The following is a 141520-nucleotide window of genomic DNA, read 5'->3' as shown; positions in this document are numbered from 1 at the left end:
GAACCTGGGAGGCAAAGGTTGCTGTGAGCCGAGACCGCGCCGTTGTACTCCAGCCTGGGCAACAAGAGTGAAACTCCGTCTCAAAAAAAATAAATAAATAACCTTAGGAGGTAAGTGCTATTGTTCCCATTCTGTGGAGGGGGGATATGAGTCTTAGGGAGTCAAATAAATTTAGTGATATAGCCAGGATTAAAGCACAATTAGTAAGTAACTCAAAGGATTGGATAGATGAATGTCTAAGGGAACCTAAATAAACATTTGATACCAAACCACGATGTTTAGATCCTTTTTTGTCACACGCAGATGATGTTACCTTTTTTTTTGTTTTTTTTTTAAAGAGTAGGACCGGTGTCTCACTCTGTCCCCCAGACTGGAGTGCAGTGGCTGTGTCACGGCTTACTACAGCCTCAAACTCCTGGGCACAAGTAATCCTCCCTCCTCAGCCTCCTGAGCGGCTGGGTACAGGTGTGAGCCACAGTGCCTGGCGATGTTACTTTTAATCTTTAGTTTTGCTCCAAAATCTTTGTGTGAGTCTCTTTATTTTTTTCCGTATGTTTTTCAGAATCCCCTCCTCTGGCAAATCATTAAGCCTTGAAGTGTGCTGTCTCTTAAACTTTATCCAAACTAAGATATTTGGGAGAATTCAATGCAACTCCAGAATAATGATTTCTTTGGTTTTTGTTTTTTTTTTTGAGAGTAAGTCTCGCTGTTGTGCCCCAGGCTGGAGTGCAAGGGCATGATCTTGGCTCACTTCAACCTCCGCCTCCCGGGTTTAAACAATTCTCTTGCCTCAGCCTCCCGGGTTCAAGCGATTCTCTTGCCTCAGCCTCCCGAGTAGCTGGGACTACAGGTGCCTGCCACCACGCTCGGCTAATTTTTGTATTTTTAGTAGGGACGGGGTTTCACCATGTTGGCCAGGCTGGTGTCGGTCTCCTGACCTCATGATCCGCCCACTTCACCCTCACAAAGTGCTGGCATTACAGGCGTGAGCCACCGCGCCAGGCCGTTCATTTTTTACTATTCACTGTTTTCATTTGAGAGATTCAGGAGCATATCAGGAAAATATGAAATACTTCAGCTAAAATGCTAACGAAGGAAGAGAAATAGATCAGTTAACTTTGTGTGTGTGTTTGCCAAGTATTCCAGGGACATTATTAAACTGTTCTTGTTCTCAGACTTAGGATGATTTCTGTCCTGGTTTGTATGTTTTCCTGATTTTAAGTAAATCACCCAGATCATTTATTCAGAATTAAATGCTAACTTTGACAAGCTGCTTTGTTTTTCCATACTAAATTATAAAAGTTGTTTAGAGTCTTTTGAAAGAATAAGAATTTGATAGGAGTTTCTCAGATGACTGGAATAGGAGACACGTGCATCCAGATTGTGTTTCTCATTTTGAAAATACTGATACTGAGGTTCATTTTTAGGATTTTAGCACCGATTTTGAAACTTCTGTTTTAGTCTCAGAACCATGGTGCTTTTTACCCCATAAGGGTCAGGGATGAAGCTGACTCGTGCAGAAGCTGGAGATTCTGTGTTACTCGTAGTCAGATTCCAGAACAGCTGCCTTTAAGGACCATTTTAAAGTGGGGGCGGTGAGTTGATCATGTTTGAGTCTGCATTCTCTTGTGGCTGTATCTGCTATTGTCTTTACAGAAGAGTGCCAAAATGGAGTGTGAGTTTCTCCTATTCTGAATTATTGCAGCTCGATCCATAGTATGCTCAAGTTGTCACTTTATTTTTGTCCTAAACACTGACCTACATAACCTTGGAAGAACAAGCGGTGGTTTTAGATGAAGGGCTTCCTATTCAAATTTTCCTGTAGGCCAATGGTTATTAGTGCCGTATCTACTGTAGTGCTGTATCTATTAGTAGTGTGTATCTACTGTAGCTAGTGATCAGTAGTGTGTATCTACTGTAGCTAAAGGAGTCTTGCTGAGATCCACGACCCTGGGCCTTCCCCCATAAGTCTCTCTCCTTCCCTCCTACCCCTGTCGCTTAGGTTGTTGTTAGCTGTTATGTAGGTTGTAAACTTTTCATCCTACCAAACACCATACTGAAGCTTATGGTGTCCATACATTTCACATATGGGACAGTTGATATTTTTGGAGTAATATAGTGGGTAAGATGGGGAGTACTCCAAGAAGCTTTTGCATCACCTGTGCAGCTCCCTCTGTAGCTGTTGTCGCCTCTGCTCCTTTGAGCGCCAGTCTCTGAGTAATCATTACTCTCAAACATTTATTAACCACCCACCATGTACAAGGCACTGGCACACAATTCAGAACAGCAGCTCGCAGCTATTAAAAGTTTTTGTTCTCGGCCAGGCACGGTGGCTCACGCCTGTAATCCCAGCACTTTGGGAGGCCAAGGCGGGTGGATCACGAGGTCAGGAGATTGAGACCATCCTGGCTAACATGGTGAAACCCGTCTCTACTAAAAATACAAAAAAATAGCTGGGCGTGGTGGTGGGCACCTGTAGTCCCAGCTACTCGGGAGGCTGAGGCAGGAGAATGGTGTGAACCTGGGAGGTGGAGCTTGCAGTGAGCCAAGATCGTGCCACTGCACTCCAACCTGGGTGACAGAGCGAGACTCCGTCTCAAAAAACAAACAAACAAAAAAAACAAAACAAAAAAGTTTTTGTTCTCGGCCGGACTTAGTGGCTCATGCCTGTAATTCCAGCACTTTAGGAGGCCAAAGTGGGTGGATCACTTGAGCACAGAAGTTCAAAACCAGCTTGGGCAGCATGGCGAAACCCTGTCTCTACCAAAAATACAAAAATAAGCCAGCCGTGGTGGTGCGCTGTGGTCCCAGCTACTCAGAGGCTGAGTGGGGAGGATCACTGGAGCCCAGGAAGTCGAGGTTGCAGTGAGCCGTGATCACACCATTGCAGTTCAGCTTGGGTGACAGAGTGAGACCGTCTCAAAAACAAAAATCAAAAAAAAAAAAAAGTTTCTATTCTCAAGAAAGCTGTAATATAGTTGAAATGATATGAAAATGTACAAAAGATGGCCAGGCGCGATGGCTCACGCCTGTAATCCCAGCGCTTTGGGAGGCCGAGGTGGGTGTGTCACCTGTCAGGAGTTCAGGACCAGCTTGGCCAATATGGTGAAACCCATTTCTACTAAAATTACAAAAAAGTTACCTGGGCGTGGTGGCTCGTGCCTGTAGTCCCAACCACTTGGGAGGCTGAGGCAGGAGAATCGCTTGAACCCAGAAGGCAGAGGTTGCAGTGAGCCGAGGTTGCAGTGAGCCGAGGTTGCGCCACTGTGCTCCAGCCTGGGTGACAAGAGTGAAACTGTCTCATAAAAATAAAAATAGGCCGGGCACGGTGGCTCAAGCCTGTAATCCCAGCACTTTGGGAGGCCGAGACGGGCGGATCACGAGGTCAGGAGATCGAGACCATCCTGGCTAACACGGTGAAACCCCGTCTCTACTACAAAATACAAAAAAAACTAGCCGGGCGAGGTGGCGGGCGCCTGTAGTCCCAGCTACTCGGGAGGCTGAGGCAGGAGAATGGCGTGAACCCGGGAGGCGGAGCTTGCAGTGAGCTGAGATCCGGCCACTGCACTCCAGCCTGGGCGACAGAGCGAGACTCTGTCTCAAAAAATAAATAAATAAATAAATAAAATAAAATAAAAATAAAAATAAAAAATAAATACTAAACTTTGCTGATGGACATAGAAGATGACCTGTATGTATGTTCATACTGCAGTCCTGGAGAGCACCCAGGCAGGCTGGTGAGGAAGAAAGATGACATCTCTCCAAATCGATTTCTTAATTCAGAATATTATCAAAGCTAAAGACAATAAACTGAGTGAAATAATTTGTAATATACCTACGTGACAAAAGGTTAATATCTGTAATAAAGTACTCCTGCAAATAAAAACCCAGCAGAAAAATGGGCAAAGTTGGCAATTCACTGAAGAATCACAAAAGACCAATGAAGCATGAAAGGATGCCCAGTCTCACTAGGAGTTAGGAATTTGAATATTAAACTAGCAGTGCAGGCCAGGTGTGGTGGCAGTGCTTTGGGAGGTCAAAGCTAAAGGATCACTTGAGGCCAGGAGCTTGAGACCAGCCTGGACAACAGTGTGAAACCCTGTCTCTACAAAAAAAAGGAAACATTAGGTGGGCGTGGTGGCGTGTGCCTGTGTCTTAGGTGCTCAGGAGGCTGAGGTGGGAGAGTCACTTAAGCCCCAGGCCGCAGCAAGCTGTGATCATGCCATCATACCCCAGGTTGGGCAACAGAGTGAGGTTCTGTCTCAAAAAAAAAAGGGGGAGGCGGGCAAATAAAAAAGAACAGCAGTGCATACCACTGGGTAGGGAAATGTTGGCAAAGATTTGAAGAAAGGGTCTTTTGATTTGGTGTTAGTAGATAGGTAAATTGACATGGCCTTTCTAAGAAGAAATTTGACGGTATCAAATTTTAAAATGTTCATGTCTTATTTTTGGTTTATGTGTTTTAATTTGCATTATTTTTTGTTATGGATTAAAAAATTTTAATTGATACATTATGATTGGATCTATTTATGGGGTACAAGTTGATGTTTTAATACATGTGTATGTTATATAGTCTAATCTGAGTAGTTATTTCCATCACCTCATGCGTTTATCATTTCTTCATTTGAAAACCTCTCTTCTAGCTATTTTGTAATGTGTAATACCTCATTGGGAGGATTGCTTGAGCTTAGTAGGTCAAGGCTGCAGTGAGCTATGATTGCACCAGTGTGCTCCAGCCTGGACCACCACAGAGAGAGACCCTATCTCCAAAACAAAACAGAAAACAAAAGACATTTAACCTAGCCCAGTAGGATAAGACAAGAATGATGTTAAGTTTAATGATTGATTTCCATTTAACAAGTTGTACTCCTTAATATGGATGTTTGGTATATTTGGTATGGGGATGTCAGTTTCAGAAGCATTTACAAAAGTGAGTATTCTGGGAGAGCTTATTACCTGGTAACCTTAGCATGTTTTGATCTCAAAGTGGAGAGAAACTGACTAGGAGAGCTGCTCTGGTTTAATAGCAGGTATTCTACCCCCAAACTCTCCAGGAGATTCTTGCCCCACCCACTTCTGTCTTCAGCTAGGATTCTTGTTTTCCTATGAAGATAGGACAGTTTTGTTGTGTTAAAGGAAGAAGCTCCTACTTCCTAATTAGGATCCCGGGCTAGGGAGAATGGTGTGGGACCACATTAGCATCTGCAGATTTCCAGCAAGGCGGTCCTGCGTGGATGCTACTCCATGGACGGACTGCAAACCACCCACTGCCCTGTGCGTACTCGGGGCTCTCTCGCCCTCCAGCTAGTAGTAAATTAGGGCAGAGCCCTATTTACAGTCACAGAGACACAGTATGACCTGCACATTCTTCACAAGTGTTCTCCCAAAATACCACGAAATGACATGCCCCCATGACATGAAGATAAAATGAATTCCATTTTCTTTTGTCCATTTATTCATTCAGCAAATATTTTCTGAGTCCTGCTGTGTGTCAGGGCCCAGTGTCCCATGCAGGGAATACAAGATGGAATAAGGCATGACCCGGGCCTTTAAAGATCTTGGTATTGAGTGGGGTTTTGGGGGAGAGGAGAGGCAGGAACCACATCATCACAGTGTATTTTTATAAGTACTGTAATTGGAGCTAGGGCAGCAGCTGGCATGAAGTAGTTCCCCTTATGTGCTTGCTGAATGAATCAACAGTCCCGAGGGAGGGTACCTTCAGAGATGACCTCCCGGAGGAGGTGCGATGTGAGCTGGGTCCCCATGGGGGGCTGGTAAAGACAGTATGATGGACCCTGGTTTTCAGTATAGGAATTCTGGGAATGAGGACACAATTTCAAATCTACCTGACTTCCAAAGTTCTGTTAGAGTAAAACCCTTTCCCACAAAATTCATCTGTCTGTATCCTGTATGCCTATATTTAAAATATTGGAAAGAACCATATAGGAAGTAAGCTAGAAATTGATTTCTCAAGGCTTCAACAAACACCAGGTATGGTCTGACTGCTCCCTGTTCTTTCTTCTTCCCCCTCCGAAACCTCCAGTTTTCTTGGATAGCAGCAGCCTTGTTATTTCCCCTTTGGAACATTGATCTCTGTAGGAAAAAATAAGTTATCCGTTACTGGGGAAAAGACTAAGCAGAGCAGATTTACTGTCTGTGTCTCCTCCTTTGGCCCTTGAAGTTGGTTTCTATTGATGGATCTGGAAGGGTGGCGTCAACATTTTCTTCCATTTCTATTTAGGTGTGTATGTGAATAGGCTGGGACTACAGTTATTCATCTGAGAAAGTAACATTCTTACATTCAGGCTTTCAGTTTCAGCAAGCTGCAAAATTATTGTTCCTAAAATATTGAAAAACAACGTGTAATACAAAAATTAGCCAGGCGTGGTGGCGCACCCACCTGTAGTACCAGCTACTCAGGAGGCTGAGGTGGGAGGATCACCTCAGCCCAGGGAGGTCAGAGGTGCAGTGGGCTGTACTTGTGCCACTGCACTCCAGCCTGGGCAACAGAGTGAGACCCAGTCTCAAAAAAAGAAAAGAAAAATAATGTGCTTTTCACGTTCCAGAGGAGTGTTGTGAATGATTTGGGTGAAAGTTCATTTAACATTTCTGTTAAAGTCATACTTAATAAAATGTGTAATAGTGTGAAGTTTGCATTATAGATGAGGGTAGGTGGGTTCTGACATTAAGTTAGTCTTCAGTTTCTTTAATGCATTCGCTCAGTCTCCAGCATCTGAAACCCATAGTTCATGTCCTTTGTCAAGTAAATATTTGGTCAAATATAAATGTCAGAAAAGCTGTGTGCACACCACATAAATGTCCAGCCTTCCTGGCTGAGTGTGGCTGTGCCATGCAGTGCTCTGGAGGTGGGTTGGTGGTTGGAGGTGGAAACACAGTTTCAAGGCTTTAAAAAAGACAGCTGCTTTTGAAGACTGGCTGTAGTTGTGGGTTACCACCTTCATGTTGTCCTAGCATTCAGGAACATTTTTATACAAATACAGTGGAATTTCTGTTTATTTTATTTTAATTAATTTGTTTTTTGAAACAGGGTCAGGGATGTGACCACAGCTCCCTGCAGCCCCAACCTTCTAGAGTCACGCAATCCTCCCACCCCAACCTCCCATGTAGCTGGGACCACAGGTGTGTACCACCTTGCCTGGCTGTCACTTTTTTATTTTTTGTAGAGAGAGAGTCTAGTCTCAAACTCCTGGGTTCAAGCGATCCTCCCGCCTTAGCCTCCCAAAATGTGGAGATTACAGGCATGAGCCACTATGCCCAACTGAGACGGAAGCTTTAAAAATCTTAACATATCCAAGTAATTGCCGCTCTTAGCAAAGAAGTCACCATGGAAAGGTGATGCCATTATTCCAGCGGGAGTTCCTGCCCAACTCTTACCTGAGTCAGTGCTTCTCACTCGACTCCTCATCCCCCTTAATCACAGTAGACTCCATCTCCATTCTCAAAAGATTTCTCACCATGGAGATATTGTTTTATGATGCAAAGAAAGGCCCAGGCGAGATGGCTCATACCTGTAATGCCAACACTTTGGGAAGCTGGAAGGATTGCTTGGGCCCAGGAGTTCAAGACCAGTGTGGGTAACATGGTGAAACTCCATCTCTACAAAAAATGTGTTTAAAAATTAGCTGAGTGTGGTAGCTCACACCTCTAGTCCCAGCTACTCTGGAGGCAGAGGTGGGAAGATTGCTTAAGCCCAGGAGGTCAGGACTGCAGTGAGCTATGATCGTGCCTCTGCACTCCACCCTGGGCAGCAGAGGGAGACCCTGTCTCGGCGGAAAAGAAAGAAAAGAAAAATCTGAATGTAAGAGACAAGTTATAACACTAAGTGACAGCAGAATTATTGAGAAATTTGTTCCTGCCTGAGGAGATATGTTTGAGAAATATAAGATTCCTTTGAATGATACACATTCTGGCATAATGAAGCCCCTTTCCTGTGGTCGCCCTTTATAGTGAGACAGAAAAACCTGTTAGAGCCTCCCAAAAGGGGCATGTTTGGGAACGTTAAGGGATAGAAAAACTACAACTGCTCTTGTTCATTCAGAGCCCTCCCCAGACCTGGGCCTTTGACCCCACACACCCCTCCTTCCCTGTCTGCACTCCATGTACAGTGTGATCCACAGGAATCCTAAAGCTCTGCAGGCCTTTCTAATACTTCCCTTCTGTTTCTCCAGGTATTTCTGGGAAAAGCCAGCTTCTGTTTGCACTGGTCTTCACAACTCGTTACCTGGATCTTTTTACTTCGTTTATTTCATTGTATAACACATCTATGAAGGTATGGTATGCCATCCACTGGAGTGTATTTCATCTACAGTGCACAGGTCTATGGAAACTTAATTTATGTCAGCTGTATATTTTTAATTAAAATGCTCCAAAAATAATGTCTTAATATGCTGTTCTTTAAAACTTTCACACCACCTTGTACATATAACTGGGAATAAATGAGTTATCAGTAAGCATACATTTTTGGTTTCAAACAGTAGTTAATTAAAATACTTTGAAGTTAGAGCTTTTTTTATTTTAGGTTCCTTAAGTATGATAAATCTAAAGCTCTCAATAGCTCTATAAGGAAGAGGGGTAACCATTATATTTTCAAGCCGTGGGAAATTACAGAGTCCCCAGAGAAATCCAGCAAGTTGGTACATAACAAGGAATGAAAGCAGGACTCCTAGTTGCAGTGTCTCATTTTGCTGCTGTGTGAGGAACTGTGTATAGGTTTCTACCTTTTTTCTTTTCCACTGAGTCAGTTTTTCTTAAACTGTTGTGTATGTGTCATTTTTATTACATTTGCCATGCTTAAATGATCTGTATGCCATCATTTACTTAGTAACATATTTTTTAAACCTTTCAACTTGTCCGAAGCATTAGTATCTATAACTCCTTTGTTGTCTTTCTTGTATTTTTTTGAATTCACATTAAAACAAATGTATAACTATTAAAATTCAAAATGTTTGCACACCACCTAACACTTTGTGTACCACTGGTGGCGCACACCCCATACTGGGGGAAGTTGTAGACCACGTGAGCTTCAGTTCTTTCGCACAGTGTTGAATTCATGCTTGTGAACACCTATAGAGCTGGGAACTGAGGATGTGGCAGAAAATAAGCAGAAGTTTCTATTCTGGTGTGGGAGAGTACACAGATCATGGCAGTACAAATGACTGCAATTTATGGTGGGTGCTACAAAGGAAAAGTATAAGAGACTGCGAACCTATGGGTATAAAAAAAATGAAACAGGCTAGGCACAGTAGCTCATGCCTGTAATCCCAGCACTTTGGGAGGCCAAGGTGGGTGGATTGCTTGAGCCAAGGAATCCGAGACCAGCCTGAGCAACATAATGAGACCCCGTCTCTAAATATATATGTGTGTGTGTGTGTATATATATATATACACACATATATATATATGCAAAAATTAGCCAGGCATGGTGGCATACTCCTGTAGTCCCAACTACTCAGGAGGGTGAAGTGGTACGATCGCTTGAACCCTGGCGGTTGAAGTTGCAGTGAGCCATAATCACACCACTGTACTCCAGCCTGGCAGCCTGGGTGACAGAGCAGGACCCTGTCTGAAAAACAAAACAAAACAAAACAGGGGCTCTCGAGATATGTAATAGGAGTCTGATTTCTTTCTTTCTTTCCTTCATTCTACAAATACTGAGCACCTGTGCACCAGGCACTATTCTAGGACATTTGGTTATTAGCACACCCAAGGAAGTAATATTTAAACTGAATCCTATTTGGTATGGCATCTAAACAACCTCCCCCCAACATTTTGTGTTCAGGAGCATTTTCATAAGCACTGTTGAAAGGAGACAAAGCAATATGTGAGTCTGGTCTTTACTAAAAAGCAAATTTGAGTCACTTATAATGGATTCTTCATTACCAAGTGATGGGAACCTAGTATTCAGGAAGTGAGCTTACTTAAAAATGGTTAGGAACTGGGCGCGGTGGCTCACGCCTGTAATCCCAATACTTTGGGAGGCCGAGGCGGGTGGATCACGAGGTCAGGAGATCTAGACCATCCTGTAAATGGCGAAACCCCGTCTCTCCTAAAAATACAAAAAATTAGCTGGGCGTGGTGGCAGGTCCCTGTAGTCCCAGCTACTCGGCAGGCTGAGGCAGGAGAATGGCGTGAACCCGGGAGGTAGAGCTTGCAGTGAGCCGAGATTGCGCCACTGCACTCCAGCCTGGGTGACAAAGTGAGACTCCGTCTCAAAAAAAAAAAAAGGTTAGGTCCCCACTTGTCTAGGCAAGTTAAAACTTGAGATGTGTGAACAAGAATCCTCCCTCCCACTCAGGATGCTCAGGTTTCCGAGGAATCCATGCTTGCTTGGTTGTAGTTTCTAAGCACAATGTCCTGAAAGTCTGGCCTGAGACCTGAGGTGCTCGTGTCTTTTTACTTTAACTTTTATGTGCTGGTGAGAGGAGAGAAGCAGCTGTTCTTCTCCAGCTGCTGCTAAGGCCTTAGTGGAAATAACGTCCATTAAGTTTTTATTAACGTTGAGCTGGCCGCAGGCTAGGTCCTGGTGAGAGGCCTGTCTGCTGTGAGCCTTGGCTGGATGTGCTGAGGGGGTTCAGTGCACATGTAGATGGTATGTGTTTTGTTTATGCATGTAGATTTTGTTTTGTATTTATTCACATATGTGCACATATATTTTTGTGTGGAGAGAACTCCTGTAATAGTGTATTAATGTTCCTTGATTCCTTTTGGGGGTAGTTCTTTGGTATATGGGTATGAACAACAATTTTAATACCATGTTGACTGTTTATTTGCAAATATGAAGTGTCAGGGTCAATTTAGTGTCTTCGTAGTTTTTTAAAAGCATATAAGGGCTTCATGACTGCTGTCAATTTCCTATTAAGTCATCTGCCTAGATGTTCTCACATTGTCTTTCCTGGGGAGAAGTAGTGCTAGGCAGGACAGCTAGCTCTCAGGTGTTTCTGTTCCTGGACTAAACCTGCTATTTGATCCTTGAGCCTAATTTCTGCAGTCTGAGAGTTGATGTAATTTTAGAATATCAGACTTTTCTTTGGGGTCAGAGAAATACATGTTATTTGGCCTTTTTAAAAAAATTTTTGTATTTTTCGTAGAGACGGGGTTTCACCATGCTGGCCAGGCTGGTTTTGAACTCCTGACCTCAAATTATCCACTCACCTTGGCCTCCCAAAGTGCTGGGATTACAGGCGTGAGCTACTGTACTTGTACACCAGTTTCTTATAAAGTTAAACTTATGGCTGGTCATGGTGGCTCACGCCTGTAATCCCAGCACTTTGGGAGGCCGAGGTGGGTGGATCACGAGGTCAGGAAATCAAGACCATCCTGGCCAACATGATGAAATCCCGCTTCTACTAAAAATTAGCTGGGTGTGGCGGCGTGCGCCTGTAATCTCAGCTACTGGGGAGGCTGAGGCAGGAGAATTGCTTGAACCCGGGAAGTGGAGGTTGCAGTGAGCCGAGATTGCACCACTGCACTCCAGCCTGGCGACAGAGCAAGGCTCCGTCTCAAAAAAAAAAGTTACACTTAACATATGACCCAGCGATCCGACCCCTAAGTACATACCCAAGAGAAGTGAAAACTTACAATTCACACCAACACTTGTACGCAAATGTTCACAGCAGCTTTATCCACTGTCCTCCCAAATCAAAAACCACCTGTCCTTCAACTGGTGAGTGAATAAATAAACTGGTGCATCCATACAATGGACCACCAATGGACAGAGCTATAAAAGGAACAAATTATTAATACTAGGCCCTCACTTAATGTCATTGGTAGGTTCTTGAAGTGAAACAACATACACTGAAGCCAGTTTTACCATAGGCTAATTGACATGAGTAAGAGTTAAGTTCCTACAGCATATTTCTGGTCCCCAAAACACCACCAGACTTTTAAATAAAGACCCAAAACAGGCTGGTGCAGTGGCTCACGCCTGTAATCCCAGCACTTTGGGAGGCCGAGGTGGGCGGATCACCTGAGGTCAGGAGTTCAAGACCAGCCTGACCAACATGGTGAAACCCCGTCTCTACTAAAAATATAAAAATTAACTGGGCTTGGTGGCGGGCGCTTGTGTTCCCAGCTACTTGGGAGGCTGAGGCACAAGAATCGCTTGAACCCGGGAGGTGGAGGTTGTAGTGAGCCGAGATCGCACAACTGCACTCCAGCCTGGGCGACAGAGTGAGAGTCTGTCTCAAAAAAAAAGGCCCAAAACAAATGTGAGCTATCAATTTTTTTTTTTTTTTTGAGACAGAGTCTCACTCTGTTGTCCAGGCTGGAGTGCAGTGGCGTGATCTCAGCTCACTGCAAGCTCCGCCTCCCACATTCACACCATTCTTTTGCCTCAGCCTCCGAGTAGCTGGGACTACAGGCACCCGCCATCAAGCCCAGTTAATTTTTTGTATTTTTTTAATAGAGACGGGGTTTCACCGTGTTAGCCAGGATGGTCTGGATCTCCTGACCTCGTGATTCGCCCACCTCGGCCTCCCAGAGTGCTGGGATTACAGGCGTGAGCCACTGTGCCCAGCCAGTGTGAGCTATATATTTAAGAAAGATTAATAAAAGCAACATAATTATTTATCCAATTTTTAGTGAATCAGTGCGTGATGGTGGGTCATAGTGGTGGTGGGTTAAATCAAGAAGTATATGTTTGCAGGCTGGGTGCTGTGGCTCACGCCTGTAATCCCAGCACTCTGGGAGGCCGAGGTGAGCGGATCACGAGGTCAGGAGATCAAGACCATCCTGGCTAACACGGTGAAACCCCTCTCTACTAAAAAAATACTTAAAACTTAGCCGGGTGTGGTGGCGGGCGCTTGTAGTCCCAGCTATTCAGGAAGCTGAAGCAGGAGAAGGGCGTGAACCCAGGAGGCGGAGCTTGCAGTGAGCCCAGATCGCACCACTGCACTCCAGCCTAGGCGACAGAGTGAGACTCCATCTCAAAAAAAAAAAGTATATGTTTGCAAAGCAAAAATTATAAGGAGTACCTCCTACTACCATAAAGTTAAAAAACAATAACAATTATAGCAGGCTCACTGAGTGCTTTTGTACTACATTGTTTATTGTATGGTTGTATAATTATTGTATATTTATGAATTTTTATTTTACCATAATTTATTTTTTTATTTTTTTATTTTTTATTTATTTTTTTTTTGAGATGAAGTCTCCCTCTGTCGCCCAGGCTGGAGTACACTGGCCGGATCTCAGCTCACTGCAAGCTCCGCCTCCCAGGTTCACGCCATTCTCCTGCCTCAGCCTCCCGAGTAGCTGGGACTACAGGCGCCCGCCACCTCGCCCGGCTAATTTTTTTGTATTTTTTAGTAGAGACGGGTTTCACTGTGCTAGCCAGGATGGTCTCGATCTCCTGACCTCGTGATCCGCCTGTCTCGGCCTCCCAAAGTGCTGGGATTACAGGCGTGAGCCACCGCGCCCAGCCATTTTACCATAATTTGTATTCATTTTCCAACCCACTTCAGTTCAGGGTCCCAGGTGGCCAGAGCCTATCCCAGCAGCTCAGGTTCAAGAAGGGAACTTTCCCCCACTGCACAGGATGCCATTCCATCACAGGGCGTGCTCTCCCACACCCACACTCACACTAGGATAGTTCACATGCCAGTTCACCTAACAAGCACATCTTTGAGATGTAAGAGGAAACCATAGTATCTGGAGAAGACCCACGTGGACCCGGGGAGAGCGTGCGAACGCCATGTGGACAGTGGCCCCAGCCGGGAACCAGTTTCTTTTCTCATCAGTGTTACAACGAAAGGATGTTATTGGCAGACCTGCTGTATACACAATAAGTTTGGTTGACTCTCAAATGCATTAGGCTAACTGAAGTTGGACTCAGAAGGCAACATACTATATGACTCCATTTATGTGGCATTGTAGAAAAGGCAAAACCACGGGCGAAGAACGTAAGTGTGATTGCATTGCAAGAGGTGAAGGAAGCCTGGGGGAGCTTGACTGCAAAGGGGCAGCATAGCAGAATTTTGGGGGTGATGGAACTGTTCTGTGTCCTAATTTTGGTGGTGGTTATGCCTCAGAACTGAACACCTCCAAAAAAGAGAATTTTACTATATATAAGTTTTAAAATTCCAAAAACAGGCTAAGGAAGAAAATCTTGCCTTTCCAAATACATGGGTAATAAAAAAAAAAAAAAAAAAAAAAGCTGGGGGAGCTGGAACAGTGGCAAGGTATTGACACCTGGTATTTTTTTCTTTTGCTTGTAGGTTATCTACCTTGCCTGCTCCTATGCCACAGTGTACCTGATCTACCTGAAATTTAAGGCAACCTACGATGGAAATCACGATACCTTCCGAGTGGAGTTTCTGGTGGTCCCTGTGGGAGGCCTCTCCTTTTTAGTCAATCATGATTTCTCTCCTCTTGAGGTTAGTTTAAAAGGTTATTTAGGGCCAGGCGTGGTAGCTCATGCCTGTAATCCCAGCACTTTGGGAGGCCGAGGCAGAGTTCGGCCTCCACTTTGGGTGGGTCATGAGGTCAGGTGTTCGAGACCAGCCTGGCCAACGTGGTGCAACACCGTCTCCACTGAAAATACAGAAAATTAGCTGGGTGTGGTGTGCACATGCCTGTAATCTCAGTTACTCAGAAGACTGAGGCAGGAGAATCGCTTGAACCCAAGAGGTGGAGGTTGCAGTGAGCCGAGATCACGCCATTATACTCCAGCCTGGGTCACAGAGCAAGACTCTTGTCTTGGGGGAAAATAAAAAAGAGGTTATTTAGGGCTGTGCCTGGTGGCTCATGCCTATAATCCCAGCATTTTGGGAGGCCGAGGTGGGCAGATCACTTGAGGTCAGAGGTTCAGGGCATTCAGCCTGGCCAACATAGTGAAACCCTGTCTCTATTAGAAATACAAAAATCAGCCATGCGCGGTGGCTTACGCCTGTAATCCCAGCACTTTGGGAGGCCGAGGCGGGCGGGTCACAAAGTCAGGGGATTGAGACCATCCTGGTAACACAGTGAAACCCTGTCTCTACTAAAAATACAAAAAAATTAGCCGGGTGTGGTGGCAGGCGCCTGTAGTCCCAGCTACTTGGGAGGCTGAGGCAGGACAATGGCATGAACCCAGGAGGTGGAGGTTGCAGTGAGCTGAGATCACACCAGTGTACTCCAGCCTGGGTGACAGAGTGAGACTCCATCACAAAAAAAAAAAAAAGAGAAATACAAAAATTAGCTGGGTGTGGTGTTGTGCACCTGTAATCCCAGCTACTTAGGAGGCTGAGGAAGGAGAATCACTTAAACCTGGGAGGCGGAAGTTGCAGTGAGCCAAGATTGAGCCACTGCACTCCAGCCTTGGCGACAGAGTGAGGCTCCATCTAAAGAAAAAAAGTTATTTAGTGGTCATTTCTGGTCATCTAGGTGAATGGACCTGTTTGCATGTTTGCAGATCATGTAGGTTTTCATGGGGTTTTTTGTTTTTATTTTCTGGTTTGGCAAACTCTAGTGCAATGTTCATGACTGGTGTAAAAAATCGTAGATGAGAATTAAGCACCCACATATTTGGGTGTCTGCTGACAGCTTACGGTGTGATTCATTTGAAATAGAAACTTGAAACTGTATTTCATTATCTTGACTTCTGTGGTACCAAACACAGCCCTGCCCGTACCAGTGTTGGAAGAACACAGTCTCCCTCCTGTAGCCCACATTTTGTTTCCTTTTCATGTACAGATGTGCACTGATGTTGTGTCTATTACCCTGCGTAGCAGCACTCTGCACCTCTTGCCTTTAGGAAAGGTGGTTTGTGGTGCCCCTAGCACTGTGCAGTGCACTGATCTGCTCCCGAGTACCTCTTCTTTTACCTCTTCTTTCCTTACTGAACAGGCAAATGGTGCTGCTCCACATCCTGGGACCGATCAAGTCACTGTGCTACTCTGAGTGTCTGATGGATGCTGGGAGTGCCTGGACTTTTTTTTTTTTTTGAGACGGAGTCTCGCTCTGTCACCCAGGCTGGAGTGCAGTGGCATGATCTCAGCTCACTGCAGCCTCTGCCTCCCGGGTTCAAGCAATTCTCCTGCCTCAGCCTCCTGCGTAGCTGGGATTACAGGTACCCGCCATCATGCCCGGCTAATTTTTGTATTTTTAGTAGAGACCAGGTTTCACCATGTTTTCCAGGCTGGTCTTGAACTCCTGATCTCAGGTGATCCACCTGTCTAGGCCTCCCAAAGTGCTGGGATTACAGGCGTGAGCCACCACGCCCGACCATGCCTGGACTTTTAAAACACTCAAGGACCCTCTGAAAGTCCTTCTGTTATCATCATGAATAAAGTCGTATGTTGGGCAGAGAATTTCCATAATTACAATTCTGACTTCGACCCCTTTGATTTAACCACACCAGAAAGCTTAAGGAATAAGAAAAATAGTAAAAATATTTCAGTAGTCTGGCAAGATCAGTCAGCGAGGAAAAACAGCAGCAAGGAAGTAGAAGGAACTTATCAATTATCAGTATTGTCAACCCTGGCGGAAAGCAGGGTTCATTTGGTATCCCAGATCTGGAGCAGGACAAGCTTGTCCAGGAGAAATGTCTGTATGTAGATTCATAGAAAATTGAGGCGGGAAAAATAAACCTGGAGAGACAGGGTGATGAAAATTCAAAGTGGTAGAGATGTCCAGGTTACCCAGCTTGTCACACTGGCAGTGCCCTGCCTCTTAAAGGTTGCTTAAGTTTCTGTGATTTATGCCAGGAGTCCTCAACCCCTGGGCCACTGACTGGTACCGGTTCATAGCCTGTGAGGAACCAGGCTGCCCAGGAGGAGATGAGCGGTGGGTGAGCAAGTGAAGCTTCATTGTATTTACAGCTGCTCCCCATCACTCACATTACCGCCCAAGCTCCACCTCCTGTCAGATAAGTGGTGGCATTCAGTTCTCATAGGAGCGCGAGGCATTCAGTTCTCATAGGAGTACAAGGTCTATTGTGAACTGCACATGTGGGGGATCTAGGTTGCGTGCTCCTTACGAAAATCTAATGCCTGATGATCTGTCACTGTCTCCCATCACCCCCAGATGGGACCATCTAGTTGCAGGAAAACAAGCTCAGGCTCCCACTGATTCTGCATTATGATGAGCTATATAATTATTTCATTGTATATTATAGTAATAATCGAAATAAAGTGCACAATGATTGCAATGTGCTTGAATCATCCCGAAACCATCCATCCATCCTGCTGGTCTGTGGAAAAATTGTCTTCTATGAAACCAATCACTGGCGCCAAGAAGGTTGGGGACCACTGGATTATGCAGTTGCCAAGTTGTTGTTCTGTTTTGGGCCAACATGCCCCACTCCCCACTCATCTTAAGCTGCTTTGTGGTAAAGCAAGCAAGAGCGTTTCCTTTGAGCTTCTGGTGGGCAGTGGGTCCTGATGGAAGCTTGCCATTTCTCTTCTAGATCCTCTGGACCTTCTCCATCTACCTGGAGTCCGTGGCTATCCTTCCACAGCTCTTTATGATCAGCAAGACTGGGGAGGCCGAGACCATCACCACGCACTACTTGTTCTTCCTTGGCCTCTATCGTGCTTTGTATCTTGTCAACTGGATCTGGCGCTTTTACTTTGAGGGCTTCTTTGACCTCATTGCTGTGGTGGCCGGCGTAGTCCAGACCATCCTATACTGTGACTTCTTCTACTTGTACATTACAAAAGGTATGTTGGATGTGGCCTGCGTTGTTTCTAGAGTCACATGTTCTTTTAGGAGCGCCCTTGCCCGGCACTCTTCTAACCGGGCACTCTCTCATAAACTGGCTCCAGAGAAACACTTTTGTGATTGACCAGTAACATTCTGGATCAGGATGTTGTTTTTTTTTTTTTTTTTTTTTTGAGACAGAGTCTCACTGTCGCCCAGGCTGGAGTGCAGTGGCCGGATCTCAGCTCACTGCAAGCTCCGCCTCCCGGGTTTACGCCATTCTCCTGCCTCAGCCTCCCGAGTAGCTGGGACTACAGACGCCCGCCACCTCGCCCGGCTAGTTTTTTTTTTTTTTTTTTTTTTTTTTTTTTTTTGAGACGGAGTCTCGCTCTGTCGCCCAGGCTGGAGTGCAGTGGCGCGATCTCGGCTCACTGCAAGCTCTGCCTCCCGGGTTCCCGCCATTCTCCTGCCTCAGCCTCCCGAGTAGCTGGGACTACAGGCGCCCACAACCGCGCCCGGCTAATTTTTTTGTATTTTTAGTAGAGACGGGGTTTCACCGTGGTCTCGATCTCCTGACCTTGTGATCCGCCCGCCTCGGCCTCCCAAAGTGCTGGGATTACAGGCGTGAGCCACCGTGCCCGGCCACCCGGCTAGTTTTTTGTATTTTTTAGTAGAGACGGTGTTTCACCGTGTTAGCCAGGATGGTCTCGATCTCCTGACCTCGTGATCCGCCCGTCTCGGCCTCCCAAAGTGCTGGGATTACAGGCTTGAGCCACCGCGCCCAGCCGATGTTGTCTTTTTAAATATAAGAATCCTTTTTCTTTTGCAATCACTTTTCCTAAAATGACACATTTTCACTAAAAAATTCATCTGGTGTTTCAGTAAACATAACACCAGATACCTCTCTGTGCATACACAGACACATGACTTAAACTGTACATGCTGTTCTATACACTGCTTTTATCCCACTCACATTTTTCATGTCACTAGAAATCTACAAAATTTTCAGTAGCCACAGAGTGTTTCATTATGTGCATGTACCATAATTTATTTACCCAGCCCCCTGTTCATGGCTGGTCAGGCTGTTACTGGTTTGCTGTTAAAATCCAGTCATTATATCAGCATCCTTGTTTTTTGCATTTGTATGAATATAGGACATGTGAACTTTACAAAAATTTGATGAAAGCTATCATACTTGTTCAGAAAAAAAAAGCACATTTATGCCGGGTGTGGCGGCTCACGCCTGTAATCCCAGCACTTTGGGAAGCCAAGGTGGGCGGATCACGAGGTTAGGAGATCGAGATCATCCTGGCTAACACATGAAATCCTGTCTCTACTAAAAATACAAAAAAAATTAACCAAGCGTGGTGGCAGGCACCTGTAGTCCCAGTTACTCGGGAAGCTGAGGCAGGAGAATGGTGTGAACGCGGGAGGCAGAGCTTGCAGTGAGCCGAGATCGCGCTACTGCACTCCAGCCTGAGTGACAGAGCAAGACTGTCTCAAAAAAAAAACATATTTATGCATATGCACCCAAATGCATGTATATAGTTTTGGGGGATTCAGGAACCTCTGAAACCCAACCACAGATCCCAGGCTAAAAATCCAACTATACAATAAAATTCCTAATGGTGGAATTGCTAGGTAAAAAGCATATATAGGTCGGGTGCGATGGCTCATGCCTGTAATCTCAGCACTTTGGGAGGCCGAGGCGGGTGGATCACCTGAGGTCAGAAGTTTGAGACCAGCCTGACCAACATGGCGAAACCCCAACTCTACTAAAAATACAAAATTAACTGGGTGTGGTGGCACATGCCTGTAATCTCAGCTACTCGGGAGGCTGAGGCAGGAAAATCTCTTGAACCAGGGAGGCGGAGGTTGCAGTGAGCTTGATATCACGCCATTGCACTCCAGCCTGGGGAACAAGAGCAAAACTCTGTCTCAAAAAAAAAGAGCATATATATCTTATATATCTTATATCTTTCCTTTTTTTTTTTTTTTCCCTCCAGAGCGAGTCTTTCTCTCTCGCCCAGGCTAGAATGCAGTGGCTTGCTCTCGGCTCACTGCAACCTCTGCCTCCCAAGTTCAAGCGATTCTCCTGCCTCAGCCTCCCGAGTAGCTGAGATTACAGTCACACGCCACCACACCTGGCTAGTTTTGTTTTGGTTTGAGATGGAGTCTCGCTCTGTCACCCAGGCTGGAGTGCAGTGGCACGATCTCGACTCACTGCAACCTCCACCTTGCAGGTTCAAGTGATTCTCTTGCCTTGGCCACCCTAGTAGCTGGGACTGCAGGCATGCACCACCACACCTCGGTCTCCCAGAGTACTGGGATTACAGGCGTGAGACACCGCGCCTAGCCCTTTTTTTTTTTTTTTTGAGACAGAATTTTGCTCTTGTTGCCCAGGCTGGAATGCAGTGGTGCAATCTGGGCTCACTGCAGCCTCCACCTCCCATGTTCAAGGGATTCTCCTGCCTCAGCCTCCTGAGTAGCTGGGATTACAGGCGCCCGCCACCACACCCAGCTAATTTTTATATTTTTAGTAGAGATGGAATTTCTCTATGTTGGTCAGGCTGGTCTCAAACTCCCACCCTCAGGTGATCCGCCCGCCTCAGCCTCCCCAAGTGCTGGGATGACAGGCATGAGCCATTGTGCCCAGCCTAATTTTTGTATTTTTGATAGAGATGGTTGTGCCCAGCCTAATTTTTGTATTTTTGGTAGAGATGGTGTTTCGCCATTTTGGCCAGGCTGGTCTTGAACTCCTGACCTCAGGAGATCCGCCCACCTCTGCCTCCCAAAGTGCTGGGATTATAGGTGTGAGCTCCCTCACCTAGCCATCTTTTGTGGTTTTTTTTTTTTTTTTTTTAAAGAGACAGGGTCTCATGCTGTTACTCAGGCTGCAAGAATGCAGTGGTGTGATCCTTCCTCACTGCAGTCCCAAACTCCTGGGCTTAAGTGATCCTCCCTGCTCATCCTCCTGAGTAGCTGGGACTACAGATGCATGCCACCACACCTCTTTCATTTTAAAAAATCTTTTTATAGAGATGGGGTCACTCTCACTTTTTTTGCCCAGGCTGGTCTTGAACTCCTAGCTTCAAGGGATCCTCCCACCCTGGCCTGCCAAAGTGCTGGGATTACAGGCATGAGCCACTGCACCCGGCCTTTATGTTTTAGTACCCAGAATTTCACAGGCCTCCCTACATAAGCTCTATTTTACTATATATTGATTAGGGTGAAAGTCATAGTAACAAAAAGCCACTATGAATTTAGTGGCACTTTCGATGAAATTTGTATTTTTAAAATACAATTGCTTATTTCCTATACCTTACTATGTAGAATCTTGTGTGTGGGAGACTTCTAGGAATGGGAAGAAGGAAGCTAAGTTTGTCAATATCAGTAACCTTTTGTTTTCTTTTCTTCTCTTTGAAATTCTAGTACTCAAGGGAAAGAAGCTCAGTTTGCCAGCATAAGTGCCAAAGATCATCACCAGCATCTGTCCTTCAGGGTGCTCGGACAGAATTCTTACCACAGCAAAGGCATAAGATGCTTGATACGGAAAATCAGAAACTTAACTCTTTTGTTGCAGATAGTCATCAGTGGCTCTGTAAGAACGCAGAGGAAAAGAGCCAGAAGGTTTCTGTTTAATGCATCTTGCCTTATCTTTTTTTATTACTGTGTACAAAGATTTTTTTACACAAAGAAACTTAATGCTGTATTAATAAATTCAGTGTGTAGCTTCAATTGGGATAGTTTCAAAAGTGAAGATTTTGTGAGGAATAAGTGCAAACTTTTTTTTTAATTTTAAAAAATTCTTTGAAACTGTTGAGTCTTTGTGTCTGCAATGAAATTGTACTCCTTGACAGTTGGTAGATTATATATTCTTCCATCCCTCAAACTTGCATTCCACTATATTTATTTTTTGGCAAAAGATGAGCTGTATTTGTTTGAAATCTGAGACACTATGTTCAATTGGATGTATCTGTTCAAATTTATTCCCATGTGACGTGGAAGTCCTTCGTTGGATGTCACAACACTACATTTGAGGTTGGTAAGGATGACTTGGAGGTCCATGGTTTTCATTACCAACATTTTAAGATTCTGAATGTTGATGGAGTCTCACTGAAGAGTCACCAAAGGTGCCTGCCCTCTTCCTCTGCTGCGAAGTGTCAGTTGGAGACTGTCCCAAGGGTGCTGAAGAATCCAGCGGCAGGAGTTCTGGCTGCTTTCCATCTGAGTGCGGGATGGGAGGGGCATTCATGATCATTTGGATATAGGAATCTACTCCTCTGAGGAATGGAACACAAGTAGTTACCTGTCACTTTCATTTATAATTCCAAAAGATGACTACAACCATGTCCATGCTCAGATTCAAACAGTTTTCCATATCACTTTTGGGTGGTAAGATGATTTACAATTTTTTTTTTTAATTGGCAGCACCACTAACCATTCCTTATATTCTTTTTTGTGTGGTTGGTTTTTTTCTTTTTATTTAACCCACAGCTGACATCATAGTTTCTTGTTTTGTTTTCCAGAGCTCTTGCATGACTTACGTTACCATCCTAAAAAACACTATATTAAACATAGAATAAATTGTCTTTTTTATGAATTAGGGTTTTTGAACATCCTATGTTGGGATGTTTTTTTTTTTTTCAATTGGCAACAAAAGCTCTGTAGGGCTGCAAACATTTAAAGTCCACATAATCATCTGTAAGACATGTATTTTGTGGAAATACTAGAATTTTTTTTCCTGATTTTGCCATTATATGGATTTGCTATTTTTTTATTAATGCAAAAGTATATGACTTTGTTTTTTATGTGATACACCATAAATATTAAAGTGTTGAATACTAACAGTGCTGACGACAAGAAGGATGTAGTATTTTTGCTTTCTGCATTACAATGTCTTCTGGAGGAAGGAAGCAGGATGGGTTTCATTTGTATCTAGTGTGTGTCTTAACATCTTTCTAAATCAGCAGTGTAACTGCATAGTTTAACTTCCTGTCTGTGTGCCTCATTTTACTTTTCCCTCCTTGCCTCATGTTTTGGCTTTTGTGTATCAGAGCATCTTTCCTTGCAGCATCCTAGTCTTGCTTTAGTATCTGTGGTCTCTTTTCATCCTCCTTAAGGATTCTGAGTGTGGAAGGAGGCTGGGAAGTCTAGTGCAGTAGGTGAGCAGACATCTTGCTGCCCAGCCCGGGGTGGGTGGGGCGCACACCTGTCTTTGTGCATGCAAATCCAACACACCTGGCGCATCCTCTGGAGAGCATGACGCACGGAAAGGTCTGGAAGCTCTGCATAGTGATGCCTTCTGCAGTCATCCTACCCAAGTAAAAGTAACTTTGGCTATGTTGTTACCACCGTTTTGGTCACCCAGGAGGACATCTTAGCAAGGGTGCCTGCGAGCGAGTGTGGGACTGGGCCTCATCCTTGCCGGCGTTGGAAACCAAGGCCTTGTATGCCATGCCTTATGAAGCACTGTTTCACAGTTACTTTCACTTCCCGAATAAAGGTTACCAGGTAATTAATATTTTTATTGAGGTGTTTATTTGTGTGTTTTTCAATGTAAGCATCATGAGAAATAAAGCAAAGTTCAGAGATTTGCCCCATAACTGATATGATAGGAAAAGCTGCTTTCCAGCCAGGCCTGGTGGCTCATGCCTATTATCACAGCACTTTGGGAGGCTAAGGCAGAAGGATCACTTGAGGACAGGAGTTTCAGACCAGCTGGACAACATAGCAATACCAAATCTCATTTAAAAAACTAGTAAAAGGCCAGGTACGGTGGCTCACGTCTGTAATCCCAGCACTTTGGGAGGCCGAGGTGGGCGGATCACGAGGTCAAGAGATCAAGACCATCCTGGCTAACACAGTGAAACCCTGTCTCTACTAACAATCCCTCCCCAAAAAATTAGCTGGGTGTGGCGGGTCCCTGTAGTCCCAGCTGCTCGGGAGGCTGAGGCAGGAGAATGGCATGAACCCGGGAGGGGGAACTTGCAGTGAGCTGAGATCGCGCCACTGCACTCCAGCCTGGGCGACAGAGCAAGACTCCGTCTCAAAAAAAAAAAAAAAGTAAAAACGAAAATTTTTAAATAATAAAAGAAGAAAGGCTTCTGGCCATTGGCTCCTTAACAGAGACCAATCTTTTCCCCTGTCCAGTTCAATCACAAAGAAACTTCGAACAAGTTTCCCTGCTTCCTCACGCTCTGGCTAAGAGAAGAGCAGGTGGAGAAGTGGTTTTAATGGAGATCATAGTGGTTTATGAGAACACTAAGTAAGAAAAGCACATGCTTTGGGCCCTGGCATGTGTTGCGGCTTGGCTCCCTCACTTGTACTCCCTGGCCCTGGACTTCACGTGAGCCTCATTGCTTCCAGTTACATAGGTAAACAGCCGGGGATGCTATTGCTGGCAAAGCTCACGGCCAGAGCTTGGTACACATACAATAATCATATTTGCCCCTCCTGACTTTCTGCTTAGTTTGAGACAGCCACTTCAAAAGCTGGTTGGAAACTGGTTCTGGCAGGAGTCCCTCTGACTCATTTGGTATAGGTCAGTTTTGCCAGAAGGTTCATAACCTTGTTAGACGCAGTGGCTCATGCCTGTAATCCCAGCACTTTGGGAGGCTGAGGTGGGCAAATCTCCTGAGGTCAGGAGTTTGAGACCAGCCTGGCCAACATGGTAAAACCCCCACTTCTAAAAATAAAAAAATAAGCCAGGTGTAGTGGCACACACCTGTAATCTCAGCTACTCAGGAGGCTGAGGCACAAGAATCACTTGAATCTGGGAGGCAGAGGATGGAGCTGCTGAGATCGCACCACTGCACCCCAGCCTGGGCAACAGTGAGACCCCATCGCAAAAAAAAGGCAGAAATTGACTCCTAGGTACCTTCCTAAAGCAGCCACCCATCTGAGGCTTGCTTGATTGGATCTGCGTGGGTTTTTTCTGTGTGCCTCTGTCCTCTAGTGGCCAGATGTGGAATTTCCAAAAACCAGAGCACTGCCCAGTACCACCCAGCCTTGGTCACAACTATCTGGGTTAACTGGAATCTGTAGCCTGGAATCTGCTGGAAGTGCTGTGGGTGTTTCTCTAGTTTTGAAATAATTCCTTTTGTCCCTGCACTTTAAAAGCCATTTGCAGCATAACACAGTACATATCCTTTTAAGCAATGACAAGGGTACTTTTTTACAATACTGAAATAAAAGACTGTCCTAGTTTCACCTTGGGCACTTAAAAGGTGAGAGTCACCAGGCGTGGTGGCTGACGTCTGTAATCCCAACACTTTGGGAGGCCGAGGTGGGTGGATCACCTGAGGTCAGGAGCTCAAGACCAGCCTGGCCAACATGGTAAAACCTCGTCTCTACTAAAAATACCAAAATTAGCCAGGCGTGGTGGTGCACACCCGTAATCCCAGCTACTTGGGAGGCTGAGGCAGGAGAAGCACTTGAACCCAGGAGGCGGAGGTTGCAGCGAGCCGAGATCCCACCACTGCACTCCAGCCTGGGTGACAGAGCCGAGACTCAGTCTCAAAAAAAAAAAAAAAAAAATTATTAAAAAAAAAAACTGTCAAGAAAAATACTCTGTAATTTGCAAATTCTGAAATGTAAAGAAGAATATTAAGGTATTTTATTTTTCCCCAAAATTCATAATGGGATAAATAAATATGGCAGGATGTTATTCTGTGTTAAATCTACACAGTGGGCCCTTAGGTGTCAGGCATCTTCTCTGTATCTGAAATATTTCCATCATTTCAAAAAAGTCATTATGAGTCACTTTTGCAAGACCTGTGCTTTGATCTGGATAGTTCACCTGGGAAATAACAGTTTGTTAAGGATCTTTTTTTTTTTTTTTTTTTTTTTTTTGAGACAGAGTCTCGCTTTGTGGCCCAGGCTGGAGTGCAGTGGTGGGATCTCGGCTCACTGCAACCTCCGCCTCCCGGGTTCAAGTGATTCTCCTGCCTCAGCCTCCCAAGTAGCTGGGATTACAGGCGTGTACCACCATGCCCGGCTAATTTTTTGTATTTTTAGTAGAGGCAGAGTTTTACTGCGTTAGCCAGGATGGTCTCGATCTCCCGACCTCGTGATCTGCCTGCCTCGGCCTCCCAAAATGCTGGGATTACAGGTGTCAACCACCACGCCCAGCTGAAATTTTACTTCTTAAGAAAATTTGTGGGCCGGGCGCGGTGGCTCAAGCCTGTAATCCCAGCACTTTGGGAGGCCGAGACGGGCGGATCACGAGGTCAGAAGATCGAGACCATCCTGGCGAACACAGTGAAACCCCGTTTCTACTAAAAAAAATACAAAAAACTAGCCGGGCAAGGTGGCGGGCGCCTGTAGTCCCAGCTACTCGGGAGGCTGAGGCAGGAGAATGGCGGGAACCCGGGAGGCGGAGCTTGCAGTGAGCTGAGATAGGGCCACAGCACGCCAGCCTGGGCGACAGAGCGAGACTCCGTCTCAAAAAAAAAAGAAAATTTGTGGGCTGGGCGCAGTGGGTCACACCTGTAATCCCTACAGTTTGAGAGGCTGAAGAGAGTGGATCACTTGAGGCCAGGAGTTCCAGACCAGCCTGAAACTGGACATGGTGAAACCTCGTCTCTACTAAAAATACAAAAATTAGCCAGGCGTGGTGGTGTGTGTTTGTAATCCCAGCTACTTAGGAGGCTGAGGCACGAGAATTGCTTGAACCCAGGAGCCGGAGGTTGCAGTGAGTGGAGATTGCACCACTGTACTCCAGCCTGGGGTACAGAGGGAGCCTCTGGAAAAAAAAAAGAGAAGAAAAGAGAAGAGAAGAGAAAAGAAGAGAAAAGAGAGAAAGAGAAAGGAAAAAAAAGAAACAAAAAATTGTGGCTCATGCCTGTAATCCTAGCACTTTGGGGGGCTTGAGGCCAGGAGTTCAAGACTAGCCTGGGCAACATGGTGAAACCCAGTCTCTACTAAAAATGCAAAAAAATTAGCCAGATGTGGTGGCGGGTGCCTGTAGTCCCAGTTACTCAGGTGGCTGAGGTGGGAGGATTGCTTGAGCCTGGGAGGTGGAGGCTGCAGTAAGCCAAGATCACACCACTGCACTCTAGCCTGTGGGACAGAACAAAACCCTGTCTCAAAAATAAAATAAAATAAAATTTGTATAATACCAGTTTCCCAAAAGGTATCTCTTTGAAATTAAATTGTTTTGTAGATTTTTGTTATTGTAACATTAAGTTCACAATACCTTTACTTATACTAACAAAAGTTTATGTAGAAACATTATCTTATTGCTAAGCTATACAAATCCTGTTTTTAAAAGAACTATTACTTTTAAGAATTTGGCAGGCATGAGGCTGGGCACGGTGGCTCATGCCTGTAATCCCAGCACTTTGGGAGGCTGAAGCAGGCAGATCACCAGAGATCAGGAGTTTGAGACCAGCCTGTCAAACAAGATGAAACTCCGTCTCTACTAAAAAAAAAAAAAAAAAAAAATTAGCTGGACGTGGTGGTGCACGCCTGTAATCCCAGCTACTCGGGAGGCTGAGGTCGGAGAATCGTTTGAACCGGAAGGCAGAGGTTGCAGTGAGCCGTGATTGCACCACTGCACTCCAACCTGGGTGACAGAGTGAGACTCCATCTCAAAAAAAACAAAAAAACCAAAAAAACAAAAAACAAAAAAGGATTTGGCAGGCATGGTAGCTCACACCTGTAATCCTGGCACTTTGGGAGGGTGAGGTGGGTGAATTGCTCACGCTCAGGAATTTGAGACCATCCTGGGCAACGTGGCAAAACCCCATCTCCACAAAAAATACAAAAATTAGCCAGGTGTCGTGCGTGCACCTGTAGTCCCAGCTACTTAGGAGACAAAGGCAGGAGGATCACTTGAACCTTGGGAGGTCGAGGCTGCAGTGAGCCAAGATTGGGCCACTGTGTTCCAGTGTGGATGACAAACTAAGACCCTGTCTAAAAAAAAAAAAAAAAAAAGGCCAGTAGCAGTGGCTTACACCTGTAATCCCAGCACTTTGGGGGGCGAAGGCAGGCAGATTATAAAGTCTAGAGTTCGAGACTACCCCGGCCAACATAGTGAAAACCCGTCTCTACTAAAAATACAAAAAATAAGCCGGGCATGGTGACACACACCTGTAGTCCCAGCTACTCAGGGAGGCTGAGGCAAGAAATCACTTGAACCTGGGAGGCAGAGGTTTCAGTGAGCCGAGATCTGCCACTGCATTCCAGCCTGGGGAACAGAGCGAGACTCTGTCTCAAAAAAAAAAAAAAAAAAAAAAAAAAATATATATATATATATATATATATATACACACACACACACACACACACACACATACATGATCATAGGCACAACCTACTAACTTCTGAATTAATGGTGGGTCAGAGTTTTAGTTATATATTTGCATGCCACACATACATATCATGATATGTTTGTGTGTATATAATTACAGAGAGAGTAGGCAAAGTTGAACAAGCATTATTTGAAAATAAACTTTGTTTTCATGCATACGTAAAATTATAGAAATTGTTTTACTTCACCCTTAAGTTTTAAACAGTTTATTTTATTTATTTATTTATTTATTTCAGACGGAGTCTTGCTCTGTCACCTAGGCTGGAGGGCAGTGTGTGATCTCGGCTCACTGCAACCTCTGCCTGCTGAATTCAAGTGATTCTCATGCCTCAGCCTTCCAAGTAGCTGGGATTACAGGTGCCCACCACCATGCCTGGCTAGGTTTTCTGTATTTTTAGTAGAGATGGGGTTTCCCCATGTTGGCCAGGCTGGTCTCCTGACCTCAAATGATCCGCCTGCCTCAGCCTCCCAAAGTACTGGGATTACAGGCAAGAGTTTTGTGCCTGTAATCAAGTGCCTGGCCCAGTTTTAAGTACTAGAAACTCTTAGATGGCATATTTCATCCATAGATACTACCATATGTAGTCCTAATTGATAAAGACTTTTTATCACACCAACAAAGTTAGTAATTCTTAAATATCATCGAACAGTCTATGTTCAAATTTTCCTGTCTCAAAAACATCTTTTTATCTCTGATCAATGATGTCCAGCAAAAACAAAAACAAAAACAAAAAAATCCCAAAACATCTTTTTAATGGTTTGTCAATTTGAAGCACATCCAAAGTAAGTCTGCACATAGCAGATTATCATCACTTTTTTTCTTTTCTTTTTTCTTTTTTGGAGAGAGGGTCTCTCTCTGTTGCCCAGGCTAGGGGGCAGTGGTGCCATCATAGCTCACTGCAGTCTTTAACTCCTGGGCTCAAGCAATCCTCCCACCACAGCCTTCTGAGAACACAGGACTACAGGCCCATGCCAAAACGCCTGGCCAATTCTTAAAATTTTGGAGAGACGGAGGTCTTACTATGTTACCCAGGCTGGTCTCCAACTCCTGGGCTCAAGTGATCCTCCCACCTCAGCCTCCCAAAATGCTGAGATTACAGGTGTGAGCCACCATGCCCGGCCCGGACTACTTTTATAACTAAAGGCTTAAAACTCACCAGCAACAGCCAAGCTTTTAGAGTATACAGCAGTGAGTGCTGTGGTGGTATTTAATAACTAACCTGTAAAAAAAAAAAAAAAAAAAACAACTAATATATGCACATATATACATACTTTTTTTTTTTTTTTTGAGTCAGAGTCTTGCTCTGTTGCCAGGCGGGGGTGCAGGGCGCCATCTCAGCTCACTGCAGCCTCTGCCTCCCAGGGTCAAGCAATCCACCTGCCTCAGCCTCCTGAGTAGCTGGGACTACAGTTGAGTGCCATCACACCCAGCTAATTTTTATACTTTTAGTAAAGACGGGGTTTCACCATGTTGGCCAGGATGGTCTGGATCTCTTGACCTCCTGACCTGCCGCCTCTGCCTCCCAAAGTGCTGGGATTATAGGCGTGAGCCACCGCACCCGGCCTATACACATACATTCATTGTACATTTTACTGATTCAAACAATGTTGTGTTGGGGATCCCCCAAATCACCTGCAAGTTGAGTGATTTTTTTTTTTTTTTTTTTTGAGACGGAGTCTCGCTCTGCCGCCCAGGCTGGAGTGCAGTGGTGCGATCTCGGCTCACGCAAGCTCCGCCTCCCGGGTTCACGCCATTCTCCTGCCTCAGCATCCCGAGTAGCTGGGACTACAGGCGCCCGCCACCACACCCGACTAATTTTTTCTAATTTTAGTAAAGACGGGGTTTCACCGTATTAGCCAGGATGGTCTCAATCTCCTGATCTCGTGATCCGCCCGTCTCAGCTTCCCAAAGTGCTGGGATTACAGGCCTGAGCCACTGCGCCCGGCCGTGATCTTTTTTTTTTTTTGAGATGGAGTCTCCCTCTGTCGCCCAGGCTGGAGTGCCATGGCGCAATCTCGGCTTACTGTAACCTCTGCCTCCCAAGTTCAAGGGATTCTCCTGCCTCAGCCTCCCAAGTAGCTGGGATTACAGGTACACACCACCACGCCTGGCTAATTTTTATATTTTTAGTATCAACATGTTGGTCAGGCTGGTCTCAAACTCCTGACCTCAAGTGATCTGCCTGCCTCGACCTCCCAAAGTGCTAGGATCACAGGCGTGAGCCACCATGCTCGGCCAAGTTCTGTGATTTGCTGGGAGCACTCAAACTCAGAAAGGCTGCCATACTTACGGTTGTAGCTTATTTTAGTGAATGGATATGGATTCAAATCAGTAAAGGAAAAGGTGCACAGGGCAGCGTCCAGGAGACGCCAGTCACAAGCTTCCTTTCACAGTGGAGTCATATGTATATCCTTAATTTGCCCAGCAACAATGTGCGACAACATGCATAAAGTATGTCCAACTAGGGAAGCTTCCCTGAGCCTGGGTGTCCCAGGGATTTTATTAGGCTCAGTCATGTAGGCATGGAGCATCCGTGTGACTCACCTTACCTCCTCAGTCTCCAGCTGCCCACCCACAGGTTAACCTAATACAACATGGCACAAGGCTGTCACCACCAACCCACTGTTAGCATAAACTTCTTGATGTTGCCCAAGGCCCAAGATACACAAATACACACCTATCAAGTAGAATATTCCTAGGGCTTGCAAGTTATGTCCTAGGAGCAGGTCAAGAGCCAATCCTTTCTTTTTTTTGAGACGGAGTCTCGCTGTGTCTCCCAGGCTGGAGTGCAGTGGCCGGATCTCAGCTCACTGCAAGCTCCACCTCCCAGGTTCACGCCATTCTCCTGCCTCAGCCTGCCGTGTAGCTGGGACCACAGGCGCCCGCCACCACAGGCGCCCGCCACCACACCCGGCTAATTTTTTTTTTGTATTTTTAGTAGAGACGGGGTTTCACCGTGTTAGCCAGGATGGTCTCGATCTCCTGACCTCGTGATCTGCCTGTCTCAGCCTCCCAAAGTGCTGGGATTACAGGCGTGAGCCACCATGCCCAGCTGCCAATCCTTTCTTTAGAATGTGCGTACCCCAGACCTGTTGTGATAATACTGTACGGCACTGAAGTGTAGCAGATAATTTATTACACAAATAATGATAATGACATATAATGCTCTTCAGTGTAAATTCCATATAGGCTGTCACAGAATGTTTCTTCTTTTTTTTTTTTTTTTTTTTTTGAGGGTCTTGGGCTCTCTCCCAGGCTGGAGTGCAGTGGCCCCATTTCTGCTCACTGCAACCTCCGCCTCCCAGGCTCAAGCGATTCTCCTGACTCAGCCCCCTGAGTAGCTGGGACTGCAGGTGCCTGTGCCACCATGCCCAGCTAATTTTTGTATTTTAGTAGAGATAGAGTTTCACCATGTTGGCTAGGCTGGTTTCAAACTCCTGACCTCAAGTGATCTGTCCACCTCGGGCTACCAAAGTGCTGGGATTACAGGCATGAGCCACCGCGCCTGGCCAATGCCCAGAATTTTCATCAGCCCAGTGAAATACTCTTGTCTAAAAATACATTTGCTCACAGACCTTGCAAGCTTGTATTTTATTATTATTACAAGTTTTATTTATTCTGAAACTTTTGGTACAGATCTTGCAATGTTTTTAATTTTTGTTTTAAGAGACAGGATCTCACTATGTTGCCCAGGCTGGTCTCAGCCTCAAGCCAGCTTGCCGCCTGGCTGATGTTGCAATGCTTTTTTTGTTTTTTTTTTTTTTTTGAGATGGAGTCTCGCTCTGTCGCCCAGGCTGGAGTGCAGTGGCTGGATCTTGGCTCACTGCAAGCTCTGCCTCTCGGGTTTACGCCATTCTCCTGCCTCAGCCTCCCGTGTAGCTGGGACTACAGGCGCCCGCTACCTCGCCCGGCTAGTTTTTTGTATTTTTTAGTAGAGACGGGGTTTCACTGTGTTAGCCAGGATGGTCTTGATCTCCTGACCTCGTGATCCGCCCGTCTCGGCCTCCCAAAGTGCTGGGATTACAGGCTTGAGCCACCGCGCCCGGCCAGATGTTGCAATGTTAACATTCATTTCCCAGTACTGTTCTTTGACTTCCGTCTTCTCCTTTCCAAGCCCTGCCACTCCACTCCAGCCCCACCCTGCCTCTCATTCCTTCTACTTACTCTTTGTTTTTCGGCCAGTCTTACTCTGTCGTCCAGGCTGGAGTGCAGTGACGTGATCTCAGCTCACTGCAACCTCTGCCTCCCAGATTCAAGTGATTCTCCTGCCTCAGCCTCCCGAGCAGCTGGGATTACAGGCATGTGCCACCACACCCAGCTAGTTTTTTTATTTTCAGTAGAGACGGGGTTTCACCATGTTGGCCAGGTTGTTCTCGAACTCCCAACCTCAAGTGATCCGCCTGCTTCGGCCTCCCAAAGTGCTGGGATTACAGGTGTGAGCCACCAAGCCCAGCCCCACTTACTCTTTACACATAATCAGTTATTCATTCATTGAGAATTTAAGAATGCCTAAAATGTGCTCTATTCCATTCATAGGAGTGAATAAGATGGACAAGGTGCCTGTGATCACGAAACTTACACTTTAAGGGAGGAGGTAAGAGATAATAAACATGATGTAATGTCAGGGGCTCATTATGTGCAATGAAGGAAACTAAAGCAGCATAAGGAATAGAGACTGACAGTTTTGCTGTTTTAGCTAAGGTGGTCAGGGAAGGCCTCTTTGAAGCAGTGACACCTGAGCTGAGGCCTGAATGAAGTAAGAGAGATAGAAATGAGGCAGGAGCGGGCACGATGGCTCACACCTGTAATCCCAGCACCTTGGGAGGCCGAGGCGAGCGGATCACTTGAGGTCAGGGGTTCAAGACCAGTCTGGGCAACATGGCGAAATCTCGTCTCTACTAAAAATACAAAAATAGGCTGGGCATAGTGGCTCTTGCCTGTAATCCCAGTACTTTGGGAGCCCGAGGCAGGTAGATCACGAGGTCAAGAGATCGAAACCATCTTGGCCAACACGGTGAAACCCCGTCTCTACTAAAAATATAAAAATTAGTGGGGCGTGGTAGCCCACACCTGTAATCCCAGTTACTCGGGAGGCTGAGACAGGAGGAATCGCTTGAACCCAGGAGGCAGAGGTTGCAGTGAGCTGAGATCGCACCCTGCACTCCAACTCGGCAGCAGAGCAAGATTCCACCTCAAAAAAAAAAAAAAAAAAAAAAAAAAAGAGGCAGGAGAGGCTGGGCATGGTGGCTCACACCTGTAATGCCAGTACTTTAGGAGGCCGAGGTGGGTGGATCACTTGAAGTCAGGAGTTTGAGACCAGCCATGGCTTAACATGGCAAAACCCTGTCTCTACTAAAAATACAAAAATTAGCTGTGCGTGGTGGCATATGCCTATAATCCCAGCTACTCAGAAGGCTGAGGCAGGAGAATCGCTTGAACTCGGGAGGCTGAGGTTGCAGTAGAACTGAGATTGCGCCATTGCACTCCAGCCTGGTCGACAGAGTAAGACTCCATCTAAAAAAAAAAAAAAAAAAGAAAAGAAAATGAGGAAGGAGAATCAGGAATGAGGGTAATCAATGGTTAACAAGGGTTAAGGCATAAGCAAAAGATGAGCAGGTGCAGCCAGTTCCAGGCAAGATTAGGCAGCATAGAGGCCACATCTGCACTTCTGTGATACCAAGACCGAAGTTTCCACTTCAGCCATGGGTGTTAACCGCATTCTTTCTGCTTAATAAACACCCTGATTGAGGGGTCTCTTGAGCTGTGTGGTCTCTTAAGCCTCGCGTCAATCAATCTGTGCTTTTTACTCCATTTGTTTGTCTTTTGTTGGTTCGTTTTATTTTTGTTGTTGTTGCTTTGTGGGTTTTTTGTTGCAATTTTTATTTATTCATTATTGTTGAGATGAAGTTTTGCTCTTGTTGCCCAGGCTGGAGTGCAGTGGTGTGATCTTGGGTCACTGCAACCTCCATCTCCCGGGATGGAGCCATTCTCCAGCCTCAGACTCCTGAGTAGCTGGGATTACAGGCATGTGCTACCACATCCAGCTAATCTTTAGGAGAGACAGGGTTTCGCCATGTTGGCCAGACTGGTCTTTAACTCCTGACTTCAGGTGATCCTCCTGCCTTGGCCTCCCAAAGTGCTGGGATTACAGGCGTGAGCCGCTGCGCCTGGCCTAATTTTTGTATTTTCAGTAGAGACAGGGTTTCGCCATGTTGGCCAGGCTGGTCTTGAACCCCTGACCTCAGGTGATCCAACCGCCTCGGCCTCCCAAAGTGCTGAGATTACAGGCGTGAGTCACCGCGCCCCGCCCCTTGTGTTGCAATTCTGGGTTCAACGCGCCAAGCACCTGACCAACTCACAGCCAAGACTTTCCATCTGGTAACAGAAATACCTGCAGGAGGACTATTCCTGGCAGAGGAAACACAGAATGTAGAACCTCTGGAGCAAGAATGACCCTGATGTCTTTTCAGAGGGGGAAAAGGTGGCAGGCAGTGGGGTGGGTGATGGAGGCAGAGTAGTAACTGGGGAGACAGATAAATGAGCCCTTAGAAAGTTTTCATGTGTGACTACCAGGGAAGGGCCTTTGCCAGGGGCTGGAGTGTAATTTTTTTTTTGAGACGGAGTCTTGCTCTGTTGCCAGGCTGGAGTGCAGGGCGTGATCTTGGCTCACTGCAACCTCCACCTTCCAGGTTCAAGCGATTCCCCTGCCTCAGCCTCCCAAGTAGCTGGGACTACAGGTGTGCACCACCATACCCGGCTAATTTTTTTTTAATTTTAGTAGAGACGGGGTTTCACCATGTTGGCTAAGATGGTCTTGGTCTCCTGACCTCGTGATCTGCCCGCCTTAACCTCCCAGAGTGTTGGGATTACAGCCGTGAGCCACTGTGCCTGGCCTGGAGTGTATATTTATGTACAAAGTGCAGCCTTGCAAAGTCCCGGGCAGGGGGCAGGCTTTATCCGAAGGCTCACCAAGCCACCCTGGCTGCTGAAGAGGGCACAGCAGAATGAGAAAGCACAGTGGGGTGATGAGCCCAGGCAGGAGATGAAGGTGGCTCAGACCACGGTGGGACGGTGGGGTAACTGAGAAGCACTCAGACCCCACCCCGCCAGCTGCAGGGTGGTTTCAGACCCTGAACTGGAGGGGTTCCTAACGCGGGGCTCCTCACAGCAAGGGGCACAGATGGAAGCAATGTTGTCCCATGCTTGCAAGTCTCACAGACCGGTGTATGAGTCCCACACCTGCCATAGACAGCGTGGGTCTCTGGGCTAGCTAATTCCTCCCGGCCTGAGGAGTCCCTCCTTATAAAATGAAAATTTTGGTCGGGTGTGGTGGCTCATGCCTGTAATACCAGCACTTTGGGAGGCTGAGGTGGGAGGACGGTTTGAGACGGGGAGTTCGAGACCAGCCTGGGCAACAGAGTGAGACTCCCATCTCTACAAAACAGGAAAATTTTAAAAAATAGTTAGCCAGGCGTGTGGTATGTGCCTTTGGTCTCAGCTACTCAGAAGGTTGAGGTAGAAGAGTCGCTGGAGTCCGGGAACTCAAGGTGGCATTCAGGAGTTCAAGGCTGCAGTGAGTCATGATTGCGCCACTGCACTCCAGCCTGAATGACAGAGCCATACGCTGTCTTAAACAAACAAAAAAACAAACAAACAGGACCGGGCGCGGTGGCTCACGCCTGTAATTCTAGTACTCTGGGAGGGCGAGGCGGGCGGATCACTTGAGGTCTGGGGTTCGAGACCAGCCTGGCCAACATGGTGAAACTTCGTCTCTACTAAAGATCCAAAAATTAGCCGAGGTGGCGCCCTGCTGTAATCGTAGTTACGCGGAAGCCTGAGGCAGGTGAATCGCGTGAGCCCGGGAGGCGGAGGATGCAGTGAGCCATCACACCCACTGTACTCCAGCCCGGGAAACGAAGCGAGACTCGGTCTCAAAAAAATTAAAAAAACAAAAAACCAGCAAAAAAATTACCAAAAGGAAAAAGAAATATGACCAGAACGAATATTACTGCACTTTTCACGAGAAAGAAAAAGGAAATACCAGAACGGATTTCACCGACGGGAAGACCTGCAATCGACTCAGTCACGGGCCTCCGGATTAGCATTTCTGCGCAGGCGCAGAAAGCTTCGGGGGGGGGGGGGAAGCGGCGGCGTGGGGCTCAGTGCGCGTGCGCCGGTCTCGGCCTCAAAGTGGGCATGCGCAGGGCCCCGCCCTCGCTGCGTCTGCGCTTGAGCGCCGACGATTTGGTGGCGGCGCCCGGAGGGCTCTTCTCTGCGCGCGGGGTCTGTCTGAGTGCGGGCGACAGGACCTTTGCCATGCCGGGGATGGTACTCTTCGGCCGGCGCTGGGCCATCGCCAGCGACGACTTGGTCTTCCCAGGTTTCTTCGAGCTGGTCGTGCGAGTGCTATGGTAAGGACGACGGCTATGGGGGCGGTGGAGCGCACCGGGGAGGGAGCGGGGGGCGAGCTGTCCCTGAGACGGTGACAGAAGTGGCTTCCCAAGCACTGTCGCGGTCCCAGCGCTGGCCACGCATCCTCTTATCGAGTTCTCACCACCGCCCGAAGAGGTGGGCAGTGGTGCTGTGTCCATTTGACGGAGGACAAACCGAAGCCCCCAGAGTGTGTGGGCTGGACCCGGGGTCACACAGGGGGCCTGGAAGTCCACGCGTCAGGACACGAGCACCCCTCTGTGTGCAGCGTCGAGACCTGGCCCTGGGGAGCCTCGAGGGTGTCACCGCCGGCAAAAGCCTTGGCCTCGAGGTCTTCTTTCTCGAGGCGGGAGCAGCCACTTGTGCCCTTTCTTCCCTTTGTACGGAGCACTTGAATCTACAACATGAAGGATAGGAAAAAATACCGAGCCGGTTGTGGCTGCCTTTCGTGAGAAGCAGACAGGCTCAATATACAACGCTGTTGTCTTTCAAAGTGTGGAATCAGTGGGAAGTGGCTTTGGTACCTGAAGTCTGTTCCCAGAGGATCTGTGCAGGGCATGAATCATTGTTATGAAAAAGTAGATTCTTGGCCGGGGGCCGTGGCTCACGCCTGTTGGCACACTGAGAAGCTGAGATGGGAGGATTGCTTGAGGGCAGGAGTTGGAGACCAACTTGCGCAACATAGTGAGACCCCTTTTCTTTTTATGTTTTTGAGACGGGGTCTCACTCTACTATCCAGACGGTAGTGCAGTGGTACGATCACCACTCACTGCAGACTCAACCTCCTGGTCTCAAGCGATCTTCCCACTTCAGCCTCCCAAGTAGCTGGGACCACAGACTGGTGCCACCACACCCAGCTAACTTTTTCTATTTTTTGTAGGGATGGGATCTCCCTGTGTTGCCCAGGCTGGTCTCCAACTCCTTTGCTCTAGTGATCCTCCTTCCTTGGCCTCCCAAAGTGCTGGGATTACAGACATGAGCCACTGTGCTGGGCCTAGATCTTTTATTGTTGGCAATTATATTCCAGGACAGGTGCAGTGCCTCATGCCTGTAGTCCCAGCACTTTGGGAGGCCAAGGCAGGAAGATCACTTGAAACCAGGAGTTCAAGACCAGTCTGGGCAACATAGCAAGACCCTGTCTCTACAAAAAGAAAAAAGAAAATTATATTCCAAAGTGAACCTTGCCTTGTTTTGGAAAATATTAACTCCTTTTATTTCTTTGTATCATGTTTTACACAGCAGCTGCTTGGATTTCATTTCTGACCCTTCCCTTTTTTTTCTTTTTGCCAGGTGGATTGGCATTCTGACGTTGTATCTCATGCACAGAGGGAAGCTGGACTGTGCTGGCGGAGCCCTGCTCAGCAGTTACTTGATCGTCCTCATGATTCTCCTGGCAGTTGTCATATGTACTGTGTCAGCCATCATGTGTGTCAGCATGAGAGGTAAAAAGTAGCCTTTTCTGTTTGATACCTATTTTTTATGTTAATAGCTTTATTGAGATATAATTCACATACCATACAACTCACTTATGTAAACTTTCCAGTTCAGCAGTTTTTAATATAATCACAGAGTTGTGCAGCCATCACCACAATCAAGTTTATAACATTTTCTTCATTCCTAAAAGAAATCCTGTACCAGGCGGGACACGGTGGCTCACACCTGTAATCCCAGCACTTTGGGAGGCTGAGGTGGGTGAATCACTTGAGGCCAGGAGCGTGGCCAACACAGTGAAACCTCATCTCTACTAAAAATAGAGAAAATTATGTTGGCGCATGCTTGTAATCCTAGCTGCTAGGGAACTGAGATCGCGCCACCGTACTCCAGCCTGGGTGACAGAGTGAGACTCTGTCTCAAAAAAAAATTAAAAAAAGAAAGAGGCCGGGCGCGGTGGCTCAAGCCTGTAATCCCAGCACTCTGGGAGGCCGAGGCGGGCGGATCACGAGGTCAGGAGATCGAGACCATCCTGGCTAACACGGTGAAACCCCGTCTCTACTAAAAAAAAAAATACAAAAAACTAGCCGGGCGAGGTGGCGGGCGCCTGTAGTCCCAGCTATTCGGGAGGCTGAGGCAGGAGAATGGCGTAAACCCGGGAGGCGGAGCTTGCAGTGAGCTGAGATCCGGCCACTGCACTCCAGCCCGGGCGACAGAGCGAGACTCCGTCTCAAAAAAAAAAATAAATATAAAATAAAAAAAGAAAGAAAGAGATCCCGTACCTATTGGCAGTTACTCCTCATTTTCCCCAAACTCTTCCAGCCCTAAGCATTCACTAATTTGCTTTCTGTCTGTGTACATTTGCCTGTTGTGGACATCATATAAGTGGAATTCATTCACTGTGTGGCTTTTTGGTCTGGTTTCTTAAACTTACCATAATGTCTTCAAGGTTCATCCCTATTTTAGCATGTATCAGTACTTCATTTTTATGGCTGACTAATAGAGCATCGAATGAATGGACCACATTTTATCCATTTGCTAGTTGGTAGGCATTTGGATTGTTTCCATTTTTCACCTATTATGAATAATGCAGCTATGAACATTTGCATACAAGTGTTTATACAGACATGTTTTCATTTCTCTTGAGTATGTACCTAGGAGTGGAATTGCTGGATCATGTGGTAATGCTCTGTGAAACCTTTTGAGGAACTGCCAGACTTTTCCGAGCAGCTGTACCATGTTACATTCCCACCAGCAGTGTATAAGGGTTCTAATTGCTCAACACTGTTATTATATGACTTGTTAATTATAGCCATCCTAGTGAATGTGAAGTGGTAGCTCATGATTTTGTTTTGTTTTGTTTTTTGAGACGGAGTCACACTCTGTCGCCCAGGCTGGAGTGCCATGGTGTGATCTCGGCTCACTGCAACCTCCCCCTCCCGGGTTCAAGTGATTCTCCTGCCTGAGCCTCCTGAGTAGCGGGGGCTACAGGCCATTTGTTTTTTATCTCACGGCTTTGAACATTTCTTTGATGACTGATGATGTTGAACATCCTTTCATTTGCTTATTGCCCATTTGCATATCATTTTTGTGGAAAAGTCTGTTCAGATCTTTTGCCCAATTTTTTTTTTTTTTTTTTTTTTTTTTTTTTTTTTTTTTTTTGAGACGGAGTCTTGCTCTGTAGCCCGGGCTGGAGTGCAGTGGCTGGATCTCAGCTCACTGCAAGCTCCGCCTCCCGAGTTTACGCCATTCTCCTGCCTCAGCCTCCGGAGTAGCTGGGACTACAGGCGCCCGCCACCTCGCCCGGCTAGTTTTTTGTATTTTTAGTAGAGACGGGGTTTCACGGTGTTAGCCAGGATGGTCTCGATCTCCTGACCTCGTGATCCGCCCGTCTCGGCCTCCCAAAGTGCTGGGATTACAGGCTTGAGCCACCGCGCCCGGCCTGCCCAATTTTAGACTAGGCTATTTATCCTTTTATTTTTTATTTTTATTTTTTTGAAATAGAGTCTCCCTCTGTTGCACAGGCTGGAGTGCAGTGGCACACTCTGCTCACTCCAGCCTCCGTCTCCTGGGTTCAAATGATTCTCGTGCCTCAGCCTCCCATGTAGCTAGGATTACAGGCGCCTGCTATCACACCTGGCTAATTTTTGTATTTTGAGTAGAGATGGGGTTTTACCATGTTGGTCAGGCTTGTCTCGATCTCCTGACCTCAAGTGATCCACCTGCCTTGGCCTCCCAAAGTGCTGGGATTACAAGTGAGTCACCATGACTGGCCCCTTTTATTTTTACATTGTGAGGGTTACAACTATTTTGTTGTTAGAGACAGTGTCTTGCTCTATTGCCCAGGCTAGAGTGCAGTGGCACAGTCATAGCTCACTGCAGCCTCAAATACCTGGGCTCAAGCAATCCTCTCATCTCAACCCCCAAGTAGCTGAAACTACAGGCACGTGCCACCATACCTGGCTAATTTTTTTTATTTTTATTTTTTGTAGAGACAGGGTCTTGCTGTATAGCTCAGACTGATCTCGAACTCCTGGGCTCTGGTAATCCTCTCATCTTGGCCTCCCAAAATGCTAGGATTACAGGGGTGAACCACCACATCTGATCAGCTATTCTTCATATATATATATATATATATATATATATATATATATTTTTTTTTTTTTTTTTTTTTTTTTTTGAGACAGAGTCTCGCTCTGTCACCCAGGCTGGAGTGCAGCGGCCAGATCGCAGCTCACTGCAAGCTCCGCCTCCCGGGTTTCCGCCATTCTCCTGCCTCAGCCTCCCGAGTAGCTGGGACTACAGGCGCTCGCCACCTCGCCCGGCTAGTTTTTTTGTATTTTTTTAGTAGAGACGGGGTTTCACCGTATTAGCCAGGATAGTCTCGATCTCCTGACCTTGTGATCCGCCCGTCTCGGCCTCCCAAAGTGCTGGGATTACAGGTTTGAGCCACCGCGCCCGGCCTCTTCATATATTTTTATATGTGTTACGGTTTTCTGTAGATAACCATTTATCTGAGAATGTCTCCAGAAGTGTTGGAAACCTTCCCTGTTGGATTCGTCTGCTTCACAGGGTGATGTGAGCACTGTGGTGACTAATGAAGGAATGCATTCATAGAAACGATTCATCGGTCAGAGGCAGGGCTGTGTGGCATGCCACCATCTGCCATGTTTTAGTCTTTTGTCACTGCTTGAATTGAGATGGACGAGGTATGCATATCAGATGTACGCTGGAGGTGGAGGTACACTGGGAGGCGCTGGTGATACAGTGAGTGACGGCATCAAGATCTTGATGGTTTGGAATAAAGGACTGAAATGTAAAAGGTGTTAGCTCATAGGAGAAATGTAGAGGGTAGAAATGTCAGCAGTAACATCTTTCATGAGAAAAAGACCTTAGGGTTTGGGATGAAAAGCAAGAGTGGCATGTGCCTGCTTACCACAATAACATAGAAAATGGAGCTCTGGCCGGGCGCGGTGGCTCAAGCCTGTAATTCCAGCACTTTGGGAGGCTGAGATGGGTGGATCTCGAGGTCAGGAGATCAAGACCATCCTGGCTAACACGGTGAAACCCCGTCTCTACTAAAAAATACAAAATATTAGCCGGGCATGGTGGCGGGCGCCTGTAGTCCCAGCTACTCGGGAGGCTGAGAGAGGAGAATGGCGTGAACCCGGGAGTTGGAGCTTGCAGTGAGCTGAGATCTGGCCACTGCACTCCAGCCTGGGCGACAGAGCGAGACTCCGTCTCAAAAAAAAAAAAAAAAAAAAAAAAAAAGAAAATGGAGCTCTGTGCCGGGCGCGGTGGCTCACGCCTGTAATCCCAGCACTTTGGGAGGCCGAGGCAGGTGGATCACGAGGTCAGGAGATCGAGACCATCCTGGCTAACACGGTGAAACCCCGTCTCTACTAAAAATGCAAAAAATTAGCTGGGCGAGGTGGCGGGTGCCTGTAGTCCCGGCTACTCGGGAGGCTGAGGCAGGAGAATGGCGTGAACCCGGGAGGCAGAGCTTGCAGTGAGCCGAGGTCACGCCACTGTACTCCAGCCTGGGCAATAGAGCGAGACTCAGTCTCAAAAAAAAAAAAAACGGAGCTCTGTGTATTTTATTTTATTTTTTTCTTATGAGACAGAGTTTCGCCCTTGTTGCCCATGGCTTGACTGCAATGGCATAATCTCAGCTCACTGCAACCTCTGCCTCCCAGGTTCAAACAATTCTGCCTCAGCCTCCCAAGTAGCTGAGATTACAGGCACATGCCACCACACCCAGCTAATGTTTTTGTTTTTTTTGTTTTTTGTTTTTTGAGAGGGAGTCTGGCTCTGTCACCCAGGCTGGAGTGCAGTGGCGCGATCTCGGCTCACTGCAAGCTCCGCCTCCCGGGTTCACGCCATTCTCCTGCCTCAGCCTCCCGAGTAGCTGGGACTACAGGCGCCCGCCACCTCGCCCGGCTAGTTTTTTGTATTTTTTAGTAGAGACGGGGTTTCACCGTGTTAGCCAGGATGGTCTCGATCTCCTGACCTCGTGATCCGCCCGTCTCGGCCTCCCAAAGTGCTGGGATTACAGGCTTGAGCCACCGCGCCCGGCCATTTTTTTGTATTTTTAGTAGAGGCAAAGTTTCACCATGTTGGCCAGGCTGGTCTTGAACTCCTGACCTCAGGGGATCCGCCCACCTCGTCCTCTCAAAGTGCTGGGATTACAGGTGTGAGCCACCGCACCCGGCTAGCTCTGTGTATTTTAGTATGCCTCTAGAAACATCCATGCAAGGAGACTGGACTGATGGAGGCTCCACATTTGTATTGGCCCCCAAGTGTAGGCTGTCATTGGTGCCAGATGCTTAAGGAAAGAAAGAAACCATGTGTACAGTGTGGCTTCAGCACTGGGAAGCTTCTTATTGAAGGTGAAGTATTGAGACTGATGTCATTTCAGATACAGCATTATCTAACTTATTTGCCGTTTTTTGTTCATCTCACATTCTGGTTAGCCACTGAGTTTGTGGCTGTCATAGCAGGATCAGATTGGAAGCACTCAGAGTACTTTTTTTTTTTTCCTTACGCGTTTGTTTGTCTTGAGATATTTTTGGTGTTGGGGTGCCTTTACATCCCTGTGAGGGATGCTCATATTCACTCAGTCCCCTCCTCCTGGACACTCGTACAATGCCTGCATCATCATGTACTTGTGGTCAGAGCCCAGAAATCATCTGTGGGTTGTCGGGCTGTCGTGGGTTGTCTGTCCCACAGCCTCCTCCAAACAGAACCTCATTTTGTTTTGCCCCTTATCCCCACATACCAAGTATGCGTCAGAGAAGCAGACCCTAGGCCCGGCTCACATAGCGGTGATCGGTTCAGGAACAGACACATGACCCAGTTTGGCCCAGTGACAGTCAGGGAGAGTTTGGTGGAAGGTTCTGGGGAAATGCTTCCTTGCCCCTCTAGGAAGGATCCAAAAGCCATTTATCATCGCTGTCCTTCTGGCTGAAGCTGCATCTCCACTCACAGCCCAAGGTGAGCTGACATATAGAACAGGGGAGAGCTGGGAGAAGCACAGGGAGGTGGAGCCGGGTCTCGGTCAGGGCAGCCCTGACGCCGTCCTGCTTCTGCCCTCAGTCCCTCGAGTCAGTGTGGCCCTTCCTGCTTTTCAGCCAGTTTGAGTTGAATTTTCTGTAACTTGTGGCTAGAGATATCCCAACCAAACTGAAAACAGTATTTTACAAAAACATATTTGTTTGTCAGTTTGTTACACATAACAACATATGCCTTATTAAAAATATATATTTAAAAAATTAGCCGAGCGTGGTGGCGGGTGCCTGTAGTCCCAGCTGCTGGGGAGGCAGAGGCAGGAGAATGGCGTGAACCCGGGAGGCGGAGCTTGCAGTGAGCCGAGATCGCACCACTGTACTCCAGCCTGGGCGACAGAGCGAGACTGCGTCTCAAAAAAAAAAAATTGTATTGAAGGCCAGGTGCGATTTGTAACACATGAGACAAAGAGGCAGTCCCCTTAGTAATAAGGGCTTCTATAATTAAAAAAAAAAAAAAATTGGCTGGGCACGGTGGCTCACACTCGTAATCGGAGCACTTTGGGAGGCTGAGGCTGGTGGATCACTTGAGGTCAGGAGTTCAAGACCAGCCTGGCCAACATGGCGAAACCCTGTCTCTACTAAAAATACAAAAATCAGCTGGGCGTGGTGGCGGGTGCCTGTAGTCCAGCTACTCGGGAGACTGAGGTAGGAGCATCGCTTGAACCCAGGAGGCAAAGGTTGCAGTGAGCCAAGATAGCACCATTGCACTCCAGCCTGGGTGACAAGAGCGAAACTCCTTCCCCTGTTCAAAAAAAAGAAAGAAAAAGAAAAAACCAATGGTCAGTAGAAAAATGGGCAAAGAACATGAACAGTAAAGGAAATATAAATGATTTTTATTTATTTTTATTTATTTAGACACGGAATCTCACTGTGTTGCCCAGGCGAGAGTGCAGTGGTGGGATCTCGGCTCACTGCAACCTCTGCCTCTCAGGTTCAAGCAGTTCTCCTTCCTCAGCCTCCCGATTAACTGGGATTACAGGCACACACCACCATGCCTGTCTAATTTTGTATTTTTTGTAGAAACCATGTTGACCAGCTGGTCTTGAACTTCCCACCATGGCCTTCCAAAGTGTTGGGATTACAGGCATGAGCCACTGTGCCTGGCCGACATAGCTAACTTCTGTTGTCCCTTTGGTTTCATAAATCAAGTCCCAATAGTCTGTCATCTGAGCTGAAAGAATGCTGCTTTAGCTTTTGGCTGATACTCGTCTCTAAAAGGAACATCACACGTTGTGGGGGGAACATTTGGAGCAGGTGGAATTCAGTCCTCTCCATCCAGAAGACGGATCCTCTTCTTCTGTTCTGTAGCTTCATTGGGGAAAACTGTTTTTTTTTTTTTGGAGACAGAGTTTTGCTTCTGTTGCCCAGGCTGGAGTGCAATGGCGCCATCTCGGCTCCCTACAACCTCCGCCTTCCAGGTTCAAGTGATTCTCCTGCCTCAGCCTCCCAAGGAGCTGGGATTACAGGCATGTACCACCACACCCGGCTAATTTTATATTTTTAGTAGAGACGGGGTTTCTCCATGTTGGTCAGGCTGGTCTTGAACTCCTGACCTCAGGTGATTCACCTGCCTCGGCTTCCCAAAGTGCTGGGATTGCAGGCATGAGCCACCACGTTCGGCATTTGGGGAAAACTTTGATACTGTGGTAGTTTTTTTTGTTTTGTTTTGTTTTGTTTTTTTGAGATGGAGTCTCTCCATCACCCAGGCTGGAGTGCAGTGGTGTGATCTCAGCTCACTGCAACCTCCACCTCCTGGGTTAAACCAGTTCTCCTGCCTCAACCTCCCTAGTAGCTGGGATTACAGGCGCCCACCATCACGCCCAGCTAATTTTTGTATTTTTAGTACAGATGGGGTTTTGCCATGTTGGCCAGGCTGGTCTCGAACTCCTGACCTCAGGTGATCCACCCGCCTCGCCCTCCCAAAGTGCTGGGATGGCATGAGCCACCGCACCCGGCCTAGTTTCAATTTTTTATTTGGAAACCTCCCACATGAAATCCTACTGTTGCACCTTGTGGGAGGTTTGATTAGGGGTGGTCCACCCTTATGACTACCATGTTTTGACAGAAGAACACTTTTGACATACAAGGTCTGCCTTGTACCATGTGTAGCTTTGATTGTGGGATGCCTCTTTGCACCTCCTCTGTGTTTGTATCCCAAGAGCTCATTGCTAAGCTGGGTCAGAGAAGGTTGCAGCAGTGGCTCTAGAAGTTGAGTGTACCGATTCTGGGACCTAGGCCTTCCTTTCATTGCTTTTCCGTAAGTGGCCGTGCCTGACGATGGATGATAGGGTTACTTAACCAAGATGGTGGTGAGGACATTACATTTAGGAATGCAGCTGTGCTCGTTGGTTATGGGACCAGCGACCTTAAGAAGCCTGCTGCAGCAACCATCTGTTTATCTTAAGGAAAAATAAAAGGGAAATTTTTTCTTTTTTCTTTTTGAGTTAGAGTCGCATTCTGTCACCCAGGCTGGAGTGCAGTGTCATGATCTTGGCTCACTGCAACCTCCGCATCCTGGGTTCAAGTGATTCTCTTGCCTCAGCCTCCTAAGTAGCTGGGACTACCTGAGCGCACCACCATGCCCGGCTAATTTTTTATATTTTAGTAGAGATGAGGTTTCACCATGTTAGCCGGGCTGGTCTCGAACTCCTGAGCTCAGGCAGTCCGTCCACCTTGGCCTCCCAAAGTGCTAGGATTATACACGTGAGCCACCACATCCGGCCAGAATTTTTTTCTAGGCAGGCAAAACTGTGTAAAGGAGATTTTCTCAGTATCATCATCATCATCATCATCATCATCATTATCATCACCGTCTTTTTAAAAAAATAATCAGAGATGAGGTTTCTCTGTGCTGCCCAGGGTGGTCTCTTTGGGCGGGAGGACTCCTCGGCTCAAGCAGTCCTCCCGCCTCAGCCATCCAATGTGCTGGGATCAGTATCTTATTTTCTGGGACCTTAATCATAGCAACTCCATCTCTTGATTCCTTGTCTGCGTATTTCATTAATGCGGTATCAACAGTTGCCATCACAGTTGGAGTTTCAGGTCCAGGTGCTGCTGACATTATGATGTGTCTGTTTTTAGAATCCCAGCCCTCCAGGAAGCAGTGTGTATGCAGATACTATTTCCTGTTTCTCTGGGGTGTTTGGCTATTGTTATAACAAGCTTCAAATATAAACTATGTTTTTTCTTTTTTTTAAACATACCTGCACCCATTCCCCCTCAGAGAGGTTAGTGTTACAATTATTTAGCTTATAAAATTTCATCTTTGTGCCAAAAATGAGGCTGTTAGTGCCTAATATTTATTTATTTTTGCATTTTTATGATTATTATTATACTTTTAAGTTCTGTGGTACATGTGCACAACGTGCAGGTTTGTTACGTGTGTATACATGTGCCATGTTGGTGTGCTGCACCCGTTAACTCGTCATTTATATTAGGTATATCTCCTAATGCTATCCCTCCCCCTCCTTCCACCCCCTGGCAGGCCCCGGTGTGTGATGTTCCCCACCCTGTGCCCATGTCTTCTTATTGTTCAATTCTCACCTATGAGTAAGAGCATGCGGTGTTTGGTTTTCTGTCCTTGCAATAGTTTGCTCAGAATGATGGTTTCCAGCTTCGTCCATGTCCCTGCAAAGGACATGAACTCATCCTTTTTTGTGTGTTAGTGCCTAATATTTTAAGATGTGACTATTTAAGTTATTCTAACAGAAGATAATTTTTGGAATGTGAAAGCTATTTCCTGGCAGGGTGCTAAGGCTCATGCCTGTAATCTCAGGACCTTGCGAGGCCAAGGCGGGCAGATCACTTGAGGTCAGGAGTTCAAGACCAGCCTGGCCAACATGGTGAAACCCAGTCTCTACTAAAAATACAAAAATTAGCCAGGTATAATGCCTCTAATCGCAGCTACTAGGGAGGCTGAGGCAGGAGAATTGCTTGAACCTGGGAGGTGGAGGTTGTGGTAAGCTGAGATCGCACAACTGCACTCCAGCCTGGGCGACAGAGCAAGACTCCATCTGAAAAAACAGAAACAAAAATTAACCAAAAAACCCCCACAAAAAAACAACTGTCTATGGGACCATTAGGCCTAATTCAGTGTGGTGGTGTGCACCTGTAGTCCCAGCTACCCGAGAGGCTGAGGTGGGTGGATCACTTGAGCCTGAGAGGTTGAGGCTGCAGTGAGCCATGATTGTGCCACCACACTCCAGCCTGGGCAAGAGAGTGAGACCCTGTCTCCAAAAAACAAAAAAGGCGCTATTACGCTCTCTGAGCTTAAGTTTCCTCGTAGGTAAAATGAGATAATGACTAACCCAGTCACTGTGGGGATTAAAGAAGTATGCACATAAAGTGTTTTAGGATGGTGTCTAGAACAATATAGGTCTCAAAGGGATGTGGAGCTTATTTTCCTGGCTGTTAGAACTTGGATGACCATCTATCCCTGTTTGCCTGGGACAGTTCTGTTTTGTGCCTGTTGTCCCAGCATAATAATAATTATTTCTTAAAATTTATTTTTGTTTTTTGAGACAGAGTCTTGCTCTGTCACCCAGGCTAGATAGAGTGCAGTGGCAGAATCTCAGCTCACTGCAACTTCCGCCTCCCGAGTTCAAGTGATTTTCCTTCCTCAGCCTCCCTCGAAAGTAGCTGGGATTACAGGCACCTGCCACCACGCCTCGCTAATTTTATTTTTAGTAGAGTTGAGGTTTCACCATGTTGGCCAGGCTGGTCTCGAGTTCCCGACCTCAGGTGATCCACCTGCCTTAGCCTCCTCCCAAAGTGCTGGGAGTACAGGTGTGAGCCACCACGCCTTCCCCAGCATCATTATTAATAGTCCTCTTTTTTGCTCTCCGAAGTATACCAGTTTGGGCCATGATTATATCGTCACCCCAGTTAGAACCCAGCAGTGTTCTGAATGCCTGGTAAATCTTAAAAAGGAGCCCAAGACTTTTGTCACGTTTCCTATCCTTACTTTCTCACTTGCTCTCTGACTTAGGTGCTGATTACCAGTTACAAGTAGAAAAAGTCAGGAGGCGGGTGTGTGCACAGTACAAATGTATGCTCTGCAAAAACTGTGTTTTTGCAAAAAGGAAGCTCTTCATCTCTGAAGAAGCAACCAAGCAGTCAGAACGTTTTTTGTATTTCAGGAACGATTTGTAACCCCGGACCCCGGAAGTCTATGTCTAAGCTGCTTTACATCCGCCTGGCGCTCTTTTTTCCAGAGATGGTCTGGGCCTCTCTGGGGGCCGCCTGGGTGGCAGACGGTGTTCAGTGCGACAGGACAGTTGTGAACGGCATCATCGCAACCGTCGTGGTCAGGTAAAGTCTCCCTTCTTCTCTTTGAGTTTCAGTGGATTTGACACATAGGTGAACAAACCCTTCTAACGTGACAGAGAGCCCGGCGTCCCTCGGACTTCCTGAAATAGTTAGAAATTGGAGTTAGTTTCTGCGTAACTCATGAAAATTTAGAGACACTGTTTACCCATGAAATACAACTCATCTTTCGTTATGCATGTATTGATGTAGATTTCTTTCCTTACTGGTTCTCTCTTTTCTACATTCCCTTCTCTTTCTCTCTCTCTCTTTTTTTTTTCTTAAAGTCTTTTATTCCTAACCCTTCTCTTATAAGCATTCGGAAGAAAACCCAATACCAAAACCAGGGCAAAAACAAACTAAAGGTATGAAAAGAGATACGGTGTCCAGAAGTGGGACAGGGAATAATATTCTAGAATGATAAGGTTGTCGTGTTTTCTAGGCGAAAAATCTTAGAGATGATGCAGTTCCGCCCCCTTAACACCTTCTGTTCTAAATAAGGAATCAGACCTGGGCTGTTGCTGCGTTTCCCGAGTCACACCGCCAGGGGGCAGCAGAGCCCCTTCGGGAGGGACATCTTCCCGGTGCCGTGTGCTCCTGAGTCCAGCGTCTTGCAGTGTGGAAATATTTAAACATACAGATGAAAGGCCTATGAGAGTACCCTGTGATAAGGAAGTTCTTTTGCTTTCATGAGAAGAGCCCTGAGGCACTGAAGGGGAAGGGCGTACGTCATGGTCCCAGGGCCATACAGAGAACAAGTGCCCGCTGCTTCTGGGCCCAGGCTGCAACTCTGCCCAGTGGACACCTCCCTGTTCCTTCTGTGGCCTTTACTGTTAGCGCAGGGCCTGGGTTAGTCATTGATTCATAAGGAACTTTCTTTTCTTTTTCCTTTGAAACGGAGTCTTGCTCCATCGCCAGGCTGGCGTGCAGTGGCGCCATCTCGGCTCACTGCAATCTCTGACTCTCTGGTTCAAGCAATTCTCCTGCCTCAGCCTCCTGAGTAGCTGGGATTACAGGCACCCACCACCACGTCCAGCTAATTTTTGTGTTTTTAGTAGAGATGGGGTTTCACCATGTTGGCCAGGATAGTCTTGATTTCCTGACCTTGTGATCTGCCCGCCTCGGCTTCCCAAAGTGCTGGGATTACAGGCGTGAGCCACCACGCCCAGCCTCATAAGGAACTTTCTAGAAGAAAGTTGCTTGCCTCAGGCAGGTTCCAGGAGAGTTGCATCTTCCTGGGTAATAGGACTGTCCGTGTTAGAGACTCAGAAACTGAACCCAGCGGAGGGACCCCGGACACCTGCGTCTGGGCTGGGGCCTGCAGTCACTGAGCCTTTTCCTCTCTCTGTCTTGCAGTTGGATCATCATTGCTGCCACGGTGGTTTCCATTATCATTGTCTTTGACCCTCTGGGAGGGAAAATGGCTCCATATTCCTCTGCCGGCCCCAGCCACCTGGATAGTCATGATTCAAGCCAGTTACTTAATGGCCTCAAGACAGCAGCGACAAGCGTGTGGGAAACCAGAATCAAGCTCTTGTGCTGTTGCATTGGGAAAGACGACCATACTCGGGTTGCTTTTTCGAGTACGGCAGAGCTTTTCTCAACCTACTTTTCAGTAAGCCGAGGGGATCTGGTTTGGTCTCTTTCTTCTGTTTCAGTAAATGCTTCTGATGGAGCTGGTCCCTCTGTTCCCATAAAACAGCGTTTGAGAACTTGGTGTCTTTTGGTGTGTGGGGGGTGGCGGGAGACACTCTTGTCTGTGATGAACCCTCCAGGGAGCAGTTCACTGCGAGAGCCACGCCTTCTCAGACCCCGAACCCCAGCGGGGCCTGTCTTCGTACTGACACCCACTCACTACCCTGTCAGGATGCTGGATGATCCTGTAAGGAACCACATAACGGACGCTGGACACTGCGAATAATTTGCAGCTGGTACTGAGCAGATACCAAGCACAGGCAGTGGCATGAACCAAGGTTGGAATCAGATAGTGGCTTCTTCCCACTTTATATCATCACGGAAATGTTGATGATCCTCCTTCTGGAAGTCAGTTTGAATAGATGATTGCAGCACAGAAGGAAGCGTCATTCTAGAGCGATTTCTTCTGCGGTTTGAAAATGCTTGTTTTTTTTTTTCGCATGCAGTGTGTAATTTTTTTATGTGACGTTCTCTGCTGTTACATTCCGTACTGAGACGAGGTAAGGGAGGAAGAGTTCTCTGCTCATCCTGCACACCTGCCAGCCTCTCTTCCCACCTCTGTGCTGTCTGACTTGGCACCATTCAGGGCTGGTCCTGGAGCCTGACACCAGGCCACAGCAGCAGCCTCCAGAGAGGGAAGAAGGAAGCGTGTGCCCTAAATAAGTTAAAGGAGTGCTTCACCTTAGTCTTAAGATATTCGGAAGAGGGAAGAAGAGAAGCTGGTTATTTCTAGAGGATGTCGTAATCTACATCACAGGCAGAACTGATGGCTCAGTGGCCGAGTGGCCAGTATATTGTCCCTTCTTTTTTTTTTTTTTGAGACAAAGTCTCTCTTTGTCGCCCAGGCTGGAGTACAGTCACGCAATCTTGGCTCACTGCAACTGCCACCTCCCGGGTTCAAGAGATTCTCCTGCCTCAGGCTCCTGAGCAGCTGGAGTAGTACAATAGCTGGGATGGCAGGCACCCGCCACCACGCCCAGCTAATTTTTGTATTTATAGTAGAGACGGGATATCACCATGTTGGCCAGGCTGGTCTTGAACTTCTGACCTCAGGTGGTCTGCCCACCTCGGCCTCCCAAAGTGTTGGGATTACAGGCATGATCCACTACACCCGGCTAGTATATTATCCTTTCTTACAGGTTGCAAGTACCTGGAGGTGATTGAGAATTCCTGACTCCTCCATTTCTTGGAGAAAAAGGATATGTCAGGCCCAGGAAGACTCATTGTCTGTTGCTTTCCTAGCTTAGGGCCCTTTTTGAGGCTTGCCATACCCTGTGAGTATGAGTTAAGTCTCCTAAATCTCTACCATCCACTGCGTTTCAACAAAACCTTTCCAGCATCTTGAGAAATGAAAGTATAAACGTGGGCTAAAATGGTGCATTGCTACAAAAACGGACAATTTATCCATTGATTTCTCCACTTTACAAAATATTTGAAGTAGATTAAAAATAGTTGAGTCACTTGAAGTGAAATTTTAAGACAGGTGAATAGCATTTTTATATTCTCCAGTGGACTTGTCTGAGGGCAGGATGTGCAAACGTATTCAGGTCACATAGAGGAGCACCCCTGCCAGGAGCAGGCTTTTTAACACATCTCCGTGTCTAGAAATGTCTCTGTGTGTGCGTGTATGCCGGTGAACTCTAGAAGACCGGATTTCAGAGGACCCGGGGGCGTTGCCTGCTGGGTTTTATGACAGGCCATTGTGGTTTTCCACCCAGGACACAGATCTGGTGCCCAGTGACATTGCGGCGGGCCTCGCCCTGCTTCATCAGCAACAGGACAATATCAGGAACAACCAGGAGCCTGCCCAGGTGGTCAGCCACGCCCCAGGGAGCTCCCAGGTGAGCCCGGCTTCATGGAGTGTCCAGTTCTGACACTTACACCTTTTGGTGGGTCTTCAGAATCTTACAGCTAACCTATAGCAATTTCCTCCTGCCTTCCTTCTTTCCCCTTTCTCCTCCCTACCCCTTCCCCTACCCTCCCCTACCACCGCCCCCGCCATTTTTTTTTTTTTTTAAGACGGAGTCTCGCTCTGTCGCCCAGGCTGGAGCGCAGTGACACGATCTTGGCTCACTGCAAGTCCTGCCTCCCGGGTTCACACCATTCTCCTGCCTCAGCCTCCCAAGTAGCTGGGACTACAGGTACCTGCCACCACACCTGGCTAATTTTTTTGTATTTTTAGTAGAGATGGGGTTTCACCGTGTTAGCCAGGATGGTCTTGATCTCCTGACCTCGTGATCTGCCCACGTCAGCCTCCCAAAGTGCTGGGATTACAGGCATGAGCCACTGTGCCTGGCCTCCCCTCCCCTTTTTTCTTTTTCTTTTTTTTTTTTTGAGACGGAGTTTCGCTCTTGTTGCTCAGGCTGGAGTGCAGTGGCACAATTGGCTCACTGCAACCTCCACCTCCTAGGTTCAAGTGATTCTCCTGCCTCAGCCTCCCGAGTAGCTGGGATTACAGGCATGTGCCACCACACCCAGCTAATTTTTTGCATTTTTAGTAGAGACGGGGTTTTGCCATGTTGACCAGGCTGATCTCAAACTCATGACCTTAGGGAATCTGCCTGCCTCGGCTTCCCAAAGTGCTGGGATTACAGGTGTGAGCCACCACACCGGGCCTGTTTTTAAAACATTTTTTAAAAATCATTTTTTTAACTTTTCTTTTAGGTTCAGGGGTATGTAAACAGGGTTGTTATACAGGTAAACTCATGTCACGAAGGTTTGTTGTAGAGATTGTATTTTCACCCAGGTACTAAGCTAGGACTCTACAGCAGTTTCATTAGCAGTTGGGTTGGAATCTGACTGGCGGCTTCCACTGGTTGTATGGTATCACCTGTCAGGTGAGGCATCTTTGTATCACCTGGCGTTCAGGTAGTGGGAACCCATTCCTGCCCACTTTATCATCCATCTTATCTTTTTATTTTATTTTACTTTATTTTTTGAGATGGAGTCTCACTCTGTCGCCCAGGCTGGAGTGCAGTGGCACAATCTCAGCTCACTGCAACCTCCACCTCCTGACTTGAGGCAGTTCTCCTGCCTTAACCTCCATAGTAGCTGGGACTACAGGTGTGCGCCACCACGCCCAGCTCATGTTTGTATTGTTAGTAGAGACAGGGTTTCACCGTGTTGGCCAGGCTGATCTCGAACTCTTGGCCTCAAGTGATTTGCCAGCCTCAGTCCCCCAAAGTGCTGGGATTACAGGCGTGAGCCACTGCACCCGGCCACATCCATCATATCTTTGAAAGCTTGTGTTTGAGGAAATTTGCTGTTCAATTCTATGCATGAGAACAATTCCTCCTAGGATGGGGACTGCAATTCTCCCTGGGTGTGTTTGCTTTCTTCTCTGGGGCTGGGGGCAGAAACAGTTCAGCTTTGCTTGGTCGTAGTTTTCCTGCTACAGGTCATTACGTTTTTGAGAGAGAAAATTGCACATAGACGGTATACATTTTCGCTGCTCCAGGTTAAGCCGCTCAGTTCTGGGCAGCTTGTGTGTGGCAGCGGCATGGAAATGTACTAGTTTCAGGCATCTAGATAGGAAGTCTCGGCTCATTTCAGCAAAGACACCAGGACAGTCACTGGAGTGTTTTTTACTGTTAACTTCCCCCGTGCTTGCTGTGTTCCTATAAAATGAGGAGTCAGGCCGGGTGTGGTGGCTCACGCCTATCATCCCAGCACTTTGGGAGGCCGAGGTGGGTTGATCACCTGAGGTCAGGAGTTCGAGACCAGCCTGGCCAACACGGTGAAACCCCATCTCTACTAAAAATACAAAAATTAGCCGGGTGTGGTGGCGGGCGCCTGTAATCCCAACGAATCGGGAGGCTGAGGCAGGGGGATTGCTTGAACCTGGGAGGTGGAGGTTGCAGTGAGCTGAGATTGTGCCACTGTGCTCCAGCCTAGGCGACAGAGCGAGACTCTGTCACCAAAAAAAAAAAAAAAATGAGGAGTCCATGTCAGTCCGTATTGAAGGAGCAGTTTTGCCTGTGGGCATGTGAGGGTTCTGTTCAGTGAAGGAGCAAGAAGAGTCGGGAGTTAGAGTTCAGGTTTCAGGTCTCAGTGTGTCGATCCACTGTGTCGGGAGTTCCCTTAATAAACAGTAGTTTCTGTCCTTCTCTTGCAGGAAGCTGATCTGGATGCAGAATTAGAAAACTGCCATCATTACATGCAGTTTGCAGCAGCGGCCTACGGGTGGCCTCTCTACATCTACAGAAACCCCCTCACGGGGCTGTGCAGGATTGGTGGTGACTGGTGGGTTGGCACAGTCTCAGCCTCCATAGCCATATTTCCCTTAAAAAAAAAAAAGCTTTCTATTTTGAGATATTTCAAAAACTTGCAAGAACAGTGCAAAGAACTCCCATGAATCCTTTACCTAGAGTCACCAGCTGTGACTCATCTGGTCACATGTGCTGTATCACTCTCTTTTTCTCTCTTTCTCTCTATATATATATCCATCACATGTTGTCCATGACAAACATCCTATATGTATCTATATATATATATACACACACACACACACACACACGCGTATTTTTTTTTTCCCTGAACCGTTTTATTTTATTTTTCCCTTTTTGAGACAGAGTTTCACTCTTGCTGCCCAGGCTGGAGTGCAGTGGCACGATCTCAGCTCACTGCAACCTCCGCCTCCCAGGCTCAAGTGGTACTCCTGGCTCAGCCTCCTGAGTATCTGAGATTACAGGCGCCCACTACCAGGCCCGGCTAATTTTCTATTTTTAGTAGAGACGGGGTTTCACCATGTTGGCCAGGCTGGTCTGGAACTCCTGACCTCGTGATTGGCCTGCCTCAGCCTTCCAAAGTGCTGGGATTACAGGCGTCAGCCACCAGGGCCGGCTTCAGGTAATTTTTGTATGTTTAGTAGAGATGGGGTTTCCCCATGTTGACTAGGCTGGTCTCGAACTCCTGACCTCAAGTGATCTGCCTGCCTCAGCCTCCCAGAGTTCTGGGATGACGAGGTGTGAGCCACTGTGCCCGACCTCAGTAATATCCTTTTTAGCAATTTTTTTTCCAATCCAGGATGATGCATTGCATCTAGTTTCCATGTCTCTTTGGTCTCCTTCAAGTTACAAGTTTCTCAGCCATTCTTTCGTTTTGTGATACTGACTTTTTTTTTTTTTTTTTTTTTTTTTTTTGAGACGGAGTCTCGCTCTGTCACCCAGGCTGGAGTGCAGTGGCCGGATCTCAGCTCACTGCAAGCTCCGCCTCCCAGGTTCACGCCATTCTCCTGCCTCAGCCTCCCGAGTAGCTGGGACTACAGGCGCCCACAACCGCGCCCGGCTAATTTTTTGTATTTTTAGTAGAGACGGGGTTTCACTGTGTTACCCAGGATGGTCTCGATCTCCTGACCTCGTGATCCGCCCGTCTCGGCCTCCCAAAGTGCTGGGATTACAGGCTTGAGCCACCGCGCCCGGCCGATATTGACATTTTGAAGAGGACAGTGCAGATATTTTGTAGAAGGACCCTCAATTTGCGTTTGTGTGATGGTTTGCCTGTGATTAGATTTACATTTTGCATTTTTGGCGGGAATGGTCCATGACAAACATCCTTCCTAGTATATCATATCGGGGGATACACGATGCCGGGTTGTCCTGTTTCTGGTGATATTAACATTGATTGCTTGGCTGAGGTGGTGACTGCCAGCCTTGAAATAATTTAAATATCTTGTCCTGGGCCAGGCATGGTGGCTCAAACCTGTAATCCCAGCTTTTTGGGAGGCTGAGGCAGGTGGATCACTTGAGCTCAGGAGTTTGAGACCAGCCTGGGCAACCTGTCATAACTCCATCTCACTAAAAATATAAAAATTAGCTGGGTGTAACGGTGTGTACCTGTAGTCCCAGGTACTTGGGAGGCTGAGGCAGGAGAAACACCTGAGCCCAGGAGGCTGAGGTTGCAGTGAGCCGGCATTGCGCCACTGCACTCCGGCCTAGGTGACAGAGGGAGACCCTGTCTTAAAAAATAAATTAAATAGGCTGGGCGCAGTGGCTCACACCCGTAATCCCAACACTTTGGGAGGCCGAGGCGGGTGGATCACGACGTCAGGAGATCGAGACCATCCTGGCTAACGTGGTGAAACCCCATCTCTACTAAAAATACAAAAAATTAGCTGGGCATCGTGGCGGGCGCCCATAGTCCCAGCTACTTGGGAGGCTGAGGCAGGAGAGTGGCGTGAACCCGGGAGGTGGAGCTTGCAGTGAGCCGAGATCACACCACTGCACTCCAGCCTGGGAGACAGTGAGACTCCGCCTCAAAAAAATAAATAAATAAATAAAATAAATAAATGTATATGTCTATATCTCACCAGGTGCAGTGGCTCATGCCTGTAATCCCAGCACTTTGGGAGGCCAAGGCGGGCGGATCACCTGAGGTCAAGAGTTCAAAACCATCCTGACCAACATGATGACTCCCCTTCTCTACTAAAAATACAGAAATTAGCTGGGTGTGGTGGCACACACCTGTAATCACAGCTACTTGGGAGGCTGAGGCAGGAGAATCGCTTGAACCAGGGAGTTGGAGGTTGCAGTGAGTGGCTATCACAGCCATTGCACTCCAGCCTGAGCAACAGAGCAAGACTGTCTCAAAAAGAAAAAAACAAAAACCAAAACAAAATGAAAAACAAGTAAATAAATGTCCTGTCCCTCTCTGAATTCTAATCTGGCAGTACAGCATCCGTTGATTCTTGTCTGAATCACTTATCACTAGGATGGTGGCAAAATTGTGATTTTTCTTTCTTTTTTTTTTTTTGAGACGGAGTCTTGTGATCCTGACTCACTGCAATCTCCGTCTCCTAGGTTCAAGTGATTCTCCTGCATCAGCCTCTCCGAGTGGCTGGGATTACAGGCTCGCGCCACCATACTCGGTTAAGTTTTTGTATTTTTAGTAGAGATGGGTTTTTGCTATGTTGGCCAGGCTGGTCGAACTCCTGACCTCAGGTGATCCACCCGCCTCGGCCTCCCAAAGCGGTTGGATTACAGGCGTGAGCCACTGCACCTGGCCAAAATTGTGATTTTTCTAAATTCATCATTTCTTCTACATTAATTGTCATTTCCTATAAAAAAGAGCTTTTTATCCCTACATTTTATTGTCAATATGGATTTATAGATTCTTAAGGTCAGTGGGTTGTAATTATTACTGTTCATTTTATAGTAAGTACAGTGTTTATTTGATGCTCAGAATGTCCCAGATTTTGTCCTGCAGACTGGCTCCTATGTTCTTTTCATATGACCCTGTCTTGTTTTGAGCACTTCCTTTCTTGGGACCGTTGCCCAGGCTAGAGTATAGTGGTATCATCATGGCTTACTGTAGCACCGTACCCTCAACCTCCTGGGCTCAAGTTATCCTCCTGCCTCGGTCTCCCAAAGTCCTGGGATTACAGGTGTAAGCCACCACACCTGGCCTATGTATTTATTTTAAAGATTATGAGATTATACTAATACCTTTTCATTGTTTGTCTTTTAAGAGACAGGATTCTCTCACCTCAGCCTTCCAAGTAGCTGGGACTACAGGCATGCGCTGCCAGACCGGGATAATTTTTTTAAATGTTTTAAATTAATAAATTTATTTTAGAGACAGTTTTGCTTTGTTGCCCAGGCTGGTCTCCAACACTTGAGCGATCCTCCCGCCTCAGCCTCCCAAAGCGCTGGCTTCACGGGCATCAGTCACCTGGCCCTGATATCTTTTAAATCTAATCCAAAGTCCCAGGGTTTCTCTTTGCTTCTCCACATCATTTCTGCAAAGAGAAGCCTGGCCCGCAGCAACATCAGCGTGAGTTACGCACACTCAGTCCCCCATTACTAACAAAATAGTTTCAGAATTCCTATACCCAGTTCCATTACAAAAAGGGCATCTGCTAAGTAGAGTTTGCAATTTGTTTGTAGTTCTTTTTGTTTTTAATTTAATTTAATTTAATTGCATTTTTTGAGACAGAGTCTCGCTCTGTTGCCCAGGCTGGAGTTCAGTGGCACAATCTCAGCTCACTGCAACCTCCGCCTCCTGGGTGCAAGTGAGTCTCCTGCCTCAGCATCCGAGTAGCTGGGACTGCAGGCGCCCGCCACCCCCCTAGCTAAGTTTTGTATTTTTAGTAGAGATGGGGTTTCACCATGTTGGCCAGACTGGTCTCGAACTCCTGACTTCAGGTGATCCACCTGCCTCGACCTCCCAAAGTGCCGGGATTACAGGCATGAGCCACCTCACCCAGCCTCTTTTTGTTTTTAAACATGGAGTACAGTACTCAAAAGTTACTTCTATGATTTCTTATTTGTTTTCTCCAGAGTTGACTATGTTGTTCATTTGGACAGGTTTGGTTTACCTACTTCTGTTGGCATTCAGTTTTAGGGACTTGCCCATCCTTGTTGATTAATTTTTTGAATATGGAAATCATTAACATGATGCCAGAAGTCAGAGCTCTACCTAAGACATGTGTATACAGAGAAGTATTATCTTTTTTTTTTTTGAGCCTTGCTCTGTTGCCCAGGCTGCAGTGCAGTGGTGTGACCTCAGCTCACTGCAAGCTCCACCTTCCAGGTTCACACCGTTCTCCTGCCTCAGCCTCCCAAGTAGCTGGGACTACAGGTGCCCGCCACCACGCCCAGCTAATTTTTTTTTTTTGTATTTTTAGTAGAGACAGGGTTTCACCGTGTTAGCCAGGATGGTCTCGATCTCCTGACCTTGTGATCCACCTGCCTTGGCCTCCCAAAGTGCTGGGATTACAGGCTTGAGCCACCACGCCCGGCCAGGAAGTATTATCTTTAATAAGCCATTCAAGGCCCAGTGCAGTGGCTCACATTTGTAACTCCAGCACTTTGGGAGGCCAAGACGGGCAGATCACCTGAGTTTAAAACCAGCCTGGCCAACATGGCGAAACACTGCTCTACTAAAAATACAAAATCTAGCCGGGCGTGGTGGCGCGTGCCTGTAATCCCAGCTACTCAGGAGGCTGAGGCAAGAGAATCGCTTGACCCCGGGAGGCAGGGGTTGCAGTGACCCGAGATTGTACCAGTATACTCCAGCCTGGGTGACAGAGTGAGGTTCCATTTCAATCAATCAATAAAATAAGTTTTAAAAAGCCATTCCATGTCGGCCAGGCTAAGTCCTGAAAATTGTCCGCTCTGGTCCTCGCGTCTCTGGGAAAATGTGGCAGTGAGGACGGACATTCCTTGCTGAGTGGCTCTGCTTGGCACAGTAACGTCTTTGGCCTCCTTTTTTTAGTTGCAGAAGCAGAACCACAGACTATGACTTGGTCGGAGGCGATCAGCTCAACTGTCACTTCGGCTCCATCCTGCACACGACAGGGCTGCAGTACAGGGACTTCATCCACGTCAGCTTCCATGACAAGGTATGGACGCTGTAGGCGGCGGCTCTTTACTTCTTTTGGGTCCTGGAGCCCTTAGAGATTCTGATGGAAGTTTTGAATTATTCTTCCCATAATTCATAGACACACACACACACTCCTGAGTCCTGCGTACGGTTTCAGAGGGGCCAGCCACAGGCCCTGGGGAAGCCACACAGATGCCTTGGTGCAGGTTCAGAACCCAGGTTTCACTAAGATAGAGGCGTCTTCATCAGAGACAGCATGCTGCGTTTCTTATCTCGCCCTTCTATCGAGGAGCAGGGAAGTCCCTCAGTATTAATCCTGCATGGCTTCCGGGGTTTGTATCGCTGTCTTGGGTCCTGAGTTCCATCAGCAGTGTAGCGCAGCGGGTCTGGCACTCTGGGGGGGTCACCGTCACCTGGGGAGAAGCTGCAAAAGCCAGCGGTGGGCTGGGCACAGCAGCTCACACTTGTAATCCCAGCACTTCGAGAGGCCAAGGTAGGCGGATCACAAGGTCAGGAGTTCAAGACCAGCCTGGCCAATATGGTGAAGCCCCATCTCTACTAAAAATACAAAAATTAGCTGGACGTGGTGGCGGGCGCCTGTAGTCCCCACTGGTCGAGAGGCTGAGTCAGGAGAATCACTTGAATCCAGGAGGCGGAGGTTGCAGTGAGCTGAGATTACGCATTTGCACTCCAGCCTCGGCGACAGAGCGAGACTGTGTCTCGAGAAAAAGCCAGCTGTGTGTGGCTGCAGTGCTGTGTGCCCAGTGTGGCTCGGTGTCTCTCCAGGTGATTCTCACATGCACAGCCGCGGGGGGCCTGCTGGTGCAGATGGGCGGCTCTCACACTTTGCTGTCCAAAAGAACCTCTAGGAGTTTTTAAAACTGCTGAAGTCCAGGCTGCACCCTGGGTCAGTTAAATCCCAGTCTCTGGGGAGGTCAGAGGGAGGCTAAGAAAACGAAGATCCTTTTTCCTGTCGAGCGGCGTGGTTTATGAAGGCCAGTCCTGGCCAGAGGGGGTCCCACTGTGTAGTGAGCATGAGTGGAGAGAGGCGGCGTCCCCTCCTCTGTGCCACAGGAATTGGGCCGTCACCGCAGACACTACAGGGCTCTGACTTCGCTTGCGGGTGCACTTGTTCACTGCTGAGGCTCCATGCTTGTTTCTTGCTCCTGCAGGTTTACGAGCTGCCGTTTATAGTGGCTCTGGATCACAGGAAAGAGTCTGTTGTCGTCGCCGTGAGGGGGACCATGTCTCTGCAGGTAATGTTGGAACTTGACTTTCCAGCCCTGGGAGTGGGGTGTAGGGGCGGGAGCACACAGACGCTCGGCTGGGGAAAACCGTCAGTAACCGCATGACACGCGGGAAAACGCTGAGGACAGAAAATGAGGATGTGAGCCCAGGGTTGGGAAATACTCCCTTTGCAAAAAGGGATGAAGCTGTTTCGTCTTCATTGAGAATTGTCAGCGGCAGAGCAGCTGGCAGGTTGGCCCCCCGCCACGGGAGCTCCAAGAGGGCACCTGCTTGGCCCCCTCTTGCCTATCTTCCCTGTGCCCAGCCAGGCCCCACACCTGGGAGCCTCCTGTGGAATTCCTGCACCAGAGCCGGATGGCGGCAGAGAGTCACGCCTCTGGCCACCAGCCCCGCTGCGAGCTCCGGGTTTGGGTCCTCATACCCCTCGTGGCCTGCCATTCTCCAGGTGCAGCCAGGACTGCCTACATCCATCCCCAGCCCGTGGCCCCTCTTCTGTCTTCCTCAGCCCATCCTCCTGTGCCCCTTGGAGATGCCAGGCAACGCTTTCCTTGTCGAAGCTTTCTTCTCTCAATTCCGGTTTCCTCCTGGCCACTCCTCAGTCTCACTTCCCGTTCTTCTCTGCTGACCCAGAAAATGTGTTGAGACTCCAGAGCCTGTGCGCTCGGCCCTCTTCTGCTCCCGACTGGCTCTGCGGCAGCCTCCCAGGTCCAGGGCCAGGACCCCAAACCTGCATCTTCAGGAGCCATCTGGCTCTCCCGGGAGGCACCAGAGAAGCCACACTCCTCACAGGGCTGCTCCTCCCGGAGGGTGCTCTGTTCATGTCAGCTCTGCCAGCGTCCCCCCATTGCCCATTTAAGAAGCAGTGGCACCTGTAATCCCAGCACTTTGGGAGGCCGAGGTGGGTGGATCAGGAGGTCAAGAGATTGAGACCATCCTGGCCAACATGGTGAAACCCTGTCCCTACTGAAAATACAAAAAATTAGACAGGCGTGGTGGCAGGCGCCTGTAATCCCAGCTACTCAGGAGGCTGAGGCAGGAGAATCACTTGAACCCGGGAGGTGGAGCTTGCAGTGAGCCGAGATCGCACCACTGCCCTCCAGGCTGGAGACAGAGCAAGACTCAGTCTCAAAAAAAAAAAAAATTAGCTGGGTACGGTGCCAGCGCCTGTAATCCCAGCTGTTTGGGAGGCTGAGGCAGGAGAATCGCTTGAACCCGGGAGGTGGAGGTTGCAGTGAGCTGAGATCGCACCACTGCCCTCCAGCCTGGCCAACAGGGCAAGACTCCATCTCGAAACTAAAGAAGCAGTGGCGTCGTCTCTGGCTTCTGTGTGCCCTGTCTGCTGCGTGTGAGGTTCCTGCCCCACCTGTGTGACCCTCTCTCCATTTCCAGCGCCGTGGCCCCACTTCTGGCCCCAGTCCTCTAGCTTCCCATCTCCGTCCCTGTCTAGTCTCTCTTCTCCACAGTCTGTTTGATTGTTTGCTTCTGAGACAGGGTCTTGCTCTGTTGCCCAGGGTGGAGTACGATGGTACAGTCAGCTCACTGCAGCCTCCACCTCTTGGGTTTGAGTGATCCTCCTGCCTCAGCCTCTCAAGTAGCTGGGACTACAGGCATGTGCCACTACACCCGGCTATTTTTTCTATTTTCATAGAGACAAGATCTCACTATGTTTCCCAGGCTGGTCTCAACCTCCTGGGCTGTAGCCATCTACTCACCTCAGCTTCTGTCCATTGTCCTGTCCACCGAGGACTCACTCTAGAACACGGGTCGGATCTTACCGTCCTGCTCAGAAACCTCCAGTGGCTTCCTATTGCCTTTATTGATGTGTCTTTAAATTTTCTTTTTTTAATTCCAACTTGTACTTTAGATTCAGAGGGTACACGTGCAGGTTTGTAGCTGGGTATACCAGGTGATGCTGAGGTTTGGGGTGCCGTTGATCCTGTCTCCCAGGTACTGAGCACAGTACCCAGTGCTTAGGTTTTCAGCCCTTTCCCCGCCCTCCTCTAGTGGCCCCGGTGTCTATTTTCCCCTCTTTGTGTCCATGAAAACCCAGTGTTGAGCTTCCACTGTCACATCAAACCACACGGTGTTTGCTTTTCTGTGTCTGTGTTAATTCGCCAAGGATGATGGCCCGCAGCTGCCTCGGTTGCTGCAGAGGACATGATTTCGTGCTTTTCTCTGACAGGGCCCACTGCCTTTAATATCAAGTTTCTGTTTCTTTCTTTTTTTTTTTTTTTCCAGACAGAGTTTTACTCTGTCACCCAGGCTGGAGTGCAGTGGTGCGATCTCGGCTCATTGCAACCTCCGCCTCCCGGGTTCAAGCGATTCTCCTGCCTCAACCTGCTGAGTAGCTGGAATTACAGGCCTGCGCCACCACGCCAGGCTAATTTTGTATTTTTAGTAGAGATGGGGTTTCTCCATGTTGGTCAGGCTGGTCTTGAACTCCTGACCTCAGATGATCCGCCCGCCTCGGCCTCCCAAAGTGCTGGGATTACAGGCGTGAGCCACCGTGCCTGGCAAGTTTGTGTTTCTTATCACAGCTCTGCGTGCTTTACCCAGCAGCCTTCCCCCTGCCTGCTCCGCAGCCTGGACACCGGTGCCGGGGCTTCCAGCCCAGCCGCACAGCACTCACCTGTGGACCTTTTCAAATAGGGCTGGTGTGGAGCCGCGTCCAGGGCCCCAGCCAGTGGTCCCGCTGCCCCTGTGGGGAGGACGCGCCTGTCCTCTCTGCTTTCACAACAGCCTCTTCCTTCGGGTCTGGCTCTGGCATCACCTCCTCCAAGGAGGTGGCACGCCCCTGCCCCTAGGCTGTGCCCTGTCCTCTGACTCGGCACCGCCTGGCCCTTGCTGCAGCACTAGTCTGGGCCTCCCCCTCTCCACGGTTTCAGCTGTCACGGGGCTCCTGAGGACAGGAACCAGGCTTTGTTCAAAACCCTGGTACAGCCGGGCGCGGTGGCTCACGCCTGTAATCCCAGCACTTTGGGAGGCCGAGGCGGGCGGATCACAAGGTCAGGAGATCGAGACCACGGTGAAACCCCGTCTCTACTAAAAATACAAAAAATTAGCCGGGCGCGGTTGTGGGCGCCTGTAGTCCCAGCTACTCGGGAGGCTGAGGCAGGAGAATGGCGTGAACCCGGGAGGTGGAGCTTGCAGTGAGCCGAGATCGCGCCACTGCACTCCAGCCTGGGCGACAGAGCGAGACTCCGTCTCAAAAAAAAAAAAAAAAAAAAAAAAACACAAAAACAAAAAAAAACAAAACCCTGGTACAGGCTCTGTGCTGCGGAGTCCTTAGAATATATGTGTGTGATGGGGAAGGCGCAGGGTGTGTCTTAGGCATGCTCCATGATCCCCTCCACTCTTCACGCCCAGCCCAGAGCTGGTCGCGCCTTCGGGGCCCTCAGGAGCCACCGCTGGGTTTCCCTCCTGAGTCAGGCACTGAACCAGGAGACGGTACCATCCCTGCCATCCTCCATAGAAGTGTCAGGAGCAGGAACCACCTGTCATTCTCCCACCCTGCCCATCCCAGGCTGATGGCCGCTTCTGCAACGCCCTTTTTACAGGACGTCCTTACGGACCTGTCAGCGGAGAGCGAGGTGCTGGACGTGGAGTGTGAGGTGCAGGACCGCCTGGCACACAAGGTATGAGCGCAGGCTCGTGCGTCTTTCCCGTGAATGCTGACCACACAGCAGATGGGCACCTCGGCCAGGAACTGCACAGACAGCGCTGCCCGTTCCTCCTGCGCTGATTCTCACAGCCGCCCTGGGAGGTTGTAGGATTTTGTTTGTTCTAAGAGAAGCCTGTTCAGAGAGAGCGAGCACCTTGCCTGAAGTCGCATGGCTACTGGAATAAGTACCAGGTTGGGCGTTTGAGCCCAGCTCTGTGGCTTTTCCTTCTCTCTTTGTGTGTTTGCTGAGAGGCAGTCTCCCTGTGTTGCCCAGGCTGGTCTTGAACTACTGGGCTCAAGTTGTCCTCCTGCCTCAGCCTCCCAGAGTGTTGGGATTACGGGCATGAGCCACCACACCCAGCCTCCTCTGAATTATTTCAAGTAGAACATTCTTATGGTGAAGAAAAGCTTCATCACGACTCAGAGCAGCAGAGAGCGAGCACCAGGCCCTCAGGAGGCAGGCCACCCTGCTGGCACTCTGCCAGGTCATTCACACATTCTCTGTGCAGATGGCAGATGTCACGGTGCCAAGTTCACAGTTTCCCTCTCACTGTGCTATGCGTGTGGGGCTGCCTCAGCTCCTCCTGAAGGATTGAAAACCCCCCGCCCAGAGAAGAGGGGCGGGGTTTCTAGTTTTGGGGGTTTTCTGTAACTGTGGTGAGATGTTCCTGAAACACATTGGTCAGTGTCACTGTTCGTTGGTAGTTAGTGCGCAGTTCTGGGCATTCAACGCGTTCACAGTGCCGTGTGCCCATGTCCAGTCCCAGCACCCCAAGCACAAGCTCTGAACCCATCACCACTGACTTCCCCTTCCTCCCTTCCACGGCCTCTGGGAACCTCTGTTCTACTTTGTCTCTACAAGTCGTCTCTTCTGGGAACCTCACAGAATTGGAATCGTACAAGATTTGTCCTTTTGTCACTGGCCTATTTCTTTCTTTCTTTCTTTGAGATGGAGTCTTGCTCTGTTGGTCAGGCTGGAATACAGTGGCGCCATCTCGGCTCACTACAACCTCCGCCTCCCGGGTTCAAGCCATTCTCCTGCCTCAGCCTCCCCAGCAGCTGGGACTACAGGTGCCCGCCAGCACACCCAGCTGATTTTTGTATTTTTAGTAGAGACGAGGTTTCACCATGTTGGCCAGGATGGTCTCGATCTCTTGACCTCATGATCTGCCCGTCTCAGCCTCCCAAATTGCTGAGATTACAGGCTTGAGCCACCACGCCCGGACTGTTTGTTTTTGAGACAGGGTCTTGCTATGTCACCCAGGCTAGAGTGCAATGGTGTAATCATAGCTCACTGCAGCCTCCATCTCCCAGGCTCAAGTGATCTTCCCACCTCAGCCTCCCAAGTAGCTGGGATTACAGGCGTGTGCCACCATGCCTGGCTAATTTTTTACTTTGTATTTTGTAGAGATGGGGGTCTCACTATGTTGCCCAGGCTGGTCTTGAACTCCTGGCTCAAGCAGTCCTCTTGCCTCAGCCTCCCAAAGTTCTGGGATTGCAGGCGTGAGCCACCGCGCCTGGCCCTTTGCTGTCTTTTTTGTATGCCAGTTCACAAAAGACTCCAGTTTGACTGTTCCTGGGTGTGTGTGAGGAAAGGAGGAACTGGAAGCCTTAGTACAGAGATGCCCCAGAAACCCATCAGGGGCCAAGGGGCTTGGCCTGGGTGGATCTGCTCAGGCAAAGGCTTTACGTGACCACAAGCTGAGGACCCCCGGCCTGGCTGGCAGCTGAGGCCCCCGCGTGCTGTGTTCGTATTTTAGTGACAGTTTGTCCCTTGGGTCAGGAAGGCTGCCGCTCGGGGCCTGTCCTGTGCTCTTGGCTTCATTAGTGCCAGGTCGCACTGAGTTTGGCTCTGACGCTGTCCACAGTAATCAGACTCCAAATCTGCGCGGCCGAAAGGGCCTTGGCGTTTTGTTGTTGGAAGTGTGCCGGGGAGGCTCGCCGGCAGCGGCTTACTCCACATCCTGCTGGGCTCTGCCTGCCCGGCGCCAGCCACACAGTAGGTGCCCAGTGAGTGTCGCCTGGAGTTGACTGCATCCCCCTGTCACAAGAGAGAGAAAGGGCATCTGGGGATTTGTTAAGAAGTGCGGTCAGGGCCGGGTGCGGTGGCTCACGCCTGTAATCCCAGCACTTTGGGAGGCCGAGACGGGTGGATCATGAGGTCAGGAGATGGAGACCATCCTGGCTAACACGGTGAAACCCCGTCTCTACTAAAAATAGAAAAAATTAGCCGGGCGAGATGGTGGGCGCCTGTAATCCCATCTACTGGCTGGGAGAATAGCCTGAACCCGGGAGGCAGAGCTTGCAGTGAGCCGAGATGGCGCCACTGCACTCCAGCCTGGGCGACAGAGCGAGACTCCGTCTCAAAAAAAAAAGAAACTTGTAGTTGCATTAGAGATGAAAAACAGTCTCCCATCTTCTGTGGGATTTCCTCCACCCCATCCTGTTAGAATAGAAGCTTCATGGGACGGGGCCAGGCCCGCTTTTCTCTGGGCCCAGCACAGGAGCACGGTGAGAAAGCATTTTGAAGATATTTCTCATTGACGGGGCCGTTTCCCTGGCACTGCTTTTCTTTTTTAAAAATCTTTTGAGGGCTTAACTGCATGTAGGGAATGGCTTTATTTTTTTCTTTTATTATTTTTATGATGATTTTTTTTTTTTTTTTTTTTTTTTTTTGAGACGGGGTCTCGCTCTGTCACCCAGGCTGGAATGCAGTGGCCGGATCTCAGCTCACTGCAAGCTCCGCCTCCCGGGTTCACGCCATTCTCCTGCCTCAGCCTCCCGAGTAGCTGGGACTACAGGCGCCCGCCACCTCGCCCGGCTAGTTTTTTTTTTGTATTTTTTAGTAGAGACGGGGTTTCACCGGGTTAGCCAGGATGGTCTCGATCTCCTGACCTTGTGATCCACCTGTCTCGGCCTCCCAAAGTGCTGGGATTACAGGCTTGAGCCACCGCGCCCGGCCATGATGATTTTTTTTCAGAAACAGTCTCACTGTGCCACCCAAGCTGGAGTGCAGTGGGGCATAGTTTGCTGTAACCTTGAACTCCTGGGCTCAAGTGATCCTCCTGCCTCAGCCTCCCAAAGTGTTGGGATTACAGGCAGGAGCCACCACATCCAGCCAACTGCTTAATTTTCAAGAAGCCTGTTTCAAAGGACAGATGTATATGTCAGAAAATTTTAAATTTTTACTGGACACAGTGGCTCATGCCTGTAATCCCACTACTTTGGGAGGCTGAGGCGGGCAGATCATGAGGTCAGGAGTTTGAGACTAGCCTGGCCAATATGGTGAAACCCCGTCTCTACTAAAAATACAAAAATTAGCTGGACGTGGTGGCATGCACCTGTATTCCCAATTACCCAGGAGGCTAGGCAGGAGCATCGCTTGAACCTGAGAGGCAGAGGATGCAGGGAGCCGAGATCACACCACTGCACTCCAGCCTGGCCGACAGAGCGAGACTCTGTCATTTATTCATTCATTCATTCATTCATTCATAAATAAATAAAATTTTATTTATTTTTTGAAGTTAAAGCCAAACCTAACCACCCCAAAACTCACTTAGTTTTACCTTTGCAGGAACAGTGGATGCTTATCAGCTTCTTTGATTCAGAACTTTATGAATTTTGTTGTTTTAGAGAAATGGGGTCTTGCTACATTGCCCAGGCTGGTCTCAACCTCATGGGCTCAAGTTATCCTCCTGCCTCAGCCTCCCAAATAGCTAGGATTGCAGGTGTGAGCCACTTGGCCCAGCTTTAGAACTTTATGTTTAAATGTCATTTAAAAAGTGTAAATCTGACCAGCCATAGGAACTTGGCTGAAGTGAATTGTGGTATGTTCACACAGCACTAAACGGTGTAGCTACAGACAAAGCCACAGAAATGTATCTGTGGAAAGATGTTTGGTTGTTTTTGGGTTTTTTTAGGGTGGGACAGGGTCTTACTGTGCTGCCCAGTGATGCAGTCATGACTCATAGCAGCCTGCATTTTCTGTGCTCAAGCGATCCTCCCACCTCAGCCTCCTGAGGAGCTGGACTATAGGTGCTCGCCACCAAGCCCGGTTATTTTTTATTTTTATTTTTATTTTTTGAGTAGAGACAGGATCCAGGCTGGTCTTGTATTTTTATTTTAGTAGAGACTGTGTTGCCCAAGCTGGTCTTGAACTTCTGGGCTCAAGTGATCCTCCTGCCTTGGCCTTCCAAAGTGCTGGGATTACAGGCGTGAAGCACCGTGCTTCATGTCAGGCTCTGTGCAAGGGGCCAGGAGCATAGCCATGCACCATGGATGTGGCTGCTGAGCCCATGATCTCAGATCCCGGGAGAGACTCACACGTCAGTGCACAGCGTCATCCCATCTCAAGTCTCCCCTGGGCCTGCCTTGTCTGAGGATTAACTACCTTCTTTGTGTTTTTAGGGTATTTCTCAAGCTGCCAGATACGTTTACCGACGACTCATCAACGACGGGATTTTGAGCCAAGCCTTCAGCATTGCTCCTGTGAGATCTTAGTTAACTTTCTTTCCTCCTCCTCTCTGGAGCTGTTGTTTTTATCCTTCGCCTCATTCTGCTGTCTGTCCTCTAGGAGTACCGGCTGGTCATCGTGGGCCACAGCCTCGGGGGTGGGGCGGCCGCCCTGCTGGCCACCATGCTCCGAGCCGCCTACCCGCAGGTCAGGTGCTACGCCTTCTCCCCGCCTCGGGGGCTGTGGAGGTGAGCCTTTGTTTTCCTGCTCTAATAGCTTGCTACTTAGTGTCATGTGGTCAAGACTCATCTTTTTTTTTTTTCCTTCCCCCCCCCCCCGCCCCGCCCCTCCGAGAAGGAGTCACGCTCTCAGTGGCATGATCCACCTCCCAGGTTCAAGCCGTTCTTCTGCCTCAGCCTCTCGAGTAGCTGGGACTACGGGTGCACGCCACCATGCTGGCTAATTTTTGTATTTTTAGTAGAGATGGGGTTTCACCATGTTGGTCAGGCTGCTTTCTAACCCCTGACCTCGTGTTCCACCGCCTTGGCCTCCCAAAGTGCTGGGATTACAAGTGTGAGCCACTGCACCCAGCCAAGACTCCTCTTTTATTCATCACCTAATCACAATTTTTCATCCACAAGAGAGATTTGTGGTTTTTGTTTTGTTTTGTTTTTTGAGACGGAGTCTCGCTGTCTCCCAGGCTGGAGTCAGTGGCATGAGCCTGGCTCACTGCAAGCTCCACCTCCCGAGTTCAAGTGAGTCTCCTGCCTCAGCCTTCTGAGTAGCTGGGATTACACTTGCATGCCACGACACCCGGCTAATTTCTGTATTTTCAGTAGTGGCAGGGTTTCGCCATGTTGGCCAGGCTGGTCTCGAACTCCTGACCTCAAGTGATCCGCGTGCCTCGGCCTCCCAAAGTGCAGGGATTACAGGCATAAGCCACCGCACCCAGCTGTTTGTTTTGAAGCACTGTTTCACAGAAGAAGGTCTGTGTACCCTTTCTTAGACCTGTCTGACCATACCTTTAATTTCCTAAAGGATTTCAATCTGAGAGTCTTTTTTCAAACAGACTTTATTTTTTAGAGCAGTTTTAGGTTGACAGCAAAACTGAGCAGAAGGTTGTAGGGACTTCTCCTACCCTCCCTCCCCATAAGCATGCACAGCCTCCCCCATTCTCACAGCCCTGGCAGAGGGTGGCTGCTGACATCCATGCGCCTGGTGGGTCGTCCAGAGCCCAGTGTGCTGAGCGGTCCTTCTCGGGGGGCATATGCTGTGGGCAGTGACACATGCACAGTGGACATGTTTAAAGACATTTTTATGAGTTTGAAAAGTACTCTATTTTATTTTATTTATTTTTTTTTTTGAGACGGAGTCTCCAGGCTGGAGTGCAGTGGCCAGATCTCAGCTCACCGCAAGCTCCGCCTCCCAGGTTTACGCCATTCTCCTGCCTCAGCCTCCTGAGTAGGTGGGACTACAGGCACCCGTCACCTCACCCGGCTAGTTTTTTGTATTTTTTTAGTAGAGACGGGGTTTCACCATGTTAGCCAGGATGGTCTCGATCTCCTGACCTCGTGATCCGCCCGTCTTAGCCTCCCAAAGTGCTGGGATTACAGGCTTGAGCCATCGCGCCCGGCCTTTTATTTTTATTTTTTGAGATGGAGTCTTGCTCTGTCGCCCAGGCTGGAGTGCAGTGGTGCGATCTCGGCTCACTGCAACCTCCGCCTCCCAGGTTCACGTCATTCTCCTGCCTCAGCCTCCGCCTGAGTAGCTGAGACTACAGGCGCCCACCACCATGCCCGGCTAATTTTTTATATTTTTTAGTAGAGATGGGGTTTCACTGTGTTAGCCAGGATGGTCTCGATCTCCTGACCTCGTGATCCGCCCACCTTGGCCTCCCAAAGTGGTGGGATTACAGGTGTAAGCCACCGCGCCCAGCTGAAAAGTACATTTTTTTGCTGATTCAGCATACTGACCGTTCTGTGTAACCTTTTGCCGTGATTATAAAGGAATATTATACCACTTTATTTCTTTGAAATGAAATAAAGGGCCAGGCATGGTGGCTCATGCCTGTAATCCCAGCCCTTTGGAATGATTAAAAAGTAAGTACGTAAAGAACAAAAAGAGCTTTTCTTTGCGTATTTGGTTTCTTTGACGTATAGTTCACACAGGAAAAAATGGGAGAATATATAAATGCTTAAATCTTCCCCTCAATATAGCAGTGTTCAGAGTAATGAATTGTTACCTAGCAGTCTACAGAGGCAGACATTAATTTTTTTAAAACTTAAACTTCAGGCCGGGCGCGGTGGCTCACGCCTGTAATCCCAGCACTTTGGGAGGCCGAGGCGGGCGGATCACAAGGTCAGGAGATCGAGACCACGGTGAAACCCTGTCTCTACTAAAAAAAAAATACAAAAAATTAGCCGGGCGCGGTTGTGGGCGCCTGTAGTCCCAGCTACTCGGGCGGCTGAGGCAGGAGAATGGCGTGAACCCGGGAGGCGGAGCTTGCAGTGAGCCGAGATTGCGCCACTGCACTCCAGCCTGGGCGACAGAGCGAGACTCGGTCTCAAAAAAAAAAAAAAAAAAAAAACTTCAGTCGTCTGTTTTCTTGCTGTCTTTTTTTTTTAATTGACACAGGATCTTGCTCTGTCTCCCAGGCTGGAGTGCAGTGGCACAGTCATGGCTCACTGTAGCCTCTGCCTCCTTGCTTAGGTGATCTTCGGGCCTCAGCCTCCCAAGTAGCTGGGACCACAGGCGTACACCACCACGTCCAGCTAATTTTTTTTTTTTTTTTTTTTTTTTTGAGACGGAGTCTCGCTCTGTCGCCCAGGCTGGAGTGCAGTGGCGCGATCTCGGCTCACTGCAAGCTCCGCCTCCCGGGTTCACGCCATTCTCCTGCCTCAGCCTCCTGAGTAGCTGGGACTACACGCCCCCACAACCGCGCCCGGCTAATTTTTTGTATTTTTAGTAGAGACGGGGTTTCACCGTGGTCTCGATCTCCTGACCTTGTGATCCGCCCGCCTCGGCCTCCCAAAGTGCTGGGATTACAGGCGTGAGCCACCGCGCCCGGCGATCGTCCAGCTAATTTTTGTAAGGAACAGGGTCTTGGTATGTTGCCCAGGCTGGCCTTGAACTCCTGGGCTCAAGTGATCCTCCTGCCTCAGCTACAAAGTGCTGGGATTAAAGGTATTGAGCCACTGTGCCTGGCCTCATTTTCTTGCTTTCTGGTACAACAAAGTATTCTCAAGTTTTGGGCTTGAAATGAGCAATTTTTTTTTTTCACCGTTGTCCATATCTGGAAGCAACCATTTCTCCAAGGAATATTGGTTCCTTTTAGTGGGAAATGGTATTTCTGAACTGAAATCTGGGCACTGGTGGTTCTCATTACCACAGAGCTGGTCATAATTCCCAGGGCTTTTTATTGGAAAGAGGTAGGAAAGGCTTTTGTTATACCAAAGAGAAAATGTAATCATAGTGTGTAGTGATACTTCAAGATCAGGAGGCTGGGCATGGTGGCTCACACCTGTAATCCCATCACTTTGGGAGGCTGAGGCAGGAGGATCACCTGAGCCCAGGAGATCGAGACTAGCCTGGGCAACATAGAAAGACCCCGTTCCTTACAAAAATGGGCTGGACGTGGTGACACGTGCCTGTGGTCCCAGCTATTCGGGAGGCTGAGGCAGTAGGATTGCCTGAACCCAGGACAAAGAGGTTGCAGTGAGCCGAGATCGCACCACTGTACTCCAGCCGGGGTTACAGAGCAAGATTCTGTCTCAAAAAAAAAAAAAAAATTAAGATCAGGGTTTTTACCTGTACCAAATGGTTGTACGTTGTTTTCACTGAAACTCTGTGTCTTTTTTTCTTCTTATCTGAAAAATTTGGTTTCTGTCAACAGTAACCCATTTATTACATGTCCCTCACAATATATGTATATGTAGAGATACACAGATCGCCCTTTCCAAATAGTAATACCAGCATGACATCTAACAGTAGGATGATGGGGCTTTGCCATGTCTGTGCAGTTTGCTTTCTTTTTTTTTTTTTTTAATTTTTTTTTTTGAGGTGGAGTCTCGCTGTGTCACCCAGGCTGGAGTGCAGTGGCCGGATCTCAGCTCACAGCAAGCTCCGCCTCCCGGGTTCTCGCCATTCTCCTGCCTTAGCCTCCCGAGTAGCTGGGACTACAGGCGCCCGCTGCCTCGCCTCTAGTTTTTTGTATTTTTTTAGTAGAGACGGGGTTTCACCGTGTTAGCCAGGATGGTCTCGATCTCCTGACCTCGTGATCCGCCCGTCTCGGCCTCCCAAAGTGCTGGGATTATAGGCTTGAGCCACCGCGCCCAGTTTGCTTTCTTACAAAGATGTATTCCTGGTAGAGATGTACAGCCAGGTTACTGTGGTTTTTTAAGTCACTTGAAATAATAATTCTGTTTGGTTAATACACTATTAGGTTCATTTGTTTCATTTAGCTTGTTATTTTAGGGATTGCTTCTTGTTATTTTGTGTCATTTTGTTTTCTAATGATGTAAAATAAAACATTAACAGGTTCCAAAGACAACTCAACAAAGCAGGGTGCATTCAGAGAAATCTCATTTCCATCCTTGTTCCCTCAAAAATGTCCTTTCTGGCCAGGTGCAGTGGCTTGCACCTGTAATCCCAGCACTTTGGGAGGCCAAGGCAGGCGGATCACAAGGTCAGGAGATCGAGACCATCTTGGCTAACGTGGTGAAACCTCGTCTCTACTAAAAATACAAAAACTTAACTGGGCGTGTTGGCGGGCGCCTGTAGTCCCAGCTACTTGGGAGGCTGAGACAAGAGAACAGCATGAACCCGGGAGGCGGAGGTTGCAGTGAGCCGAGATCGCACCACTGATTCCAGCCTGGGGGAAAGGCGGACAGAGAGCAAGGCTCCTCAAAAAAAAAAAAAAAAAAAAAAAAAAAAGTCCTGTCACCCCAGAGGTTGAAGTGTGTGGTGATTTTGACTGGCGTTTCCGTTATGTCCATGGCTGGAAGGAAGCGTGTCTGTGTTCCTCTCCTGTTGGTGAAAGGCTGCACTTTCTCCCTGCTCTTCTGCCTCTGGTGGTGGCTGTTCACTTTCACCACATGTCCTGAGATGACCCCGCAGCGGCACACACAGCCTCCTTCTTCTCCCAGCTGTGCGGGACGCACTATTGTGTGACTCATTGTGAGCTGAAGGCAGCTCTGGGGATGGGTATCTGGAGGCTCCCAGCCTCTGCCGGTGCAGGTTCTGCCGCAGTCAATCGCCTGTTGCCTCTGCCCTTCATTTTTGCCAGTGCATCTTTGATGCAGTCTTCCAAGTGTGGTTTCTGGGTCAAAGGACAGATCCATGTGCCTGGTCCACCTTGGTGTCCCGTTTGCAGTTTTAGCCGTGGGGCATCTCTGTCGGACGTATATTGTGGCTTTAGTAGGATCTGGCCAGTCAGTCGCCGTAACTGAAGTTTCCCCTCCCCTCCCTTTAGAGAAGAGAGAACAGAGCTGAGGTCTGGGAAACTAACCACTCAGTGTCACTGATTTCTTTCGTGGAAGCCCTTGTGGGCAGTGTTGTCATAAAGCTAACGTCCTCTCCCTGTTTGGAATTTCAGCAAAGCTCTGCATGAATATTCTCAGAGCTTCATCGTGTCGCTCGTCCTGGGGAAGGATGTGATTCCCAGGTAAGCCTGCCTGGTGCTGCGCCCGGGGCTGGGGGGTAGGGAGTGCTGGGTCCCAGCCTCAGTGTGCCTCTTTGCTAAACAGGCTCAGTGTGACCAACTTGGAAGATCTGAAGAGAAGAATCTTGCGGGTGGTTGCGCACTGCAATAAACCCAAGGTAAGCGGGTGCCTTGTTGAGAGGGTCTACAGGACACAGGGCCTGTCCCTAAGATCCTGTGGAGAGCCGGGAGGAATTGCACCCTCAGTGCAGGACACTCTATGCTGTTTCTAGAAGCTCTCCTTCCACCCTCTGGTCAGATTCTGGTCTAGGACTCTGTGATATTTAAGAAAGCAAATGGGCCGGGCGCGGTGGCTCACACCTGTAATCCCAGCACTTTGGGAGGCCGAGACGGGCAGATCACGAGGTCAGGAGATCGAGACCATCCTGGCTAACACGGTGAAACCCCGTCTCTACTAAAAATACAAAAACTTAGCTGGGCGTGATGGCGAGCGCCTGTAATCCCAGCTACTGGGAGGTTGAGGCAGGAGAATGGCGTGAACCCAGGAGGTGGAGCTTGCAGTGAGCCCAGATCGCACCACTGCACTCCTCTGGGCAACAGGGTGAGACTCTGTCTCAAAAAAAAAAAAAAAAAAGAAAGCAAATGGCTACGGCAAGTGCGGGAAATGTCACAGGGAGGAAATAGGATCTGGGCTGGGCCCACTGGCGCATGCCTGGAATCCCAGCACCTCAGGAGGCCGAGGCAGGAGAATCCCTTGAGGCCAACCTGGGCAACACAACAAGACCCTGTCTCTATTCTAGAAAAAAAAAGAAAAAGAAAATACTCTGGAGGAACTATCCATTTGATTTTGCTTTCTAACAAACTTCTTAGTCCTGTCTTGTGACTAACAGTATGTTAATGCCTTTTGGCTTTTTGTCTGAAAGCTTAGGAAGCGAGGCTGCCAAATAGAGCTTAAGAGGCACAGGCACATTTATCTATACTGTGGATATCATGCAGTTATTAAAATGGTGATATGTGTCCATGTCAGGGGTTTTTTAACATAGTGGTAGAAATTTATGTCTGCTGGCCAGGTGCAGTGGCTCACACCTGTAATCTCAGCACAGGTTAAGGCGGGCGGATCCTGAGTCAGGAGTTTGAGACTAGCCTGGCCGACATGGCAAAACCATATCTCTACTAAAAATACAAAAATGAGCTATGGGTGGTGGTGGGTGCCTGTAATCCCAGCTACTTGGGAGGCTGAGGCAGAAGAGTCGCTTGAACCTGGGAGGCAGAGGTTGCATGAGCCGAGATTGCACCACTGGACTCCAGCCTGTGGGATACAATGAGGCTCTCTCTCCAAAAAAAAAAAAAAAAGAAAAGAAAAGAAACTTAGGTCTGCCGATAGAGATAGATATCCATTGAAAAGTAAAAAAAATAAATAAATAAAATAAAAATTATTAAGAGAGAAGACTTATGGCAGAGGGTGGGGACAAGGAGATAGAGATATATGAATTTTGACAAAAATTTGAAAAGACATATGCCACGTGTGGTTTTGTTTAGTGTGGATAGAGATGATTTTTATTTGTTTAACCCCTTTGTCTTCTGACCTTTCTTATGGTTTTGTTCCTTTCTTATGGTGTGTTCAGAAAGAAGAAACACAAATTTTTCTCCTTATCAATTACCTCCCCCAGTTTTTTCTTTTTTGAGACAGGGTCTCGCTCTCTCACCCAGGCTGGAGTGCAGCGGCGCCATCTTGGCTCACTGCAGCCTCCCAAGTTCAAGTGATCCTCCCACCTCAGCCTCCTGAGTAGTTGGGACTACAAGCACTCGCCACCACACCTGGCTAATTTTTGTATTTTTTGTAGAGACAGGGTCTCACCATGTTGCCCAGGCTGGTCTCAAACTTCTGGGCTGAAGCAATCCACTTGCTTTGCCTCCCAAAGTGCTGGGATTACAGGTGTGAGCCACTGCTGTGCCCATCCTAAAATTTTTTTTAGAAATTAGTATCTAGGCCGGGCCCGGTGGCTCACGCCTATAATCCCAGCACTTTGGGAGGCCGAGGCGGGCAGATCACCTGAGGTCGGGAGTTCCAGACCAGCCTGACCAAAATGGAGAAACCCCGTCTCTACTAAAAATACAAAAAATTAGCCGGGCATGGTGGCAGGAGCTTGTAATGCCAGCTACTCGGGAGGCCGAGGTAGGAGAATCGCTTGAACCCGGGAGGCAGAGATTGTGGTGCCAAGATCGCGCCATTGCACTCCAGCCCGTAGAAATTAGTATCTAATGCCTTTCAGAGAAGGGTAAAACTGATTTGCAGAATTGCCTGAAAATAATTAAGGGAAATGGCCCTCACAGGCTGTATGGCTTGGTTTTTAAATATAACTCCGCGTGCGATAGTTTTACTGCCCAGGAGAGAGCCTACACTCATGGTCTGTGACTGGGCACCGACGCCGGTCCTGAGCCGAGGCGGCTGCCACCCAGCACAGCTTGCCATGCGTCTTTGGTGGAGTCTTCCAAGCGCGGTTTCTGGCTCAATGGGCAGATCCATGTGTCTGGTCCGCCTTGGTGTTTCGGGAGGTCTCGGGTGACAGAGGGTGAGTGACAGCATTCTACTGCTTGGGTCTCGCCCTCAGTACAAGATCTTGCTGCACGGTTTGTGGTATGAACTGTTCGGAGGGAACCCCAACTTTCCCACGGAGCTGGACGGGGGCGACCAGGAAGTCCTGACACAGCCTCTTCTGGGGGAGCAGAGCCTACTGACGCGCTGGTCTCCGGCCTACAGCTTCTCCAGCGACTCCCCACTGGACTCTTCTCCCAAGTACCCGCCGCTCTACCCTCCCGGCAGGATCATCCACCTGCAGGAGGAGGGCACCTCGGGGCGGTGAGTGCGGCGTGGTGGGCAGGCAGGAGGAGTGCGGGGGTCAGCCCTGGGGCCGCTTGGCGGCTGATGTCTCTCCTTTTCTGCTTCAGGTTTGGCTGCTGCTCTGCTGCTCAGTATAGCGCCAAGTGGTCACACGAAGCGGAATTCAGCAAAATACTCATAGGTCCGAAGATGCTCACAGACCACATGCCAGACATCCTGATGCGGGCCTTGGACAGCCTGGTCTCCGACAGGGCGGCCTGCGTCTCCTGTCCGGCACAAGGGGTCTCCGGGGTGGACGTGGCCTGACCAGGGCTACGGGAAACTGTCCCAGGAATGATGGACTCACGCTTTTGTCCTTAAACTGACCTACCATCCGAGGAATTCCCATGATGCCAAAACAGCGGACGTCCGTCAACGGGAATCGGATGGGAACAGAGTTCCATGGTCTCAATGACAGAACAGTTTATGGGAAGTCACTGTGGCCATTGTAGCAGAAGCAGCGAGCACGCTCAGGTGATGGGACTCCTGAGACCCAGCGACTGCGGAGACAGCCTCAGGAAGCCCGGGCCCACGGATGGATCCCTTGGCTGTCTAAGGACTGCTCCAGACGTGCTGGAATCCAGGGCCCGCCGGGAAGACCGTGAACAGATCCGTAGGCTCCCACCCTCAAGCCAGCCCTTTTCATCCAACTCGGTTTACAGGCGTGGTTTGTTTTTCAAACTGGGCTTCCTGGCTGTGCAAATGGAACTGTTGTTAGGGTGCGGCCTGGGGTTTTCTCCAAGGGCAGCCCTGGGCTCCGGCTGGGGAGGAAAATGAAACCCAGTTGGGGAAGTGAGTGGAGCCCCTGGCCACGCCCCTGGCCACGCCGTTGTTTCATTGTGTCCGCATCCAGAGTTGCTGATTGAATTCTTGCTACTCTTCTGGCTCTGGGGTCGGCCAGTGGATTCAGGAGTTAAAACAATAAAGCACGCGTCACAGTAGTGCCTGTGTGTACAGTCGCGTGCTCTCTTACTGGGGATTTCCAGGTAGCGCTAATACACTGGGTGGTTGTAGAGCAATGATGTTTCCAGGTGCTTTTTAAACCTCAGGGTTCTGGCTTCAGATGGAAGACTGCACGAGCACTAACTTCACCCCTCCCACTGGAAGCCCAACAGAATGACAGGAGGGAGATTTCTCCAAAAAGCACAGACCCACAGGATGGGAGAAGACACTCCAACAGTCAGATGACGCGCAGTACAGAAGCTTAGGCAGGAAGGAAAGACATGAACGGACCCCAGCTTACAAGACCCTGAGCAGCTGTGAAGTGGGGTTGAGGCAGACAAGACCAGCTAAGGAGCAGGTTTGCTCGAAAGCGGGAAGAAACCTGGCCCGTCGTTTGCTCTGAGGTGGAAGGCGGGGACTGGACACAAGCACAGTTGAGGGAAGGAGACTCTGCCCTCCTGACTCCCCAAGTCTTGAAGATTCTCCCAGGAAATCTGACCTCAGAAGACACCTCCGTGGGGCCTGTGCTGTCACAGCCATGCCACCCTAGAGCTTTGTAAAGCCTGCAAAGGGTCCTTTCAAAACTTCAGGCCAGGCACGGTGGCGCACGCCTGTAATCCCAGCACTGTGGGGAGGACACAGTGGGTGGATCACCTGAGGTCAGGAGTTCGAGACCAGCCTGGTCAACATGGTGAAACCCTGTCTCTGCTACAAATACAAAAATTAGCCAGGAGTGGTGGTGTGCGCCTATAGCCCCAGCTATTCAGGAGACTGAGGCAGGAGAATCACTTAAACCTGGGAGGCGGAGGTTGCAGTGAGCTGAGATCGTGGCACTACACTCCAGCCTGGGCAACAGAGCAAGACTCCACCTCTAAAAAATAAGTAAATAAATAGCCAGGCGTGGTGGCAGGTACCTGTAATCCCAGCTACTCAGGAGGTGAGGCAGGAGAATTGCTTGACCTCAGGAGGCGGAGGCTGCAGTGAGCCGAGATTGTGCCACTGCATTCCAGCTTGGGTGACAGAGCAAGACTGTCTCAAAAAAAAAGAAAAGCTATAGCAGCGTCCAACTGCTACAAGCTTGTTTCTAAACCCAATTCCTGCACTCACCTAGTGTCAGAAAGGTACAAGATGGACTTGCTACATGGTGTGACCTCCTAGGGAACTGTTTCCAACTTCAGCCTTTAAGCATAAGCCAAGGACTCCTGACACTAGAACAAGAGACCAAAAGAAACAGATGATGTGGGCAGAAGCTCCTGATGACCCATGCCATGGCTTGGGACTCAGAGAAAGCACTGTGACTCAGAACTGACCCTGGAGGCTCACAGTGGAGAGAGCAGAAAAGAGCTCCTGAAGATGAAAAGCATCAGAGACAAAATCAAAACCTCAAAGATGATGATAAACCGGGAAAAGAAAAAGGTTACGAGGCCACTCCAGGTCTGACATCTGAGTTTGAAAATCATGAATTTCCAAGATAGAAAGAGGCCACCAAGTGCACAGCATGGTGGATAAAATAAACCCTAGAATGTGGAAGAGAAAAGGACAATCTCACAAGATCTAAGAAAAAATACATCCCAACAGAAATGGCTAAGAACGATCATGGAAGAACTGCCTTCAAAAGTCTGAAGGGCCCAGGCACAGTGGCTCAGGCCGGTAATCATTCCATTTTGGGAGGCCAAAGGGGGAGGATTCCTTGAGCTCAAGACAAGTGTGGGCAACACAGCAAGACCCTGTCTCTACAGGGGGGAAAAAAAAAAATTGAGATGGAGTCTCACTTTGTCACCCAGGCTGGAGTGCGGTGGCACAATCTCGGCTCACTGCAACTTTGTCTCCCAGGTTCAAGCAATTCTTCTGCCTCAGGCTCCCAAGTAGCTGGGATTACAGGCGTGTACCACCACACCTGGCTGATTTTTGTATTTTTAGTAGAGACAGGGTCTCACCATGTTGGCCAGGCTGCTCTCGAACCCCTGACCTCAAATGATCTGCCCACCTTGGCCTCCCAAAGTGCTGGGATTACAGGCGTGAGCCACTGCGCCCAGCCAAGAATAAATTTTTTTTTTTTTTTTTGAGACGGAGTCTCGCTCTGTCGCCCAGGCTGGAGTGCAATGGCCGGATCTCAGCTCACTGCAAGCTCCACCTCCCGGGTTTACGCCATTCTCCTGCCTCAGCCTCCCGAGTAGCTGGGACTACAAGCGCCCGCCACCTCACCGGGCTAGTTTTTTTTTTTTTTTTTGTATTTTTTTAGTAGAGAAGGGGTTTCACCGTGTTAGCCAGGATGGTCTCGATCTCCTAACCTTGTGATCCGCCCGTCTCGGCCTCCCAAAGTGCTGGGATTACAGGTTTGAGCCACCGCGCCCGGCCAAGAATAAACTTTTTTTTTTTTTTTTTTTTTTTTTTTTTTTTTGAGATGGAGTCTTGCTCTGTCACCCAGGCTGGAGTGCAGTGGCCGGATCTCAGCTCACTGCAAGCTCCTCCTCTCGGGTTCACGCCATTCTCCTGCCTCAGCCTCCCGAGTAGCTGGGACTACAGGCACCCGCCACTTCACCCGGCTAGTTTTTTGTATTTTTTAGTAGAGACGGGGTTTCACCGTATTAGCCAGGATGGTCTCGATCTCCTGACCTCATGATCCGCCCGTCTCGGCCTCCCAAAGTGCTGGGATTACAGGCTTGAGCCACCGCGCCCGGCCAAGAATAAATTTTTTTAACTAAAGGGAGGCTGGGTGCAGTGGGCCAAAGCCTGTAGTCCCAGCTACTTGAGAGCCTGCAGTGGGAGGATCACTTGAGCCCAGGAGTTTAAGTCTAAGCCTGGTCAACATAGCAAGAGCCTGTCTCAAAAGAAAAAATCTCCAACCTGAGCAACATAGTCAGATCCCATCTCTACAAAACAAAATTAGGTGGGCATGGTGGTGCACACCTGTAGTCCCTGCTACTTGGGACGCTGAAGAGGCCTGCTTGAGCCCAGGTCATCGAGGCCACAGTAAGCTGAGATGATGCTCTTGCACTCCAGCCTGGGTAACAAAGTAAGACCCCGTCTCAATATAACTTAAAAGGGATGTTAACACCAACCTAGAATTTTAGGCCCAGCCAGAGGTACTGTAAAACAGTTGTCAAGATGCAGGGGCTCAAAAATAAGAGTGATGCCTTACTTAACAACAGGTAAACATTCTGAGAAACACATGGGTGATTTCATTGTTAACATCAGCCTACTACAGACCTAGGTCGAAGGTGGGGCCTGTTCACTGCTCGCAGGCTACTCGCCTGCACAGCCCGTTACTATACTGAATGCAGTTGGCAGTTTTAACAGTGGTATTTGCGTATCTGTACACAGAAAAGTTACAGTAAAAATAAGGTAGTCTCACACACTATCATATATGCAATACACTGTTGACTACAATGTCATTACATGATGCATGACTGTGTGTACTTCCAGCACACTCTCAAGGAGCTCTTGGAGAAACCATTCAGGATGAAGTAAATCAAAAAAAGAGAATCTAGGTGCAGGAAATGAAGACCAGCACCTAAGAGAGGTGCAGGTCAGATGACTTCAGGAAAATGGATATTGGCAAAATAACAACGCATCTGAACATCTTGAGAAGTTTAGGCAACAGATGAAAAGTTCACAGCTGAGGCTGGGCACAGTGGCTCATACCTGTAATCCCAGCACTTTGGGAGGCTGAGGTGGAATGATGGCTTCAGGCCAGGAGTTCAGGACCAGCCTAGGTAACATAGGGAAACCCCAATCTACTAAAAATTTTAAAATTAGCTGGGCATGGTTGCACACACCTGTGGTCCCAGCTACTCAGGAGGCTAGGGCAGGAGGATCACTTGAGCCCAGGAGCTGTGATGGCACCACTGCACTCCAACCTGGGTGACAGAGCAAGACCCTGCCTCAAAAAAAAAAAAAAAAAAGTAGTTCACAATTGAATTCAGTACATAGGAAAGTAAGCAAAGTACTAATTATCCCAAAGAAAACCAGAAGTTGTGCAGGAAACGCAGTTTTGTTGCTACATGGCATGGCCGGTGAGTAGTTTATGTAGTAGTGACTGTGCGGGCACTAAACTGAGTCCACCAAAACCATCATATTGAGGGGATGAGAAAGGTTTTGGGTGGAGAGGGTTGCAACCAGGAAAGCAAGCCTCACATCTTCCATGGTGGGAATGTCGATGAGAAAGAATGGTTGAACTCAGAAGTTTCACTGGCACAAAAAGCCTAATTTAGACACGGCAGGTAAAACAACAAAAATCAGGTAAGCAAACCAAGTATTCCTTTTGGAGAGGGTACGAAGGGGGAAGACTGTTTTTCTTTAAAAACCACTAAAACTTTTAAAAACTGCATTATTGCCAGGTATGGTAGCTCACACCTGGAGTCCCACCACTTTGGGAGGTCCAGGCTGGCGGATTGCTTGAGTTCAGGAGTTCAAGACCAGCCTGGCCAACATGGCAAAACCCTACAAAAAATACAAAAAAATTAGCTGGGTATGGTGGTGCGCACCTGTGGTCCCAGCTACTCCAGAGGCTGAAGTGGGAGGATGGCTTGAGCGCAGGAGGCATAGGTTGCAGCAGGCCAAGATCACGTCACTGCACTCCAGTCTGTGAGACAGAGCCAGACCCTGTCTCAAAAAACAAAAACTGCATTATTTAATCTGTTAAAAAAAAAAAAAAAAACTCGGCTGGGGGTGGTGCCTCAGGCCTGTAATCCCAGCACTCTGGGAGGCCGAAGTGGACAAGCCTGGCCACGGTGAAACCCCGTCTCTTCTAAAAAAAATACAAAAAATTAGCTGGGTGTGGTGGCACATGCCTGTAATCCCAGCTACTCAGGAGGCTGAGGCAGGAGAATCGCTTGAACCTGAGAGGCAGAAGTTGCAGTGAGGCGAGATCGCACCATTGCACTCTAGCCTGGGCAACAAGAGCGAAGCTCCATCTCAAAAACACAAAACAAAACAAAACAAAAAAATCTTCAAAGCAATAAAAAGGAATTTTAAGAAAACGAATTCTAACATGAACCTTTATATAGTACAAGTTCAGGCTCTTGTGTGTTTTTTTTTTTTTGGTGGAGAGCTCTCCCTCTCGTCCAGGCTGGTCTAGAATTCCTGGGCTCAAGCACTCCTCCTGCCTCAACATCCCAAAGCGCTGGGCTTACAGGCGTAAGCCACCCAGCCAGCCTCTGGAAAGGACCTTAGGGGTGTGTGGGGTTCACCAACCTCTACTCTTCCATGGCCAGTCTAGGGTCTCAACGTCTGCATCTTCAGCCCCAAGCTCTGGGCCAGGATGTGCACAGCCCCCGACGCACGTTTCTCCACCAGAGCTTCGCCGCTGTTCGACAGGTCCAAACGTGAACGTCACCTCCACTCCTGCCGTATTGTTTGGGCTCACCCAGTTCTCCCCTGGAGGTGGCACTCCCTCTGTCCCTCCTGTGTGGAGACATGCATTGAAAATGACTGTCTCCAACAACCCGGGACTTCAAAGCGAGGCAAACAAACGCACACCAGGAACTTGTTCATCAAGTCTCAAAAACACCAGTATTACCAGTTGTATGATTCAAGGATTTATTAAGTCATACATGCAAAACATAATGCTAACTGCATTAGCAAAAGATCAATGTAAAAACACTCCACAATTCTGCAACTGTCAATTTAAAAAATCCTGTTGTCGTGGCTGAAAGGTTCCGCGTTGTATTCTTGCCGGTGAGTTAAGTTGTACAGAACATTGTCAGCACTAGCACAGTTTACAGAACCTCACAGACCCAAAGGAACATCATTAGGCAAAGCGACTACAGGAGGCGTGTGTCTGCGTGGGCGAGGTAAAGAGGGTCAGTATTGGTCAAGTGACAGTGTCAGTAATCTGGCAAGACAGTGATGTTAAGAAGGTTCATAGTTTAAGAATTATCTAAAATATTTTAAAAACTATAAAGCTGCAACACATGATTTTTACACCTAGTTACTAGAAAACTAAGGAAAGCACTTATTAGCTTTGAATAAAGTAACATGGAAAGCACTTTTACTCATCTACAAAAAAACCTTCTAATGCATTATCAGAAAGATTTTATAATACAAGGAGGCATATTGCTCAGTAAGAAGGGGTCCTATAAGAAAAGCACTTACTAAGTTAGCGACTAAGGGAACGACCAGTTTAAAGATGAATTAAATGCCCAATTTGGGGAGGGATGGCAGGTGTAAGAGAAAGGAAAAGCTTAAGAACACATTTCCTGATAATACCAACCTTTCTTTCATCATCTACTGCATTTGACAGAAATTAACCTTTTAGAGTTTTTACCCGTGACACTTTTGTTCCTTGTACAATGTAGTGTAAATCTCCACTTCGTATTTTGTCAAAATACTGTCTTTGTCCTTTGATCACACACACCCCACCCGGCACACCCACAGCTAAACAGAATTCTTCATTAGAGGAAACATGAGTTCTGTTCAAAATCTCCGCAAGAGCTGGTCAGAAAACTCACTATGAAATCAAAAAGACTGATCCAAAGAGCTGAGCTGTTACACTCACTCCATTACAGTACAATGTTATGTCGTGAACATGGGCCGCTAAATCACTGGTGAGTTCAATGGCAACGCACCATTCGGGAGGCTGTTCTGCTTTACACATCTGAGAACTACTGAGCAAGTGTCTGCATCTCCTAACTGCAGAGGCTACAGTCTTCTCAAAGACGAAGGTCCTTACACAGTTTAGTGCTTGGTGTTCTTAGCACAACAATGCAGTGTAGTTCAGAAGGTATTTTGGCAACTCTTAATCTGAGCAAGAATAGGGTGGGCTTTTGAAAAATAAGGCCTTAAGAAGGTTTGTCATTTTAGGGCTAAATTTTAATAGAATGTGAGTCTGAACTCTTACATTTAGAACAAACAAAAACCTTCAAATTACTGATTGGTTCAAAATGGTTTTATGGAAAAATCAATCTGTAACAAAAAGTTGGCATTGAGTGCGAAGGCTCCACCGTTTTTTTTTTTTTTTTGAGCAAAGCGTACAAAGGTTCCAAGGGACAGGACCAAGAACGAGGGGCTCAGACGTTTACAACAGCAGGCATTTTCTCTTCCTCTTCTTCACGGGAGGTGGGCAGAGGACTGCTCGGATCGCTTCGTCAAACACTGTCTTGAGGCCTCGCTGTGTGAGCGCCGAGCACTCCAGGTATTTCACAGCACCTACAGGAAAACACGACCACACAGCAGTGTACACTTGAGCCCACTCTCTTCTGATCACAACACCGGCGGGAGGCAGCTCCGGGGACCTGGGCACTTTCTGCCGGCTCCCAGCCCTGCGTCCACCTTCCAACGCTGACATTAAGACCCAGAAGGCGATGCCAGCTGGTTCCCCAAGAGTACAACCAGGCCCTGAGTGGGAGACACACACCCTCCTTTCCCAGACTGGACTCCAGTCTCTGTCACTACAATAAAAGAGGTACAAGGCAGAGGAAAAACGCAGGATTCCATACCAATCTCCTTAGCCATGGCTAGACCCTGTGGATAGGTGATGGGAGTCAGCTTCTTCTCCTTCAGTTTCTCGATCGTGTCTTTATCATCCCTAAGATCAAGTTTAGTTCCCACTAGGATGATGGGAGTGTTGGGACAGTGGTGCCGCACCTCAGGATACCACTAGATGTGAAGAAGGAACAGAGGTTGTGATGTGCTCCTTTACAGACGCCCTTCACCTAAATCACACCCAGCCGGCGGCACTTGTGCCAGACACCTAACCTCAGGCACAGCCTCCCCACCGAGCCTTCATGTGGTTCCCACCTTCAATCTGAGCCTTGAGCCATAAGAAACATCTCAGGTGTTCCATGAGCAAGCTAGGACTCCGGATCATGGCCGGACAGAACCACGACCAGAGAGAATGGGCTCTACAACCGCAGGGGAAGAGGTGGAAGGGAAAAGAGTTCCTCCCAAAGCAAATAAACCACTTTGTTTTTGGTAAAACAAGTTCTTAGGGTCATCTGAGAAAATTCATCATCTGTTCAGAAACGAGAATAAACTACCTAGCCCAAGGTCTCAGGTCTGCCGCCATTATCCCCACTGAAAATGTCCCTACTGAAGGGCCTGTCTCGTCATTTTCACTAAGAAGTTTGTGAAAGAGACTGGAGTAGAAAGAAATGGTGGTTAGTTTTATTAGACCAATTCTGAGTGCCTCATTATTTTAATGAGGTCCAGGAAACTTCTGAACCAGAACCTGAAGCTTTAAAAATCCACATATTAGGCCAGGCACAGTGGCTCACATCTGAAATCCCAGCACTTTGGGAGTTTGAGGTGGGTGGGTCACTTGAGGCCAGCGGTTTGAGACCAGTCTGGCAAACATGGTGAAACCCCGTCTCTACTAAAAGTACAAAAATTAGCCAGGTGTGGTGGCGGGCGCCTGTAATCCCAGCTACTCAGGAGGCTGAGACAGGAGAATCGCTTGAACCGGGAGGTGGAGTTTGCAGTGAGCCAAGATCGTGCCACTGCACTCCAGCCTGGGTGACAGTGCAAGACTCCATCTCAAAAATAAATAAATAAAAATAAACTGCTCATGGCTCAGGCGCAGTGGCTCACACCCATAATCCCAGCACTTTGGGAGGCTGAAGTGGAAGGATCACTTCAGCCCAGGAGTTTGAGACCAGCCAGGGTGTACAAAACCAGCGCTACAAAAAATTTTTAAAGATTAGCCAGGCACAGCGGCGCACATTTACAGTCCCAGCAACACAGGAACGGAGGCAGGAGAACTGCAGGAGAACTGTTTGAGCCCAGGAGCTCAAGGCTACAGTGAGCTCCGATGTCACCACCACACTCCAGCCTGGACAACAGGGTGAGACCCCTGTCTCAAAAGAATAAAAAACCCAATCATGTACTTAAGTAGCAAATTCCTAAAACCAATTTAAATAACTGAAAATTCCTAGGCTAAGTGATATTTTATTTATTTCTTTTTTTTTAATTTATTATTATTATACTTTATAAAGTATTTATTTCTGAGAGTGTCATTCTATAACTCACATACTTTAAATCCCCACCTACCTTTGCACGGACATTTTCAAATGATGCAGGACTCACAAGGGAAAAGCAAATTAAGAACACATCCTACAAAAAGGAAACACAGGGAAACATTTAGACAACGACCTTGGAACAAAGCCTGCACTTTGCTTTCTGGATGTTGCTGGGAAGGACTTGTCGGACGCAGAGCGTATCTACTAGGTACCAGTGGCTTGGTCAGACGCTTCCTGATCCACCCTTTCAGTTTGTCAGAGGGCTCCCAAACCAAACCCAGCATGTCAAGCCACCAGTTACTTATGAAAATGGGGAGCGTGAAGGCAGAATGATGCCAGAAGCTCTTCAAGGATCAGGAGGATCAGACCAGACCCCCCAGGAGGCTTCCTTTCCGCCTATCTATCTAAACAAAAAATCAAGTATGAAGGTATGATTCCAATATTTCTGTAAAATCTGGTTTAGAGTACAAACATTTTTAGATGGTCACTGGTTCCAATTAAACTGCTTCTTCAGGAGCTGCCTGTCACAGCTCCCAGCACCAAGTGGGGGCTCCAATATTTGCTACTTGAGCCCTTCCCTCCGCAAGGAAGGAGGACTTAGTGTGTAAGTGGCACCTTCACAGCTGAGGACCACCCTCACGCTGCCCTCGAGTCAGCACAGCCAGGGCCTCAGGAGAACTCGCTCCCGGGGCAGCTGTGGCTGAAGCAGAGGCGCGAAGGGTCGGTGCGGAGGACACAGTGGAGGGTGCTTCGGGGAACACGCCAGACATCTGCATGCTTCCTCCATTCTGTATTTTGTGTCAAACCAAATTCAAATATTTACCTGTATTTAAAAATGCCCAAGAACTTCTAAAATGCTACATTTCTAAAATATTCTCCTAGAAAAAGGCAATTATGCTACTTTATGAAATGCACACAATTCCCAAGCTACACTTTCAACCCTCCAGCTGATGCCTTGTACCTGAAAGGGAAAGAAACATCCCACACAACAGCTTTTTATCACTGGCGTTTGAAGAACGCTGGCGCATGCACAAGCTCGTCCAAGAGTCACCGCGGCACCCAGCACACCATCTCCAGCACGGTGGGGTTAGCTCAGCAGCACCGCACAGCCGCGCCCAGACAGCCCCACCACACGGGACACCGAAGCGGAGAAAGAAGGCCCCGGCAACAAGGTTAGTCCTGCTCCGGCTCGGCTCACAGCCAGGTGGGATTCCAAGAGGAGTCTCCGTATCTGCATCTCCAACCAGCCAGGAGAGGGGCCCTCTCACTCTCCCCCCTCCTTTCACTCGGGAGGGGAAGATGGCAGTTCACAAACTGCTTTAATTCAAGCCGGTGGGTAAACTATCACACTCTAATCAAGTTTATTTCATCAAGCAAAACCCCAACCTTGAGTGAATTAAATATAAAACACTCAAGGAGCTTGAGGCTTAATAAAAAAAAATCCTAAGAAAACGAAGTGAAATGAGAGAACAGAGAAAGCTTGAAACTGAAGTGGACTGAAAGTTTTACATACGGCAATCGGCTTGTCTTTGCCCCGGGAGGTTATATCCTTACCGTACGTTTCTCCAACCTAGTAATGCATGAGAACTTGGTTTGAGTTTAGTACAGACTGAGGAAAATAAAAATCAACATAACCTCTTATCGATTCTTTATTAGAATTTTGTCTTAACCCTCCAGAGGGATCCAAAAGCATATAATAATCTAACATCTTCGATGACAAATGCCACTGAAACACTCCACACTACCTGGTCAAAAGCGGGCGTAAGAAGTTCAACAATGGGCTGGGCGCGGTGGCTCACGCCTGTAATCCCAGCACTTTGGGAGGCCGAGACGGGCGGATCATGAGGTCAGGAGATCGAGACCATCCTGGCTAGCACAGTGAAACCCCGTCTCTACTAAAAAATACAAAAAAATTAGCCGGGCGAGGTGGCGGGCGCCTGTAGTCCCAGCTACTCGGGAGGCTGAGGCAGGAGAATGGCGTGAACCTGGGAGGCAGAGCTTGCAGTGAGCTGAGATCCGGCCACTGTACTCCAGCCTGGGCGACAGAGGGAGACTCCGTCTCAAAAAAAAAAAAAAAAAAAAAAAAGAAGTTCAACAATGGTGCACAGAGGTCAGGCAGATCCTGACGGGGGCAACAACGTGCTCCTCCTCTCACGGCAGCACCCACCAGAATCTACAACAGCCCGCACAGCCGGAGATGTTCTGCACCGTCCCTTACCGCGAAGGCAGGCGGGAGCCACCGGCACTTTCCAGTGCTCCATCTGAGTTCTCAGACACAGCCTAGCTGAAGCCACAGCACACAAGAAAGGTACCCATCGGTAAATGATGCCTACCAGACAAAGGGCTCTTCCAGAACATAGCCAGGCCTCAGGGCTGACAGTTTTAATGCTACCAGAACATTCCAAGTCTCCTATGCAGAAATGTTCCTATCTTCCACCTAGTTCTGGGAGCCTGGTTTGAATGTACAGACTTGCATTATCAAAATCAACACTGTTGCTGACACCAAGGCCCCCAATTCTGGGCCGCTTTGCAGGTCTGGGGGAAGCCACCCCTTAAGCACAAGCTTTTTTTTTTTTTTTTTTTTTTTTTTTTTTTGAGATGGAGTCTTGCTCTGTTGCCCAGGCTGGAGTGCAGTGGCACGATCTCAGCTCACTGTAATCTCTGCCTCCTGGATTCAAGCGATTTTCCTGCCTCGGTCTCCCAAGTAGTTGGAACTACAGGCGCCCACCACCATGCCCAGATAATTTTTTGTATTTTCAGTAGAGACCAGGTTTCACCATGTTGGCCAGGCTAGTCTCGAACTCCTACCCACCTTGGCTTCCCAAAGTGCTGGGATTATAGGCGTGAGCCACCACGTCCAGACATGGACAAATTTGAGAAGTGAACACTTCCAGTGTTTATCACAATGCTGTCAATTCATTTCTTTATTCCAATAAAAACTGACAAACTCGCTCTTCCAACATAGAACCCTGAAACTATTTTAAGAAAAGGGGCCGGGCGCGGTGGCTCAAGCCTGTAATCCCAGCGCTTTGGGAGGCCGAGATGGGCGGATCGCAAGGTCAGGAGATCGAGACCATCCTGGCTAACCTGGTGAAACCCCGTCTCTACTAAAAAAAAATACAAAACACTAGCCGGGCGAGGTGGCGGGCGCCTGTAGTCCCAGCTACTCCGGAGGCTGAGGCAGGAGAATGGCGTGAACCCAGGAGGCGGAGCTTGCAGTGAGCTGAGATCCGGCCACTGCACTCCAGCCTGGGCGACAGAGCAAGACTCCGTCTCAAAAAAAAAAAAAGAAAAGGGCTCACGCCTGTAATCCCAACACTTTGGGAGGCCAAGGCAGGTGGATCACGAGGTCAGGAGTTCAAGACCAGCCTTGTCAAGATGGTGAAACCCCGTGTCTACTAAAAATACAAAATTGGCAGGGGTGGTGGTGGACACCTGTAATCCCAGCTACTCGGGAGGCAGAGGTTGCGCCACTGCACTCCAGTCTGGGTGACAGAGTGAGACTCTGTCTCAAAAAAAAAGGCGGGGGGCAAATGAGAAAACTTTTAATTTCATCTCACTCATGCTTTTCTTTTTTTTGAGACTTTTTGAGACGGAGTCTCACTGTGTCACCCAGGCTGGAGTGCAGTGGCACAATCTCGGCTCACTGCAAGCTCCGCCTCCCAGGTTCACACCATTATCCTGCCTCAGCCTCCCTGGTAGCTGGGACTACAGGCGCCCGCCACCGCGCCTGGCTAATTTTTTGTATTTTTAGTAGAGACGGGTTTCACCATGTTAGCCAGGATGGTCTCGATCTCCTGACCTTGTGATCCGCCCACCTCGGCCTCCCAAAGTGCTGGGATTAACAGGCATGAGCCACCGCGCCCGGCTGGTTTTTCTGTATTTTTAGTAGAGACGGGGTTTCACTGTGTTAGCCACGATGGTCTCGATCTCCTGACCTCGTGATCCGCCCACCTCAGCCTCCCAAAGTGCTGGGATTACAGGCGTGAGCCATCGCGCCAGGCCACTCAAGCTTTTCTGGATTTACCGTTCAAAGAGCATATTAGTTTCCACAGCTATCTGGGTTTCATCTATGGGCTATTTTTGAAGATCTGTCCTCCCAAGGACTTGATATGGTACCAAATCTTTAGCATGGGAGAGGATCATCGAGAACCAGTTACAAAAATGCAGCTTCAAAAGAGCCTCTGATCGTATCTGTGGCACCCTTTCGATTTTTAAGAGCCTCTTTTTTGATGGAGAAGAGACATGCACAACAGGAGCAAGCAGTTCCACTTTCCACCCTGCGTTCGTGCGATGCCATCTGCCTGTTCCTTCCTTGTTCCTTCTTCGTCCCCAGCTAAATATAGCTTCCCGAAACCCTGTCTAGTGCTTCTGGTACTCACTTCCTAGCATCCGCTCCTCCCGGCCGTCGCTGTCCTGACGCCTCACACACAGAGGCTGTGCTGGCTGACCCTGGCTGGGAGGCTCTATTTCTTCCCTGTCCTCATAACACTCAAAGAACCTCAGAGGGCACCACCAGTGTCTCTCCAGAGTCTCTCAACTTCCTTCCTCACAGGTCACTTGTGTGTTCTGGAGCCTCAGGCTGTCTCCAGTCACCGGCCCATGTTTCCAGTCAACCTGAGCACTGCTTTCCCCTTTCTGACTCACCCAGACTCGCGCATGCCTGTTACACACATGGTGTCTTCAATGCCTTTGTCACTCCTGCATCACACACCACTTCCTCCTCGGTGGTGAGAGGTGCAGCCAGGGCTGCTCCTCCCGCAGCCTCCTGCCCACTGGTGGAACTAACCACAAGAGATGGGTCCACTTTCCATGGAGTAAGACAAGGGCGGGCATCTGGACAGCTGAGATCTCACTACAAAAAAGCAGCGTTGTTTCTACTTCATTTTATTTTCTTCCAAATGCTATACACCTGGATTTTACTTTCAGGTTTGGAGTTTTAAAAAACACAGGCATTCTGGACAGGTGCAGTGGCTCACGCCTGTAATTCCAGCACTTTGGGAGGCCAAGGCGGGCAGATCACGAGGGTCAGGAGATTGAGACCATCCCAGTTAGAAACCCCGTGTCTCTACTAAAAATACAAAAAACTAGCCGGGCGTGGTGGCGGGCGCCTGTAGTCCCAGCTGCTCGGGAGGCTGAGGCAGGAGAATGGCATGAACCCGGGAGGCGGAGCTTGCAGTAAGCTGAGATTGCGCCACTGCACTCCAGTCTGGGTGGCAGAACAAGACTCCGTCTCAAAAAACAAAACAACAACAACAACAACAAAACAGACATTCTGGCCAGGCACAGTGGCTCACGCCTGTAATCCTATAAAAGGGTCAGGCAGTCCCTGACATCTGAGAACCAGCCTGGCGCTCGCAGCTTCGCCATGGTGGAGGTTGCCACTATTGAATAGAATAATCTCGCAGAACACCGACATCAGACAAGTCACCTGTGTGACCGTGCTGAAATAGGACCAAAAGTAAGTAAACTTAAAAAAAAAAAACTCATAATCATTTCTAAGTAGTGACAAATCCAAGATCATCATACAAACCACAAAAATCACCAAATATCCCCTGCTCCCAGCCAGTATGAGTGAGGGCCGAATTCCCACAGCACCCAGGTGCGTGTCTCCCTCGCGGCGAAGAGTAACAAACCCAGTTCTGTTTAACTACAGGTGTGTGCCCGGTGCTCTCTGGCTGCACTTGTAACAGCCAACCTCACAAAAGCTGAGGCCTTTTGAAACTCAAAACTGCCAAGCCAAACACCGCAGTTTTTCTTTTTATCTACCATCACAGGAGTCTAGCCCACCACTTTAAAACCTTTAGCACTGGCCAGGCTCAGTGGCTCACGCCTGTAATCCCAGCACTTTGGGAGGCCAAGGCGGACGGATCACGAGGTCAGGAGATCAAGACCATCCTGGCTAATACAGTGAAACCCAGTCTCTACAAAAATATAAAAAATTAGCCAGGCATGGTGGTGGGCGCCTGTAGTCCCAGCTACTCAGAAGGTTGGCTGACAGAGGAGACTGGCGCGAACCCGGGAGGTGGAGCTTGCAGTGAGCCAAGATCGCAGCACTGCACTCCAGCCTGGGCGAGAGAGTGAGACTCCATCTCAAAAAAAATAAATAAATAAAAATAAAAAACAAAATTAGCCAGGCATGGTAGTGCATGCCTGTAGTCTCAACTATGTGGGAGACTAGGGTGGGAAAGTCGCCTGAATCTGGGAAGCGGAGGTTGCAGTGAGCCAAGATCACACCACTGCACTCCAGCCTGGGCAACAAGAGCGAAACTCCGTCTCAAAAAGACAAACTTTTAGCATAGCAAGAAAATGAAACAATTGGCATGACGCACTGGGGTCCTGGCTGACCCCAACATGGAGGCTCAGCATCTCAGCGAACCCGCCACACAGCCTGAGTCTCAGGACACACACAGGGCTCAGGACTCGTTGTGACACTGACAGGTTACTTAGGCTCCCGCTCACACCAGCAATCCTGGTGCAAGCAGGCAAATAAATACAGGGGATCTACACAAGGGAAGATGCTGAACCTGAGCATCACTCTGACAAGACTTGGTTCTGTGCATGCCAACTGAAGATGAGTATGCAGAACTTAGGAAAGACTTTCAAGAGAAAATAATTTAACGATTAATTCGAGAAAATAAAAACCTGAGGGCAATTTCAACTGAGAATGGCGACTACCTCCTCACCATCTTTTGGAGAACGAAGAAACGAATAGTCTGAACAGACTTAGCCAGACAGAGCTACCCAACAGAGAAGGATGCCAACGTGACATGACCACAGGAAATGTAACATCTCTTTTAGGACGCCCTAGGTAAGAAATCTTCCAACTGGTCCTTCAGCAGTGTGTCTAAGCAGTCTTGGATGAGCTACATAAACAGGTCTGCAGATCACAGAGCCAGCAACCAGGGACCACATTCCATTTAGTACAAAATTTAGAGGTTTCACCTGTATCCACAAGAGACCCAGGTGCCAGCATGTTGCTCCCAGATCCTGTTCTTCTTAGCACAGTGTGGCCCAAAGGGACGAGGCCTTCCAGACACTGGTGTCTGAGCATTTGTGGCCTGCCCTGAGTTGTCAAGATAATTTCCTTATCTCTGAAGGAGTCCGGGCAGGAAGCCTTCCACTGCTGGGTGGGTGCTCGTTCCTCTTGCTCCTTAAGCCCCCCGTTCACCCCCTTGCTGGTACAGGGTGTATTACATGATTTATGGTACTTTTCCGTGAACTGCCTGAGGGCAAGAACCATGTCTCACTCCCTTCTTGCTCTTCAAATATTTTCTAGGAAAGCAGTCCATGGTCTCACACAGAGGAGACATGAAGTTTAAGTGCTAGCCCTATGAGGACACCTGCTTTGATACCAGGCCTCACACTCTACAGCTTTGTTCAAGCTGAGGAGAGTTCTCCTTCCTCATCTGTTGTTCCTCAGAACACAAAGTGGGACTCCTGCCAAGTCACCCTTGACTTACTGTGAGGCGTCCCTTAGAGAAAGGCCGCGCCCTGCCCGGTACCCCCTGAGTCACAGCAGGGTGGCTCTCATTTCTCAGAATGACACCACACCCTTCCACATGTGTCCAGTGGGCTGGAGACTCCTACTCTACCAGTCAGTATGTTTTTAAATCCATTTACAATCTGAATCAGTAAACATCCACTGGGTATAGTTTCCTAAGGTACTGAGAAGAATTTGAATAAGGCCGGGCGCGGTGGCTCAAGCCTGTAATCCCAGCACTTTGGGAGGCCGAGGCGGGTGGATCACGAGGTCAGGAGATCGAGACTATCCTGGCTAACATGGTGAAACCCCGTCTCTACTAAAAATACAAAAAACTGGCCGGGCGTGGTGGCGGGCGCCTGTAGTCTCAGCTACTTGGGAGGCTGAGGCGGGAGAATGGCGTGAACCCGGGAGGCGGAGCTTGCAGTGAGCCGAGATCACGCCACTGCACTCCAGCCTGGGAGACACAGCAAGACTCCGTCTCAAAAAAAAGAAAAAAAAAAAAAAAAAAAAAAAAAAGAATTTGAATTGTCTGGGGATTATAGACTGATTGTTAATACAGTAGATTTAACTACTAAGTTATTTCATCCATAATACCCCCTAAAACCACAGGCTGCCTCATCATCAATCGGGGCTCAAAGCCAGCCTTTCTCTAGGAAGTCTTCCTCACCTCAATTCAACCCCAAACCCCAATCCCTCCGGCCAATCCAGGTTTGCCGAGCACCCACACAACTGCCACTCGTTTGGGCACAACGTGGAGAGCAGCGCTCTCTAGGCTGACCCACCCGCACACTCAGGAGCAGGAGAATTCTGACAGCGGCTGGCCTGCAGTGTGTGCTGTGTGCCCAGGACTGCTAGGGGTGCGTGACATGTACTCATCTCACCCTACGAGGAAACAGGCAAAGACTGGAGAGAGGAAGAGGCCTGCCTGAGGTCACAGAGCTAGGATAGGACATGCACACAGGATATCCACCCAAGGAATCTCAAGCATATTTAAGTTTTGCTTCCAAAGACACTTTTAAAAATGAAGAACAAACATGTAACAAGATCAGCAAAAGATACACAAGTAAAACAACTGCTTAAAGAAAAGTAACTTTTAACCACAACAATGTCTTCTAAGTACCCATTTTCACCAGCTACTGCTCTAATTAGCTTTGATAAATAAATCACTTTTGTCTGATACAGAAAAAAAAACTAAACTTTTTTTTCTGATTGGACACAGTGGATACATTTTACAAAACCAAAACCTCAATCTACATTGAATAGATTTAGGTTCTATAGCCATACAAATTATGTATTTTGTGGGAAAAAATGAATTAAACCTGTAAGATTAGTTACTAACTTGGTTTAAAGAAACCCGAATCTTAACTGCTTAATTTGATTCTGCGGTACAAAACTGTCACACAGCAAACTTGTCTTCAAACCAATTGGTGTTAAAAACTGATTTGCAAAAACAAAACAAAACAAAAAGTACCTTTCATACGGTTATTCTGAAGCTAAATGGAAGACTGTAAAATGCCCAACAATGGAACAGCTGTTAACGCTCAAAACACAAAACCCCTGCCATCTAGGGGGATGTTTATACGGAACTAATTCCGCCCCGTCTGCTATTTACTCAATATCCAAATGATGGCAATATAAGCAAGTCCACAGGTAACATGCACTAATTAAACGCTCGAGAATTATATACTCTAAAAAAGACACATTAAAAATCAGCTGCAATCCTTACTGTTTGCGGATAGGATAGGGGGCGTAATCTGTCATAATCTTCTTGTCCAGCTGTATCCCATAAGCCCAGATTCACCGGTTTTCCATCTACCATAACATTGGCAGAGTAATTGTCAAAGCTGTAGAACGGAATGAAAACGGTTAGTCACAGATGTGGAACCTAAGTCACTGTCCTGGCCATCCTAGAGAAGGTGTGCCAAGAAAAAGGGTGGGGACGGGCCTGGAGGATGCCACACCAGCAATGTCCCTGCAGGCACGAGGAGGAAGGAGGCAGGGGCAAAACTCATGGGAAACAAACCCAACCCAAAACTTGAGAAAGAAAAATGAAAAAAACAAACAACAAGCTATTTAAGTGAAACAAATCACTGTCAGAAATACATACACTTCACTTTAAACAAAGTTTAAGACTTTTATCCCAGGAAGAAGTAAGTGTAAAATTAGCCCCGCTTTCAAATCCTCCTTGTTGGGTTTTTCATGTACTTATGTCACTCATTTTCAACAAGAGAGCTGGCCACTAGAGCTACCCTCTGCAGGGTTTCCAGAAGGCCTGAGTGTAGAACAGTAACACAAAAGACACTTGCCTTAACAAGCCTCCCAATAACATTTTCAAAGTGAGTGTACCTGATGACACAAATATTTAAATTCACGTGAAGTTGGCCGGGCACGGTGGCTCTTGCCTGTAATCCCAGCACTTTGGGAGGCCGAGGCGGGCGGATCACGAGGTCAGGAGATCCAGACCATCCTGGCTAACACGGTGAAACCCCGTCTCTACTAAAAATACAAAAAATTAGCCGGGCATGGCGGCGGACACCTGTAGTCCCAGCTACTCGGGAGGCTGAGGCAGGAGAATGGCGTGAACCCGGGAGGCGGAGCTTGCAGTGAGCCAAGATCACACCATTGCACTCCAGCCTGGGCGACACAGCAAGACTCCGTCTCCCAAAAAAAAAAAAACAAAAAAACAAATTCACATGAAGTTGCTACACAAATTAGTCAGGAGAGGTAACCCAGCAAAGCCTACAGGCTGACAGAAGGAAATCGGACCCAAGTTAAAAACTGCTACTGGTCAGCAGAAACCAAGCTTTAGAAAAGAATAGTGTTGCCGGGCGCGGTGGCTCACGCCTGTAATCCCAGCACTTTGGGAGGCCGAGGCGGGCGGATCACAAGTTCAGGAGATCGAGACCACGGTGAAACCCCGTCTCTACTAAAAATACAAAAAATTAGCTGGGCGCGGTTGTGGGCGCCTGTAGTCCCAGCTACTCGGGAGGCTGAGGCAGGAGAATGGGGTGAACCCGGGAGGCGGAGCTTGCAGTGAGCCGAGATCGCGCCACTGCACTCCAGCCTGGGCGACAGAGCGAGACTCCGTCTCAAAAAAAAAAAAAAAAAAAAGAATAGTGTTTCCTCTGGACAGGAAGGCAAAAAAGAAAAGGAAAAATATAATAAAAAGCAGAGGCTGGGCACGGTGGCTCACGCCTGTAATCCTAACACTTTGGAAGGCCGAGGTGGGTGGATCACCTGAGGTCAGGAGTTTGAGACCAGCCTGGCCAACATGACGAAAACCCTGTCTCTACTAAAACTGCAAAAATTAGCCGGGGCGTGGTGGCGGGTGCTTGTAATCCCAGCTACTTGGGAGGCTGAGGCAAGAGAATCACTTGAACCCGGGAGGCAGAGGTTGCAGTGGGCCAAGATCACATCATCGCTCTCCAACCTGGGCAACAAGAGCAAAACTTTGTCTCAAAAAAAAAAAAAAAAAAAAAAAAAAAAAAATGGAAGAAGAAAGAAAGAAAAGGTGATAGTGACAGACATGGTAATTATGCTTCCATAAGAAAAAGATTATAGGATAGGCCGGGCGCAGTGGCTCAAGCCTGTAATCCCAGCACTTTGGAAGGGCGAGACGGGCGGATCACGAGGTCAGGAGATTGAGACCATCCTGGCTAACACAGTGAAACCCCGTCTCCACTAAAAATACAAAAACTTAGCCGGGCGAGGTGGCAGGCGCCTGTAGTCCCAGCTACTCGGGAGGCTGAGGCAGGAGAATGGCGTGAACCCGGGAGGCGGAGCTTGCAGTGAGCTGAGATCCGGCCACTGCACTCCAGCCTGGGTGACAGAGCGAGACTCCATCTCAAAAAAAAAAAAAAAAAAAAAAGGATTATAGGATAAATGGTATTGTGACTTTCTTTCCCCTATAAGGGAAAAAGAATCAGGTCCTTGCCTCGTTCTATACCAAAAATAAATTCTAAATGGATTAAAGATAAAAATTTTAGCCACAAAAAACCTAGAAAAAATACTAGAGCATACTTTTGCATTATTTAAGTAGGAAAGGCCTTTCTAAGATACAACATACAATTCTGAGGGAGAGGTGGTATTATTACTATTATTTTATTTTTTTTTTGAGACAGAATCTCACTCTGTCACCCAGGCTGGAGTGCAGTGGCGCGATCTTGGCTCACTGCAACCTCCGCCTCCTGGAATCAAGCGATTCTCCTGCCTCAGCCTCCTGAGGAGCTGGGATTACAGGTGTGCACCACCACGCCCAGGTAATTGTTGTATTTTAGTAGAGACAGGGTTTCACCATGTCGATCAGGCTGGTCTCGATCTGACCTCGTGATCCACCTGCTTCAGCCTCCCAAAGTGCTGGGATTAAAGGCATGGGCCACCACGCCCAAGTGATGTGGTATTATTTACATTAAATGCTAAATTTCTATACAGCAGAAGACACCACAATGAAGATCAAAGACAAATGACAGACTGAGAAGGATTATTTACGAAACGTTCCATCAGGCCACGTGCAGTGGAGCATGACTATAGTCTAGCTACTCAATCGGCTGAGGTGGAAGGACCAGCAGTTCAAGTCCAGCCTGGGCAATACTGCAAGATCCCATCTCAAAAAAAAAAAAAAAAAAGAAAAGAAAAGAAAAGGGAGGGAGGGGAAAAGAAAGGAGAAGGAAGGAGGGAAGGAGGGACAGAGGGAGGGGGGAGGGAAAGAAGGAAATGTTCCATCAGTAAGAAAAAATTTCGGTCAGGCGCGGTGGCTCAAGCCTGTAATCCCAGCACTTTGGGAGGCCGAGACGGGCGGATCATGAGGTCAGGAGATCGAGACCATCCTGGCTAACACAGTGAAACCCCGTCTCTACTAAAAACTACAAAAAACAGCCGGGCGCGGTGGCTCAAGCCTGTAATCCCAGCACTTTGGGAGGCTGAGACGGGCGGATCACAAGGTCAGGAGATCGAGACCATCCTGGCTAACACGGTGAAACCCCGTCTCTACTAAAAAATACAAAAAACTAGCCAGGCGAGGTGGCGGGTGCCTGTGGTCCCAGCTACTCCGGAGGCTGAGGCAGGAGAATGGCGTAAACCCGGGAGGCGGAGCTTGCAGTGAGCTGAGATCCGGCCACTGCACTCCAGCCTGGGTGACAGAGCCAGACTCAGTCTCAAAAAAAAAAAAATAAATAAATAAATAAATAAAAAATACAAAAAACTAGCTGGGCGTGGTGGCGGGCGCCTGTAGTCCCAGCTACTCGGGAGGCTGAGGCAGAAGAATGGCGTGAACCTGGGAGGCGGAGCTTGCAGTGAGCCGAGATCGCGCCACTGCACTCCAGCCGGGGCGACAGAGTGAGACTCCGTCTCAAAAAAAAAAAAAAAAAAAATTTTCAGTAGAAAAATAAGAAAGATTTAAACAAACAATTCACAGGAGACTAAAAATGTACAGTAAACATTCAAAAGAGCCAGGTGTGGTGGCTCACGCCTGTAATACCAACACTTTGGGAGGCCAAGGTGGAGAATCACTTGAGACCAAGTGTTCAGGACCAGCCTGGGCAATATAGCAAGACGTAGCTCTATAAAAACACATGTTTTTTGTTTTTTTTTTTTTTTGGAGACAGGGTCTTGCTCTATTGCCCAGGCTGGAGTGCAGTAGCACAATCTCGGCTCACTGCAACCTCCGCCTCCCACGTTCAAGCAATCCTCCTGCCTCAGCCTTCAGAGTAGCTGGGAGTAGAGTCATGTGCCACCATGCCCAGCTAACTTTTGTATTTTTAGTAGAGACGGAGTTTCACCATGTTGGCCAAGTTGGTCTCAAACTCCTTACCTCAGTGATCCACTCAGCTCAGCCTCCCCAAGTGCTGGGATTACAGGCGTGAGCAAAATTACTTAATTAAAAAAAAAAAAAAAATTCAGCCAGGCGCAGTCGCTCACGCCTGTAATCCCAGCACTTTGGGAGGCTGAGACGGGCGGATCACGAGATCAGGAGATCAAGACCATCCTGGCTAACACAGTGAAACCCCGTCTCAACTACAAATACAAAAAAAAAAAACTAGCCAGGCTAGGTGGCGGGCACCTGTAGTCCCAGCTACTCGAGAGGCTGAGGCAGGAGAATGGCGTGAACCTGGGAGGTGGAGCTTGCAGTGAGCTGAGATCGCGCCACCAGTGGCACTCCAGCCTGGGCGACTGAGCAAGACTCCGTCTCAAAAAAAAAAAAAAAAAAAAAAAAAATTCAAAGATTTTAACCACATCTGTGATTAGAAATGCAAATGGTTAGATAACTTCAACCCACGTAACGGCAGCGTGTACTAAGAGGCCACTTAGTAAGGCCAGCAAAGTGACAGCTTTGTAGACAGCAATTTGGTAGTACCTACCAAAAAATAATTTTTTTTTTTAATGTCTTTTTTTCTGGAGACAGAGTCTCACTGTTGCTCAGGCTGAAGTGCAGTGGTGCAATCTCGGCTCACTGCAACCTTTGCTTCCCGGGTTCAAGCAATTCTCATGCCTCAGCCTCCTGAGTAGCTGGGACTACAGGAGTGCACGACCACGCCCAGCTAATTATTACATTTTTAGTAGAGATGAGGGTTTTACCATGTTGGCCAGGCTGGTCTCGAACTCCTGAACTCAAGTGATCCTTCTGTCTTGGCCTCCCAAAGTGCTGGGATTACAGGTGTGAGCAATCACACCTGGCTGTATCTACCAAAATTTAAAACATCCATTGTCTTTTGATCTGGCACGATTTCATTTCTAATAATCTATCCGAGTGTACACAAAGACATGAGGGACAACACTGAACACAAAAATGTTTGTAACACCAAGAGTCCAAGCGACCAGTGGGTTAAATCAGTTACAGTACTTCAAAATCATGAATCATTAATGATTTAACCTTTATCTACACATGTAGATAAGGAAAATCTCCCTCATAAATTTAGGACAACAGGGACAGCATGATTCCACTTACACTAAACAATGGGCGCCAGGTGCGGTGGCTCACGTTTGTAATCCCAGCACTTTGGAAGGCCGAGGCGGGCAGATCACCTGAGGTCAGGAGTTTGAGACCAACCTGGCCAACATAGTGAAACCTGTCACTACTAAAGAAACAAAAATTAGCCGGGCAAGGTGGTATGCACCTGTAATCCCAGCTACTTGGGAGGCTGAGGCAGGGAATCGCTTGAACCCAGGAGGCAGACATTGCAGCATTGCAGTGAGCTCAGATCGCATCACTGCACATTGCAGCCTGGGCGACAGAGAGACACTAACTCCAAAAAAAAAAAAAAAAAAAAGGAAAACAGCAACAACAAAAAACATGGGTATGACACTTCAGGGAGCACCTGTTGTGCCTGAGAAGGTGAGGAGGCAACACCTACCCAGCTTACACGGGGAGGACTCACAGCAAATGCAGTATAGTGCATTATGAGGCTCAGCTACATGGGCTCCTGGGTAACCCATCACCAGAGCAGCACTTTCCTGTCTCCACCCAATTCTGCTGCCCACAGGGAGTAAGCAATTCAACAGCCAATTCCACCCTCCTATACCCCCTCAACACACACACCCAAGTTTCAATTCCAAAGCCCTATACCTCAATGTTGACATGTAACCAACTGATGACTTATCAGAAAAGGCCAATTAAATCATAATGGAATCCTTCCCATTCCAGTTCCCAGAAAGCCAATGTATCTGAAACTCTTGTACTGACAAGGACTGTCTCTGATCAGAGTTTTGGTCAGAGTCCTTGTGTCCAACTCTGGTTTTCTTTAACATCATCCAGTCTCTATACTTCAAGTTAGACTTTGTCTTCTGGATGTTTAAAAATCAATTAGCAAAGTTGTGTTTGTTCCATCACACCAGAACAGTTTATATTACCCTAAGTTTTTCTTTTGTTTGTGGGTTTTTTTTTTTTTTTTTGAGATGGAGTTTCACTCTTGCTGCCCAGGCTGGAGTACAGTGGCATGATCCCAGCTCACTGCAACCTCCGCCTCCAGGGTTTGAGTGATTCTCCTGCCTCAGCCTCCCAAGTAGATGGGATTACAGGCACCCGCCACCACACCCAGCTAATTTTTTGTACTTTTAGTAGAGACGGGGTTTCATCACGTTGGCCATGCTGGTCTCAAACTCCTGACCCTCAGCTGACCCACCCGCCTCAGCCTCCCAAAGTGGTGGGATCACCACATCCCACCCTATTTTTTAAAAGCCTAAAATACCTTATAGATTTCAGTGAATGTTTAAGAAAAACTTAGTATCTGTTCATATGAGGATTAAAGATGGCTTTACAGCAAAACAAATGGTTAAAGGAATGTGAAAACCGTAACACAGACAAGTTAGTTCCCAATTTAATTCAAGATACTTACACAGTAGGGATATATTCTCCAGGAAATGCATTGGTTGTGTAACTGATCAGTAGGCAAGTTTTACCTACAGCTCTAAAGAGAAAGAGAAAAAAGGTTGCTTAGTCAACATGAATGTAATCTTAGCTTTCATTATTCTGTCAAATAATCTCTAGAGAAAAAAACAATCAAGGCATATACATCACACGCTTAGCATTAAAGAAAATGTTTTCAATGTTTTCTATAACCCTTTATCACCACATACACATTTGTACCCTGAAATTTAAAGTAAACAAACTAGAATTTCTCAGAAAGGTAGAGTCAGGAACCATCACGTTCTGTTTAGGTACCTGGTGTTAGCATTAATAGTCAAGAAACAGTTGTTACCGATGTACAAGATTCAAGAGAAACAAGATTTTAAAACTTCACGTCTCTTCTGTGAACATCTGTAGAGTCTTTCATCCAAGAATCTTAAGTTTGATCCCGAAGACTTTTTTTTTTTTTTTGAGACTGAGTCTCATGCTGTCGCCCAGGCTGGAGTGCAGTGGCACCATCTTGGCTCACTGCAGCCTCTGCCTCCCAAGTAGCTGGGATTACAGGTGCCCACCACCAGGCCCGGCTAATTTTTTTTTATTTCTAGTAGAGATGGATTTTCGCCATGTTGGCCAGGCTGGTCTCAAACTCCTGACTTCAAGTGATCCGCCCACGTGGACCTCCCAAAGCGCTAGGATTACAGGCGTGAGCCACCAAACCCAGCCTAAAGGTATTTTAATACTAATACACAAGCACAGCTTTCTTTGGCCACCTGTACTTCTCTAAGTAACTTATTTTGCTGCCTGAAGTGGCACAGCTCAAAAATCCCACCACACCCCTAGAGCCTCCCCTCTGGCAATCGGCAATGACTGTTCTCTTGAGAGAAAGTGCTTAGTCAATAAACCACCACCCATAACTGCCATCACATTAATTCAGCTGTATTCAACTGCCACCTCCCCCCGCCCCAGTCCTCACACAGCCTCGTAAGTCTATAAGCAGGGGCTATCACAATACATCCCAGACATATTAATCAATAGCTCAGAGAGGATGGGAGTTAAACTTTCCAAACAAAGAAGTGTGTAGAAATACTTCAGAGAAAGGAGCACCACCTGCACAATTGGTAATGGGTAGAGACTAATCCTAGTATTACCAGTGTGCCACCAGGCAGAAGTCAGAGTGGTGGCTGAAAGTCTCCCAACCACCTGGAATGTTTTTCAAGAAGCTATCACCTAATAACTAAGACCACCACATCATTAGCAAAACATAAAGGTCTCCAATTTTTACACCATTGACAAGCTTAAGGGTTTATATGAAAGCTCAAGTCTCTAGCATCCTGAGGGTTCAGTTAGCCAAGTGCTCTCCTTAATGAGCCCTTCTGTCTGCTGTGCTGTCAGTTTACCAAGGTCACGATACATCAGTGTCATAATTTGTAAGATTCTTGTCGTTCAATCTCAACTACTATAAATGAGAATTCCCCATAAAGTTAAGCGCTTTTCCATTTTCCCTCACACTCAAGGCAGATTACAGGCCCAGCCAGTCTTGCCAATTCTCATTCACTCATGACATTATTGAGGGCTTAACAAAAGTTGGAACTCACCATTCCAAAGACTTCAGAGAGTCAAACATTACATCACCAGGAAGTAGCTTCCAACTCCTAAAGGCTTTCTAAACACAAATGACTCATTGGACATACATTTTGTTAAAAGCTTAGAATGTGAAAATAAACCTGTATGAGCAGGAGCCTAAGCTTTGGAGTCAAAAGCCTAGATTTGAGACCCAGGGCCAATTCTAGCACGTACTGGCTGTAATTTTCTTGGCAAGTTTCAACTTCCTCATGTCTGTTTTTTTTACCTGCAAAATGAATGCAAAACTACCAGCTCCATCCCCAAACTACTGTGAGCATTAATTCAATTTCAATTTATACCAACTGTGTGCTACACCAGAAGCACACGAGGTGCTAAAGATATATTAATGAACAAGACCTCATGGAGTAAGTGCAGTCATGAAATTTAAAAATAAGGAATATGGCCGGGCGCGGTGGCTCATGCATGTAATCCTAGCACCTTGGGAGGCCGAGGCAGGCGGATCACACAGTCAAGAGATCGAGACCATCGAGACCATCCTGGCTAACACAGTGAAACCCAAAATATACAAAAGATTAGCTGGGCATGGTGGCAGGTGCCTGTAATCCCAGCTACTTGGGAGGCGGAGGTAGGAGAATGGTGTGAACCCAGGAGGCAGAGCTTGCGGTGAGCCGAGATCACGCCACTGCACTCCAGCCTGGGAGACAGAGCGAGACTCCGTCTCAAAAAAATAAAATAGAAATGCAATCATCACATGAAATTATGGGTGTGATAACTGTTATTATTAAAGCAGCTCTGGAAATGTACAGCAAAAGAGCTAACATTTCTAGAGCTGAAAAAAATATTTTTAGGCCAGGCATGTTGGCTCATGCCTATAATCCTAGCACTTTGGGAGGCTGAGGCGGACGGATTGCTTGATCCCTGGAGTTCAAGACCAGCCTGGCCAACATGGAGAGAAACCCGGTCTCCACTAAAAATACAAAAATTAGGTGGGTGTGGCAGTGTGCACCGGTAGTCTCAGCTATTTGAGGGGCTGAGGCAGGAGGATCACTTGAACCCAGGAGGGAGGTCAAGGCTGCAGGGAACCAAGATTGCACCACTGCATTCAGCCTGAGGGACAAAGTGAGACCCTGTCTCAAAAAAATAAAATTTTTTATATTAAAAAATAAAAGCCTGGTGTGGTGGTTTAGGCCTGTAATCCCAGCACAGGAGGCTGTAATCTCAGCACAGGAGCATGAGGTGGGAGGATCGCTGAGCCCAGGAGTTCAAGACCAGTCTGGGCAACACAGGGAGACCCTGTTTCCATAAAAAAATTCAAAAATAAGCGGGGCGTGGTGGCACGTGCCTGTAGTCCCAGCTACTCAGGAGACTGAAGGAAGAGGATCCCTTCAGCCCAGGAATTAGAGGTGGCAGTGAGCTGTGATCACACCATTCCATCCCAGCCTAGGTGACAAAGCAAGACCTCATCTCAAGAATAAAAAAAAGAAGTAAGCAGTGGTATAGGGAAATATGTTACCTCTTCTTGTTAAGGACGTGGGGACAAGATCCTACTTGGAAAGTCACAGGTTTTAAGTTGCCAAGAAAGCACTGGATTTTAGAAGAAGCCTCCAGCTGCAGTGTGGCAGGAGGCCTGAGAATGCCAGGGACTCACTCAAGGCAGGCACACATGGAAGCTGCTGCTACAGCTCAGGGGCCACCCAGGGTGGCCTGGACCAAGAATGGCGACTGGACAGTGAAGACAAGTGGGCTGTTTCATGGACTGCTTGAACTCGGAGGCAGAACAAGCATCGCTTAGCCATGGTTTAGATGTGGCACCTGAGGAAGAAAGTGGAGCCTAAGGCTCTAAGGGACCTTTTTAAAAATGATAAAGGTTGGCTGGGCACGGTGGCTCACGCCTGTAATCCCAGCACTTTGGGAGGCCAAGGCGGGCAGGTGACCTGAGATCAGGAGTTCGAGACCAGCCTGACCAACATGGAGAAACTACAAAATTAGCTGGGGGTGCATGCCTGTAATCCCAGCTACTCGGGAGGCTGAGGCAGGAGAGTCGCCTCAAACCAGGAGGCAGAAGTTGCAGTGAGCCAAGATTGCACCATTGCACTCCAACCTGGGCAACAAGAGTGAAACTCCGTTTCAAAAAAAAAAAGATAAAGGTTGTGTAAAAACCTTAACAACAGTTGCCACTCAGTGTCAAGAATAAGCTGCTTCAAGGTTTTGACTGTTATGATAAAACGTCATATCACTTCTTTTACGATCCTGTCCTATGTCTCTTCTATGCATATGAGGAACAAAGCTACTACTATAAATGCAACCAGCTGTGTCTAACATCCTCTAAAACTTCCTTTACCAAATGACATCTTTAGCTGAGAAAGGCTCAACTGTCAAGAAATTCAAGACACTGGCATAACCTGATATTGACTGAAATTTTATTACCAGTCACTATTTGTTACAAATCTATGTCTTATAAAAACATGATTATAGAATTCTTACTTTAAAGTGTAACCTTACCTTTAAACTAAGTGCAATCTTAAAAAATAAAATCAACTCCTCTTTAAGTCTTTTGATGAAAACTTTTACTTAATTTCTTAAAATGGGTAAAAGAAAAAGGTTATTCCATTCCTATTAGCGTATTTATTCCTTCCTTGTCCACGCTGTGCTTCCACAAACCAAGTCAACATCTGCACTGGGCAATGTGACAGCCTTTCCATGGCCTTTCCTTCATGAAGAATGGAAGCCATATTTGGCCATAAGTCTTGACTCATGCTGCTGGAGAATTTCTGGAAGTTACTACTTGCTTTGGAATTTCTAACTTTATATAATTAACTGCTCAGTTCAACCTCTTTTCAATCATTGAGCGATGTCATCACTCTAGGAAACAACATGAGTGGGCTGGAAGAAAGTTCATGCCATTTCTACATTGGATTTCCCCCTAGTTCATGATGCTACAATTTTTCTTAACCTATCTGTGCTTCCCCTGCCCTATCCTGTAGAAATAACCACAATGAAAGCAAATAACTTATGTTCCTATTATGCTCTTCATTTCTCCATTAAGATAACATTTTTTTTTTTTTTTAAAGACAGAGTCTTGGCTCTGTCTCCCAGGCTGGAGCCCAGTGGTGCAATCCTGGCTCACCACAACCTCCGCCTGCTGGGTTCAAACAATTCTCCTGCCTCAGCCTCCCAAGTAGCTGGGAGTACAGGTAAGTGCCACCACATCCAGCTTTTTTTTTTTTTTTTTTTTAAGTAGAGATGGGGTTTTGCCATGTTGGCCAGACTGGTCTCGAATTCCTGACCTCAGGAGATCCACCCACCTGGCCTTCCAAAGTGCTGGGGTTACAGCTGTGAGCCACCACGCCCAGCCAACAGAACTTTTTACTTACTTTTTGAGGGGAGTGTTACTTCCTGAAATCTATAAACCAAAACTTAAAAGCACACACAATCAATAAATCTGGAAACACTAGGAATTTCCTCATGTAAAAAAAAAAAAAAAAGATCCAGGAAGCTCAAAAATAACAACTTTCTGCACTGCCTTTTTTAAAAGACACGTTGATCTTAGGACAGAAAAGCCAAACTCTTCCAATGACAATTACAATTGCAAACCAAAATACACAGCATATACTGCTGTCTTTTTGTTGTTTTTTTTTTTTTTTTTTTTTTTTTGAGACGGAGTCTCGCTGTGTCTCCCAGGCTGGAGTGCAGTGGCGTGATCTCGGCTCACTGCAAGCTCCGCCTCCCGGGTTCACGCCATTCTCCCGCCTCAGCCTCCCAAGTAGCTGAGACTACAGGTGCCCGCCACCACGCCCGGCTAGTTTTTTGTATTTTTAGTAGAGACGGGGTTTCACCATGTTAGCCAGGATAGTCTCAATCTCCTGACCTCGTGATCCACCCGCCTCGGCCTCCCAAAGTGCTGGGATTACAGGCTTGAGCCACCGCGCCCGGCCTATACTGCTGTCTTAAAAGCGATCTTGGCCAGGCGCGGTGGCTCTTGCCTGTAATTCCAGCACTTTGGGAGGCCAAAGCAGGTGGATCACTTCAGGCAGGAGTACAAGACCAGACTGACCAACATAGTGAAACCGCATCTCTATTAACACAAAAAATTAGTTGAGTGTGGTGGCAGGCGCCTGTAATCCCAGCTACTCAGGAGGCTGAGGCAGAAGTATTGCTTGAGGCCGGGGGGTGGAGGTTGCAGTGAGCCGAGATGACACCACTGCACACCAGCCTGGGCAACAGAGCAAGACTCTGACTCAAAAAACAAACAAAAAAAAGTATGTAGATCTTAAGGACAAGGCAGAATTTAGTAACTGTCAAATATATATTCATACTTATTGAATAAATTAAAGATCTTGCAAAAAGGTCTTCAATTTACACTGAGAAATAAGGTATGGGGATTATGTAACGGTAGACCTTATATATAATTGCATTAATTATGCAGATAAAATCTGTCCGGAAAAATATACCACTAGAGTAGTTCAGCGCTAAATAAACACAAAACCTAATCTAAAATTATGATGTTCTACCACTAATAGCTGACTTCACAATCAATGTAAAGAAAACTAGCCACAGGCCAGGTGTGGTGGCTCACACCTACAATCCTAGCACTTTGGGAGAGTGAGGTGGGTGGACTGCCTGACCTTAGGAGTTCAAGACCAGCCTGGGCAGCACGGTGAAATCCCATCTCCACTAAAATACAAAAGAAATTAGCTGGGCGTGGTGGGAGGCTGAGGCAGGAGAATTGCTTGAACCTGGGAGGTAGAGGTTGCAGGGAGCTGATATTGTGCCACTGTACTCCAGCCTGGAGACAGAGCAAGACTCTGTCTCTACAAAACAAAAAAAAAAGAAACAAAGCTAGCCATTATCACCACTAGAGACTTCAAAAATTAAGATACTGCATAAAGTTTCTCATTCAGGCTGAAGACACCATGTACAACTGAGCTGAAGTCTGAAGCAGGCTTTACTTTAGACCACCTTTCTAGAATCAAGTCTAACCCTGGTGTGGCTGATACAAGCCAGCTGAACACACAAGAGTTCAAAAATAAGAATTTATATCTAACTGCACACAACCCCTATTCTTTTTCAAAATCAGACTGGGCGTGGTGGCTCACGCCTGTAATCCCAGCACTTTGGAAGGCTGAGGTGGGTGGATCACCTGAGGTCAGGAGTTTGAGACCAGCCTGGCCAAGATGGTGAAACCCCATCTCTACTAAAAATACAAAAATTAGCCGGGCGCAGTGGTAGGTGCCTGTAATCCCAGCTACTCAGGAGGCTGAGGCAAGAGAATCACTTCAACCCGGGAGGCAGAGGTTGCTGTGAGCCCATATCACTCCACTGCACTCCAGCCTCGGTGACAGAGGGAGATTCCGTCTCAAAACATAATAATAAGCAATTTAAAAAATAAAAATAAAAATAAAGATAAAGCAATTGTTTAGACCAGGGATGATGGCTCACACCCGTAATCCCAGCACTTTGGGAGGCCAAGACAGGCAGATCACCTAAGGTCAGGAGTTTGAAACCAAGCTGGTGAACATGGTAAAACCCCGTCTCTATTAAAAATACAAAAAATTGCCAGGCATAGTGGCTCACGCCTGTAATTCCAGTATTTTGGGAGGCCAAGGCGGGTGGATAACCTGAGGTCAGGAGTTTGAGACCAGCCTGGCTAACATGGAGAAACCCCGTTCCTACTAAAAATACAAAATTAGCCAGTGTGGTGGAGCACGCCTGTAATCCCAGCTACTCGGGAGTCTGAGGCAGTAGAACCACTTGAACCCAGGAGGCGGAGGCTGCAGTGAGCCAAGATAAAATATAAACAAATAAAAAATAAAACTGTTGTTTATAAATACCTGAATGTAAAATGCTATCTTTTTTTTGAGACGGAGTCTCGCTCTGTTACCCAGGCTGGAGTGCAGTGGCGTGATCTCGGCTCACTGCAACTTCCACCTCCCTTGGTTCAAACAATTCCCCTGCCTCAACCTCCTGAGTAGCTGGGATTACAGGCACCCACCACCATCTCTGGCTAATTTTTTTTAGTAGAGACAGGGTTTCACCATGTTGGCCAGACTGGTCTCGAATTCCTGACTTCAGGCAATCTGCCCGCCTTGGCCTCCCAAAGTACTGGGATTACAGGCGTGAGCCATCGTGCCCAGGTGATACTGTCTTACCTAAGAAAAGTTGAGAGAAATCTTGGGGCAAAGGTCCACTAAGTGAAAGTTACAGGGTGGGGCAGCAGTAAGGTGGAGGAAAAACAGTATCATAGAGCCCATGCTCAGAAACAACTATCTTAGAATAAAAAGGTATTGGCCGGGCGCGGTGGCTCAAGTCTGTAATACCAGCACTTTGGGAGGCCGAGACGGGCGGATCACCAGGTCAGGAGATCGAGACCATCCTGGCTAACACGGTGAAACCCCGTCTCTACTAAAAAATACAAAAAAAACTAGCCGGGCGAGGTGGCGGACGCCTGTAGTCCCAGCTACTCGGGAGGCTGAGGCAGGAGAATGGCATGAACCCGGGAGGCAGAGCTTGCAGTGAGCTGAGATCCGGCCACTGCACTCCAGCCCGGGCGACAGAGCCAGACTCTGTCTCAAAAAAAAAAAAAAAAAAAAGTATTAACCCTATGTCATATTTCATGGCCAATCTCAATTAAATTGCTATTCAGGAAATCTAGAATTTTTTTCTTTTTGTTTGAGAAGGAGTCTTGCCCTGTCGCCCAGGCTGGAGTGCAGTGGTGCGATCTCGGCTCACTGCAAGCTCCGCCTCCCAGGTTCACGCCACTCTCCTGCCTCAGCCCCCAGAGTAGCTGGCACTACAGTCACCCACCACCATGCCCAGTTAATTTTTGTACTTTCAGTAGAAACAGGGTTTCACCATGTTGGCCAGGCTGGTCTCAAACTCCTGACCTCAGGTGATCCTCCTGCCTTGGCCTCCCCAAGTGCTGGGATTACAGGCGTGAGCCACCGCGCCTGGCTGACATATTTTCATATGGGTTTATTACCAGTCTCTATCAGTCAGGGTCCCAGAAGAAAAAAATTCATCCCAGAAGATTCGAATAGAGATTTTCATGAAGGAATTATTCACAAAGCTGTAGGCAGAGTTAAGGAGCAAACAAGATGGCAAGGCATCCAAAGACTAGCAATGAGAAGACAGAAACACCCCTAGGGATGAGACAAGGAGCAGTAGTTTCCTTTGGAGCCCAGTGTAAGCAGAGGCACAGGAGGGCAGGATGGAGGTACAGCCTGAAAGGACACTGCCATGGTCCAGGCAAAGGGTCAAAGCAGGAATTGACGATGGTGTATCCCCTTTAAAAAAAAAAAAAAAGTGAGAGTTTCCCTCTGTCACACAGGCTGGAGTGCAGTGGTACAATCTTGGCTCACTGCAACCTCGACCTCCCAGATTCAAGCGATTCTCCTGCCTCAACCTCCTGAGTAGCTGGGATGACAGGCGTGTGCCACCACGCCTGTAATTAGCTAGGTGTAGACACATGTGCCTGTAGTCCCAACTACTTGGGAGGCTGAGGTGGGAGGGTCGCTTGAAACCCAGGAGGTGGAGGTTGTGGTGAACTGAGATTCTGCCATTGCACTCCAGCCTGGGCAACAGTGAGACCCTGTCTCAAAAAAAAAAAAAAAAAAAAAGCAAAAACAGAAACTATCAGAGATACATCTTTGGCCAGGCACGGTGGCTCAAGCCTGTAATCCCAGCACTTTGGAGGCCGAGGCGGGCAGATCACGAGGTCAGGAGATCAAGACCATCCTGGTTAACACGGTGACACCCCGTCTCTACTAAAAATATAAAAAAATTAGCCGGGCGTGGTGGCGGGCGCCTGTAGTCCCAGCTACTCGGGAGGCTGAGGCAGGAGAACAGCGTGAACCCGGGAGGCGGAGCTTGCAGTGAGCCAAGATTGCACCACTGCACTCCAGAACTGGCGACAGAGCGAGACTCTGTCTCAAAAAAAAAAAACAAAACTGTGCTTGATCAAATGCTCATAACTAATTAAAAAAAAAAAACAGACTGAAAACTCAAGGCCACAGGTTTTTAAATCTAATACTCCCTCACAGAGCCTCTGTAGTAGAAACCACAGTAACAGTACCTGGCACTTACTAAGCACTCAGCAAGGGGCACCTGCAAAGTAGTTAATAACCAACATCTTGTTTACTCTTGTTGACCTCCCGCTGAACCACCTCTCCTGGGAGGTGGGGGATGTGCTTAGGGTTACCCCATGTAAGCGGTGGAGTGGGTATTTGAAGGGAGGGTCCAGATTCCAGGATAGGCATTCGACAAGTTATCTGACTAGATAAAACAGCCAATTCAAACAGCAGAGGTCCTTAATCGGTTAGTATTAAATAAACGTATCTGCTATGCTTATGTTTTAGTTTCAGCATTTTTCAAATAATTATCAGCAATATGACTTATAAAAAAAAAAAAACAGGCCGAGGCGGGGGGATCACTTGAGGTCAGGAGTTTGAGACCATCCTGGCCAACATGGTGAAACTCTATCTCTACCAAAAAAATAAAAAATAAATAAATAAAATTAGCTGGGTGTGGTGATGTGTGCCTATAATCCCAGGTACTTGGGAGGCAGAGGCATGCGAATTGCTTGAACCCGGGAGGCAGAGGTTGCAGGAACAGAGAGAGCGCCATTGCACTCCAGGCTGGGCAACAGAGTGAGACCCTGTCTCAAAAAAAAAAAAAAAAAAAAAAAAAAAAAGAAAGAAAAGAAAAAAAAAATTGGGCTGGGCGCGGTGGCTCACACCTGTAATCCCAACACTCTGGGAGACCCAGGCGGGTGGATCACCTGAGGTCAGGAGTTCGAGACCAGCCTGGCCAACATGGTGAAACCCCGTTTCTACTAAAAAAAATACAAAAATTAGCCTGGCACGGTGGCGCATGCCTATAATCCCAACTACTAGGGAGGCTGAGGCAGGAGGATCGCTTGAACCTGGGAGGCGGAGGTTGCAGTGAGCCGCAATCGTGCCACTGCACTCCAGGCTGGGCAATAGAATGAGATTCCGTCTCACAAAAAAAAAAAAAAAAAAACCTTGGATAGCCTACATACTCTTAAATAAGTGAAAGTTAGAATTTTTAGTTATTATATAAACAGAATTATGAGGCATTAATATTATTTCACATTTCCAAGACAAATATGACAGATGGGCATCTTACAAAAATCAGTTGTCTAATTATCCTTCTTGCATCTGAATTGCAAGAACCAAAATCTGTCCTAATGACAAGTTTGAAGAATATCAACCAGTTAACCGTGATGCCAGAGCTTGCCTTGGACTTTACTGGAACATGTACCAGTTGCACTGAGTTTTATTAAACTGGTAGTAATTCTTCCTTGCTAACACTAACCTATACAAGCAACGCTGAGACGCGCGATTTTGCTTGGGTTACACTGAGATTCTTGTTTCTATGGGAGAAAAAAACTGCATAAGACAAGTCTTGTCTTCCTCCAGGGCCTGTAACCACCACAGACAGTCATGAAAAGCAATGCCTGGAGTCACAGGGGGCCAGTTCTGCTACATCCCATACCTAACGCGTTAAGCAAAAAACAGTTTATCAATGACCACACCACGTTAAAAAAAAAAAAAAAAAAGAAAGAAAGAAAAGAAAAAACAGTGCCCCTTACAGCCGGCTCCTCCCAGCCAGCATCTTAAAAACTTTCTCCACGGAACAGGCGAAAACAACAATTTTAAGAATCTTAACAGTGGCAGAAGTGTAAGTTGAAAAATCCTGCTCGAAAATAAGTTTAGAAGCCGGGCGCGGTGTCACCCCAGCACTTTTGGAGGCTGAGAGGCAGGAGGATCACTTGAGCGCAGCAATTCGAGACCAGCCTGGACAACACAGCGAGACCCCCAACCCCCATTTCTACAAAAAGTTTTAAAGATTAGCCAGGCGTGGTAGCACACGCCTGTAATCCCAGCATTTCTGGGAGGCTGGGATGGGAGGATCGCCTGAACCCAGGAGTTCGAGACCGGCCTGTGCAACACAGCGAAAACCGGTCTATGAAAAAAAATATATTTTTCTAAAGAAAAGTTTGGGGGCACCAAAGAGGCCCGCACAATCAAGCATGCATCAAATATCGACTTGACCGCCGCGTTCCCAACACAGCTCTCAAGGCGAATTGAGAGGTTCATGCAAAAAACAAGAAAGAGTCCCTTTTTGGAAAAATGGTCAAAATCTCCAAGAGCGCTTCCTCTACGAGCGCTCCCGAGGAGGGCGGCGGGCGGCGTCCGGGAAGAAAGCCGGAGGGTGGAGTTCACTTTTCCCTCCGGCCGGCGAGCGGCAAGGCCCTCCTCCATCCAGAGCCGGAACCTGGCACGCGCCGCCCGGGAAGTCAGGGTCCAGTGGGGGCGCCAGCCCGCGGCCCCCGCCCCGCGATACAGGCCCAGGCCCACCGCCTACGCGAGCCCGCAGCGGGCGGCCTGCCTGCCTGGGTCTCAGTCCGGGCCAGACGCCCGCCCGCGCCCGACCCCGCCGTCCCCAGTCCGGCCCCGGCCGCGCACTCACCCGTCTCCCACCACCACACACTTGATGGCCTGCATCTGGGCCGCTCGCTGGGCCGCGGCGGCGGCGGCAGGGCGCTGAGATAGGAAGCGGCGGGCTCGGGGCGCGGCGGACGAGCGCGCGGCTTGAGGGCAGCGGGGCGCTGGGTGCCGGGGCCGCTGTCCACGCCGCCTCGCCCTCCGCGGACTGGAAGCTCAAGCCCGGCAGCGGCCACCACCCAAAGCTCAGGAAAACTGCAGAGAAACAGGAAATGGCCGCTCCACTCACATCCGGCCTCCCCTCCCCCGCGCCGGCGTCGCCGCTCCCAGGTTCCGGGCGGGGCCGCTCCCGCCCGCGCCGCTCCCGGAGTTTCTCTGGACTTCGGGAATGCTCGGAAGCGCTCGGGACCGCTCGGCTCCGACCGCGGGGCGCGGCGGCCGCCATCTTGGCGCGCTAAGGAGGCCTGGGCGTGGCCGGACCTGCAGGTCCTTTCCCTGGGGTTCACGGTTTAGGCTTTAAGAGGAACCTGTCAGTCGGGCGCGGTGGCTCACGCCTGTAATCCCAGCACTTTGGGAGGCCGAGGCGGGCGGATTACCTGAGGTCAAGAGTTCAAGACCAGCCTGGCCAACATAGTGAAACCCCGGTCTCTAATAAAAATACAAAAAATTAACGGGGCGTGGTGGCGGGCACCTGTAATCCCAACTCCTCAGGAGGCTGAGGCAGGAGAATCGCTTGAACCCGCAAGGCGGAGGTTGCAGTGGGCCGAGATCACGCCATTGCACTCCAGCCTGGGCGACCAGCAAGACTTCTTCTCAAAAACAACAACAACAACAAAAAAAGTGTTCCATGTTCTCCTGGGTCGCATATGCATTTTCTGTTACTTGTTTTTAATTTATTTAGTGCTATGCCTCGTACTTTGTACCAAGTTCTGGAGATAATGGCCATTAGACGGTGAAAGTGCAAATATTTTGGTATATTTCCTCTTAGTTATCTTTTGATATGCATAATGAACGTTTTGTAAGCAAAATTAAGAAGTCATATATAGTCGGTGTAACTTTTTTTTGTTTGATTTTATAAAATAGAGGCAGGATCTCACTATGTCGCCCAGTCTGGTCCCAAACTCCTGGGCTCTAGCAAGCTCCCACCTCGGCCTCCCAAGTTGCTGGGACTACAGGCAGGTGCCACCACACCTGGCTGATTTTCTATTTTTGGTAGAAGTGGAGTTTCCCCATGCTGCCCAGTCTGCTGTTGGAACTCTTTTTTTTTTTTTTTTTTCGTGCCACTGCACTCCACACTCCAGCCTGGGCAACAGAGCAAGACTCCATCTCCAAAAATAAAATAAATATGCCAGATGCAGTGGTTCATTCCTGTAATCACAGCACTTTGGAAGGCTGAGGTGGGAGGATTGCTTGAAGCCAGGAATTCAAGACCAGGTTGGGCAACATAGCAAGACCCCCATCTCTAAAAAAAATTAGCCAGGTGTGGTAGCATGCCCCTGTTGTCCCAGCTACTTGGGAGGCCAAAGCAGGAGGATCTCCTGAGCCCAGAAGGTTGAGGCTGCAGTGAGTTATGATCGAGCTACTGCATTCCAGCCTGGGTGACAGGGAGACCTTGTCTCAAAAAAATTAATTAAATTAATGTACAACCCACATATGAAAACCAGTTAATTTAAAACTGAGTGAGAACAGTTGTCCAACTTTAGGCTTCAGTATCTGCTTGGAATATTCCCCATAGCAACCAATGATCCAAAAAGTTAATTTTTAAAAAATTGTGGGTTTTTTTGAGACAGGGTCTGCCTTCGACACCCAGGTTGGAGAGTAGTGGTATAATCACAGTTCACTACAGCCTCTGTCTCCTGGGCTCAGTGATCCTCCCGAGTAGCTGGGACCACAGGTGCACCTCACTACACAAGGATAATTTTTGTATGTAATTTTGTATATTTTTTGCTATGTTGCCCAGGCTGGTCTTCAACTCCTGGACTCAAGTGATGTGCCAGCCTCAGCCTCCCAAACTGCTGAGATTATAGGCGTGAGCCATTATGTGCAGCTTAAATTAAAATTAATAAATGTGGCCGGCGCAGTGGCTCACACCTGTAATCCCAGCACTTTGAGAGGCCGAGGCGGGTGGATCACCTGGGGTCAGGAGTTCAAGACCAGCCTGGTCAACATAGTGAAACTCCGTCTCTACTAAAAATACAAAATTTAGCTGGGCGTGATGGTGGGCGCCTGTAATCTCAGCTACTCAGGAGGCTGGGGCAGGAGAATTGCTAGAACCGGGGAGGTGGAGGTTGCAGTGAGCCAAGATCGTGTCATCCAGCCTGGGCGACAAGAGCAAAACTCCATCTCAAAAAAATAATAATAATAAATGCAAATGATACTCTATTAGACCATGTGTATTTCTTTTCTTCTTATTTTATTTTATGTTTTTGAGATGGAGGCTCACTATGTCGCCCAAGCTGGAGTAGAGTGGCACGATCTCAGCTCACTACAACTCCCAAGTAGCTGGGATTACAGGTGTGCACCACCACACCCAGGTAACTTTTGTGTTTTTAGTAGAGATGGGGTTTCACCATGTTGGCCAGGCTGGTCTCGAACCCCTGACCTCAAGTGATCTGCCAGCTTCGGGCCTCCCAAAGTGTTGGGATTACAAGCGTGAGCCATCACCTGCGGCAACCATATGTGTTTCTAAATGTTTTATATATTTATTTTTTGAGCACCTATTATGGATGCAATTGTACACCCTGCCTAGGTCCTCCATTCAAGGCCATTCATTCATTCCACTCCCCTGGCTGCTTAGATGTTAGAATGTGAAAAGAACGAAAAAGATCCCTGCTATTCTGCATTCTAAAGCCTGCATTCTAGTGGGGCAGACACACAATGGGTAGTTAACATATAGTATTCATTTCCAGGTTAAGATTACAGATTGGATTGTAGGTGTCTCATTTTACTTCTACCCAACATCCCAGTAGACCTCCAGAAAGGGGACTTCTGGAATAAAAGGCAGAAACCTAGAACAGAGGGATTAAGAAAGAAGGAATGTGTGGACAGAATGGTTGTAACTGACTTAGCCACCTGTAGTGTACTGGCAGTGGGAAGGGCAGGTCAACACTAGACCTAGGCTGGGCCCAGTGGCTCGTGCCTGTTATCCCAGCACTTTGGGAGGCCAAGGAGGGTGGATCACCTGAAGTCAGGAGTTTGAGACCAGCGAGGTCAACATGGTGAAACCCCATCTCTACTAAAAATACAAGAATTAGCTGGGTGTGGTGGCAGGCGCCTGTAATCCCAGCTACTTGGGAGGCTGAGGCAGGAGAATCGCTTGAACCCAGGAGGCGGAGGTTGCAGTGAGCTGAGATCACACCATTGCACTACAGCCTGGGCGACAAGAGCGAAACTCCGTCTCAAAAAAAAAAAAAACAGATCTACATGAAAGAGTCATTTAAGAGCTGGGATTGATGGCACCCTGGCCTTAGGGAACTAGGAGTAAGGGGAGAGTAGGATAAGGAAGACTGATGAAAGCTGAAAAGCAGCAGGAGACCTGCATGGCCGCCTGTTATGCACTCGGCAAGGGGGCCACCCTACCCTTCACCTACAAAAGACGTGATTCCACTCTAGAGAGAGTGAAACACAGGGTATTTGGCCTTAGGACCAGGCATAGGGCCTGGAATACAAAACATAAAAACAGAGATTTAGTAGGCTGAATCTTGAGCCTCCCCAATCCCTTCCTTCATGGTTCCATGCTGACGGTTTTCCTCTGGGGAGGAGGGAAGAGGGTGGAGAGTGGAATCTGTCCAGGGCAGGAGGTAAAAAACAAACAGATGTCAACATGGGGCCAGGCGCCATGGCTCACATCTGTAATCTCAGCAGTTTGGGAGACTGAGGTAGGAGGATTGTTTGAGTCCAGGCATTTGAAACCAGCCTGGACAACATAGCAAGACCCCATCTCTGGAAAAAATATACATTTTTTATTTATATAAATATATATTATTTATAAATAAATATATTACTATATATTAAAATATATATTACTTTATAAATATATATTACTATATATTTATAAATATGTTATATAATATATATTTTGAGCTGGAGTCTCACTCTGTCACCCAGGATGGAGTGCAGTGGTGTGTTCTCGGCATGCTGCAACTTCCACCTCCCGGGATCAAGCTATTCTCCTGCCTCAGCCTCCTGAGTAGCTGGGATTACAGGTACCTGCCACCATGCCTGGCTAATTTTTATATTTTTAGTAGAGACAGGTTTTCACCAAGTTGGCCAGGCTAGTCTTGTACTCCAAACCTTAGGCGATCCACTGGCCTTGGCCTCCCAAAGTGCTGGGATTATCTGCACTCAGCCTATATTATATTTATATGTAAATATGTATTTATATATATTTTTAGGTAGAGATAGATCTTATATATATTTAGACCCATATATATATATATATATATATTTTTTTTTTTTTTTTTTTGAGACACAGTCTCACTCTGTCACCCAGGCTGGAGTGGGGTGGCATGATCTCGGCTCACTGCAACCACCACCTCCCAGGTTCAAGTGATTCTCCTGGCTCAGCCTCCTGAGTAGCTGGGACTACAGACACGCACCACCATACCTGGCTAATCTTTGTCTTTTTCAGTAGAGACAGGGTTTCACCATATTGGCCAAGCTAGTCTCGAACCGCAGACCTCGTGATTCGCCCACTTCAGCCTCCCAAAGTGCTGAGATTACAGGCGTGCCTGGCCAGTACATGGTTATTTTTAAGGCTAGAAATAAGATAATATTATTCATTCATGAATAAGAAGGGGTTCTACCTAAAAAGGAAGCAATAGAAAGTTTTTCGTGTTTTTTTAACTTGTGGAAATTAAAAGCAATTTAGCAGAAATTAAAAATACTCAATTGAAAAGCTGGGACTGGGTGGGTGGGCATGGTGGCTCACGCCCATAATCCCAGCACTTTGGGAGGCTAAGGTGAAGAATTGCTTGAGCCCTGGAGTTTGAGACCAACTTGGGCAACATGGTGAGACCCCCCTCTACAAAAAAGAAACAAAAATTAGCTGAGTGTGGTGGCACCCGCCCATAGTCCCAGGTACCCGGGAGGCTGAGGTGGGAGGATCACTTGAGCTCAGAAGTTCTAGGCAGCGGTGGCTCACGCCTGTAATCCCAGCACTTTGGGAGGCCGAGACGGGCGGATCACGAGGTCAGGAGATCGAGACCATCCTGGCTAACACTGTGAAACCCTGTCTCTACTAAAAATACAAAAAATAAGCCGGGCATGGTGGCGGACGCCTGTAGTCCCAGCTACACGGGAGGCTGAGCCAGGAGAATGGCGTGAACCCGGGAGGGAGAGCTTGCAGTGAGTGGAGACTGCGCCACTGCACTCAAGCCTGGGCGACAGAGCGAGACTCCGTCTCAAAAAAAAAAAAAAAAAAAAAGAAGTTCGAAGCAGTAGTGAACTGTACACTCTAGCCTGGGTGACAGAGCAAGATCCTGTCTCAAAAACAAAAAAGGAAACAGTGGGAACACTAAAAAACCAGGAGATCTGGCCAGGCGTGGTGCCTCATGCCTGTAATCCCAGCAGTTTGGGAGGCTGAGGTTGGAGGATCACCTGAGGTCAGGAGTTCCAGACCAGCCTGACCAACATGGAGAAATCCTGTCTCTACTAAAAATACAAAATTAGGCCGGGCGCGGTGGCTCAAGCCTGTAATCCCAGCACTTTGGGAGGCCGAGGCGGGCGGATCACAAGGTCAGGAGATCGAGACCACAGTGAAACCCCGTCTCTACTAAAAAAAAAAAAAATACAAAAAATTAGCCGGGCGCGGTGGCGGGCGCCTGTAGTCCCAGCTACTCAGGAGGCTGAGGCAGGAGAATGGCGGGAACCCGGGAGGCGGAGCTTGCAGTGAGCCGATATCGCGCCACTGCACTCCAGCCTGGGCAACAGCGTGAGACTCCGTCTCAAAAAAAAAAAAAAAAAATACAAAATTAGGCTGGGTGCGGTGGCTTACGCCTATAATCCTAGCACTTTGGGAGGCCAAGACAGGCTGAGCACAAGGTCAGGAGTTTGAGGCCAGCCTGACTGACATGGCAAAATCCAGTTTCTACTAAAAATACAAAAATTAGCGGGGCATGGTCACACGTGCCTGTAATCCCAGCTACTCAGAAGGCTGAGGCAGGAGAATTCCTTGAACCTGGGAAGCAGAGGTTGCGGTGAGCCGAGATCGTGCCACTGCATTCCAGCCTGGGCAACAAGAGTAAAACTCTGTCTCAAAAAAAAAAAAAGAAAAGAAAAGAAAACCAGGAGATCCAACCGGCTTAATAACACCCATCCTATAGGCCGGGTGTGGTGGCTCACACTTTAATCCCAATACTTTGGGAGGCCGAGGTGGGTGGATCACCTGAGGTCAGGTGTTCAAGGCCAGCCTGGCCAACATGGTGAAACCCCGTCTCTACTAAAAATACAAAAATTAGCTGGGCATGGTGGCACACGCCTGTAATCCCAGCTACTCTGGAGGCTGAGGCAGGAGAATTGCTTGAACCCGGGAGGCAGAGCTTGCAGTAAGCTGAGATCGCGCCATTGTACTCCAGCCGGGGCAATAAGAGTGAGACTCCATCTCAAATAATAATAATCATAATAATTAGCTGGGCATGGTGGTGTGCGCCTGTAATCCCATCTATTCGGGAGGCTGAGGCACGACGAGAATCACTTGAACCTGGGAGGCAGAGGTTGCCGTGAGCCTAAAGAGAGCCACTGCACTCTAACCTGGGCGATAGGTGAGACTCAGTCTCAAAAAAAAACAAAAACAAACAAAAAATGCACCCTATAACAGAAAAAGAAAGAATAAAGAACAAGCAAAGGAGGAAAACAATCACGAAAATATTGAAAGGCGGCCGGGTGCGGTGGCTCAAGCCTGTAATCCCAGCACTTTGGGAGGCTGAGACGGTGGATCACGAGGTCAGGAGATCGAGACCATCCTGGCTAACACAGTGTAACCCCACCCCGTCTCTACTAAAAAAGACAAAAAACTAGCTGGGCGAGGTAGCAGGCGCCTGTAGTCCCAGCTACTTGGGAGGCTGAGGCAGGAGAATGGCATAAACCCGGGAGGTGGAGCTTGCAGTGAGCTGAGATCCGGCCACTGCACTCCAGCCTGGGCGACAGAGTGAGACTCCGTCTCAAAAAAAAAAAAAAAAAGAAAATATTGAAAGGAGGCCGGGCGCGGTGGCTCAAGCCTGTAATCCCAGCTCTTTGGGAGGCCGAGACGGGCGGATCACGAGGTCAGGAGATCGAGACCATCCTGGCTAACACGGTGAAACCCCGTCTCTACTAAAAAATACAAAAAAATAGCCGGGCGAGGTGGCGGGCGCCTGTAGTCCCAGCTACTCGGGAGGCTGAGGCAGGAGAATGGCGCAAACCCGGGAGGCGGAGCTTGCAGTGAGCTGAGATCCAGCCACTGCACTCCAGCCTGGGCGACAGAGCCAGACTCCGTCTCAAAAAAAAAAAAAAAAAAAAAAAAAAAAAAAAAAGAAAGGAAATTTCCCAGACCTGAATGACAGCAGTTTACAGATGTAAAGTCCAACCCAGTGACTGAAACAGTCGCAACCTAGAGTACATCATTGGGAAACTTGAGAACAATGGCAACAGATAAGATCCTATAAGCTTCCAAAGAGAAAACACATGGTTTAAGGAAACAGGAAATAGAATGGTTTGGGGTTTCCCAGCAGTTACAAGGGTGGAGCAATGCCTTCAGAAAAATTCTAAAGGAAAAAAGTTTTCACACAAGAATTCTGCTCATAGTCAAACTATTGATCAAGTAGGCGGATAAAATAAGAACATTTTCAGGCAAGTTCTCAAAAAAGTTTTACCTCCCACACACCACATCCCAGAAAGCTGCTGGAACATATGTTGCTTCAGTAGAAGGAAATAAACCAAAAGAAAGAAGCTACAAGAGGCAGAAATGGGAGATACCACAAAGCCGAAGAGAGAAGGGGCCTCCCAGGTCATGCGGATCATTGTATGAGCAGCCGTATCAGAGCAGGGAGTCTGTGTGGCCATAAACCCGCACAGGGTCTATAACTGGGTCAATTTCCACTAGTGTGAACAGCCAGGAATAGTTACAAGACAAACCACTTTTGTTAACCGGCTCCCCTGTGATGACAATGCGTGGAGGTGATAACGACGAGAAGTGTATTCTTGGTGCCTATACCTCTCCTTTCTTTTGATTTTGTTTCTGTTGTGAGACAGAATCTTGCTCTGTCACCCAGACTGGAGTATGGTGGTGTGATCTCTGCTCAGTGCAACCTCTGCCTCCTGGGCTCATACGATTCTCCTGCCTCAGCCTCCCAAGTAACTGGGATTGCAGGCACCTGCCACCACATCCAGCTAATTTTTGTAATTTTAGTAGAGATGGGGTTTCAACGTGTTGGCCAGGCTGGTCTTGAACTCCTGACCTCATGATCCGCCTGCCTGAGCCTCCTAAAGTGCTGGGATTACAGGCATGAGCCACCGTACCTGGCCAATTTTTGTGTTTTTAGTAGAGACTGGGTTTACGCCACATTTGCCAGGCTGGTCTCAAACTCCTGACCTCAGGTGATCTGCCCACCCTAGCCTCCCAAATTGCTGGGAACACAGACGTGAGCCACCACGCTCGGCCCTAGCATTTTATTATACAATTTTTTTTTTTTTTTTGAGATGGAGTCTCCTTGTTGCTCAGGCTGAAGTGCAGTGGAGCGATCACCACTCACTGCAACCTCCGCCTCCTGGGGTCAAGCAATTCTCCTGCCTCAGCCTTCTGAGTAACTGGGGTTTCGCCATGTTAGCCAGGATGGTCTCCATCTCCTGACCTCATGATCCACACGCCTTGTCCTCCCAAAGTGCTGGAATTACAGGTGTGAGGCACCACGCCCGGCCTTTTCTTTCTTTTCTTTTTTTTTTTTTTAGAGATGGAGTCTCGCTCTGTCGCCCAGGCTGGAGTGCAGTGGTGCGATCTCAGCTCACTGCAACCTCTGCCTCCTGGGTTCAAGCCTCAGTCTCTTGGGTAGCTGGGATTACAGGTACAAGTCACAATGCCTGGCTAATTTTTGTATTTTTAGTAGCAACGGGGTTTCACCATGTCGGCCAGGCTGGTCTCGAACTTCTGATCTCAAGTGATCCACCCGCCTCACCCTTTCAAAGTGCTGGGTTTACAAGCGTGAGTCACTGTACCCAGCCTACAAATTTTCAAATACACAGAAAAGTTGAAAGAAATATACAGTGAACAGCCGTATGTCAACCCAAATTCTGCAATGAACATTTTATTACACTTGCTTTACCACGTATCTATACGTTTATCCATTCAACAATTCACCTCATTTTTTTTTTTTTTTTTTTGAGACGGAGTCTCGCCCTGTCGCTGAGGTGCAAGCTCCGCCCCCCGGGTTCACGCCATTCTCCTGCCTCAGCCTCCTGAGTAGCTGGGACTACAGGCGCCCGCCACCGCGCCCGGCTAATTTTTTGTATTTTTAGTGGAGACGGGGTTTCACTGTGTTAGCCAGGATGGTCTCAATCTCCTGACCTTGTGATCCGCCCGCCTCGGCCTCCCAAAGTGCTGGGATTACAGGCGTTAGCCACCACGCCCGGCCTAATTCACCTCATTTTTAAATTCAATTCGAAAGAAGTTACAGAGCTGGGCGCGGTGACTCACGCCTGTAATCCCAGCACTTTGGGAGGCCGAGGCGGGTGGATCACGAGGTCAGGAAAGACCCCGGAGAAACCCCGTCTCTACTGAAAATACAAAAATTTAGCCGGGCGCGGTGATGGGCGCTTGTAGTCCCAGCTACTCAGGAGGCTGAGGCAGGAGACTGGTGTGAACCCGGGAGGTGGAGCTTGTAGTGAACCAAGATCGCGCCACGGCCCTCCAGTCTGGGCGACAGAGCGAGACTCCGTCTCAAAACGAAACCAAACCAAACCAAAAAAAACCCAAAAAACTAAAGAAGTTACAGAAATCAGGCCGGGCGCGGTGGCTCAAGCCTGTAATCCCAGCACTTTGGGAGGCCGAGACGGGCGGATCACGAGGTCAGGAGATCGAGACCATCCTGGCTAACACGGTGAAACCCTGTCTCTACTAAAAAATACAAAAAACTAGCCGGGCGAGGTGGCGGGCGCCTGTAGTCCCAGCTACTCCGGAGGCTGAGGCAGGAGAATGGTCTAAACCCGGGAGGCGGAGCTTGCAGTGAGCTGAGATCCGGCCACTGCACCCCAGCCTGGGCGACAGAGCAAGACTCTCAAAAAAAAAAAAAAGAAAAAAAGAAGTTACAGAAATCAGTGCATTTTACCCTTCAACACTTAAGACTGTATTTTTTTTTTTTTTAGAAACTGATGTTTATTTTACGTCAACCTTATTTCCACGTTGCTTAAGAGCCCACGCAAGAACACCTTAAGGCCATTCAGTGGTTGCTGCTACCCATTCAGTGGCCTGAGCAGTGGGAGCTGTAAACCAGTCTTCCGTGGCAGTCTGACTGCTCCAGTCTTCAGTAGGGAACTGCTGGATAGGCACAGAGGGCACCTGCACACCATCAGACCAGTTGCAACCTCAGGCTGAGTAGCAGTGAATTTAGGAGCTGGAGCAGTCCATTCACCCTGAAATTCCTCTTTGGTCACAGCCTTTTCAGCAGCAGACAGCTTTTTATTTTATTTTTATTTTTTAATTTTTTTGAGATAGAGTCTCGCTCTGTCGCCCAGGCTGGAGTGCAGTGGCCGGATCTCAGCTCACTGCAAGCTCCGCCTCCTGGGTTCAAGAGATCCTCCTGCCTCAGCCTCCCGTGTAGCTGGGAGTACAGACACGCACCACCATACCTGGCTAATTTTATTTTGTATTTTTTTTTTTTTTTTTTTTTTTTGAGACAGAGTCTGGCTCTGTCGCCCAGGCTGGAGTGCAGCGGCTGGATCTCAGCTCACTGCAAGCTCCGCCTCCCGGGTTTGCGCCATTCTCCTGCCTCAGCCTCCCGAGTAGCTGGGACTACAGGCGCCTGCCACCATGCTCAGCTAATTGTTTGTATTTTTGGTAGAGACAGGGTTTTACCATGTTAGCCAGGATGGTCTCGATCTCCTGACCTCGTGATCCGCCCGCCTCGGCCTCCCAAAGTGCTGAGATTACAGGCGTGAACCACTGTGCCCAGCCAATTAAGGTTCAATATTTGTTTATAGTTCCTTCTCTTATTTATTTATTTAGAGACAAGGTCTCACTCTATCACCCGGGCTGGAATGCAGTGGCAAGATCTTGGATCACTGCAGTTAACCTCCCGGGCTCAAGCGGTGGAGTCCCAAATAGCTGCGACTACAGGTGCACGCCACCACCCCTGGCTAATTCTTGTAGTATGTTAATAGAATTTATCATCTTTCTTTTTATCTTCTGCTTTTTTTTTTTTTTGAGTCTCACTCTGTCACCCAGGCTGGATTGCAGTGGTGGAACAATCATAGCTCACTGTAGCCTCAACCTCCTGGGCTCAACAGATCCTCCTGCCTCAGCCTCCTGTGTAGCTGGGAACACAGGCATGTGCCGTCACACCCAGCTAACTTTTTTGTAGAGACGGGGCCTTGCTATGTTGCCCAGGCGGGTCTCGAACTCTTGGACTCAAGTGATCCTCTGGCCTTGGCCTTTCAAAAAGTACTGGGATTACAGGTGTGAGCCACTGTGCCCACCCTAATTTGCCATCTTAATGAGAAGAATAAAAACCCCAAGGAAGGTTCTGGATCCCTTCGAATACAAGTGTCTGATGACCCAAAGAAAAGGACTGTTTTCTCTTAATTATGTAAACCTTGCTGACATTTTGCATTGGAAGCGTGGTATAGTGGAAGGCACACTGGGATAGAAGCCCGGGAACTGCCGACTTCTGCTGCCAACCTGGCCCCAGCTTAGTCACCAATGGGCTCTGTGATGTTGCTAAGTCATTAAGCCTTTTTTTTCTCATTACTCACCTGTACAATGAGGAGAATGAACTTTGTGTTCTCCATTCTACCAGTCCACAGGTCCACTAAGTGCCATAAAGATGTGGAGGAACAAGACAGTACATTTTTTTTTGAGATGGAGTCTCACTGTGTCACCAGGCTGGAATGCAGTGGTGTGATCTCGGCTCACTACAACCTCTACCCCCGGGTTCAAGCAATTCTCCTGCCTCAGCCTCCCAAGTAGCTGGGATTACAGGCACACGCCACCATGCCCAGCTAATTTTTGTATTTTTAGTAGAGATGGGGTTTCACCATGTTGGCCAGGATGGTCTTGATCTCTTGACCTCGTGATCCACCTGCCTCGGCCTCCTAAAGTGCTGAGATTACAGGTGTGAGCCACTGTGCCTGGCCTGATTTTTTTTTTAATTAAAGTCATTTAACTTAAATGACTTTAAATCATTTACTTTAAATGATTGTTTAACAATGTGCACATTGTTAAAACATCAGCTAGTACAGAAGAGCTCATACTTTAGACATCAAAATAAAACTTTATTTTTTGTTTGTTTTGTTTTGTTTTTGAGATGGAGTTTCACTCTTGTTGCCCAGGCTGGAGTGCAATGGCGGAGTCGTGGCAACCTCTGCCTCCTGGGTTCAAGTGATTCTCCTGCCTCAGCCTCCCAAGTAACTGAGATTACAGGCATTTTGACATCAGGTGATCTGCCCACCTCATCCTCCCAAAGTGCTGGGATTACAGGAGTAAGCCACTATGCCTGGCGATTTTTTTTTTTTTTTTTTTGGAGATGGAGCTTCACTCTTGTCCCCCAGGCTAGAGTGCAATGACCCAATCTTGGCTCCCTGCAACCTCTGCCTCCCAGGTTCAAGGGATTCTCGCGTCTCAGCCTCCTGAGTAGCTGGGGTTACAGGCGCCCGTCACCATGCCTGGCTAATTTTTGTATTTTCAGTAGAGACAGGGTTTCATCGTGTCACCCAGGCTGGTCTTGAACTCCCAACCTCAACTGATCCACCAGTCTCTGCCTCCCAAAGTGCTGGGATTACAGGCGTGAGCCACTCACCCAGCCTGTTATTTGTTTTCTTTTATAATTAAAGTCATTTAGTTTAAATGACTTTAAACCATTTACTTTAAATAATTGTTTAACACAGTGCACATTTTTAAAACCTCAGCTAGCACAGAAGAACTCATACTAAAGACCTCAAAAAAAACTGTGGAGTTTTTTTTTTTTTTTTTGAGACAGGGTCTTCCTCTGTAACCCATGCTGGAGTGCAGTGGTGCAATCATAGCTCACTGCAGCCTTGAACCCCTGGGCTCAATCGATTCTCCCACCTCAGCCTCCCAAGTAGCTAGAACGACAAGCGTGCACCACTATGTCTGGCTAATAGTTTTATTTCTATTTTTATTTTATTTATTTATTTATTTAAATTTATTTGTTTATTTTTTTGAGATGGAGTCTTGTTCTGTTATCCAGGTTGGAGTGCAATGGCGCAATCTCAGCTCACTGCAAGCTCCGCCTCGGCCTCCGGAGTAGCTGGGACTACAGGTGCCTGCCACCATGCCTGGCTAATTTTTTGTATTTTTAGTAGAGATGGGGTTTCACCGTGTTAGCCAGGATGGTCTTGATCTTCTGACCTCGTGACCCACCCGCCTTGGCCTCCCAAATTGCTGGGATTACAGGCGTCAGCCACTGCACCTGGCCTATTTATTTATTTATTTATTTTTAAATTTTATTTATTTATTTATTTTGAAACAGAGCCTCGCTCTGTAGCCCAGGCTGGAGTGCAGTGGCACAATCTCGGCTCACTGCAAGCTCCGCCTCCTGGGTTCACGCCATTCTCCTGCCTCAGCCTCCTGAGTAGCTGGGACTACAGGCGCCTGCCACCACGCCTAGCTAATTTTTTGTATTTTTAGTAGAGACGAGGTTTCACTGTGTTAGCCAGGATGATCTCGATCTCCTGACTCTCGTGATCCACCCACCTCGGCCTCCCCAAGTGCTGGGATTACAGGTGTGAGCCACTGCACCCGGCCTATTTATTTTTTTAGGTGGAGTTTCACTTTTGTTGCCCAAGCTGGAGTGGAATGGCATTATCTCAGCTCACTGCAACCTCTGCCTTCCGGGTTCAAGCAATTCTCATGCCTCAGCCTCCCGAGTAGCGGGGATTACAGGCACGCACCACCATGCCCAGATCATGTTTTGTATTTTTAGTAGAAACGGGGTTTCACCATGTTAGCCAGGCCGGTCTTGAACTCCTGACCTCAAGTGATCCACCTGTCTCGACCTCCCAAAGTGCTGGGATTACAGGTGTGAGCCACCGTGCCCGGCTAATATTTTTATTTTTTGTAGATACAGGGTCTCACTATATTGCCCAGGCTGTACTCAAATTCCTGGCCTCATTGATCCTCCAGTGTTGGCCTCCCAACGTGTTGGCACTACAGGTGTGAGCCACAGAGATTTACCAATGATTTGGTAATAAATAAAACATTTTCCAACAGCCCAACACAGTGGCTCACGCCTGTAATCCCAGTACTTTTGGAGGCCAACTCTGGAGGATCAGTTGAGGTCAGAAGTTGAAGACCAGCCTGGGCAACATAGCAGGACCTCATTTAAATACCCTAAATTTAAAAATTAGCCATCTGTAGCAGCATGCGCCTGTAGTCCCAGCTACTTGGGAGACTGAGGAGGGAGGATCACTCGAGCCCAGGACGTTGAGGCTGCAGTGAGCTATGATTGCACTACTGCACTCCAGCCTGGGGGACAGAGTGAGATCCTGTCTCAAAAAAAAAAAAAAGAGGCCAGGCGCAGTGGCTCAAGCCTGTAATCCCAGCACTTTGGGAGGCCGAGGCGGGTGGATCACGAGGTCAGGAGATCAAGACTATCCTGGCTAACATGGTGAAACCCCGTCTCTACTAAAAATACAAAAAACTAGCCGGGCGTGGTGGCGGGCGCCTGTAGTCCCAGCTACTTGGGAGGCTGAGGCAGGAGAATGGCGTGAACCCGGGAGGCGGAGCTTGCAGTGAGCCGAGATCATGCCACTGCACTCCAGCCTGGGAGACACAGGGAGACTCCATCTCAAAAAAAAAAAAAAAAAAAAAGGCAGAAAAAAAAAACCTTGCTTATATTCTTATTGCCTGATCAATTGTTTCTTTTCTTCTTCTTTTTCCTCACCCTGTCTTATCAGCTGATTGTTTGATCAATTGTACGCATTATCTCTTGTCTTTCGGCTGTGATACATGAGAATTTAGCTCACTGATACCAGCGGCCCCCCGTTGTGGTATATCTCACTGTTTTAGTTCTCCTCTTGGTTACCACTGAAACTAAGTAACATGCAAGTCCTGTCTTCTTAGCCCCGCCCACTATTTCCTGGATCCTCTTGTGTAAGATGAGGATAACTCCACAGGTCCAGCTGGGCCAGCAGGGCCTGGGCCTGTGCCATCAGACAGCAAGCAATGCAGAGTTCATCAAGTTTGTGCTCTTAGGCCAGGTGCAGTGGCTCACGCTTGTAATCCCAACACTTTTGGAGGCCTAGGTGGGTGGATCACTTGAGGTCAGGAGTTCAAGCCCAGCCTGGCCAACATGGTGAAAACTCATCTCTACTAAAAATTAAAAATTAGCTGGGTGTGGTGGTGCATGCCTATAATCCTAGCTACTCAGGAGGCTGAGGCAGGAGAATTGCTTGAACTCAGGAGGCAGAAGTTGCAATAAGCCAAGATCATGCCACTGCACCCCAGCCTGGGCAACAGAGCAAAACTCTGTCTCAAAAAAAAAAAAAAAAAAGAAGAAGAAGAATACTAGGTAGCTTACAGAATCAAAGAAAAAACAAAGGAAAGGTTGAGTAACCAGAACTCAGAAAAGAGAGAATATTCAGGGTCACTTGGGGACCCTCAAGGATTTTATTTTGGGTGCATTGACATCACCTTCCTCAGGACCATCTTTTAGGTCTAGGCAAAGCTGCAAGCTGTATTTCTTCTGTATTCCTGTACTTGTTAATACAATACATAATGAATATTTCAGAAGAAATACAGCTTTTGTTAATAACAATCCGTTAATAATCTGGCCAGGTACAGTGGCTCATGCTTGTAATCCCAGCACTTTGGGAGGCTGAGGCGGGTGGATCACCTGAGGTTAGGAGTTCAAGATCAGCCTGACCAATATGGTGAAACACTGTCTCTACTAAAAATATAAAAAATCAGCTGGGCGTGGTGGTAGTCTCCTGTAATCCCAGCTATTCAGGAGGCTGAGGCAGAAGAATCGCTTGAACCCGGGAGGTGAAGGTTGCAGTGAGCCAAGATCATGCCATTGTACTCCAGCCTGGGCAACAAGAGTGAAACTCCATCTCAAAATAATATAATAATAATAGTAATAATAATAATAATCTGCCTAGGGGTCCCTGTGCCAGTCCACCCAGGTTTTCATTCCTGATGACTCAAGAGGAGTCTTGGTTGGTTGTATTTGGTCACCTCCCCACCTGCTGGGGAAAAGAGAAGGACCTAGTGACTCACTGTCCACCAAAACCATATGGAATACGGTAGAGGAAGTCCCCCCAAGAGAATGGGAAGCTGTGGCTGTACAGGCAGAAACAAGAGATAACCACTGTATTTATGAGTACTAGGTTCAGTGCACTTGACAGAGACCTACAGTGGTAATAGTTTAAACAAAATTAAAGTTTGTTTTTTTCTCGCAGGTAAAAATCTAGAGGTAAGTAATCCAGGCTGGTACATAGCTCTTCTCCATGAAGCCTGGTGCCCCAACCCCTTCCTCACGGGCCAAGATGGAGCTCTAGTCAGTACTTCTAAGTCCCAAGCACAGGATGGAGAAACAGAGATAGAAGAGGACAAAGAGGCTGGGCACGGTGGCTCACGCTTATAATCCCAGCACTTTGGGAGGCCGAGGCGGGAGGATCACAAGGTCAGGAGATGGAGACCATCTTGGCCAACATGGTGAAACCCCATCTATACTAAAAATGTAAGAAATTAGCCAGGTGGGCCGGGCGTGGTGGCTCAAGCCTGTAATCCCAGCACTTTGGGAGGCCGAGACGGGCGGATCACGAGGTCAGGAGATCGAGACCATCCTGGCTAACACGGTGAAACCCCATCTCTACTAAAAATACAAGAAAATTAGCCGGGCGAGGTGGTGGGCGCCTGTAGTCCCAGCTACTCGGGAGGCTGAGGCAGGAGAATGGCGTGAACCCGGGAGGCAGAGCTTGCAGTGAGCCGAGATCGCGCCACTGCACTCCAGCCTGGGGCACAGAGCAAGACTCCGTCTCAAAAAAAAAAAAAAAAAAAAAAAAAAAAAAAAAAAAGAAATTAGCCAGGTGTAGTGGTGCATGCCTGTAGTCCCCAGCTACTTGGGAGGCTGAGGCAGGGGAATCGCTTGAACCTAGGAGACGGAGACTGCAGTCAGCCAAGATCCTACCACCACACTTCAGCCTGGCGACAGAGCGAGACTCCATCTCAAAAAAAAAAAAGGGGGGACAAAGAGAGAGTGCTAAGTGTTTCTTCCGGATGATTCTAGGAAGCCATTGTAGTTCTTCTTACATCCCATTGGCCAGACATAGTCACATGACCGTTCCAAGCTGTAGTGCAGGCTGGGAAACAGAGGCTCTGCTAAAAATTCTACTACCACTAAAGAAGAGAAGAGTGGGTCTTAGAAGACAATGGTCAGGTCCTGCCATATCCACCATGTACATCTGGTGGATCTCATGACTCACATGCATATATCTGCCAATTTAATATTTTTAAATGCTCCTACCCCACCATAATTTAATCATTCTAATGTCACACAAAACCAATAACACACCTGCTCCTCAAAAGAGACAACTAGAGTCACACACAGGGACTGTAATAGCTCCAAGTCCAGGACCTCTAGGAAACATCCCTCTTTCTTCAATCTCACCTCAATATTTTGCAATCTGTGGACTAAACAGAAGTCTTTTTTTTTTTTTTTTTTTCTTAATACAGAGTCTTGCTCTGTCACCCAGGCTGGAGTGCAGTGGCTCAATCTCTGCTCACTGCAACCTCTGCCTCCTGGGTTTAAGCAAGTCTCCTGTCTCAGCCTACTGAGTAGTTGGGATTACAGGCGTGTGCCACCACACCCAGCTAATTTTTTGTATTTTTAGTAGGTTTTACCATGTTGGCCAGGCTTGTCTTGAGCTCCTGACTGCAGGTAATCCACCCACCCCGACCTCCCAAAGTGCTGGAATTACAGTCTTGAACCATCACTCCTGGCCCCAGATAGAAGTTTAATCAGCACCTGCTCACCCTGTATATGATAATGAGAAAAGAGACAGAAAATCTTCCTACATTTATTTTTAATTTTCATAATTTTTATTACAGATGGGGTCTTGTCATGTTGCCCAGGCCGGTCTCAAACTCCTGTTCTCAAGTACGCCTTCTACCTCAGCCTCCCAAAGTACTGGGACTACAGGTGTGAGTGACTGCACCCAGTTTAGAAACATTTTTAAATAATAGTATGACCCAGGCCAGGCATGGTGGCTCACGCCTGTAACCCAGCACTTTGGGAGGCCGAGGCAGGTGGATCACGAGGTTAGGAGATCGAGACCATCCTGGCTAACATGGTGAAACCTTGTCTCTACTAAAAATACAAAAAAATTAGCCAGGAGTGGTGGTGGGCGCCTGTAGTCCCAGCTACTCGGGAGGCTGAGGCAGGAGAATGGCGTGAACCCAGGAGGTGGAGTTTGCAGTGAGCCGAGATCGCGTGACTGCACTCCAGCCTGGGTGACAGGGTGAGACTCTGTTTTCAAATATATACAAAAATGGACAGAATAGTAGTGAATCTCCATGTGTATGTCATCTGATTTAACAACTACCAGTTTATGGGTAATCTTGGGTCATCTATACCCACTCTCTTACATTGTCATTATTTGGAAGTAAGTTCCATATATCATACAGAAAATCTGTAAATTTTTTTTTTTTTTTTTTTTTTTTTTGAGACGGAGTCTGGCTCTGTTGCCCAGGCTGGAGTGCAGTGGCGGGATCTCAGCTCACTGCAAGCTCCGCCTCCCGGGTTCGCGCCATTCTCCCGCCTCAGCCTCCCGAGTAGCTGGGACCACAGGCGCCCGCCACTTCGCCCGGCTAGTTTTTTTTTTTTTTGTATTTTTTAGTAGAGACGGAGTTTCACCGTGTTAGCCAGGATGGTCTCGATTTCCTGACCTCGTGATCCGCCTGTCTCGGCCTCCCAAAGTGCTGGGATTACAGGCTTGAGCCACCGCGCCCGGCCTTTTTTTTTTTTTGAGATGGAGTCTAGCTCTGTCTCCCAGGCTGGAGTGCAGAGTCGCGATCTCGGCTCACTGCAAGCTCTGCCTCCCGGGTTCACGCCATTCTGCCTCAGCCTCTGGAATAGCTGGGACTACAGACGCCCGCCACCACACCTGGCTAATTTTTTTGTATTTTTAGTAGAGACAGGGTTTCACCGTGTTAGCCAGGATGGTCTCGATCTCCTGATCTCGTGATCCGCCCATCTTGGCCTCCCAAAGTGCTAGGATTACAGGCGTGAGCCACCGCACCTGGCGGCTAATTTTTTTTTTTTTAGTAGAAACAGGGTTTCACCTTGTTAGCCAGGATGTTCTTGATTTCCTGACCTTGCAATCCATCCGCCTTGGCCTCCCAAAGTGCTGGGATTACAGGCATGAGCCACCACGTCCAGCCAGAAAAATATATTCTTGTTAACTACTCACTTACCTTGAAGTCCAGCTCCCAGTTCATACAGGTAGAACAGAATATAATTGCTTCATCCTTTCCTTTTATTTACTAGTTTACAAAAATGCGTGTCTCTCCAAGCATTTTCCAAAGGTTTCCCATGAGATTGTTTTTGTTTTGTGTAATTGAGTACTGCATTGGGTTGAATAGTGTTCTCGAAAAATTCATATCCACCCAGTACCTCAGAATGTGGCCTTATTTGGAAATAGAGTCTGCAAAGGTAACTGACTATGATGAGGTCACTCTGGAGTAGGGAGAGCCCTAAATCCAAGGCTGATTTTCACAAGAAGAGGAGAGTTGGGGTGTGGCAGCTCATGCCTGTAATCTTAACATCAAGGCAGGAGAATTGCTTGAGGTCAGGAGATTGAGACCAGCCTGTGCAACATGGTGAGACCCCATCTCTACAAAAAATAAAATAAAAAGTTACCTGAGGCCTGGCGCAGTGGCTTATGCCTGTAATCCCAGCACTTTGGGAGGCTGAGGCAGGTGGATCACCTGAGGTCAGGAGTTCAACATCAGCCTGGCCAACATGGTGAAACCCTGTCTCTACTAATAATACAAAAATTAGCCGGGCGGGGTGGTTCACGCCTGTAATCCCAGCTACTCTGAAGGCTGAGGCAGGCGAATTGCTTGCCAAGGTTGTAGTGAGCCGAGATCACGCTACTGCACTCCAGCCTGGAAAACAGAACAAGACCCTGTCTCAAAAATAAATAAATAAAAATTAAAATTAAAAAACCACAATTAGCCAGGTGTGGTAGCATGCACCTGTGATGTGGTCCCAGCCATTCAGGAGGCTGAGGTGGAAGGACTGCTTGAACCTGGGAGGTCCAGGCTGTAGTGAGCTATGATAATGCCACGGTACTCCAGCCTAGGCCACAGAGTAAGACCCTGTCTCAAGGAAAAATTAAAAAATAAATAAATAAACAGGGCCGGGCACAGTGGCTCACGCCTGTAATGCCAGCACTTTGGGAGGTGGCATTACTTGAGGTGGGTGGATTACCTGAGGTCAGGAGTTTGAGATCAGTCTGGCCAACATGGTGAAACCACATCTCTACCAAAAATACAAAATTAGCTGGGCGTGGTGGCAAGTGCCTGCAATCCCAGCTACTCGGGAGGCTGAGGCAGGAGAATCACTTGAACCTGGGAGGTGGAGGTTACAGTGAGCCAAGATGGCGCCACTGCACTCCAGCCTAGGTGACAGAGTGAGACTCCATCTCAAAAAAAAAAACAAATTAGCTGGGCGTGGTGGCTCTCGCCTGTAATCCCAGCACTTTGGGAGGCCCAGGAGGGCGGATCACCTGAGGTCAGAAGTTTGAGACCAGCCTGACTAATATGATGAAACCCCGTCTCTAGTAAAAATATAAAAATTAGCCGGGCATGGTGGCATGGGCCTGTAATCCCAGCTACTTGGGAGGCTGTGACAGGAGAATCGCTTGAACCCAGGAGAAGGAAGTTGCAGTGAACTGAAATCAGGCCATTGCACTCTAGCCTGGGCAACAAGAGCGAAACTCTGTCTGAAAAAAAAAAAAAATTACAGTTTTAATGTTTCTTCAAATAGTTCCTCTTTTTGTGTGGTTATATCACTAACTAGATATACAGATTTTATTTGTTTTATTTTGCTTTCAGTTTTTATGTATTTTTTAGAAATTTAGTTTTGTTTTACAACTGTGGAAAATATTTACATGGTTCCAAAGTCAAATTCTAAAAACCAAGATATATGCTGGGAAGTATACTTTTTTTTTTTTTTTTTTTGAGACAGTCTTGCTCTGTCACCTAGGCTGGAGTGCAGTGGCATGATCTCAACTCACTGCAACCTCCATCTCCCGGGTTCAAGCAATTCTCGTGCCTCAGCCTCCCAAGTAGCTGGGATTACAGACGCGTACCACTATGCCTGCCTAATTTTTGTAATTTTAGTTGAGACAGGATTTTGCCATGTTGGCCAGGCTGGTCTCCATCTCCTGACCCCAAGTGATCTACCCGCCTCATCCTCCCAAAGTGCTGGGATTATAGGCATAAGCCACCGCGCCGGCCAAACCACTTTAAAATAAATTTATGGTGTACCCTTTCATTTACCTTTCATTACCTTTCATTTCAAATAAAAACACGTATGTGCTTGTGTATATTTGCATATATGTATAGTATATAACATTTATATATGTATATGTGTTTGTGTACATCCATATATGCATGTGAATATCCTTCAATTTCTTTTTTTTTTTTTTTTTTTTTGAGGTGGGGGTCTCACTCTGTCACCCAGGCTGGAGTGCAGTGGCATGATCTTGGCTCATTACAACCTCCACCTCCTGGGCTCAAGCAATCCTCCCACGTCAGCTTCCCAAACAGCTGGGACTACAGGCGTGTGCCACCACATCTGGCTAATTTTTGTATTTTTTTGTAGAGATGGTATTTCACTATATTGTCCAGGGTGGTCTCAAACCACCAGGCTCAAGTGATCCTACTGCCTTGGCCTCTCAAAGTGCTGAGATTACAAGTGTGAACCACCATACCTGGCTCCCTCCCTCCCTCCTTTCTTTACTTCTCTTCCCTTTCCTTTCTTCCCTCCCTCCCTCCCTCCTTCCTCCCTTTCTTTTTTTCTTTTCTCTCTTTTTTGATGGAGTTTCACTCTTGTTGCCCAGGCTGGAGTGCAATGACGCAATCTCAGCCACCACCACCATGCCTAGCCTAAACTTGCATTCTTCTTTTTTTTTTTTTTTTGAGACGGAGTCTTGCTCTGTGCCCCAGGCTGGAGTGCAGTGGCGCGATCTCGGCTCACTGCAAGCTCCGCCCCCCTGGGTTCACGCCATTCTCCTGCCTCAGCCTCCCAAGTAGCTGGGACTACAGGCGCCCGCCACCTCGCTCGGCTAATTTTTTGTATTTTTTAGTAGAGATGGGGTTTCACCGTGTTAGCCAGGATGGTCTCGATCTCCTGACCTCGTGATCCGCCCGTCTCGGCCTCCCAAAGTGCTGGGATTACAGGCTTGAGCCACCGTAAACTTGCATTCTTCTAAGGATGCAAGGGATCTAACCATGAAAATAGCTACCATTTAGGCCAGGCGTGGTGGCTCGCACCTGTAATCCCAGCACTTTGGGAGGTCAAGGCAGGAGGATCACTTGAGCCCAGAAGTTCGAGACCAGCCTAGGCAACCTAGCAAGGCCCCGTCTCTACAAAAACAAAAACAAACAAACAAAAAAGTCAGCTGGGTGCAGTAGTGTGCATCTATACTCTCAGCTACTTGGGAGACTGTGCTGGGAGGATCGCTTGAGCCTAAGAGGTTCAGGCTACAGTGAGCTGAGACCATGCCACTGCACTCCAGCCTAGGCAACAGAGCCAGATCCTGTCTCAAAAAGAAATGAGGCAGGAGAGGCTCGGCATGGAGGCTCACTTCTGTAATCCCAGCACTTTGGGAGGCTGAGGTGGGCAGATCACTTGAGGTCAGGTCAGGAGTTTGATACCAGCATGGCCAACATGGTGAAACCCCAACTCTACTAAAAATACAAAAATTAGCTGGGCGTGGTGGTGGGCGCCTGTAATCCCAGCTACTCAGGAGGCTAAGGCAGGGGAATCGCTTGAACCTGGGAGGCAGAGGTTGTACTGAGCCTAGATCTCACCACAGCACTCCAGCCTGGGCAACAGAACCACACTCTTGTCCCAAAAAAAAAAAAAAAAAAAAAAGAAGAAGAAGAAGGCCGGGCGCGGTGGCTCATGCCTGTAATCCCAACACTTTGGGAGGCTGAGGCGGGTGGATCCCGAGGTCAGGAGATCGAGACCATCCTGGCTAACACGGTGAAACCCTGTCTCTACTAAAAACACAAAAAAATCAGCCGAGCATGGTGGCGGACGCCTGTAGTCCCAGCTACTGGGGAGGCTGAGGCAGGAGAATGGCGTGAACCCAGAAGGCGGAGCTTGCAGTGAGCCGAGATCGTGCCACTGCACTCCAGCCTGGGTGACGGAGTGAGACTCCGTCTCAAAAAACAAAACAAAACAAAAAACAAACAAACAAACAAAAAACAAGAAAAAGGAAAGAAAATAGCTACCACCACTTTCTGGGTGTCCTCTATCTGCCTGGGACTGTGCTAAATGCCGTGTATACCTGATCTCATTTACTTCTCATAAATACCCTGTAGGATGGGTGTCCTTATCCTCATTTTACAGAACCAGGTCACAGGGCACCAAGAACTTGCTAAATGTGAAACCTGGCTTCTCTGTGCTTTCCTCACCAGATCATGCTGAAAAGAAAAAAGGCTTGGCTGGGCTCAGTGGCTAATGCCTATAACACCAGAACTTTGGGAGGCTGAGGCAGGCAGATCACTTGAGGTCAGGAGTTCGAGACCAGCCTGGCTAACCCATGGTGAAACCCTGTCTCTACTAAAAATACAAAAATTAGCGGGGTGTGGTGGTGCTTGCCTGTAATCTCAGCTACTCAAGAGGCTGAGGCAGAATTGCTTGAACCGAGGAGGCAGAGGTTGCAGTGAGCCGAGATAGCGCCATTGCACTCCAGCATGGGTGACAGAGCGAGACTCTATCTCAAAAGAAAGAAAGAAATAAAGAAAGAAAAAACTTGACTGTTTCTCTCACCTGAGACACAGTTCTCTGGAGTGCAATGGCGCGATCTTGGCTCACTCCAGTCTCTGCCTCCTAGGTTCAAATGATTCTCCTGCCTCAGCCTCTTGACTGTAATTATAGTCAGCTGTAATCCCAGCTACTCAGGTGGCTGAATCACTTGAACCCAGGAGATGGAGGTTGCAGTGAGCCAAGGTCATGCCACTGCACTCCAGCCTGGGTGACAGAGCGAGAGTCTGTCTCAAAAAAAAAAAATTATTTTTAATAATAATAATTATGGAAGGCCTCGGTCTTTCAAAGTGTTGGGATTACAGGCATGAGCCACTGTGTTTGGCTTACACTGATTTATAATTAGTTCTGTCTGTGTTTGTTTCTCAACCCATAATGAGGAAAATGTATTCCCAAAGAGGCTCAATGACCCTGGGCTCAGCTGAATGCTAGTTCAGGAACCTAGGCTAATTTCCCAGCCGGCACTCTAGTTTGGAACAATTAACCTGGATATACCTCAAATATTGTTAGCTTTCCCGGGTGTCTCTTTGACCTCTCACTACATCTCATTACAACAGTCCTCTTACCTTGCCCAGTTTAGCTTTGTGGTAATTTTCCTTGCCATTGTTTACGGCAACCAAATGGCCTGTTAAAATAACTCTCTGCCTAGGCAGAAGGATGGCTTGAGGCCAGGGGTTCCAGACCAGTCTGGGCAACATAGTGAGAGCCTATCTCTACCAATAATAATAATAATAATAAGTAAATAACATAAAAATAAAAATAAATTAGCCGAGTATGTGCCAGGCACGGTTGGCTCACGTCTGTAAACCCAGCACGTTGGGAGGCTGAGGCGGGTGGATCACCTGAGGTTGGGAGTTCAAGACCAGCCTGACCAACATGGAGAAACACCGTCTCTACTAAAAATACAAAATTAGTCGGGCATGGTGGCACATGCCTGTAATCCCAGCTACTCAGCAGGCTGAGGCAGGAGAATTGCTTGAACGCAGTAGGTGGAGGTTATGGTAAGCCAAGATCGTACCATTGCACTCCAGCCTGGGCAACAAGAGTGAAACTTGTCCTCTGCCAAAAAAATAAAAAATAAAAAAAATAAAAAAAAAATTAGCCAAGCATGGTGGCGCATATCTGTAGTCCCAGCTATTCAGACGGCTATGGCAGGAGAACGGCTTGAGCCAGGGAGGTTCAGGGTGCGGTGAGCTGTGATCATGCCCCTGCACTCCAGAGTGGGCAACATAGCAAGACCCCTCATCTTGAAAAAACTTTTTAAAATGCCACAATGGCATTTAGAGACAAAAAAATGAGTAACCAGAGAGGATAATATATGCATGTGTGTATGACTCTGGGTGTGTGTGTGTGTCTATACGTATACATATACCTATCTCTCTCTATATATATAATCACATATTACCTCAGCTCATCTGGTCTTTCTACATAGTTCAAATACACAGGACTAACAAATTTCCCCCAGTGAAAATCTCTACAAGCCTAAGAATAAATTTAGCTGATCTTCAAGCCTATTTACACGTTACCAGATTGATTCTGTGTTTTCTGGCAAATGTTCCATCGAAGACTCTACTCATTAAAATGTTTAAATTATTTGCCTAAATACTGCATAAAGACATTTTCATTCTACTTTTTATCAAGAGGATAGCTTGAAAAACAATAATTCTGAAGCGTGTGCGCTGCAGTGCTCAAGGATAGCATGCAATGTGCACTGAAAGGAAAAAATAGCTTTCAAAAAAATAAAGTGAGCTTTTTAATGTCAATGATAAATGTGGCAAAATATAATGCTGCTAAAATAAGGGAAACTAAAGGTTTGTGATTTTTGTTTTTGTTTTGTTTTGAGACAAGGTCTCACTCTGTTTTCCAGACTGGAGTGCAGTGGTGTGATCATACCACACTGCATCCTCGAACTCCTGGGCTCAAGCGATCCTC

General features: G+C 47.9%; 3 protein-coding genes across 6 annotated transcripts in view; 2 read left to right on the top strand and 1 right to left on the bottom strand.

Annotated features, from left to right (window-relative positions):
- LOC105497963 (KDEL endoplasmic reticulum protein retention receptor 2) overlaps nucleotides 1-23159 on the top strand; it is a 25252-nt gene extending 2093 nt beyond the window's left edge. Inside the window, exons 2-5 of one of the 2 annotated variants that reach the window (XM_011769550.2) lie at nucleotides 8190-8290; nucleotides 14235-14393; nucleotides 17405-17657; nucleotides 21070-23159. In XM_011769550.2, the coding sequence (XP_011767852.1) occupies nucleotides 8190-8290; nucleotides 14235-14393; nucleotides 17405-17657; nucleotides 21070-21104 (548 nt within the window). In that variant the 3' untranslated portion in view covers nucleotides 21105-23159. The remainder of the gene's footprint in view (nucleotides 1-8189; nucleotides 8291-14234; nucleotides 14394-17404; nucleotides 17658-21069) is intronic. The other variant, XM_011769560.2, reaches the window with a different exon arrangement.
- Nucleotides 23160-36172: 13013 nt separating this feature from the next.
- LOC105497956 (diacylglycerol lipase beta) lies at nucleotides 36173-78158 on the top strand. Of its 2 annotated transcripts, XM_011769527.3 has the most exons (15): nucleotides 36175-36364; nucleotides 37674-37825; nucleotides 48520-48691; nucleotides 50042-50300; nucleotides 52099-52221; nucleotides 54495-54622; nucleotides 59594-59720; nucleotides 60874-60957; nucleotides 64507-64584; nucleotides 69018-69098; nucleotides 69184-69311; nucleotides 74657-74725; nucleotides 74808-74880; nucleotides 77335-77582; nucleotides 77672-78158. In XM_011769527.3, exons 1-15 carry the CDS (start codon nucleotides 36270-36272, stop codon nucleotides 77868-77870), a joined length of 2016 nt encoding a protein of 671 aa, XP_011767829.2. In that variant the 5' UTR covers nucleotides 36175-36269; the 3' UTR covers nucleotides 77871-78158. The 2 variants fall into 2 exon arrangements, with proteins under 2 accessions (XP_011767836.2, XP_011767829.2); XM_011769534.3 differs by lacking the exons at nucleotides 50042-50300; nucleotides 54495-54622 and having other exon boundaries at nucleotides 36173-36364.
- A 5411-nt stretch (nucleotides 78159-83569) lies between these two features.
- LOC105497946 (Rac family small GTPase 1) lies at nucleotides 83570-115660 on the bottom strand. Of its 2 annotated transcripts, XM_011769506.2 has the most exons (7): nucleotides 115405-115660; nucleotides 103319-103390; nucleotides 96715-96832; nucleotides 89016-89072; nucleotides 87534-87596; nucleotides 85985-86144; nucleotides 83570-85694 (listed from the first exon to the last, which is right to left on the bottom strand). In XM_011769506.2, the coding sequence occupies exons 1-7, from the start codon at nucleotides 115437-115439 to the stop codon at nucleotides 85564-85566; spliced, it is 636 nt and encodes a 211-aa protein (XP_011767808.1). In that variant the 5' UTR covers nucleotides 115440-115660; the 3' UTR covers nucleotides 83570-85563. The 2 variants fall into 2 exon arrangements, with proteins under 2 accessions (XP_011767808.1, XP_011767815.1); XM_011769513.2 differs by lacking the exon at nucleotides 89016-89072 and having other exon boundaries at nucleotides 115405-115655.
- Between the last annotated feature and the right edge of the window lie 25860 nt (nucleotides 115661-141520).

Source organism: Macaca nemestrina, chromosome 4 (genome assembly GCF_043159975.1).
Source record: "Macaca nemestrina isolate mMacNem1 chromosome 4, mMacNem.hap1, whole genome shotgun sequence".
NCBI lineage: Eukaryota > Metazoa > Chordata > Mammalia > Primates > Cercopithecidae > Macaca > Macaca nemestrina.
The sequence above is the reverse complement of the archived record's forward strand: the minus strand, read 5'-3'. Positions and strand labels throughout refer to the sequence as shown.

Excerpts from the sequence above, each read along its gene's own strand:
- LOC105497956 (XM_011769527.3), top strand. The coding sequence starts at position 36,270 with ATGCCGGGGATGGTACTCTTCGGCCGGCGCTGGGCCATCGCCAGCGAC. Across the intron at positions 36,365-37,673 it reads CTGGTCGTGCGAGTGCTATG|GTGGATTGGCATTCTGACGT; the intron begins GTAAGGACGACG and ends TCTTTTTGCCAG. Across the intron at positions 37,826-48,519 it reads CATGTGTGTCAGCATGAGAG|GAACGATTTGTAACCCCGGA; the intron begins GTAAAAAGTAGC and ends TTTGTATTTCAG.
- LOC105497946 (XM_011769506.2), bottom strand. The coding sequence starts at position 115,439 with ATGCAGGCCATCAAGTGTGTGGTGGTGGGAGACGG. Across the intron at positions 89,073-96,714 it reads CCCTATCCTATCCGCAAACA|GTTGGAGAAACGTACGGTAA; the intron begins GTAAGGATTGCA and ends ATGCATTACTAG. Across the intron at positions 85,695-85,984 it reads AGCCATGGCTAAGGAGATTG|GTGCTGTGAAATACCTGGAG; the intron begins GTATGGAATCCT and ends GTTTTCCTGTAG.